At 42.1% G+C, this 129,260-nt stretch overlaps 5 protein-coding genes, 1 long non-coding RNA gene and 1 other non-coding gene across 9 annotated transcripts in view; 2 read left to right on the top strand and 5 right to left on the bottom strand.

The window, feature by feature from the left end:
* Positions 1–20: 20 nt before the first annotated feature.
* TRNAC-GCA (transfer RNA cysteine (anticodon GCA)) lies at positions 21–92 on the top strand. The gene has a single exon. It is a non-coding gene; the product is annotated as a tRNA-Cys (tRNA).
* A 7,642-nt stretch (positions 93–7,734) lies between these two features.
* Positions 7,735–29,604, bottom strand: LOC138157480 (zinc finger protein 777-like). 2 transcript variants are annotated; one of them, XM_069083092.1, is made up of 6 exons: positions 29,422–29,604; positions 21,467–21,856; positions 20,862–20,988; positions 18,347–18,460; positions 12,507–12,623; positions 7,735–11,224 (listed from the first exon to the last, which is right to left on the bottom strand). In XM_069083092.1, exons 1-6 carry the CDS (start codon positions 29,443–29,445, stop codon positions 10,023–10,025), a joined length of 1,974 nt encoding a protein of 657 aa, XP_068939193.1. In that variant the 5' UTR covers positions 29,446–29,604; the 3' UTR covers positions 7,735–10,022. The 2 variants fall into 2 exon arrangements, with proteins under 2 accessions (XP_068939193.1, XP_068939202.1); XM_069083101.1 differs by having other exon boundaries at positions 7,735–11,221.
* LOC138157541 (uncharacterized) lies at positions 21,779–25,636 on the top strand. Its single transcript, XR_011167407.1, has 2 exons — positions 21,779–21,896; positions 24,453–25,636. It is a non-coding gene; the product is annotated as an uncharacterized lncRNA (long non-coding RNA).
* Positions 29,605–32,523: 2,919 nt separating the features above from the next.
* Positions 32,524–44,673, bottom strand: ZNF783 (zinc finger protein 783). 2 transcript variants are annotated; one of them, XM_069083138.1, is made up of 7 exons: positions 43,704–44,673; positions 40,774–41,175; positions 40,558–40,684; positions 40,169–40,285; positions 39,247–39,375; positions 35,889–36,005; positions 32,524–34,213 (listed from the first exon to the last, which is right to left on the bottom strand). In XM_069083138.1, the coding sequence occupies exons 1-7, from the start codon at positions 43,725–43,727 to the stop codon at positions 33,378–33,380; spliced, it is 1,752 nt and encodes a 583-aa protein (XP_068939239.1). In that variant the 5' UTR covers positions 43,728–44,673; the 3' UTR covers positions 32,524–33,377. The 2 variants fall into 2 exon arrangements, with proteins under 2 accessions (XP_068939239.1, XP_068939248.1); XM_069083147.1 differs by having other exon boundaries at positions 40,558–40,639.
* Positions 44,674–44,805: 132 nt separating this feature from the next.
* ZNF212 (zinc finger protein 212) lies at positions 44,806–66,406 on the bottom strand. The gene is made up of 5 exons (XM_069083161.1): positions 66,223–66,406; positions 58,821–59,210; positions 58,540–58,666; positions 56,912–57,007; positions 44,806–52,152 (listed from the first exon to the last, which is right to left on the bottom strand). Exons 1-5 carry the CDS (start codon positions 66,244–66,246, stop codon positions 51,266–51,268), a joined length of 1,524 nt encoding a protein of 507 aa, XP_068939262.1. The 5' UTR covers positions 66,247–66,406; the 3' UTR covers positions 44,806–51,265.
* A 5,357-nt stretch (positions 66,407–71,763) lies between these two features.
* Positions 71,764–97,065, bottom strand: LOC138157493 (zinc finger protein 282-like). The gene is made up of 8 exons (XM_069083113.1): positions 96,735–97,065; positions 94,683–95,102; positions 91,063–91,189; positions 88,968–89,087; positions 87,094–87,213; positions 82,522–82,635; positions 79,622–79,735; positions 71,764–77,333 (listed from the first exon to the last, which is right to left on the bottom strand). Exons 1-8 carry the CDS (start codon positions 96,903–96,905, stop codon positions 76,585–76,587), a joined length of 1,935 nt encoding a protein of 644 aa, XP_068939214.1. The 5' UTR covers positions 96,906–97,065; the 3' UTR covers positions 71,764–76,584.
* A 10,412-nt stretch (positions 97,066–107,477) lies between these two features.
* ZNF398 (zinc finger protein 398) overlaps positions 107,478–129,260 on the bottom strand; it is a 37,142-nt gene continuing 15,359 nt past the window's right edge. The window contains exons 3-6 of the mRNA XM_069083045.1: positions 119,979–120,105; positions 119,352–119,465; positions 112,899–113,012; positions 107,478–112,311 (exon numbers count right to left, since the gene is read on the bottom strand). Coding sequence (XP_068939146.1) covers positions 111,152–112,311; positions 112,899–113,012; positions 119,352–119,465; positions 119,979–120,105 — 1,515 coding nt within the window. The 3' untranslated portion in view covers positions 107,478–111,151. The remainder of the gene's footprint in view (positions 112,312–112,898; positions 113,013–119,351; positions 119,466–119,978; positions 120,106–129,260) is intronic.

The following is a 129,260-nucleotide window of genomic DNA, read 5'->3' as shown; positions in this document are numbered from 1 at the left end:
GAGGGTGTCCCTGTGGGCCAGGGGGTATGGCTCAGGGGTAGAGCATTTGACTGCAGATCAAAAGGTCCCTGGTTCAAATCTGGGTGCCCCCTACCAGCTACCTTGCCTTTTAGGCCTTCCAGCTTCTTCTAATATAAATCTCAGTGTCTTTCTTATATGTCTATGATCCATATTACCCAACTGGATTGCTGAAGAAACTCCTTTCTCTGAACAGGGAATATCATTACTTTGGCTTGCTGATTCATTCCTCTTGTATGTGGGTGCTGCCAGGTCATTTCAGAATATATTTGGTCATACCTCTTGGTCAAACGTTCTCAACCCGAATAAAGAAAAACAGAACTGCAATCCTTGCTGCCCCTGTCCAATATCTCCCTATGGACAGAGAGGACATTTACATGCAGGTTTAATTGTTGAAATTGCTGAATCACATGATTATTCTGTAATTCTTATGTCCTCTTTTCCTTATTGTTTTTGGGTTGGGGGAAAGGCCTTTTGCAAGCACAAAGAAAGGCCTATTAAAACTTTGTGAAGTGGTAATGGTTTGTTAAATTGTTATCGCTATTTATTTGGAAGCTCAGTTAAGAGGAACAGTGGATAGAGTGCTGGGTCTGGAGTCAGGAAGACTCATCTTCTTGAGTTCAAATCTGGCCTCAGACACTACCAGCTGTGTGACCCTGGGCAAAGACACTTAATATTATTTGCCTCAATTTCAACTGTAAAATGAACTGGAAGAAAATGGCAAACCACTCCAATATCTTTGCCGAGAAAACCCCAAATGGGGTCACGAAGAGTTGGACATGACTTAAATATCAATTTATTTGGAAGAATGTGAATGACCAGATTTGATTATGAACGGTACCACATATGTAGACTTTCACAAAACTGTAGTATGAGCATTGAGAAAGGCATTCAGGGGGACAGAGCCAAGATGGCGAAGTAGAAGCACAACCTTCCCGTGGCTCCGGCTTCCACCTTCCCCAATCCATGTAAAAAGGGGACTCTAAACAAACTTTGGCGCTGCAGAACCCACAAAATGACACAGAGAAGCTAACCTCCCACTGAGGACAGCCTGGCAGGAATCCAGCACAGTGCTCCAGGAGCCGAGCCCAGACCCACCCCTAGGCTTTAGCCCCAGGGCGGGCCTGACCAGCCGTTGGCCTGAGGGACTCCAGATCAGCAGCAGCGGTGGCAGTTTCCAGATTTATCAACACATAGATGCGAAGGACAAAGTGAAAGGTCAGTGCAGTCTGGACTTTGGGACCAGTAAGTGGGAGTGCATGGCTTTTACCCCTAGGGTGAGAAGCCGCTGAGACGCCAGCACAGCCTGCCAGCACCACATGGCAGCTTCTGCTCCTGGCCTGCAGAGTGTAGGGGGACGAAGCACCAGTCTGAGGGGTAATTGCTCTTGCTTTAACCTGCTTGGATCTGGATTGCAGTCTAGGGTGGAGGTCCTGGGGTGTGTGTCCAGCTTGCCAGAGCGTGTGGAGACCTCAGAGAGGGCACCCAACTAATACCTCTGGCAGCTGAGAAAACCCCAGCGTTTGGGACAAAAGCTCCCCTGTCTGGTGGCAGAGTGCTACTGTGGCAAAAAGCCCAAAAGTCAAGTAATTGAGTGGCAAAATGAGCAGGCACAGGAAACAAAGCAGACAGAAGATTCCAACAATACACTCCTCTATTTTGGGGACAAAAAGGAGCAAAGCATGGAGCAGGAGGAAAACAGTGAGGTCAGAACTCCTGCACCAAAAGCTTCAAAGGAAAATACGAGATGGTTACAGGCCATAGAGGACCTTAAGAAGCGGATAAGAGAAGTGGGGGAAAAATTGAGAAGAGAAATGAGAACAATGCAAGAAAATTATGAAATGAGAGTCAACAGCCTGACTGAAGAAAATAATACCTTAAAAAACAGACTGACTCAAATGGCAAAGGAGGCTCAAAAAGGCAATGAGGAGAAGAATACCTTAAAAAGCTGAATTTGCCAGATGGAAAAAGAATCTCAAAAGCTCAATGAGAAGAATCATTGCTTCAGAATTAGATTGGAGCAAATGGAAGCTAATGACTTTATGAGAAATCAAGATGCTGTTTTAAACAGATCCAAACAAATGAAAGAATAGAAGGCAATGTGAAATATCTCATGGGAAAAACCACTGACCTGGAAAATAGATCCAGGAGAGATAATTTAAAAATTATTGGACTACCTGAAAGCCATGACCAAAGTAAGAACCTAGAAATCATCCTCCAAGAAGTTCTCAAAGAAAACTGTCCTGATGTTTTAGTACCAGAAGGCAAAATAGAGGTTTAAAGAATCCACCGATCACCTCCTGAAAAAGATCCCAAAAAAAGAAAACTCCTAGGAGAAAGCATTCAAAAAGGAAACGCAGCCCCTCTCTAAGCAGAGCTATCTAAGATTTGGGACTATGGACTTTGGCAGACACGCTCCAGTAGGTCTGCTGAAGACAGCAGATTAAAATTGGACAGAGAGTGTAAGAGTAGGGGTTGATCATGCAAATAAACCAAGCAAATCATCTCACCTCATTTAAGTTAAATAAAAGTTTACTCTCTGATATTTTAACCTTATAAGAACATGTCAAATCAATGGTAGCTTTAGACAAAGTGTGCAAAGTTCTTATCAGCAGGAGTGATTTAGGTTTAGCTAAGAAAACCTGGTAATGTCCAGTATAAAACCAGGGAACTAGTTCAGAACCCAAGAGATTCAAAGAAATGGACAAGAGAGTCTTTTAGCTAACCCCTGAAAAAGAACCAATTGGGAGGGGAGGTGCAATGCCCTAGGCCCCTCGGTTGCAGGTTCCCCCACCCTGAAACTTCAGAGACTGATGGACTTCTTACCTTCCCCTCGAAGCCCCAGCAGCATTCCCTGATCATCGGATGGCAGTATTGGCACTGGGAGATGACATCAACAAAGAGCCTAGAGCCTCGATTCCAGCCTCTTCAATGAGCCCAGCAGAAAAACTACAACTTACAAAGGAACAGCATCTTAAAGGCTCCAGCAAAGAGACTTCTGGAAATTAAGTCCACTGGCCCCTGGGCTACAGGTAAAAAAGCATGTCACAGCATTCTGGGAGATGTTCTGAACCTGTTCTTACCAGAACATCTTAGTTAAGTAGCCCTTTCTAAAAAATAATTAAGTCTCAGTAACTGATAATCCCGTGAGAATCATCACTGGAAACACAACAATGGGGGCTTGAATTGAGATTGAATTGAGCCCTGCTCTGGCAACGCCTGCCACTCCTAATAGCTCTCCAACCACCAACCAGTCCCTGGTATGCCCACCCACTTCCATATTGGGCCCCATGGGGGAACCTTTACCACTATTCATGGACCCCATCCTCAAGGTTCAATAGTTCCTGGCAGGGGAGCAATCTGCAACTTTTAATGGGGGAAGATACTCCACATACAACTTGCCTTCAAGTCTTTCTCAGACCTCTGGGGTTACTGAAGGTCACATTTATGAATGGGAGCATTGAAAAAAACATCTGCAATCCCTTAGGGGTACCCCAGAACCCTGAACGGGAGATTTTACTTGTCCTGCTTTGGGGAACACAAGTCTTCAGTGTGAATGGTAGTTGGAACAAGGATGCATATGCTACATTTACAGAAGCTACAATGGTTTTTCTGGCTGTCATTCCCAATTTCTGCTGGCATGCAGGGCATATGTATGTCTTGCATCAGGAGGCAATACCCTCTTTTATCCAATTTTTAATCTTTTCACAATCCATTTATTTTTCCTTCCCTTTCTACTCTTACTATATCCTTTCACCACCTCAACATTCCTGTCTTTCTTTGGTATCAAATAAACAATGTATCTGGTTTTCATGGTTTCAAACTACAATTTAGTCTTGATTCCTTCCCTCTTGGACCTCTTGAGATCAGAACCTTGGAACCCCTGGTAAGGGACTTCACCGGTCACTTTCGCTAATCTGGATCTGTGTAACAATCCATTCTGCAGGATTCCCAATCAGTGGTCACTTTGTATCTCTCTTGGAGCTGGAGGGGCAAGGGTGGAAGAGAGAAGGATGGGAATGCATGATTTCGTTAGTTATCAAGTCTGATCCTGACTCTTCAGCTTCTCCTTATTGCTCTTAGGTCTGTTTCTAGAGTTCAGTGACTTTGCTGCTGTTCAGTCATTTCTGACTCTCTGACCCGTGGACCACAGCACACACGTCAATGCTGTTCATGGGGTTTTCTTGGCAAAGATACTGGAGTGGTTTACCATTTCCTTCCTCAGTGGATTAAGGCAAACAGAGGTGAAGTGACTTGCCCAGGGTAACACAGCTAATGTCTGAGGTAGGATGTTGACTCAGGTCTTCCTGACTCCAGGCCCAGCGTTCTACCCACTGTACAATCTAACTGTCTCTGCGTCATTGCTTCAGTGACTTTACTGGGTACCAATTCAGAGGCCTTTGCTTAAGTCAACTTACTATTTGGTCTCTCTACAGCATGAGTATAAATTATCTTTTTCTGTAAATACTCTTCTCCTTGGGCTTCCATAACCTAACCCAGTGATGACATATCCTTTTGGATGGAGCCCAGACCCATGTTTTCATTGACATAAGGAATTCCTGGTGAGAAAACTGTCTCCTGATACAGTTACTTAACTTCTAAATACCTCAGACATCTCTGAGACACTAAGTAATTAAATTACTCTTATTCATACTGTTGGCAGAAACAGTAGAGAAGCATTACTAGTACGTTCATGTAGTATTCTCAGTTTTTGGGTGAACACTTTCCTTGTGTGGAAGTTGTGATTTGTGGCAATCTCTAGGTGTGGTGTAAAAAGAGCGTTGGTTTTCAAAAGACCCAAGTTCTAAGTACAGGTCCCAAGAGGTCCCGGGGTCTCTAGGACCTGGAAAGTCACTAAACCGTTCCCTGTTTCTTCAGCTATAGAACAACAATAATTCTTGCCTTTTCTTACTGGGCTGTGTTATGGGAATGTAAATTTTTAAGATCTTCCCTGCTCCTAGGTTAAGTGCACCGGGAGCCTGTGGTTGGGAGGCTTGTTTTTCAGGAATGCCCACACCTTGGTGCTTTGTGATTGGGCAGTGGGTCAAGAGGGTTGTTACATTCTCTGAGCCAGGAGAAGGCTATATAACCCCTGATGTGAGACTTTGTTTTGGGGCTCACTTTGAGAAGTGTTGTGTGATTTGACCAGATGACACTCTGGGCAGCTGTTGAGAGCCCCCTGGCTTTGAAAAACCCAGATGCTGATGCTTCCCTCTCTGGTAACTGTGATTTGGTATGGATGTAATGGTTGGACAGTTGGAGGCCTGTCTGCTTGAAATGTTTCTGTCTGTATACTCTGAAGTTTGGGGTGCTGACCTTTTCCCCCTGAACTAGGTAAATGATATGTTTGATTGATTAAAGTAAGCTTGTTAGCCCATTTTGAGTTGCTTTCCTTTAGAAAAGCAGATCTAAGAACCTGTGTTGGCAGCCACCCTGGGTATGCTGGGGGTGCTTGCTGGCTGTTATGAAGAAAGCACATGAAAACATAAGATCATAGACTAAGGGCTGGTCAGACTGCCCCAGCAGTCATCTAAGCCAACTCCCTACCTTAACAGATACAAAAACTAAGGTCCAAGGGGGAGGTTAGGTGGCACAGTGAATACAGCACCGGCCCTGGAGTCAGGAGGACCCGAGTTCAAATCCGGCTTCAGACATTCAACACAAAAACTAGCCATGTGACCTTGGGCAAGTCACTTAACTCCAATTGCCTTCCAAAAAAAAAGTTAAAAAAAAAAAACTAAGGCCCAGGGAGGTTGCAACTTGTTCCAGCTTTCTTAGGTGGTAACCATCTGATGTGGAATCCCACTCAGAGTCTCCAGCTTCATTCTATCATGATTCCTGACTGCAAGCTTCTGAGCACTATAAAGTATATCATCAACGCAGCTGAAGGGCTGGAACAAATGTGAGATACAGAGCCGGACCTGGTAGCCAGACTGATGAATGGTGGGGGGAAGCACCTGGCCTTGGCTGCTACAGGGGGAGTCACAAGGGACCTAAGTTTCCAAGGGATACAATACCAGGGAAGGTAGCTTTCCAGCTGAGGACTGGTGTAGCTGTCCTATCTGCTCTCTCCAGAAGCACTGCAGGTGGCTCCTTAGTGAATTCTGGCCAAGAAGCAGCTTAGTTCAACACAGCTATATGGCTTAGCTTCATGACGCCTCTGACAGCCATTATTCTTTGTAAGCTTGAATTTTTTTCCCCACTTCCCAGGATGTTATTTAGTACTGAAAGGGACCTGTAGGGTTATCTAGTCTAACCCCTTTATTATACAGCTGAGGAGATCAAGGGCCATAGAGGCTAAATGATTTGCCCAAGACTTCATAGATAGCAGCAGAACAGTGGTCCATATCCAGCATTCTTCTTTCTGCGCCAGTGGCAGTAATAATATATCACCCCTTGTAAGAGCATCATACTAATCCCAAAAGCACCTGGAAAACTGCAACAGGACAGGCACTGTGCTCACTAGTGGTAAAAAAGCAGGGAAATATCAAGACTGCACCAAAGCTGCCAATTTGTCTATTCAGTGATGGATGCTGGACTATCATAAGGAAAACTATTGATGACTTTTCAATATTTCAGTACTTTCTGACTTTATCTACCCCCACTTCCCTAAGTCTTTCCTTGCACCCCAAATCTTACTAATCTACACGTCAACTGCATTTGACAGTACATATATTTCATATCCATTTGATACCTCTGTCCCCCATAACTCCCCCATCACCACCACCCACAAAAGAAGGGAAATATATTTTCTCACCTCTTCTCTAGGGCCAAGCTCAGTCATAGTAATTAGAGTGTTGCTATTTTCAAATAAATTTAACAAACTCCATATTCCCTTTCTCTGCCGTCTCCCATGGTGTCAGCTCTACTGGGAAGATTCTCATTTCTGAAGTCCTGATTTCTCTCCCAAGCTCACCTGCCACTGGTACTTCAAATTCAATGGGTAAAAACCCAAAAGTAAAGAACTCTTCCTTGCTGGGCCCCACCAAACAACAGAAACAGAGAACTTCAGCAACTCCTGTTTTACTTTTGCAATGGTTCCATCATCTTCTTAATCACAAACCATCACTGATATTTCGACTTTGCCCTCTCTTTTACACCCCTTCCTCCACTCCCCAGGAATGAGGACAGGAAGACTATAGGACTATAAGCAGATGCTCAGTTGTTCCTTCAGGCAGTAGGTTGAATCTGCCCTAGAGTGAGTATGACAGGTACACATGGGGCGATGCTGAAGGAACCTGCTCATCACAGAACTTTCAAGGCTCTTCAGGGCACATATAGCTCAAGTTTAAAGACTGGCTATCTACCTGGAGGCCCCTGAGGTCAAATAAGTGGGATTGTCCTGGGAGGCCCATGCTTTTATCTTGACTGGGGAGTTCAAGATTTTGGAACAGGGTAGACCTGGGTCAGGCAGCACAAGTGGCCTGCAAGACAGGAAGCCCAAACACAGAGGTGAGGTATGTTGGAGGGGTGATTTGCCAAACTTACCCAATGCCATAGAGAAAGTCACCTGGGACTCACAGTCTGTTCTCCCTTGCACACAGCCAATAATAAATAACAATTTGATGAAATTAATTGAGTTCTCTTTTTCTTAATATGCTTTAGGACAAAGTTTCTGCCATTTCCCCTAGAAATGTTCTAGTAAATTTACTAGAAAAATTCCCCTAGAAATGTTAAGCATCACTGTTAAGCATTAAAAAAAAAATCTTCACAGAGTTTGCACATTTGAAAATAGTTTTATTTCACCACTGCTCAGATCCTGTAGTCAAAAACACAGTTACTGCATCATAAATAAGAAATAACCATCAAAAGAACAAGCAAAGGAGAGAAATTCAACCTCAAAACTGCATAAATACTTTGCTTAATTACAGAGTTTTTAAGTATACATGATGATTAACCAATCCATGGAAGTTCCAAAACACTTGCTGCCTGCCTATCAGACAAACATAAAAATGCCTCAAACACCATGAGGCAATGGAAGAAGAAACACTGTCCTCCCAGTGCAATCTCAAGATGAGGAGTTTTGCTAGTGTTTCCCTACATGTCCTAGAAGCAGGAAAGGGATGGACAATGAGGATAGGTAGCAACTCTTCCTACCTGTTCTTAAAAAACAAATCAGGATATGCACCCAAACATATAGATCAATTGCCAAGGGGAGAGATCCTTGTAGCTGTGGCCATTGGGAAACTGGACAAAGTTTGAGGCTGTAGGTACAGCATGGGCAAGTCTTTAATTGACTGGGTCAATCAGTCCAGCTTTGGCAAAGATTTCCTGCAAAGAAGTGGTGACGCAGCTTGAGGATATGGCTCAAGTCCCAGACTAGTTATCTGTTCAAATTCACTCTTAGATGCCCCAAACACCATTGGCCTAAAGTCTATCAAGGACATTCTTTAAAGGAGGGAGAGGCCCTTTAAATCCTTGGGATGGATACTCAAGTAACTCTTGGTATTATCTCTTTTCTCATGTGCATATATAATCTCCTCCAAAAGGCAGAGAGTTTTTATATCTCTGACAGCCATACGTAACTAGACATGTGTGATTATTTTATCGTGTGAAAATATAAGGACAGAATTCTGGGGAGGAGGCCACTTGAAGAGATGATCACAGGAGAGGACTTAGCAAAGAAGGTAAACCTGGTAGCCTGAGCTAGGAGAGGCTTGATCAGTCGTTGTGTTCAGATCTATCATTGCCTTCTATATGAGAGATCTGAGAATAAGGGGCACTTCTCAGACTAGAAAGAGGAGAGCAGGGGTAGCCCAGTGGTAGGGGTAAATGAGCTCTAAACAGTGAGAACTTCACTTCTAGCTCTTGGAGGGCATAATGTAAGAGTCAAGGATAATGACATTATCCATGAGGTCACATGGATGCTGGAAGAACTAGGCTATTTTAGAAGAGGTAAAAAGAAAAAACCCAAAACAAAAAACTGGGCTTTATTAAAGAGGAGCAATCTCAAATACAGTTGAGGCAGGAAAAAAAACCAGAGCCAGGTGTAAATGTGGTGTGAACTCCAGGCCACCTACAGTCAGACCACAATCACCTCAATCAGAAATCTGTGCTGGGTAAAGCTTGTTGTCCTTAGTGAAGCTTCAGATGCCCTCTGAAGAGGCCTCTCAGTGCCCAGGGGCACTGCCTAGTGCAAATGGGACAAGAATACTTTCAGAAAGAGTTCTTGGGATGGTAGATTCAGGCCTGGAAGGGAACCCAGAGGTCACAGTACAATCTCTTCATTTACAGAGGAGGACTGGAAGCCAAGTCAAACATGTGCCATCTCTGAGTCCATGGGTCCTTACACTGCTTTCCAGCGGCACAGGAAGCATCAGTCAATTCCTCCAGAGAGCTCTGGCAACCACCACCCATCTACTCACACCTAAGAGAGGGCAGAGCTATGAGGATCCTCTAGCCCTTGCCTTCATGGCAAGACAGGGATTAATGAAGGGTACAGAGGTACAAAGGAATAGCACTGGTCCCCGCAACAGTCATTTTAAAATGAGATGACAGGGACCAGTAGAACTAGAATACTCATCACTGGGAAACCTTCAATCCAGTCTGAGGAAGTGCTTCAAAATCTGCATAGTTAAAAGTTTACTCCTCTTAAAAACTCAGGGCTTCAAAGGAAATAGTTAGCATCCAGGGGCCTGAGCTTCCAACCTCAGAACAGTGAAGAGAGTAAAGTCTGTATTCTCTTCCCGTCCCCACCCATCCAGGATCTACTCTCCTGGAGTCACTGCAGTCAGCTCAGTCTGGAGTTTGATGAGAGCTCAACCAGGAGGAGTACCCCCATTCAGCACATCTCCTGGGCTCGCAGAAAGAAACCCCCTCAAGTGCTTCATCACCCCTTATCATCAGTTTTCCTTCCTGAGAAAATTTGGTCATTCATGCCCAGAAATGCTATGTCCTTGCCCTGTAGTTCCCTTCCAAGGAGAGGGAGCTTTCAATTTTCCATGGAGGAAAGTGAGTTTACCCCCACCTGACCCTCGAGCCCGGGCGGGGTTCTTCTGAGGATGCTAGCCCACATTCTCCATCTTCACATAGGAATGTGCATTGTGCAATGGTTCCCCAAGGCTCCCTTGGGCACTGCTCCCTTGTTCTCTGGCCCCTCGGCGCCCCTTTTGGTCTTGCCCAGTCCTAGCACCTTCTCCATCTTGCTTTCCCAAAAGGCCTTCAGGCGTTGGCAGTCTTTCTGGGCCTCCACCCCCAAGGGGGCCAGCAGGAGGGTCTTTAGACGGTGCGCAGCCCCTCTCACATTCAGTACAGGGACGGGGCAGCTCACCAACATGGCTGCCCTGGTGCCGAACCAGCCAGGAGCGGCAAATGAAGCTCTTACCACACTGCCCACATGGATAGAGCTTCTCTTGTGTGTGACTGCGCAGGTGGCGCAAGAAGCTGGGTTTCTGGGCGAAGCGTTTACCACACTGGGCGCACTTGTAGGTGCGCTCGCCAGAGTGGGTGTTCTGGTGCACTGTCAGGTTGGCCAATCTTGTGAAGCGCTTTTCACACTCAGCACACTGATAGGGCTTTTCACCAGTGTGGGTCCGCCGATGTTCCACCAGCGTAGATAAGCGGCTGAAGCGACGCTCACACTCAGTGCACTGGTAGGGCTTCTCACCAGTGTGGGTCCGCCGATGCTCCAGAAGGGTTGACAATCGGCTGAAACGCTTCTCACATTCTGCACAGGGATAGGGCTTCTCACCAGTGTGGGTCCGGTAGTGTGTAGTGAGAGTAGACTGGTGGATGAAGCTTTTCCCACACTGGGCACAGGTATAGGCTCGTTCCCCTGTGTGTATGCGGTAGTGGCTGGTGAGAGTGGCTTGCTGGGCAAAGCTCTTAGGGCACTGGGGACAGGCAAAGGGACGAGGGCTATGGAGAGCTTGCTGGTGCTGTGTGCGGTGCTCCTTTCGGCTGAAGCTCTGGCCACATTCAGCACAGGGATAAGGTCTTTCCACTGAAACTGATGCTGGAACGTCTGGACAGTAGGGACTGGGAGGAAGGGCACTGAAGTCTCGCTCCCATGGGGCAGATTTGCCAGCTGGACCTCTAAGAAGGGATGAACTGCAGGGGTTCTCACAAGACCCCCCTCCTAAGCCCAGATCAGGGGCTTGATGAAGGCTCTCCTTATCTCGGCCCTGCAAAACCCAACTTGGTTCCAGGTCCTTAGGCCCTTTTTCCTGGTTCTTCTCCTTCTCTTTACTGACCAGCCAGTCCTCTGCTGGGAGAAAACACACACACACACACACACACACACACACACACACACACACGCACGCACACATGCACACGCGTATGAATCACTTCTGCCTCTGGTTTCTTTAAACAGTGGCCCAGTGAGAGTTTGAAATAGCTCATTCCCCTCTTTTATCTTGTAGATCTATAATCCAAGTCAGGAAGAAGTGATGCAGTCCTGGCATTCGAGGCTCTCCACACCTTAGTCTCAATCCACTTTCATCTTCCACTACTTTCTTATATCACCTCTCCAAGCCAATCTTTCTGTTTTATAATCCTCTCTCTGAACAGATCATGCTGTAAGTGTCCCTGGGGTGTCATTCCCTTTCCTCTCCATTTCTCTAAATCCTTTTCATCCTTCAAGGCCCAGTTCAAGTTCTGCCTTCTCCACAAGCCCTTCACAGTCATGTCCCCAACCTTCAAGCAACTATGGAACTTATCTGTGGCTTATGGAGAACAGTTAATCATGAATCACTTTATGAGCTTTTTTTTTGTATACTCACTTCATATGTTCCATATACCTTAGTATCATTTCCCTACCTATATTAAGTGCCTTGAAAGAAGGGACCATCTTATTGTACCACCCCCTCAAGTGATATGCCCCATGCCTTACGTGTATGTGCACGCATATGCGTGCACACACACACAAAGTGGCAAAGACTAACTAAACACTTACACAAAAACATTTAAACTTGCTCAATGAAGACATCAAGTGAAAGGCAACTTTCATGTTGAAATAATGACCTATTAAATCAAGTTGCCTGAGAAAGGAGCCCACAGCAGATAAGGCAAACAAAATACAGAGATATTGGTACTGCTTCTCAGGTTCAAAATATTTTTTCTTTCCCTACATAAAAGGAAAAGCAACCATAGTGAGGTAGGGCATGAACCCTGGGCAAGAGTTCTAAGTCAAAAGTCTAAAACTCAACCTAGAAATTACTTCCAAAGTCCAAACATAAGTCTGAGTCATTGTGACCATAGTTAAGTTATCCTGCCTCATTATCCTCATTTTACAATAAGGAGATTGGACTAGATGAGCTCCAAGGTCCCTTCCTGCAAGGATTTGTTCCTTGGGAAAACTCAAGTAGAAATCCCTGGAGAAAGGCAACATCTGCTAGGCTATGAAAGGAGAATTTCTCCCAAGATGTGCTGGCTTTGCTATGTCTAATACATCCATTTGGGAGCCATGGATGCCTGTCTTGACACTCTGCTGTTCTCACCCAGAATATACACATCACAATTAGAGGGAGAAGAGATTCAACCCTTACCTGTGCAGAGGTCGGTGGAGATCTCACTCTCTTGTAGACTCTGTTGATTCCTCCCACATCCTCCTTCTTGCTTAATCCAGGGAAGTACATCTTGAGAAGTAACCAGTGTACTTGTTTCTACAGGGGAGAGACAGAATTAAGGGTTACAAATCACTGGGTTTTTTCTTACTCTGTGGGCTATGCTGCTATGGGTACAGTCAGAGGCCAGACACAAAGTAGCAAAGCAGACGATTCGGCACACAATCTGCCCCATGTGTTACAAATTACATGAAATCTCCCAGATAGACCAAACGGACCAAAAGGCTGATTTCAGATGATGTTAAGTGTGTTACGGCAGAAAACAAAAACAAAAAACACTGGGCTGCCAGTTAGGAGATGGCTCTAGTCTAAGTTCTGCTGAATACTTCACCTTGAGAAAATCACTTCAACTTGAATTAACTGATGCAGTCATAGCCTTGATCTTGTCAATACCCGCAAAGGCATCACCTCCATTTTCAATCTGACCATAATCGACTGCCTTTTCACCTCTCTCTGATTTGTGACCTCACACCCTTTTCTTTGTCCTCACCAAGTCCTCCCATCCCTCCTTTTGCAGTTCTTTCCCAAGCCATCACCCTTGGATTAGTTACACTCTCCTCCCTTTTCCATTCTGACCCCAAGATAAATCTCTACATTTTCTCAAGTCCCTAGTTCCTTTATCTATTGAAGACCTTGCCCTGTCAAATCCCCATCCATACAGCTTGCATGACAGCTGCCTTTGCTCCTGCTCGTGGGCTGCTGAAAGAAGTTGGGGGAGGAAACCACAAAGCTTTGGTGTCTGTGCCCACTACAAATTTATGTTGCAGAATCTCACCTATACCCTCCCTGAAGCAAGACAATCCTTTTAAAGCTCCCTTATCAACCACCAATAAAGCATATATTCTAAACCCTAATATTCCATATTCTATCTATATTCTATATCTATATTCTAATCCCTTTTCAAACCTCCCATGGCTCCTTCTCCCTCCACCCCCACAGGTGACAACCTTCCCTTATATATTACTGAAAAACTGAAGTTGTTTGCTGAGAGCTACCTCTTCTCCCTTCCTCCTCATATCACATCACTCAGATCATTCCCTATCTTTCCTATAGCAGAGATAGGAAAAAATGAAAAGTCTATGAATACAAATAGATGAAAATATATCTAAATATTCACATACTTATGAATAAAATATATTAAAACGTTTTAAATAAAGAGGCAGGCTCTCACCCTGGCAAGGCAAACCTCTCTACGTTCACGAATGATTGATTCAATTACAATTCATCTTCTCCACAAAAAGGGGCCACTCTATCATTGCTATTTTCTCACTAATTTTCAAACCCTCTCTGTCTACTGGCTTACTTCCTAATGCCCACGCCTCTCCCATTCTTAACAAACCCTCATTTGATTCACTCATCCCTGCTAGCTATCGTCCCATATCTCTCCTTTTTTTGGCTATTGTCCTGGAGAAGGTATTTTCACTTTCTTATTCACCTGCTCTCTCCAAAGTCACTAACGATCTTTTAACTGCCGAATCTAATGTCCTCTTCTCAATCTTCATCCCTCTTGACCTCTCTGCAGCCCCCAACACTATCACTCTTCTCTTTAAAAAAAAAAAGATATTTATGTTTAATTTTCAACCTTCACTTTTATAAGATTTCGAGTTTTAAATTTTCTCTTCCGTTCTATCCCCAAGACCATGCGATCTGATACAGGCCAAATTAAACATATTTGCACATTAGTCATGTCATAAAAAAGAATTAGAACCAAAGGGAAAACCCACAAGAAAGAAAAAAAGGAAAAATAGTATGCTTCCATCTGTATTCAGACTCCATAGTTATCTCTGAATGTGGACAGCATTTTCCAACATGAGTCTTTTGGAACTGTCTTAGATCTTTGCATTGCTGGAAGAACTAAGTCTATGAATGTCAGTTATTGCACAATGTGGCTATTACTGTGTCCGATGTTCTCCTGGCTCTGCTCACTTCACTCAGCATCACTTCATGTAAGTCTTTCCAGGTTTTTCTGAAATCCGCCTGCTCATCATTTCTTGTGGCACAATAGTAATCCATTACATTCACATACTACAACTCATTCAGCCATCCCCCAGCCGATGGGCATCCCTCCATTTCCAGTTCTCGGCCACCACAAAAAGAGCTGCTACAAAGATTTTTGTACGTGTGGGGCCTTTTCCCACTTGTATGATCTCTCCAGGATACAGCCCTAGAAGTAGCTTTGTTGGGTCAAAGGGCATGTACTCACTCTCCTCTTCTTGATACTCTCTTCTGTTTCTGGGACATTGCTCTCTCCTGGGTCTCCTCCTATCTGCTCCTGTCTCCTCTGCTCAATTTTTGTCTGACCAAAACTATCTGCCAATGCTCTGTCCTGAGCTCTTCTGTTCTATGCCCCTCTATGTTATTTCACTTGGTGATCTCATCAACTCCCATGGATTCAATTATCATCTCTAAGCAGAAGCAGTTCAAATCTATTTACGCAGTGCTAACATTCTCAGACCTTCACTCTCAAACCTCTAGCTGACTGCTGGACATCTCAAACTGGATGGGCCAAAACATCTTAAACTCAACATCTCCAAAATGGAATTCGATTTTTCTCCCCAAACCCTCCCTTTCTTTCTGACTTTCCAATTACTGTTGAAAATACCACTATCCTCCTAGTAACTCAGGCTCAAAACATACATGTCATCCTTTACTCTTCACTCTCTGCCATGTCCCATGTCCATTAAGTTGCCAAGCCCTCCTGTTTCTACCTCTGTGATGGCACTACTATGTGCTCCTTTCTCCTCCCCTCATGAGACTTGCACAATCCTGGTCCAGGCCCTAGTCGGGTGTCTCTCTCTCTCTCCTCTAATCCATGTACCACTCACCTGTCAAACTGATCTTTAAATACTTTTAGGTCTGATGTTACCACCCCAATTCAACAAACTTTAGTGGCTTCCTATTATCCTCAGAATCAAATGTAAAATCCTCTGTTTCACTTTCAAAGCTCTTCATAACCTAGCCCCTTTCTACTTTTCCAGTCTTACATCCCCCTTCCCTCCATGTACCCTAGGATCCAATGACAATGTCCTGGCTGTCACTTACATACAAGCAGTGGCTGTGAATTGTCTACTCCATCATTTCTACCAATTGGCTTCTTTCAGATCTCAGCTAAGTCTCACCTTCTGCAAGAAGCCTTTGTCAGTCCTTAATCTCAGTGTCAACCCTCTGATTATTGCCAATTTATCCTGTATATGTCTTGCCTCTATATAGTTATTTGCAAGTTATTCCCCCATTAGACTGTGAGCTCACTGGAATAAAGGACTGTTTTTTTTGTCTTCCTTCATACTCCCTAGCACAGAAAAGGTGCTTAAAAATGCTTGCTAACTTACTGATTTTTATGGTAGCCAAGAAATAGAAATAAATGACCACTGACTGGGGAATGGCTAAACAAACTGTGGTACGTGATACACGAATGTGATACATGAATAAAATATTACTGTGCTATAAGAAACAATGAACATGATGAAAACAGAAGCATGGAAAGACATGTGAACACAACAAAGTGAAGTAGACCAGTATAATGGACACGTAATAACTCCAAAAACATAAATGAAAAGACCATCAAAATGGAATCTTCTGAAATTATAATGACCAGACTTGGTCACAAAGAAATACAAGAAGACACCTATTCGGCTTTCTTCTGCAAAAGCTTTGGGGATTATGGTTATATGTAGTGTCCCACAACATCATGCTGTTTTGATATGCTGGCTAGTTTTGAAGAGTTTTCCTTTTTATTCTTTAATATATGGGACAGATCTCTGTCAAGGGGTGGAGAGGAAGGATATATTGGGAAATGTAGCTGATATAAAAACAAAATATCGATACAATTTTTAAAAATAAAGAGAATGAGCAAAAAAAGAGAAAAGTTCATGGAATAAAATGAAGATTTCTACAATGTGCTATAAGACACTACATAAAAGAACTTTTACCTTATCCTACAGTGAATACATCTACTTGTCTATAGACACATTTGGTTTATGACATTTGGTTCTTTCCATCCCTCTACCATATGGCAAAGGATGAGTGAAAAAAAAACCCAACTAAATGACTGATTGAAGGAGCTGCTGTAAGACAACAGAAGATCTGAGTACTGAAGTAAACTATTCTTCAGACTGAGGGCATCATAGGACTATGGATCTAGAGCTAGAATTAACCTCAGAGACCACATCTAGTCCAATTCCTTTATTTTTATTATTTTAAACAAATGAGGAAATGGAGACCCAGGAATGTTAAGCAATTTGTCCAAGATCTCACACGGAACAGACTTTGGAGGCAGCACTCAATGCACTGTGTTAACTGTCTTCTCTTCCAATCACACAAGCTACAAACCCACCAAAAGTACAAGTGGAATTTACCCAATGGGCTTTAATTTGCTGATGAAAGAACTCTGGAAATATCAGAAGAGAGAGAAACATCAAAAGATTTGTATGAACTGAAGCAGAGTAAAACAAACAGAATCAATGGCACAATCTATGTAGCAAATTCACTAAGGTAAGGAGAAGCTTTGGAAGATCTCTGAATGCTGACAAAAGAAGCTGCCAATCATGACTTTAAAAGACTGATGGGGGGGGGAGGGAGGAAGGAAGCATTTTTCAAGTATCTATTCTGTTACCAGGCACTATGTTAAGCACTCAATAGAAATATTACCTCGGTTGATCCTCACCCTGGATTATTACCCCCATTTTACAGTAGAGGATACCGAGTAAGACGGAGGCTAAGTGACCTGCCCAGGGCCACATGGCTAGTAAGAGTCTGAGGTTGGATTCAAAATCTGGTCTCCCTGACTCTAGGTTTGGCCCCCTATCCACTGCACCATCTAGCTGCATACTTCCCATCTCTTGATAGAAAGGTGATGGACTAGAGATACAGAATGAAACATGTTCTCAGATATGACCATTGTGTTGATTTATTTTACTTGACTACACCTATCTACAAGGAAAAGTTTCTACCTGGGGGGCTAAGCCAGTAAGTGAGTAGTGACAAACATGGAAAAAGAGAGAATCAATGAGACATTTCAAACATAAACAGAAGGAAAAAAAGTTATTTGTGTACTGAAATGATTGTATTTGTTGACAGTTAAGTCCATAGTAAAAAAAATCAAAAAAGAAAAGAAACATTCCCAGAAGGATCAGTCCAGCCTATTTTAGAATCTGTGTATACAGGGTCATGTTCCAATCTTCTCTGAAGGAAATTCTACCCAAGGCTAGGAAGAAGACAATAGTTCTATCTATTACTTCTTTTGAATAATGGGAGAGATTTATGACCAAGTTTAATCATAAGCATATGGCCAAGCTAGCGAACAACACTAACCAGGTCATACAAGGGAAAAACCTATGGCTGTGGTTCTATTAGCATGGTGTTTGATCAAATGATAAATTTTTAGATCTAGAAAAAAATTTAAAGACTAATCAAATTTTTTTTCCAAAAATTTTACATGAGGAAGGTCCTCAAAGATTACAAGGTCCCAAAAGATTAAAAAATTTGCCCAAGGTAGAATATCTGGTTACTCTAACAAGAACAATTTACTAGGAATAAGACCTAGGATTCTAGTTTTAGCTCTGTCTCTAATTATATGACCTTGGGTAAAAAAAATAATAAAACTGTAGTTCTCTAGGACTCAGTTTTCTCATATGTAAGATGAAAGAAATGGTTTCTTCAGTCCCTGACTACTCTGAAAGAACCCAGGCTGAAAGTACCCAATGGTACTGCCAGCAGCTGACTAAGACCCCTCTTTCATCCCCTTCAATAGCAGAGGTACTCACCAGCACTGGGATGGACTGGGTTCTCTCTTTCCTCTGTGTTTGAGAGCTCTTGGCTACATGGCTCCTCCCCTTGCTCAATGCGGGATAAGAGATCTGGTTTGGAAATGGCATAATCTGTCAGGGAAAAAGGTGATGTGTTACGAAGGACAATGACCAAGGTTATTTACATCTGGAACTTGAAGTCATGGATTCTAATCCTCTAACAGTCAACTGTGATGAGTAGAAAAAACCATAAGGCTCTTCATGTATCCCAATTACTTTATGGAGAAAGAATTCCCACAACTTTGGTCTTTGAGATATTTCTATCTCCATGTCCCACTGTTTCCTATCTTGTCCATATGCCCCATGGGTCATCCCTTATAAGTAGTAATTGAGGGGTATACAGTCATCTTCTGATCCTAACCACATTTCAAATAGCACACATACACATAGCTTTTTATTCATGTAATCTGGGAAAGAGCAGATCACTGAGCTTGGACCACAATAGTAAACAGGGGAAGGTTCCATCCTCTCTCTTCACTCCTTTCCCAGCCTGTCAGTCAGTCAGCATTTTTTACATGCCTAAGATGTCTAGTAGACATCCAGTTTGAAATGTATGAAAGACAGCAGGAGATGTGATCCTAGAAGTCATCAGAGAGGTTAGGGCAGGATAAGTAGATCAGAAAATCAATAGTATAGGGATGATAATTAAATCCATGGGAGCTGATAAGATCACCAAGTGATGTAGTAAAGAGCAAGAAGAAAAGAGGGTCCATAATAAAACCTTGTGGGATACCTACAATTACTAAGCAAGAGCTCGATAGAAAGCCAGCAAAGGAGACTGAGAAAGAGCTCAGACAGGGAGGAGAACCAGGAGAGTGATGCCCTGGACACCTAGAGAAAAGAAAGCATCAAGGAGAAGTCAAGAAGAATGAGGACTGAGGAAAAGGCCACTGGATCTGACAATCAGGAGACCACTGATAACTTAGGGCAGGATGAGATCAGAAGTCATACTGTAAGGGGTTAGGAATAGAGTGAGGAGAGGAGCATGAGAGAGAATGAGGCAGCAAAGAAGGAGAGACGGAACAGTAGGGGCAATCTGCTGGAGGAGATGAGATGGAACAGGATCTCTTGAACAAGTGGAGGCATTAGCTTTGGTAAAGAGTGAGGAAATGACATTATGTGAGGCAGTAGTGAAGGAGGAAATAGTGGCAGAAAGCACCTGAGTGACAGGTGAGGAAGAGGGGAGAAGCAAGCATCCAGGGTGAATGAATTCAAATTTTCCTGAAAAATATGAGTCTCAGCTTGGGGAAAGGAAGAAAGTGGCAGCCATGAGAAGTTTGAGGAGGAATGAAAAGATCTGAAAGAGTTGCTGTGGAGTGGGATTGCATAGCAGCAGTGAGGGCTTGGTAGAGATTGTAGAACATAAGTTTGTAGAGGACCCAGTCAGAATGGTTGCATGATTTTCTCCACTGTTATTGAGCAGCACAAGTGCTGTAGTCAAGGCAACAGATGGTACGAGTGATTGAAGGCCGGGGCCTGGCAGCAACAATAGGCAAAATGATGAGGGGTCTAAGGACTCAAATGGAGAAGACGGTCGTACTGAATTGGTTCGCCAGAGGGTCAAGATGGGGAGAAAAGTTGGTGCAGAGGTGACAGTCTGAGAGAACTGAGAGGTTAAAGGATTGAAGGTCACGGTATGGATGAAGAGTAGGGTTTGGTACAGGAAGGCACAGGGAGGCAGAAAGTCAATAGGTTATGATCAGATGCCCGGACCTCAGAGTTCCTTAATGTGGAGGTGGTATATTTATGGGTAACAGCAAGATCTAGGGTATGACCATGTTTGTGCATGGTTAAGGTGGTGTAGGGAAGTAGGTCATGGGAAGTGGGTAGGTTAAGGAACTTAATAATTGTGGTGTGTGAGAGTGTCAATATATATGTTGAAATCCCCTAGTTTGAGGGTAGGAGTTGAGAAAGACTGTTGGTCAGGCACTGACTAATTGAGAAAGAAAGGAGAATGTCCTGGAAGTCTGGAGAAAATAGCTACCATGACTTTGAGTGGAAGACATAGATTGTAAGGATCTTAAATGAAAAGAGTTAATGAGTCATTGTTAAGAGTTGGTCCATCACCAACCACATATCTGGCCAATATTTATCAAACACATACAATGGATAAGGCCCTCTACTAAGACCTGTGAGATACAAAGATACAAGACAAGGCTACTACCCATTCCAAAGCTTACAGCACAGTACAGGAAAATAAATCAGGTATACAAATAACCATCCAGGGAATAACAAGAATAGCATTATGCTAAAGAGGCAGGAGTCCCAGGTTTTTTGTGCATTCTCCTTTTTTAAAGCTTGTAACCCTGAGCAAATCATCACTTCTCGCCTTACCTGTATCAGATGTTTTTTCAAAGTCCTTTTACATCTAAAATATAGGATTCTAATTTAAGTAGCTAAGTCAGTAGGTAAAAATTAAAATAGGATTCCTACAGAGACTCCAGAGCTCTTAACAGAGAGAGTAGCCCCTTACCCAAGGACACCAATGTTTCATAGTTTCCTCTCATCACATGCTTATAGAGCTCCTTCTGCCATTCATCCAGGTTTCCCCACTCTTGCTCTGAGAAATACACGGCCACATCTTCAATAATCACAGGTACCTGGAAAATAGTACATGAGATACCCATTTCAGAGTCACATCTGAGTCTCAAACTGGCAATTTCTAGGGTTCTCTGATACAACTCCAGTAAATAAGTGTTCATCTCCACTAGGCCTCAAGCTACACAAGGTCAAACAGGGTTAAGTGATTAGTTTTGCTTTTTTTATTCCATATGCCCTCCCATATCCTGCTCCAAGCTAAAGGATACTTATAGGTTTTTACAGGTTTCTTCTCTATATTACAAGTCAGTTCCTAGTATACCTGTTACCATGGTGACTTCTTTATCTATACTCCAACATCAAAGCTCTTCCTTTTCTTCTGCTTAGGATGATTATACCCGTCCTTCCCAAATATCCCAAAGTTCCTTGGAATAACTGGTTGACTAGCTTTAAGGACAAAGAATTCTGCCTTCTACTGGCCTGCTCCCACTGGCCTTTTAAGAACATTATGTGACAAGCTAGTATCCACCAGGAGATTACCTTGGGAACCTCGCCCTTGCTGCCTGGGGGGAGCCGCAGGATCCAGAAGTTCCTGTTTCTGAGCAGGTTCTCCATGTTCTCTAGTCTCCTCTGCAGTAGCCCATATTCCTGAAGCAGGGTGCCCAGCACAGCCCATTTGCCCTCTAGTTGGTTCCCAAACTCCATGGCTGTCTTCTCACAATCAACCAACTTCTTCTCTGCTGTTCCTGTTCGCCCCTCCAGGGTCTGTAAGCGGGCAGCCTGTGACTCTACCTTCTGCTCCACTGCCTGAATGGAAGCCAGGATAGCCAGTAGTGAGATCTCAGCCGACTGGATCTGGGCTTCTCGTTGAGGGACAGCAGAAGATGCTGGAGGTGCTGGGTGTTGCATGCTGGTGTCCCATTCCTGAGACTAAACACAAGGAAAGACAGAAACAAGTGGGGATGAGAAGGTAGGAAGAAGTCATCTCCATTTACCATAACCAGCATGTCTGAGCTATGGAAGCAGAGTCCCAGTCTCAGGGAGGGAGAAGCATTCCTGCCACTGCAATAACTGACTGGGGACCACCCTCCCAGTTTCAAGTTCCAGCTGGGCAAATACTCACTTCACATCTTAGAACACACCTTTTAACTCATTGCTCTTGCTCTTAAAGGCTCCTTTGGGATCTGAGAGTCTATAATTTTGAGACCACACTATGGTTAAGATTTTACACTAGTATATTTCATATATCTGGGATTCAGTTTTCTTATCTCTAAAAAGGGTCAATAAGCTTTATACCATCTATAATAACAGTAGTGTGTGTGTGTGTGTGTGTTGCACTTCAAGATTTACAAAGCACTTTACAATAATTTCATTTCATCCTCAAGGGAACCCAAGGAGGTAGGTGCTGTTATTATCCCCATTTAACAGATAAGGAAACTGAAGCTGACAGATTAAGTGACTTGTCTAGGGTCATACAGTCAGTAATTATCAAAAGCTAGATTTTAACTTAAGCTTTCCTGACTTTAGGCCCAATATTCTAGCTAGAGCAAAGCACCTTGTAAACTATAAAGTGCTATAGAAATGTGAGTTGTTACCTCCTCCACAAAACCAATATGTTCAAACAGCCCCTGGTACACTGTCAACTTCATTTACTAAATACTCACTGTATAGAGTAAGCAAGAGATTACAAAAGGGTTTCCCCTTCCTGTAAGAATTTCCAGTCTAAAATGGGAAGACAAGCAGGATCATATGAAAAGGACTTAGGGTGGCTAGGTGGCACAGTGAATAGAGCACCGGCCCTGGAGTCAGGAGGACCTGAGTTCAAAGCCAGCCTCAGACACTTAGCATAAAGCTAGCCTTGGGCAAGTCACTTAACCCCAATTCCCTACCTTCCCCTCTCCAAAAGAAAAAAAAAAGGATTTAAGATAAAAATGGACTACCTCAAGTTTACTGCTATTTGTAGGCTTTTGTTTTGTTTTGCTATTTTATGCCTTCCCCTCAACCTCATTCATTTTCTCACACTGCTTAGTAAATACTGTCTGCTAGAAAACTAAATGGTAATAAGAGTTTCCTTTAGAAGGTATGATAATACTTTTAGCTGCTTCAGAAAAACCTGAGCTATCCTGGAATTGTAATGACTGCCCCCAGAGAGGGCTCCTTGAGATGAGAAATCAGGACTTACAGCTATTTGTGTTTCCCCATATTCCCAGCAACTCCTTGCATGCAGAAGACTCTCAAGAAGCTGGATAATGAACATTTTACTGAGGGTCTGTAATAAATTTTGTTACTATTAGAATTTGGTCTAACTATCCACATAGGAAAAAGAAAAGTGAATAAAGAAAATCTATTGTCCAGACTAAGATATGTAATTAGACAACCTATATAGCTGGTTCAACAGTACATATATTTTGAATAGACAACGCAGATTGACAATGAACTGGACTCAGAACTGAGGAGCAGGAGGAGGAGGAGTAAGGAGAAGAGAATGGTGGGGGGAGGAGGAGGAAGGAAACAGACTAGACTGCATAAGGGAAATTTCTCAGAGTTTTCAAAAACCCTAACCTTCTCCCTAAAACAAACTCCAACATTATAAATGAATGAAACATTTATTAAACACTTAGTATATACAAAGCACCGTATTAAGCACTGGGTTATAATATATATATTATATATATATATAAGTACCATATACTTCATAACACCAGCATTCTTCCAGCTTACTTTGTGGCTTTGAATCATGGGATACTATAGTCTCAGAGAAAGCAAAACTGCAAATCACTGAAAGGTTAACTGAAGTATGATAAATGACATGAGGCCACACAATACTACAACAGTGTGTGTTGCACTTCAAGCGCACTACACAAAGTAACATAAAGGACATCAAAGCAGTGTATGACCAGGACAGAAGGCCCCCATCATGAGATACACATGAAATATGTGATTGATGTTCAGTTTCATGTTCTTTTTTGTTCTTTCTCTATAGAAATGTTCATGTTTGTGGATGACTTATGTTAGTAAAAAAAGAGGGAGAAGAAAATTTAAATAAATGTTAAGAAAACGTCTTCTAAAAAAATAAGCATCTCAATATAAAAACAGAAATCAGGGACTAGTCCATGATTTCCTTGTCTTTTTGTTATTTTGGAGGGGGAAGGTAGGGCAGTTGGGGTTAAGTGACCTGCCCAAGGTCAAATGGCTAGTTTTTTGTGTTAAGTGTCTGAGGCTGGATATGAACTTGGATCCTCCTGACTCCAGGGCCAGTGCTCTATTCACTGTGCCACCTAGCTGCCCCAAGTCTATGATTTCTTAAAAGGATTCCTCAAGGGAAGTTCCCTTAATACCTTTAAAATGCGGCTCAGGGAGCATTATAAAATGCAAAATGGATAATTTTGATTACATTAAATTGAAAAGCTTCTGTACAAATAAAGCCAGTATCACCAATATTAAGAGGGAAGTAGAAAATTGGGAAAGAATTTTTACAACCAACGTCTTTGATAAAGGACTCATTTCTTTTTTTTTTTTTTTAAAGCAATCAGGGTTAAGTAACTTGCTCAAGATTACACGGCCAGTTATTTCTGGGTGTGATGCTGAGTATCTGCACCCAGATTTGATCCCCAGGTCCATCCTGACACTGGAGCTGGTGCTCTTACTTGCTGAGCCACCTGGCTGCCCCAAGGCCTCATTTCTAAAATATACAAAGAACTGAGTCAAATCAATAAGAATACAAACCACCCCCCAATTGATAAATGGTCAAATGATAATGAACAGGCAGTTCTCAGAAGAGGAAATTAAAGATATCTGTAAGCATATGAAAAAGTGATCTAAATCACTAGTGATTAGAGAAATGCAAATCAAAACAACTCTGAGGTACCACATCTCACTGGCCAGATTGGCTAAAGATGACAAAACAGGAAAATGATAAATGCTGGAGAGGATATGGAAAAACTAGAACACTAATGCATTGTTGGGAGATTTGTGAACTGATCCAGCCATTCTGAAGAGCAATCTGGAACTATGCCCAAAGGGCTATAAATAAGTGCATACCGTTTGACCCAGCAATACCACTTCTAGGGTTATATCCCAAAGAGACCAGAGAAGTAGGAGGAAGATCCATATGTACAAAAATATTTATAGCAGCTCTTTTTGTGGGTGGAAATCAAGGGGATGCCCATCACTTGGAGAATGATTGAACAAGTTGTGGTATATGAATGTAATGGAATACTATTGTGCTATAAGAAATGAGGAGCAGACAGACTTCATAATAACCTGGAGAGACGTATATAAACTGATGCTGAGCGAGAAGAGCAGAACCAGGAGAAAGCTGTACACAATTAGAGACACAACGTATGTGTGACAACCATCTTCAATAGACTGGGCTCCTTTCAGCAATATAAGGTTATAAGACAACTCCAAAAGACTTATGATGGAAAGAGATATCCACATCCAGAGAAAGAGCTGTTTATTCTGAATGCAGATTGAAGCAAACTACTTTCTCTCTTTCTTTTTCTTGTTTTGTGTCCTCTTTCCCACAGATCCTTCCATCAGTTATAATCCTTCTTTACAACCTAATGATTAATGACAAGATATCTGTAGATCCTATATTCGAGTGCATGCCACCATGATGGGAGAAGGGGGGGAGATAAAATCTGAAGCTCAAGGGACTGTGGAACTGAATGTTGTAAAATAAAAGTAAATTTTTAAAAATAAAATAAACTGTGGGGCTCAGGTTATACTTTACTTACAACCAAGTTGTAAATAAACTATATAAAGTATTCTTATGGTATAATATACTCCAGTGCTATGAGGATGTGGGAATAAAGGAGCAATTCACTAATAGGAGGGATCAATCAGTAAAGATTTTGAGGGAGGGGACAGAACACAGACTGATATGGAGACAGTAATTTATAGAGAAACAACTCACATTTCTACATAGAAACAGTGTTTTAATGTTTACATAGTACTTTCCTTATAATAACCCAATGTAATAAGAAAAATATGACTATCCCCATTTTACAGATGAAGAAATTGGGGTCCTGAGATAAGTGACTTACCCATGATCACACAGCACAGTATTAAGAGCTGAGCATTGAACCCATGTATCTTTAGTCTAAGTAAAAACATTCTTTCTACTATACCATTGGTCTCTTCCTAATTAAGGCATCAATCCACCAATAAACAATGAAGATACAAAAGATTTGGAGAGGGCAGGATAGGTGTGGGACAGAAGACAACTAGTTTAGGATCTTCAAACTGACATTCTAGGGCTTGGGTTTGACATCTCAAAGTATTTGAGACTACCAGTAGGCGCTTCTTGGGGGATCTGTGGTCCACTCTCCAAGTCTAATGGGGATGGCAGGATATGGTCAAAATTCAGCACAGTCAAACTGAAACCTGATATGTATATCATTCAATCAAAAGGCATTTATCAAGTACCTACTTTGTGCTGGGCTCTGTTACTCTAACCCCTTCCCTGCCAGGCCTTCCCATGACTCATCTGGATCTGGCAATGGGTCCAAAATCATTTATGAATCATCTGCTATGTACCAGGTACTATTCTAGGCACTGGGAACACAAAGACAGATATGAAATAGGTTTTGCCCTTGAGGAGCTTACATTCCAAAGGAAAACAATGATTTGAGAAATAGTACAGCAGAAGAAATATTCAATCAAGTAATTTAGGAGCCAGTTTCAAGCCTGATGCTAACAGAGAGTATATCTGAACAAGCTGCTTTATTCCTCTGTGTCTACATATGAAGGAGTTGGCTTGATTTTTAAGAACTGGACTGGATAATTTTTAAGACCTTTCTCTTCCAACTCTTTGAGCATCCCATCTTGTGCTTGGTAACATAAGAGATACTGTAAAAAGGCTCAGAATCTACTTGGAAAGACAAAGTTAACATGCACAAAAGAATAAGAATTAACTGTCAATAAGTGACTAAGTGTTTTTAAAATTCCGAAAAATCAGGTAAGACAAGTTAAAAAAAACTATTCAAAGATGGATTAAACTTAGAAAAATGGAGCGGAAGACAAAGAGCATTGCAAGTGTGAAGGGAGGCAGGATGAAAGAATATGAACTAAGGTGAAGAATAAGCTTTGTTCATAGGATCATGTGATCAGCTTGACTGAAACACGGAATGCAGGTTAGGGAGCAAAGAACAACTTGTGCTGGTCATCTTGGGAAGGCCTCAAGCACAAGAACTGGGATTCAGCAGAACAGAGGTTCCTCAAACTGTGTTCCACAGGATATTAGGAGTTAGACCAAGAGGGGCCTTAGAGATGATCTAGTTCAAACCCTTTATTTTACAAAGGCTCAGAGGTGAAGTGACCTAATACAGATGGTCTTTAGGAGCTAGACTTTTTCCGCTTGTGACCCCAATCAGTACTTCTTAAACAGTTTAAGAAGCTCTGTACCATGTGAAATAGTGTTCTCAGAGAACAATGTCAATGCTGGTGACATTTTTCACTAAAATACTGACATGCATCAAAAATACTTCATATCTGTAGAAAGTTTTCGGCATGAAGACAGGCTTAATTTCTCTTATCTTGCTCTAAGAATCCCCTCAACCATTCTATTTATAGGGGGAGAATCACAAACCCCTAGGCCTATCACTCCCACAGATTCAGGGAATCAACATTTATGGGTTTCATCCATGTATTTTAAGCCTCAGAGTGTTTCTGGTCATTAGTTTGAGAAACTCTAGCAATAGAGGAGTTTTCAGTCTATCTTTCTGGGCTGATTACACATTACTCTCCCACGTGAACTTTATGTTCCAGTCAAACTGACCTACTTGTTAGTCCTTGTACATTATGCTTCATCTTTGGTCTTTGCCAAGGCTGTCTTCCATGCCTGAAATGCTCACTCTCGACGCCTCCATGCGTTAGAATCCTCCCCCACCTTCTTTTATGGCTCAGTCCAAGTGCCACCAACCCACTTTGGACACATCCACTACTTATCTCCCAGAAGAGAAGCTTGCCTAATTTTTTCATGTATCTCTCCTCTGGTATAATACCTGCTATATGGGAGGCATTTTAAAAATGTTTACTGATTACCAACTTGTTCACTCAGATTCAGGTGCTGGGGCATCTGACGTATTTCTGCTGACTGAACAATCAAAGTCACTAAAGCTTACTCCTTCTACTACTGGGTTTTTTGGTTGTTGTTTTTTTTACCCTTTCCAGCAAGGATAAAAGCCTGACAAAAAGGGAAAGTTCATTTGGTTGACAAGACAGAGGAGCCACTGAAAATGGGGGTGAAACCCAGTCTCAGAAACTTCCCAAGGGTGTGAAATGGAGTCTTACCCTCAGGCAGGGAAATGAAACCTCTTCAAATAACAGGTCTGCTTCCTCATTTGAAAATTAACTGAACCAGCTCTCAAATTCTATGCTTCTGCGAACTTCTTGTCCCTACAGACTTCCGTTGCCTCCAACTAACTAGAGTCACTTCCAAGCCAGGAGGTCAGGCCCAACCACCCAAGAACAAAGACAGATAGTTTAAGAGCCTTTGCATGAGAACCCCAGGGCAAACATTTCAAACAACAAGCTGATAATAGGAGTTGGGAGGTGCCACAATAGCTTCTTAGGATCTGAGAGAGAATAAAAACCTTAGAAAAGATGCCACAGGCCAACTCCAAATTAGCTCCACCAGGGGATCTGGTCTGATTGGGGCATTAATGTGAGGTTAGGAGAAGCCACGGGTTCTCTCTCCCTTAATTGTTACAGGTCAAGAAAATGTCCTAACCAGGATTACTTCCCCTTAATGGTTCATCTGGCATTGAGAGATATATCTGCAATTTTCCTGAAGCCATTTCTATATGGTGGTAGTTCCTACAGTCAGAGACACAATAGAAACTCATTAAGACACAACTAGTTCCCTGTTTCCAAGTGTACAAGCTATACCCCGGCTCAAGCAAGACTCAATTATAAACCAGTCGGCCTCAATTATGTAAGACCCACGTCCCTTTTCTTCCTACTTGCAGGGCTGGCAAAGGGCTTCTCAGAAAAGCATGGGCAGACCACCTGAATGCAGTCTTGCCCCCCAAATGAGAGGACAGGCACGGGGGCGGGGGTCAGCCTCTCTGATGCAGATGTTTGGCCAGAGGCCTGCTCTGGGCAGCAGGTGACCAGCATGGGGGCACAGAATTTGTCCCTTTTGGCCCCAATGGGAGACGCAGAAGTCTGGTGGTCCCTGGGCTGAGGAATGGAGGTAAAGGTCAGCAAGGAAACAGAACGGAACCAGAACAGAAAAAGGGCAGGGGGGGGGGGGCGAATCTCCGTGCCTGCAACAAGGCTGCAGGGCCCCTCCTCCCAAACAAACTCGTGCAAACCGGCCTCGGACTGGCCCTCTGACCTCAGGCCTCGACCCTGACCCCCGGGGGGGCTGAAGCGATACCCCGGCCTAGCTGCAAGAAACTGGCCCCGGGGCCCCGTGGGGTGGGGGTGGGGGGGGTGGCACCTCCCTCCCGCAACCCGGGCTTGGGGGGGGGGGGGGAATCTCTTACCGGAGCGGGGGCCGCCTCGGCCATGGCCCTTGGTCTCGTTCTGGGGCCCCGGGGAGGCTGCGGCGCCGACGAGCAGACTCCGGAGCAGTCGGGCCCTCCTCTCTCTGCACACGGGACACGCACGGGGGCTTCCTCTGGCCAAGCTGGGCTTTGGAGCTGTCGGCGGGGAGGGCGCAGATCGAAAAGCACCTGTAGCCGGACGGAGCCGAGCGCGGGGGCGGCCGGGCGGGGGGGGGGGGGGGAGGGGGGGGGCCCGGCCCCCGTGAGCTCCAGGAGGGCCGGCCCCGACCTGGGCTGCCCTCGCCTCCGCTGCTGCCGCTGCCGCGGTCCGGCCTCGCGCTCAAGCTCGGGCCCCTCGGCCTCAGGCTCGTCTCAGTGCGGCCGTCCCCGCGCTCGGCTCCGTCCGGCTACGGCTTTGCAGCACCTGCGCCCGGCCTCGCTGCGGCTCCCACTCCAGGTCCAGCTCCTCTGCAGCGCGAGCCACACAGCTGCTGCAGCTGCCGCCGTGTTGATAACCACTGCATCCTGGGAGCTCAGCCCCCTCATTGGCTGGCCGGGGAAGGAGAAACGCTCGGCGCCTCCTCCCGGCCGCGGAGCGCATAGCGCCCCCAGGGCGCGTAGGAGCGAACAGCAGAAAGGCGGCCCCGCGCGGGATCCGTCAGTGTCCTTGGGGCCGCTCGCAGCCGTAGCCAGCTGCGTGATAGGACCCTGGCAGCCCGTGCAAGGCCCTCCCGGCGCTGGGCGCAGCCGCTTGCACGTGCTGTCTGCACCCCACCTTGGGCTCTTACACAGGGTCCTGAGTCTTCGTGCCCCGTAAAGCTTATTAGAGTCTATCAAGCTAAAAAACGGCACGGAGGCGTTTGGGAGCGCCGTAGGGGATAGACTGGCCCTCGGATGTGGAATAAACTGGGCATCCAGGAGGGCCTGTTCCCCAAACATAGGCGGGCAGACCGCCCGGCTCTAGTGACCCGGAACCATTTCTTGTCTGAGCAGCTGATTATCACAGCTCGACCCCTGCTTCTAGGACACCCTCCCCACCCGGCTAACTTCGACGCCCCCCACGAGTTATTCCAGCAGGCCCAAATCCAATCCCACCTCCTCCATGATGCTTCCTGATTTGCACCACCCCCTCCCTCTAACTGCCGGCTGGTTCTTCTCACCCACTGGGCTGTACGAAGCCCCGTAGCAGGTAGTTTAGGAGGGGGCACGCTCGAGGACTCACTACGCAGCACTGGGGCTCCGCGCACTACTATCTCCTAGTTTATCTATATGCAGAGGACGTTAAAGGAGGAGGGTGTTTGGGGGCCCAAGCCAGCATTGGCAAAGCATGCTCAGGAGGTGCAATGGGAGCTTCGCCCTGAGAAAAAACTGTTGCTGAGGTTCCAAGAGGAAATACTCCTCCCCCTGCCCCCAAACATGTCTTATCAATCGAAACCCAGCGATAGGCCTCCACCGCTTCCTGCCCAAATGCCACAATCTCAGGAGGCTACATCTCTCTTCAGTTAAAAAAGAACAGTTTACTTCCTTTCCTGAAACCGTGGTGAAGCTCAAGTGAGCCCTGTGGGTGGCCCCTCTCCCCTCTGCTCCAGTAGGCAAAGGGTGAGGAAGGTGCTGAATTCAGCCTTTATATGAGCTCCCGCCCCAATAAAGTGAGTTTAGGGCAGATTTCATCTTCCAAACTCCCATGGCAGCCTTTCAGAGGAAATATGTGGTATAGGGGGAAGGTGGAGCAAAAAAGTCAAGAAGGGAAACCGTTCTTCACAACTGACTCCTCCCAAAACACACAAGCAAAGGGGAGCTACCCTTTGGAATGGGTATGAGGTGGCTGGTTCCACTACCAAGAAAAAGGCTTTACCTGAACAGAGGCTGCTTTTCATAGTAGTTTCCTAACTCCAGGGTTTTATAATAATTTGAATGCTGAAGACCCCTCATGCATAGATGAAATAGGAAGCCATCCATATTTGAAATCAAAGTTGCCAAATATTTCCTTAAGGGGCTGCTGGTTGGTGGCCTAAAATTCTTTTAAGATTTAGCTTTTACAAAAGATTTTGTCCCCAGATGCAAAATACAAATATGATAACTTTTATCAGTTATTCTTCCATGGTTATTCCTAAGAACAAATTTGGATTGGGAGAGGGGGTGAATGGGGAAATGAGTAAAAGGGTGCTTTGATCCTCAGAAAGTGAGTCAACTCCCCCCACAAGTACTTTTATATTCATTATCTTCTTGTAGCCCAACAACCACTTTTCCAAAGGGGAAAAAAAAAGCATGAAAGAAGTTATCATCTCATCCCCAACCAACAGATAAACAGGGACCAGGAGAAAAACTGTGATTTTCCCAAATGACAAAAAAGAAAGTCTAGCATTCTTTGTCCCCGTCTATTTTATCTGTCATCAATGAGTTGGAATGACTAATCAATAGAGTTGATGTGCACCAGAACAGCGGCATCTGTTGTTTTTTTGAGAGAGAAGTAAAATTTTCAAACAAAGCCTAAGGACTCCTAAGCTAAGTCAGTTGAAGGTCATTGGTAGCCAGGCCAACTGCCTCCCTCTCTGCTTCATAGGACTGAGGAGGGTTTTTACCTCCCAAATTAATTTTTTTGTCATCCATAAAGATAGATGTTTGGCTAGAATAACATTACACATGAGTAGGTATAGTCCAGGACAACTAGATTTCTTCTAGTTTTTCCATAAAAGCACAAGTCAAATTTGGTTGAAATAAGAGATACCATTTCATAGTGGAAAAAAACACTGGTAGAATCAAGTTTGACTGTCCAATTAAGCCAGGCTATCCTGAACCTCATTTACCTATATCATATCTAGAAAAGGGAAATGATGATCCTTGTCTCAGATACTTCAGCTGTGAGGTCAGCACTTTATAAACCATAAAGAGCTACAGAGATGTAAGCTAATTATTACTAGCAGGGATATAAAATAACTTTAGATAAAAAAATCAGGGAAAATGCTGGACAAATGCCACACCTACTCTGGTGGCCTGAGGATAGTAATCACAGGCTCTAAAATCCTAGCCAGCTCAAGGCTTAGTCCTCTTAAATGTACATGTGCATGTGTGTGGATGTATTTATACACACATATACAAATATACAGACATTTGTGTGCACAGAGTACACATGTATTTATACACACACACACATAGATTTATACATACTCACAGAGCCAGATGTATTCTCTACTTACACATACAAACTCTCACTCTATACACACACACAGAGAGCCAGAGGCACTGCATGTCAACTTCTACCAAATCCCTCCTATACTGTTTTGAGATAACTCAGACCACCTATGCAAGCAATAAAAAAAATAACCAACTCCATTGGGAAAAAAACATTCAAGACAAAACATCAGAACAACAAAAAAGGAAAAATCATGACAGTGATTCTCCTGAAGGAAACAATAAACCCAAATGCACACTGCTTTGGAGGTCTGAGTATACCCAAAATAGCACCTGGGCCCTTATCAGAGTTCCAGTGGGAAGTCCATGGAAGGGGAGTGAGGAAGTGCCAAGGTGGGTTACATTGGGGCTTGTGAGAGAGGCCAATTAACATAGCCAGGTCCCAGTCCACCAGTTGTGCCCAGTGATAAGTCCCTCCCCTCCCCCCCCAAGGGCCCATCTCCTTTGATCCACCAGGCTCAGTGACCCTGAGGGAGAGGTACCAGACTTGGAGAATAGAAAATTTAAGTGTCTGACCACACTCATGATTCCAATTATGTGTCACCTGCCCAATGTTCTAGTACAAAGAAAGAAAAATTTTCCTAAATTGTCCTAGGGCAAGAGTTTGTCAAACAGAGGGACCACTGTCAGGCAGTGGAGATAAAGGGCTTTGCTAGCCTCCATGCTGAGCAGCAGCATGAAGAGCACAGGCTCTTGCCTCCACAGGTGCAGGAGGGCCCTGCTGGAAGGTGAGGAGCTTACCCCACCCCCGGGACCCTTTAGGCTCAACCTTCCTCAGCACGGCTGGGGCGGGCCAGGGCCAGGCTTCCTTTTTTGGTGCAGTGAGGACTGTCCTGATGCTTCCTGGAGTGGGTTTGCATGTGGACAGCCAAGTGGTGATTTCGATTAAAAGTCCTACCACACTCAGAGCACTGGTAAGGCCGCTCGCCAGTATGGATGCGCTGATGGCGGAATAGATCTGAGGGTCGCCGGAAACCCTTGCCACAATAGGAGCAAGTGGGACAGCCCTGGCTGTTGCCTGTGTGTTGGCGCTGGTGCAGCAAGAGACTCTTGCGCTGCTCAAACAAGCGCAGGCACTCGCTGCAGTGATAGAGCCTGGACGTCCGACTGGATGACGGGCGCTGCTCCGGGCACGACCTCCCAGCCAGGGCCTGGTGGCTCTCTGGCTCATCGGGGAGCCACTGGATGATAGGGCCCGGCACCACCACCTCCCCTGGCTCCAAGGGGGCACCAGTCCCTCCCCACGTGTCTGGCCAGCTGCCCTGTGCTGCCCAGTCCTCATCCTCCACATGGCTCCGCTGGTGAATGGTCAGGTTGATCTTGAGCCTGAAGCTCTGACCACAGTCTGGACATGGGAAGGCCCGCTGTCTCCGGCGAGGGAGAACTCGAGGTGGCTCGCTAGCAGCAGGAGGCAGACGCTTCTCCCTTCCCCGACTCCTTGGCAGGCCAGGGCGGCGGTGCTCCCTCAGTTCAGCCACATGTGCTCTGCTTCCATCAGGAACTGTGTGCTCTGCTGCACTGGAACCCTGCCCCGGGTCTGGCTGCTGAGGGACCGCCTCATCCACTTGACTCTCTGTTTTGACACTTACAACTCCATTATCTGGTGAAAAGAATCCACATATGGTCCTTCAAAGAAACCAGGGTCATTTCCTCCTCCATGCTAATCAAACTTGCATCCTTTATTTCAATCCAACTCAGGTCCTCCCATCCTCCCACGAAGTTTCCCTCTCAACCACTGCCAAACCTAGGATTCTCTTCTTTCTCCACATTTAATAACATAGAAACCTAGCCTGGCAGAGCTGGCAGGGACCCTCAGATCACCAACCCTAACCCTCTCAGTTCACAGATGAGGAAGCTAAAGTTGAGAGGGGGCAGTGACTTTCCCAAAGTCACACTGCAAGTTGGTGAAAGGATTCATGATCGAGGGCAAGGAGCAAGAAGTATTAAGTTTAAAAGAATGCAGTATCTTCTCTGACTGGAATTCTCTTGGCTCCAGGGAGAAGAGGTCAAAGGCAACGAGGGGAACAAAGGATGCTTTTGCCAGCATGCCAACACCCATGTCAGCAAAGCCTGAGAGCTGCTGACCACAACCAAGAAAGGTCCACCCAGGCTTGCCAGCCACCCTCTTCTTCACCTGTTCAAATGCCCCCCCTCCCCCCTTTAGGAAGCCTTCCCTGACTGCTCATCCCCCTACAGCCATCTCTTCTACCTGATGTCCTTTAGCACTTCCAGTCTCAACCACACCATCCAGCACTGCATTCCATCTTGCCTTATACCATTTTGTTTCCCCAAACAGTTTGCACTTCTAAAAGGCAGAGGTTGTGGTTCTATCATTATCTCAAATAAAATAATGTAGAAAAAGTGGTGTACAGATTTTAAGGCATTATATAGACCATGAACTATTATTTCTATTGTTGTTATCATCATGCTGGATCCTCCATAACAGATGTCTGATAAACAAATATTGCCTGCCCACCTGAAGTAGACCAGCTACAGTGGCAGGACTAAGCTAGAAGAGAGAACTATGGGAGATCTCATTTCCTTTAGAAAAGGGTTACACTGGCAGGAGCCAGGTCTCTTCCTGCTACTCCTCCCTCCCTCCTTACCATCCATCCAAGGCTCATCCAACAACACAGACAACAGGGACCTCCTTGATATCAGTTTAGCTTGTCTGGGGTGGAGTCCATTCCATACTAAGGTCAGTGGGAAGTTAGCAATGGGGATAAATGAGGCCTGGCAGCTTGGCTAGAAGATATTGGTCAGTGAACACTTAGGCGCACCAAGTGGGGGTAAGTAGTAAAGGGATGAAGAACTTAGAATCTAGACTGTCCTGTTTCCCAAACTCCATAGAAGAGGAGGTAATCACATCACAGCCACAAGGCTCCCCTGGGGCAGAACCAAGTAACTGAGCTGAAGTCGGCAAGAGCAGGGAAGAAGCAGAACTTCTGGAGACATGCTCAATCAGCCAACTAGAGCTGACTTTTTCTTGCACTGGTTATGGAGTGGGTATCCTGGTTCAGTGAATAGAGGGCTAGGCATCAGCAAGTCAAGAAGACCTGAATTCAAATTAAGCCTCAGTCATTTACTAGTTGTGTGACCCTGGGCCAGTAACTTAGCCGTTTTCCTCAACTACAAAATGGGGATAATAATAGCACCTGCCTCCTAGCCTTGTTCTGAGGATCCAATAAGATGTTTGTAATATGCTTACTATTAGTACAGTGCCTGGCACACAGGAGGTACTTAATACATGCTCTTTTCCTTCCTGTATCTCTTACCCAGTCTCAGGTAGGGCAGGATGTCCCTCTGTGGGAAGGCTGATGCTTCTTCCCCATCTGGTGGTTCTTCCTCCTGTTTAATCGAGGACAAAACATTGATGCCAGCTGGGGAGGGCTCTGTGAGAGAGAGAATCCCATTAAGGTCTTCCTTGGATGCTAGATGTCATAACTGGTATAAGAATGGGACTTAGCATCACTGCTTCCCCAGCAGGTATGAAACGTCTTTGTACACTCTGAGCAGATACCTACTGGTAAAGGCGGATCCCCATCGGGTTCCAGATGAGGACCTGAAGTCAGTCACCCATCAACCATGGCTCAGGAGGTTAGAGCACAGAGTTAATGAGGCCAACATCTCGGAGGCAAAGAAGCCCAGGTTGCTGTCAGCCTGTTAATGACAAAAACTGACATTTCTATAGTGCTTTAGGTTTTACACACATTTTCTAATCAGTCCTAGGAAGTTAGTGGCACCTGCCTATTCTTTCATTATACAGGTGAGGAACTGAGAATCAGGGGAAGAAATGGTTTGTCCAAAGTCACTCAGCTACCAAGGGTTAGGACTGGCATTGGAATCAGATATTCTAAAGGCAGGTCTAGAACTCCTCTGTGCCTCACTCACCGATCCCAACATGGCTGGGTAAGTCCCCGAGGACAGACTGTAATGGACTGCCAGATGACTATGGATGACTCTCTCATCTAACCCACTGCCACTTCTTGAAAAATAGCTCTAAAGGGCACATAGCTGGTCAGTTGAATTGTCCTCCTATAAATATCACCCTGCCCTGGACTCCAAATTATAATAGGTACAGAGGAAGAGAGACAGCTTCTGCCCTTGGAAAACAACCTGATGGCAGAGATCAGACATATACATATCCATATACATATCAATAAGAAAATTCAGAAGGCAGGAGATAAAAGGAACATAGTTAGGGGAAAGCAAGTAGGTAGATGGTCTGTAGGAAATGGATGAGTCCTAAGAAAGCCAACAGTTCTGGAGAAGATAGTCTAAGACAGGATGAAGAAAAAGGTGAGAGGCCCTGTGTCTTTCTGAAAGGTACAGTGCTGTTCTGTTGTTCTTCAAACCTTTACATAACAGCAAATGAGATTAAATTACGGCAAAAGTATTTCAATCTAACTTCAGGAAATTTTTTTGATCACTGGAAATACAACCTCCAGGGTTTTTTTCCCTAAACATCTTTGAAAAGAAAAAAGACAACTTTTTCCTGGGTGACTCCCCTATGTTTCTTCTGCTGTAACCAAACTGTTAGGTTCACAGTCCCCAAAGTCATCTGGCACTATCCCAATTCTGGTTCAAGTTTCTTCTACAGCAGGAGTAATGTGATTCTCCATTTTTTGCCTAGGTAAATTCAAACCACCTCTTAAGATAAAGCTCAAGTCCCACTTTTGCTAAAAAGACTTCCTAGATCATCCTGATCTCTCCTTTGATTTAATGCATTTATTCTCTATGCTCTTTACTTGGTAAAAAAACAAAAAACAAAAACAAATTTACATACTATCTTATGACATCTCTTGCAATACCATCTTATCACAATAACAGTACTGAATTTTTCATGTATGTATATCTAATCTTTCTAACTAGATTGGAAGATCCTTTAATAAAGAGACCATGTTGGGGTGGCTAGGTGATGAAGTGAATAGAACACCAGCCCTGGAGTCAGGAGGACCTGAGTTCAAATCCGGCCCCAGATACTTAACACTTACTAGCTGTGTGACCTTGGGCAAGTCACTTAACCCCAAATGCCCTTCCCTCCCCCCTCCAAAATAAAAAGCAAAAAGAAAAATTAGCACAAGCTCTTTAAAAAAAAAAGAAGAGACCATGTCTTATAAACAGGTAACAACTGACATTTATATAGAACTTTAAGGTATATATAGTACTTTCCTCACAAAAGCTCTATGAAGTAGACAGTATCAATTATTCCCATTCTGCTGAGGGGAAACTACAGTCAGAGAGAGAAGGTAAATGAGTTCACTGTGGTCACAGCTGGTACTGATCCTTTTCAGGGGTCCAAACCCGTGATTTCATCAGCACATCATCTCTACCACTACAGATATGAAACTTATCTGAAACTCATTACTTCGGAGAGGTGCTTAAGGCCCTGAGAACTCAAGTGACTTCCCTGGGGTTACGCAGGCAGATCTTCCTCACCCCCAGGCTGGTTACTAATCTAAACCATACCAATTAGCTAAGGTAGTTTCTAGCCCAGGTTTTTTCACAGAGGTGGGGTTATTTTTATGAACCTACTGGATGAGAGGCCCTGGGCTAGATATAACATGCAGGATGTAAAAAGGTATAAGATGTAAACAATACCCAAGAAATTTTTTATCTAGTTGGGAAGATAGGTCACTTGCATGTATAAAGATAAACATAAAGCAGCCATGTGACTCAGATCCCAGCCTGGTCACTTATTCCCTGATTGGTCACAAGTCAGTTTCTTAACTTCTCTGAGACCCACAGAGTTAGGATGAGGACGGTGCTCTAGAAACCTTTCGATTTTATATAAATTTGAGTTATTACGAGAACTGTAAAATCAGCAGCACACACAAGAAGTTCTATCAGATGGCCAAGGGGCCTGGGTCAGAGAAGGCAGTCTTGAAGAAGAGCACAGGATCCCAGGGTCAGGGCTGAAAGGGACCTCAGGGACTACCTAGTACAATTCTTTTATTTTACAATGGAAGAAACTGAGACCCAGGAGTTGATCAATTGAGGAGGTAGTAAGGATCAGAAGTGGGATTTGAATCCAGGTCCTCTAACTCCAGAATTAGTGCTTGTTGCATTGTCCCATGATATTTCAACTGGGTTTTCAAGAGGAGGCAGGATTCAAATAAATAAAGAAATGAGGGGAGGCCAATCTAGGTGGAGGAATATTATGAGCAATGACATGGAGGTAGGAAAATGCATAATACATTTATGGAACAGTGAGTAAAAATTAAGTCCAGCTAGAATAATGGAAAAGAACACCACAGTCCCTTGGTCAACAGCCTGAACCCTGGTTCTGACATTTAACCGCGATATGAAAATGAATAAAGTGACTTCCTCTCTGTGGGCCTCCAGAGTAAAACACTTTAACTTATTTTACCTCACATGGTTTTGAGAAAAGCACTTTGTAAACCTCAAATCTCTATGAAATTGTGAGTTATTACTATTATTGTTCTACAAGTGTTAGAAGACTGGGCCCTGCACTACAATTCATTGGCCTAAGAAAATCCCTGTCCTTTCTCTCACCTATAGGAGGGCAGCAGCTACAAAAGAATCTCTGAATAGTTCCCGAAGTTGGGCCCACAAGCCATATATCAAATGTCTTTTATCTATCTTCAGCTCCTACTCCATCTTCTGACTCACCAGTTAGACTCGGTTCAGTCAGGCTTTCTTGTGCTTCTGACCCTCGATGATCTGTAAGAACTGGTTCATCCTTTGTTTCTCCTTGGGCAGGCTGAAGTTGCTTGGAAATATACTCTGCAGAAGGTACGTCTGGGGCAGGGGGAAATTATACATAACTAATATTGAGTGGAATATATAGGTCCACGGCAGATTTTCCATATTCCCAGGATTCATCAGAAATCTCTTGAAATTTCTTTTGACAGAAAACCAAATTCTCAGTTATCCTTCTCTAGGGTGGTAGCTAGGTGCAGAGCCAATGCCTGCCTTGTACCTCTACCTCTCTGAGAATACTAATCAAATCTAGAATGTTAGCACTGGATAAGACGTTAGAAATTATCTTGCCTAGTGATTTCATTTGAAACACGAAAAAACTGAGGCCTATAATGATGAAACAATTCTACTATTTAGCACTAGAAGCAGACCTATAATATAAGTTCTAGATTCTCAGTCCAGTGTTTTCTATTATTCCACATTGCATTGGGGGGAAGGGGAATTGGCCCTTTATCCCAGGAGATAAAGTCTCCCAGGGTAAAAAGTATGTTAGCAAACTTTGGGAGTAAGAAGCTGATCTGGATACAAATGAAGACGCTCTGAAGGGCTGGGGTTGGGAAGGACAGAGTGAGATAGTTACTTCTCAGATTACAAATCTGGAGCTCTGTAGTTAACCAGTGTGGCCTTGGCCACTATTTCACCCACTCTGAGCCTCAATTTTGCCTTTATAAAATGTAAATTGATATAAATACCAAATTCTACCCTCCCCAGGGTACAAAGGAAAGGCTAGTGGGGACAATGAGCACAAAGCTGGAGATTAAAGTAAACAGTAGCATTTTCTATTGGCATTTCATTCCCAGCGTCTTCCATGTTGTTTCTACCTCATACTTACTAGTACTTAGTTTTACAGGACATGACACTTCCTCATCAGAGCCCCACTGGTCTTTAAGGCATGGTTTTTCTCCTCGTTCAATCTGAGAGAGAATATCAGGCTTGGAAACAGCATAGTCTATGAACAGGATGGAGGAAGAAGACATAATCAGTTTGACTACTGGATGAGAGCAGGTAGATTCAACCAAAGAGATAACAAAACAAAGCACTTCAAGTCAGCCTGGAACACATTAGTGACACGCATACTCTTCTGTCTATGGAAAGATAAAGACCAGGCCTCCCACAAGTCAGTACCCAAAGGCATAAGGGGCTAAGATAAAATCAAAATCAAATCTACAAACTCCATGACCCCTAGAAGCTCTTTAATGGGGACCAAGTCTGGTACCTTACCCAGGGAGACCAGCATCTCATAGTTGCCCCTCATCACATGCTTGTAAAGCTCCTTCTGCCACTCCTCCAGCTTCCCCCACTCCTGCTCCGAAAAATACACGGCCACATCATCAAACGTCAGGGGCACCTAGAACCACAAGTATCACACACTCTCACACACATACAGGCAGCCTTGGTCTCACCTGCTCCCACCACTCCTGGGCTAGAAGAGATTACCTTGGGAACTTCGCCTTTGCTGCCTGGGGGGAGCCGCAGGATCCAGAAGTTCCTGTTTCTCAGCAGGTTCTCCATGTTTTCCAGCCTCCTCTGGAGTAGCCCATACTCCTGGAGCAGGGTGCCAATTATGGCCCACCTACCCTCCAGCTGGTTTTCAATCTCCACTGCTACTCTCTCACAGTCTGCTAGCTTTTTCTCTGCAGTCACTGTCCTACCCTCTAAGGTGAATAATCGGGCCAGGCACAAATCCACCTTTTTTTCCACAGCTTGAACTGCAGCCACCACAGTCCACAGGGTCATCTCTGGGGAGTGCAAGCACGAGTCCTTCTCAGGAGACATCTGCAGAGCTGGGGAGGTCAGCAAAGCTCTCAAGGATCCAGACTGTACATCCTGATCAAGGGCCTAGCAAAGAGAATTAGAGATGGTCTCAGGATTCTAGGATAATACATTTTGCTTTGTTTTTTAAAGTCATCCACCAATCCAAAAAGAAACCTGGGAAGAACAACCCCTAAACTCTAATAACACAGTTACTATCACTGTGTTCTCAACACTGTAGGAGATATTGTGGGGTTTTATACTATGCCACTCTAGCATAGGTCCTCATTAGCTTATTACAACATTATTACAATAGATTACAATACAGATTGGAATACAAGATTTTATTACAATATGTTAACAGATATATCCACCTCCACTGTCCTCCAATCTTTTCTGACAGCACCTGTCTGATCTTATGAAGGCCATAAATTACAAAACAGTTGTCAATCAGAATTAGTAGAGTGGGCTTTTTTATAGAGGATCCTCTAGCCTATACCAATTCTCTACAAAAAATCTAGGCCAAAAATATCTATTGCCAAAATAATTTCAAGTCTCAAAATCCTGAACCTGAAGAACAGGAAAAAAACCAAAGTATGTGTGTATCAGAATATTTATAGCATCACTCTTTGTGGTAGCAAAAGGACTGAAAACCAAGCAGATGTCCATCAACTGGAACATGCCTATACAAACTGTGGTGCATGAACACACTGGAATTTAATGATGAGCCCAGGAAAGCATATAAAGACTTAAATGAACCAATGCAAAGTAAATATAACCAGGAAAATAATATGTACAATTCTAATTTACAGCAATATACATGTTCAAATAATTAAACAATCAAAACTAAATGCAATGAAATTATAATGACCAAGCTTGGTCCCAAAGGAGATTTGGGGAAGACACCTTCCCCTCATCTGCTTGCAGAGTTGGGGGTGTGGAATATTTTATTCAATGACTGACTTTTGTGATATACTGGCTAGTTTCATGGAACTTCTGTTTTCTTCTTTATTAGAAGAAATGATGGCTCTTTGGGATAGAATTTGAGAAATGTAGGTGATTAAAAAAAGGGAAGATATCCATAAAACATGTTTAAGACAAAGATTAAGTTAAGATGTAAACAAAATCCAAAAGTCCCAAATTAATTACCAACCAAAGCCAGACACTGTCAAACATTAAAATTCCATTAGTAAAAGAGGAAATTAGTTTTTCTTCCTCCAAATAAAAATTCAAACAGTAGAAAATACTACTAATGATTAATATTTTTAAAAATGGACTAGAGTCAAGAAAAATGGGTTTCTTAGTCCTGACTCTGTTACTAATTTGCTGTGTGGTTTTGAGGTAAGATACTTCAATCATTGGTACCTCATACCTGTCCACCCCTCCTCCCTCAAAGCGTCACTGTTAAAATTGTGCTGGAAGAAAAAAGCAGATATTATTAACCCAGTTTAAAATTACTTAAAAACTTTCATGGATCTGTGATTCCAGGGATTCTTGTCCCTGACCTTCCATATTTACCACTGGGACCCCTCCCAAAGTGCTGGGGGCTTTCCTGGAGTTCTTCAGAAGTCAGGTGGATACTAACAAAGCTAGGAGCATAACAACTATCAATTAACTGCTTCTACAGAACAAGCCCATCTTTTGGGGTGCCCATACTTTAAAAAAATGTGTACGAGAATGCTAGGTGGCAGCAGTCCTGAGTCAGGAGCACCTGAGTTCAAATCCGGCCTCAGACATGGCTTTGGGCAAGTCATTTAACCCCAACTGCCCCCCAAAGAAGCAAAAAAAAAAAAATGTGTATATTACATACACATACACAAATATTTCCTGATATCTATATTTCAATCTAATTGGTTTCCCTTATAATCCCACGTATTTTATGTCTTTAAAGATACTATTCTAGGAAAGGGTCCCTAGGACACACAAGAGGCCAAGGACTTTCCTAGAGAGCATCCTTTATGCCAGCTCTTCTGCAAAATTCTTTGTAAGACAGCTCCATTATCCTTTCTGGGAGCCACAGATTAACAGCTGCAAGGGACCTTCAACATCTGGTCCCCGCCCTCCCTTCCTGATACAAGAGCGGGCCCTGGGACAAGAAATGACTTGGCCACAATCACCTAGGTAGAGGGGCCGAGGCAGGATGAACCCGGAAGTCTTCGGACTTCACGCCCACTGCTCCTGCAGGGCGCCGCCGTCGGTTTTCCGTGGCCTGCCGCCCAGTTCGGACTCACAATCACGCCGGATTACAGGCTACTCCTTTGCCACCATCGTGGGTAGGCCCCACGATGTGCGACAGCCTGGCCGCAGTGGGGGTCTGGGGGGTCCCCGCTTCTCAGCGGTCTGCACGCTCACGCTCTCGGGGCGGGGCTGCAGCGTCGAGCCCCCACCTGGGCTCAGGTCTCCCGGACTCACCCATCTAGGGGCGCGCCCCCTTCCCCAACACGGCCACAGCCAGGCTTGGCAGGCCTGGACCCGCGGCCGGAAACGCGAGGAAGGCCACGGCCGCGGGGGGTGAAGGGGCCGAGCCCCGCGCCAGGACGCGACGACCCCCGCCCGTGCTGTTCTCCCTCCCGGCCTCCCTCCCGCCGGCCTCCGCCTCCCGGCCTCAGGCTCACCGGAGCGGGCGCTGTCTCCGCCATGGTCCTCTGCGGCCCCGCGCGGGCCGGCCTGCCTGCGGCCTGGACCGCTCGCCCCGGGCGGGAGGCGCTGCTACCGGGGTGCGGAGCGAGAGCCAGCCCGCGGGCCAAGCTTTCGATACCGGCTGCACTAAAGAGCCGGAGCCAAGACGCCCAGTGCTCCCAGCTAAGCCCCGCCCTGGGCCTCAGGACACGTGCCGCCGGGCCCCGCAAGAGCCAACCCGGAGCGCCGACAGCTCCCCCTGCGGGCCGTAGGACTGTACGCGCAGGCAGAAGGTCGCAGCTGCGGAACGACGGCTGCTTTGTTCCCCCCCGGCCCCGGCTTTAAGAGCATCCGCGGGCCGAGACGCAGAGGGGATTTGAAAAACACACTTCAAAGAAGCCGAACCAGCGCCGTAGAACAAACCAAGCGCGCAGTCACGGCGGGGAGGCTTTAAAGGGCTCGCCTTTGTTCTGATGGGAGGGGGGAGGGGCATTCCACGGGGCTGTAAGCCCCAAGGGGCTGGGGCCGTTCTTATCACCGCCCTATCCCCATCGGGAGATTCAGTGGGTGGGCACAGCCAGCCTTGTCAGGTGCCGGACCCAGGTGGAGCCTTCAAGTCCGTCCGAGTCAGCAGACCTGAATTCACCCTATTAGGACGAATGCGCAGCTCTGGGGCCGTTCGTGGGTGGAGGGAGAGGGTTAGGGAGCGCCTGTCGGGTTAAAGTGAACTTGGATGGGTGAAGAAAAGGGGGCGTCCAGCCCGAGGGGCATCGAACAGGGCGGCAGGGGTCAGCCCAACCCTCAGGGCTTAGAACTAGGCTCAGTCAAGCTGCCAACTGCCACATTAGGCAAATCACAATCTCTGCTCTGCTGTCGTCTTCAAAATGATTTATTTCTAAGGTTGATCTTCCCTTCCAGCCTTGGACTCTACATGAGTTTGTAATTCTAATTTATTTACCACTTATCTAGTAAGGAGAAACTGACATATAACTATCCCTGAACTAGGAGGTAAGGTACATGAATACTGACCCTTGTCTAAACTAGGCTTTAAATCACTGCATTCACACACACATACATCAGTGTTCTACACAAAGCAGGTGCTTAAAAAATGTTTATTGGGTTGGCCATTTTTATTCTTACATGTAATTGTATCTTTAAAGTTGCCCTGAAGCCATATAAGATTCTCTCAATCATGAAAAATTTTAAAAATATAAATTATGTATTTCAAACTCCCATGTCCAATGGTGAGGATCACAAGACATTACCCCCACAACTCTTCGCCATACTCTCCCACAACTTCTGCTAGATATTTTAAAGTGATATGCATTGTTATGGTTCCACTCATAAAGGACACCCTTTAATCATTTTAAAATCACTATTTGGCAGTAACAACTTCATTTCCTTAAATCACTGTCCAGTAACCAAGTGAACCCGACTCCTTCTCAAAGAAGGTGGGAGGGTATGCCCTAATGACAGACCACTAGGGAAAATAAGATCAACAGCAGATTCTCTTCCAAGAACTTAAGATTCACTGCAACTACTTAGAATGAAATCCTGAGAACTAATGGTTTTAAGAGTTTAAATATTAAGCAAAAGGGGGTCAGGAGTATCACAAATTAATTTGGAGCCAGAAAATTGGGGAAATCTTTTTTTAATTACCCATTACAGACTTTAAAAGCTACTGCATATTGTTGGAAATAAAAAATATATTGCATATAATTTGAGTTATTGTTAAAATGCTATCTGGTATATCCAAAAATGTATAACTTGGTAGTTCTTTTTAATATGAAAATTTTTTCTTTTTCAATTTTACAAGAAATAAACAGTATCTTCCAGTTCTGGATCTTAACTCCTCCTCCCCCCTTTTCTAAACATTTACATCACTCTCAAAGGAACCCTTGAAGCTCTCTTCTTGCTCCTAAGACCAGGGCACCAAAGTGACCAAGATCCCCCAAACTTTTAGCCACTAGAAGCCAGGAAACAATCTGTTTTGAGGCCTTTCTCACTGTGCTATTTTGACTCTAAGCTGGACTTTAATTAGAAAAAGACTTGGTTCTGGTTCCTAAGTCACCCCAATATCCTATAAACGAGGGCTCTCTGCCATGCTCATGTAACAACGACAGAATGTCACAGGATGGTTGTTTTTGCCACTGTTTTGCTCCCACCCAACATGCTGATGGCCTTCCTCACACTTTCCTTACAATGGATGGTAGAGTATGTGTGCTATCCCTCAATCTTTACATCCACCTCTTAACTTTTCCAATAATGTATTTTTCTGACATTCCTTACACCACTTTTCATGAATAATTTCTTATTTGTAATGTGTTGCTAGGCTAATGCCCAAAATGCAATTCTGCAAAGCCTGTGGATGAATATTAGCTTCAGTTCTTCAGAGTAATATTCCTTGACTTAAAACTATACACCACCACCAGAAACTTTGTTCCAAGGGAAAAGGTTGGAGTTACAGATCTCATTTAGGAGTCTGCAATATTCCAGCGCTTGACGCAGTAAACATGTCATCCACAAACAGGAATACTGGAGGGCCTCACTATTTATAGAGAACTTCTAGAAAATCTCAGTTAACCTTTGGCATGTATACACATCCATTTTATACTCCACTTGCCACCAATAATTTGAGGGCCACTGAACAAAATTCTCTTGTCTTCAGATCTTCCAAGATTTCTTATGATTTCAGTATTACAGGAGACTTTTTGGAGAAGAGCCTTTATGACAATGTTTTGCCTAATAAAATCAAATTATTTTTATGGCCAATGATCAGTAAGTATGATAGGAAGATGTATCTTTCATGCCTTTCAGGCAATATCTGAAAGTGGCTTATTGCTTAAAATATGTCTGTTCCCTTAAGCTGATGAAGGACTCCCTCAATGTGTTAAGGATGATAAAAATCTGTATATATGGGAAAGTAGGCATATGGATTGGAATCTATTTTTGAGATCGTCTTGGTTGCTTTTGAGATTTTTTTTTTGTGCCTATAGTTTCCTCTCCTTTCATAAACCTTGAGAATTGATTCCTTAGTACCCTCAAAATTAGGTCACCCCAAGCATATAATTCCTCTTGGTACAATCCAAATGTCTTTTCTGTTCACTTCAGTGCCATTTCCACTTCCTCCATCAGGCCATCAAGAACTATACTGAATCCAAATGTGGTAGGTCAGGTATTCTTGACAGTAAAGTTTGCTATAAAAATCTTTGCAGAACTTTAGCAATTTTGCAATGTTTGCTGTCCTTTCTGCTTCATTTTTAAATGCCTTCAGATGACTTTGCTTAGGTCTTTCGGCAAATTACTTTACATTGTCATATGGTGATACTTCTCGATCTTCCACAAACCCATTTTTTTTTTCTGTAAGATTTTGAATATGATCTGTAATTCTTAATTAGTATTGTCCTTGATGCTTTACTTGACCAGATCAAATCATATTTATTTACTGGCTGATGCAGTTTCTAGGCCCTTTCGGTTTCTTCTTCACAGTAAATTATTTCTATCAGTTAAATACCTGCATAAAACTGTTATAATCAAGCTTTATGTCCCTTTCTCTATCCATATCCTGGCATCAATAATTTGTATAAAATAGGTAAGGTTGCTATTTTAATTGTATGCCATTTTTCACATTTTCTTTCTTCCAGATACTCCAAACTGAATATTTATTCCCCTAATTTTGATTTTTGCTCTAACAAGTCAGTGATCTAACTGCATATAGTTGATTTAGGAATGATTCCTATATCACTCATGTTATTTTCTCTCTTAAAATATAGATGATTTCATTTTTGATCATTTTGATCGTATGTATTTCCCATTTCTTTTATAAAAGGAAATACTTGCAATGTAAAGGTTTGACGCTTCTGTGGGGTCACTAAAGGTTTGACCTATTTCCTTACTTTTGATCCATACCATTCAATATATATTTCAAGTTGGCCTTGAAGCTAAGAAGCATTTGATTTGGTCTGTATGACCTTGGGTGAGTCGCTGGACATCTGAGAACTCTAGGCAACTTTCTAAAGCTCTATGTTACAAGGTGTTGACCCTGAATTGGCAGAGGACGTTTCCTCACCTAGGAGTTGCCTATACTAATGAAACCAACTTCCCTACTCTATGTCCTTCCTCTGTGCATACCTTTTGGCACAGAAGTCACCAAACATCAAGGTTTATAGTGATTCAGTCTAGAGGGTTGTCAAATTCTTCATAGAATTTCTCAATTTCTCTACCCTCTGCATTAGAAGCAACAAGATTCTGAATTCTTCAGAAGTAGTACATGAATGGAGTAACAATGAAACAAGATTGTCATAACTATATCCTTTAGACCATCAGTTTACCATATGACAGAATTGATGGCAAAGCTCTCTTCAAGAGAAAAGGTCTTGCTCTGCTTCTCACTGGTACTGCCCCATGCTATTCCCAAAACATGCTGGGGAAATTCTGCAGTGGCCTGTGTTTTTTTTGCTTTTTGAATGCCAACACTACATCAGCTTCAGGATGAGCTCTTTGATAAACACCCAACAAGTGCCACCACTTCTGTATCCCCACAGTATACAATGTATACTTTTTAATTGTTGGCCATATATCAGATATCAATCTCTTCAGCAACCTTCTCATACATCTCTGCTCCTCTTGCTGCAGCTGACACCACTATTTCAGCCAATTAGGTTAGGAAGGCTGAGGCATCTTACTGCCACACTCATATTCTAGTGATCCAAGAGGCAATGACTCATCTTAAGATACCAAGGTTCTGCAATGTTAATTTACTTGCAGTCCACCATCTACCTACATTATCTATATAGCAGCAGCCAATAGTCTCCTGATGAATATCATCAGTCTTTATTAAGCTAAGCACTCTTCTGGGATAACCAAGCAAGTTCCTCAAATATATAAGGTAGTAAGGTCAGGTGGTTGACAGGTTCCTCTGGAAACATCAGTTAATAGTACCTATTCAAATACCAAACACAATTTTCTACTATGAGGTTTCTTTAGTGTTGAAATAGTTATTAAACATCCCTATAATCAGCAACCACAGTTGGAATGTGGTGCCTTGTCTCCTGCCCAACATGCCTATTTATCGCTATACTGCTTCCACGAATCCATGGTGCTCTAAACCCCAGTTCTATGCCTCAGGTCAGCTATGGTTTCTTCAGTGAACTCTGTTGCTCACTAAGAAGCTCAAAATTTGCAAGATTCAACAAAATAAAATATTTTATTCAATGTTTGAGGACTTAGATCTCATTATGTGAGCAATTTTTTGAGAGAAGGTAATTTTAAAATGGCTCATTCTACAGTTCTCTTTTCAAATTACTTCCCTTTCAATTTCTATGAAGTTTTGAAAATGAAGTTAAACATACATTACTGTGTTCAGCTAATTATCTGTCCATCAGTGACCTGGAACCACCCTGATACATCAACTGACTGCACTGATATATGAGCTCAAGGAGAAGGTTCCAAATGTGAAGCGTTTGCCTTGGCTCATAGCTTGATGGCAATATCCGTTAGGAACATCCAACTTCCCTTGCTTTAATATTATGCTCAATAAACTTTCTGAATGTTTATTTAATCTCCTGAGTTGTCCAGGAATGGATCTCAGGCCAGGTCTATCTCCCAACTGCAATTTAATAAATTTTCATTGTTGTATAACTCGTGTGAATGTGGTTAGAATTCATCAGTTCATCATTGCTCCTCTTAAGTTAAAAGTCAAAGTTGTGACATCAAGAAACTGAAGATGAGACACTGAACTGTGGTGACCTGATCAGGCAGATTTTACTAACTTTAATTACAAATGAAACTATCAAAGCTAAAGTTGAACTAAGAACTTGTAAGAGTTTCTCATGGTAATAATACTAGTTATCACCAAATTTGCCAAATATTAAAGTTCCTTTGTTCAAGTAAGCAATAGTTCAGAGGAAGTCCTATCATTCTCCTATTTATAAAACAAATGTTCAAAAAATGAGTCCAATCCTGTGAGGACTAATGTTTTTAAGGAAGGAGTTTAGGGAAAGGACATAAAATTGAGAATACATGGATTGTTCTTACAAACATCAGGAAGTTTAGTTCTATGGAAGGACAAACCTCTGTCATGTAGCTGACCTGGATTTAAACGCAATGGCAGTTACTGAATCCACAGAGCCTTAAGTGCAAGTTTCTTGGCCAGTTTCCTTTTAACACCCCAAGTAAGGCTGCCTCTTCTCACTTCAGCTCCTCAAAACTAGGAAAGCTATTTTTGACAGGAGGAAAACACCAGATAAGGACTTTTTGCTAGTTAGCAGTTTTATTCTATGCAGAGCACAATGAGGAATTCCTGTCTGTCCCAGGAATGCTTTCCCTCTTTTTCCACCAGAGACATCAGTAATAGTAATGAGCATTTGGCAGTGGCTTCAGAGGTAAGGAACTGAATACTTCCCTTCATTGTCTCTTTGAAACTAAGACCCACAGTCAATTCCAAAACCTGAAAAACCCTGATAAACCAAGGCCACAGACCCTCATAGAGCAACTAAGGTCATACATACATACATACAGAAGAAATAGGCCCAGTTCCTTGCTCACAAGTGAAGCCCTGTAACCAGATTCTACACTCATTCCAGTGAAAGGGCTCAAAGTTTGCCTTCACAATCTCTGCAGGGGCTTCATGACTTTAGCCATTTTTCTCTCTTCCCCTTGATCCTCTATAGACAAAGACATTCTACTTATGACTTCCAGGAGCTAGTCAGACGGATACCAGAAACATATCCTTTGCTCCCTGATTTGTCCACAGTGAAGGCAACACTAAAGAAACCTCATATCCTTTATTCCCTCCTAGAGGGTGGGCCCAGTTCCATTGTTAGGAACAATCACTTCTTTTAGAATTTAAAAAAACTGTCAGAAATCCTGGTTTTAAAAATTAAATGAAAAAATCCTCAAACTGAGTTCAAGACTGATATCAGCAGAGAAAGGAAAGTGGCTCATTTAAGTTAATCATCCTACATGTTACACCAAATATAACTTTTTTTTTTTTAAAGAAATGCAATATTGTGCTTCCCAACTTCCTGCCACAGGATTGCTAATACCTCTGGCCCCACTCCCTCAGGGGCAGTTACAAAACACCCCACAACAGGCCTTGGAGGTGATCACAGGTCACCTAGAGGGGCAGAAGGGGCATCTGTGGGAATTTCCATTCTGGGATTCTTTTGAAGAATACTACTTGGGCCTGGCAACATAACAGAAGTCCCCACCAGGTGGCAGACCTTAGATCACTCCAACCCCCAAGCCCTGGGGTAATGTGAAAAACAAGAGGCACAAAGGATTCCAAAGAATGGCTGACTCATCAGCAGGTGGAAGGCAGGGTAAGGAAGCCTGACTCTTAGGCTACCTACCCCATCTCAGCATGGTTTTTAGGGAAGAATTCGGGCTCAGTCTAGTGCTTGGTCGCAGAAAGGAGGGAAGAAGGTAGGGGGGTGGCTGAGCTCACCCTGCCCTAAGGCAGGATCTAGTTGAGAGGTGCCTCACCCCTGCACAGTGACTTTCCAGGGGGCTTACGCCGGCCCCCCTTGCCCCAGGGATAGATGAGGGGCCGGCATCCTTAGAGCAGCCCATCATTCCCTCCAGGTTCCAGGGCCAGCCCACCCCGTTCTCTCTGGTGGATCTTCTGGTGCTGTAATAGGTGCTGCTTCTGGACAAAACTCTTTTCACACTGTGCACAGCTGTAGGGCCGTTCACCTGTGTGGATGCGCTGATGTCGCACCAGGTCAGAAGGATGGCTGAAGCTCTTGCCACAGTATCCACAGATAAGTGAGCTGCGGCTCTTCCTCCAAGGGATGTGGCCTGGTAGTGCAACCAGGCTGTTGGGTGAGAACCTCTCCTGGACTCGCTGGCCCACACTTGAGCCTTCCTGCAAGTGGCACCGCTGGTGGGTCACAAGGCTTGCCTTACAGCTAAAACTTCTCAGACACTCCTCACACCGGTGTGGTTTCACCTTCTTGGCCTGAGGTTTGAGTTGGGGCCTGGGCCGTAGATTCTCCTCAGGTTCCGGATCCCCAAAAGACCCCCAACCTGGGTGGGTCCTCATATGAACAGACAGTTGCTGCTTGTATCGGAAACTGACATCACACTCAGAGCACTCATACGAACCCGTGGCTGGAGGGCTCCGTGGGTGGGCCAGACTCCTTTTCAACCTCATGCCCTGTCTGCACTCCTGACCTGATCGGGCTTGACCAGTAGATTTCCGCTTCCGATGAAAGCCCAATGTTTTTGAATCACTTCGGTCTTGGTTACACTCAATAGCTTCTTCCAGTTTAACAACTTCTGGGTCAGTCTCCAAAAGGATAGAGTTACCCTGACCATCCCAGGGTGCAGCCTGCTCAGGGATTAGTAAAGTATGCTGTTCAACACTACCAGAAAACTCTCCAGGTAAGTCTTCAGGACTTTCTTGATGGTACTTCATCTCCTGTTTGATCATAATTCCATCTACTGTAGAGGAAAAGAACAGAAATAAACAAACAAAAAAGTGAAATTTTAATACCAATGAACTCTAGACAAAAAAAGTATTAAAAGAGCTCTGGCTTTAAAGAGTTCCCTATAAGTCATCCAAACAGCAAATGATTTAGACTTTTTACCTACAGGAGAGTCAGAGAAAACCTGTCTCAACACTTGAAAACACTAAGGTCATTTCTTACAAATACATATTTGCCTAACCTTGTCTTTTCTGTCAGCACATTTATATATATATAATCTAAATTATCTGGTTTCAAAACCTTCTCCTAGACTTATATGGATACATTCTGGTCTGATCCTTCAACTTTTGACCTCTTCCTCAAAAGCTCCCTTTATTCCATAGTCTTGAGAAAGGAAACATGGGAATACTTTTATATATTCTTTTCTGGAGTGTTAGTACAATAAAGGCATTTCAGGGTTTGGAGGACATTTAGGTGTGTGTCATCCTTCAATTGCAAGAAATAGAGCAAAAGCTGAAATAAATAACAGTTTATTGCAATGGTCTCAAATGTAGACTGCTAAGGCAGAGGTCATTGAACCATATTAAAATATGAGTGGGAAATGTGTAGCAAAATAAATAAAAAGAGAATACAACATAATTTGTGGTTTTCTAAGTCAACAATGATCCTCTGGGTGGCTAGGTGGCACAGTGAATAGAGCATCAGCCCTGGAGTCAAGAGGACCTGAGTTCAATCCAGCCTCAGACACTTAACACTTACTAGCCATGTGACTTTGGGCAAGTCACTTAACCCCAATTGCCCTGCCTTCCTCCCTCCAAAAAGCAAAAACAAAAAACAAAACAAAAAACAGTGATCCTCAAAGATCACTTCTATTTTAGTTTGACTTCTAAGGGATCACAGAAAGACCCAAAGGAGTAGGTGATTAAACAATCAATGAGTAAGAAAGGAGAGCTAATCTCACTTTCCTCTTGATAGCCAATTATGGATTGTTTCAAACTAAACTATAATACCCCTAAGACACTCTCATTTAGCCCCCCTCCCACAGCCTTCTTGGGCAACCCTGGGTCTGAGACCCCCCCAGAAGATATAATCCAACTCCACTGCACAAATTTCCACCCCTCCCCTGCAGTCCTCATCTTCTGTCCCCATGCATCACAGCTGCAGAGGACTCTGAGGTAGCAGCTTAAAACTAAAACCCATATGCACTTCGTTTTTCAATAGGAAAAGTAGCAAAGGATGATTAAGCACAGAAAGGCTAGGATTACATTATTTGTTTTCCCAAATCCATCTCTCCTTAACTTTCCTATTTCCAGGTTTACCATCCTTCTAGCCTTGCAAGTTCTCAATCTTCTCTCTTTATCCTTGATTTTTCACTTAATTCCAATTGTTCTCTTCAAAGTTATCAATGATCTCGTAACTGTCAAATCAGAGGATATTTTCTCAATCTCAATTCTTCTGACCTTTCTAAAGCATTTGACACAGATGACCACTCTCTCTTCCTAGATACTTACTCTCTTCTCTTTGGGTAATACTGACAGCTCTCCCTTGGTTCTCCTCCTTTCTGTCTAAACCTTCCTTCTCAGTCTTCTTTGTTGGCTCAACATCCAAATCATACCTCCTCTGTGGGTGTACGGAGTCACTCTTCTCTTCTCTCTCTACATTCTCTCAGCTGATGGATTTAACTACCATTTCTATGCAAAACTCTCCCAGTTTTACTTGGCTAGCTCTAACATCTCTCCTGAGCTCCAGTCCCACACTGTAAGTCATTTAATCTCTCTATGCTTCAGTTTTTTCCATTTATAAAACTAAGGGTTAGACTCATTGGCCTCCAAAGTCCCTTCCAATTTTAAATGTGATCTTATGATCATGAACTACCCACTGGACATTTCCAACTGGGTGCCCCACAGGCATCTCAAACTCACTATGTCCAAAAGAAAACTCATTACTTTTGCCCCAGAATTTACCTTACTTCTGAACTTCCCTATTAATGATGACAGCACCACCATTCTTCTACTCACCCAGGTTCTCAATCTTGATGGTACCTTTGACTCCTCACTTACTTTCGGCTCATATATCCAATCAGTGGCTAGATCTCATCATTTCTACCTCCTCTAACATCTCTCTTATAAAGATAGTTCTTACTTTGTGTAAATTTGCATTATGCAAATTCAACTTTACATAAATAATTCTGAAAGAAATCTTCATTTCAAAAGAACATCTATGTTAACTTTACTGTGCTCGCTTCACTTCTGCCCCTTGGCTCAGCACTCCACAGCCTCCCATCCCAAACAAAAACAAACTAACAAACAAACAAAAAAACAGAACAAAAAACCCCCAAGTGAAAACAGAATAAACATAGGGAAACACTACCCTGCTACTGCCACAGACTGAAGGTTTGGCTTGAGACCTTGGAGCTGAGAGAGATCTCTGTCCCACTTGACCCATAACCTGCATGTCTGGTCTCCATCTGTCCTTGAATAGGCACTATATCTGTCCCTGGCCCCCAAGTGTATCCTTTCCTATGTCTGTGTCTGTTTCCCCTCCTCAACCACTGCTCTCCCATTTCCTCCTACTGCTCTCAACTCTCTGTCCCCAGCCACCACGTGTCCCTGAACTGAGCGCCAACCCCTCCTTGGGGAAGAGGGGTTTAGGGGGAAATGTGGCTCCCTCAATCCTGCCAACCTCCCTCCCTTCCCCACATATATGGACAAATTGGTATTATATAAAAATCACTTTATGAAAGGTTTCACTTATGTAAAGTAGAAAACTGTCTGTATACCTTTTTTCTCCATTCAGATAGCAACCACTCTAGTTCAGGGCCTCATCAGCCAGACAAGTATAATAGATTCCTAATTATTTTCCCTGCCTCAAATCTTTTCTCTAACCTAACCTCCATACAGATTTAGGAAAAAGTGATTTTCCTAAAGCTTTAAGCCTGATCATATCACCTCCTGCTCCTTAATAAATTCCAGTGACTATTATCTCATCTTTATCTCACTGTTTCTTAATTTCTATTGTTTAAAAGTTTTGTAATATACATAATTATTAGCAGTTGTACATGTGTTTAATTTATAAGTAGGTAAATATATGTTTTGGGAGTACAGGCATAAAAATTTTTTACTGATGGTGTGTGAGAGAAAGTTTGGAGTTTACTGGCTTTTGGTATCAGCACTTCCTCTAGATTTTTCAGGGGAGCCACATATGAAGGGGCTGGTATATATTTTTATCAAGCCAGGACTGATATCAAGCCATGGTGATAAGAAAGAAAATGTGGTGAGAATGTGTGATACAAATATAGGTAGTGAGGCTAAATGAAGACAGGAGGGAGAGGTGTAGTACAGCTATGGTGCCCATGGTTGGGGAGCCTAGGGCTCACTCTCTTCACTTGTGAGATACAACTTCAATATGGTTCTAGTAGGACCTTACACAAAACAAAAAGAATAGATAAAAGGGGTAGAGCATCAGCATCATATATTGAGACGATATGTGAGGAAACTCAGGAACCTCAGAGAGCACAAAGAGTACCTGAGTGAGACTCAATGAAGGCAGAGACAGATGTGACACTGTCACTGGAGTATACTGCAAACTGCCTGGATTGAAGAAGCATTATGTGTTTGGGAATGGAACCCTGCCCCACCCCCACCCCACCCAAAAGGAGAAACATACATAATACAAATTTGGCCTAAAAGCATTTGTGTGCTAGAGCACAGGTATTCTGTCTCTCTCTCTCTAGTTGAAGTATTGGGTATGAATAAAAAGAATAAAAAGAAAGCCAATTTAGTTTAAGGATATGCCTTCAAACCAGGGCTGACCTTGTATGTACTTTTGCAAGTCATTTATCCTTGCTGAACCTCAGTTTTCTCCTTTGTAAAACAAGGGCTTGAACTAGATGATTGATCCCAAGACTGTCCCTCCTCTCCCACCTCATCAGTGGGAGTGAGAGCATTCGTGGGTGCTTTTGTGTCTTCTGCTGCTACAGAAATTACACAGGTACACAAGAAACATGAGAAAGTGAGAGCCATGGACAAGTTGTGGCATATGAATGTGCTGTGCTATAAGAAATGATGTGCAGACTGACTTTAGAAAACCTAGAAAAACTTACATGAACTGATGCAAAGTGAAGTGAGCAGAACTAGGAGAGTACTGTACACAGTAACAGCATTAGTACATGATAATCAACTGTAACTGCTTATAAAAAAGTTAAACATCTTGCTTTCTCTGAGATTACCTCCCATTTACACTGTATGTGCCCCACATGTACATAGTTGTTTGCATGTTGTCTCCCCCATTAAACTCTGAGCTCCTTGAGAATGGGGACCATGTTTTTGCCTTTCTTGGTATGTCCACCACTCAGCGCAGTACTGGCACACGTTAAGTACTTCATAAATGCTTTGACGATTAACTGACCAAAGTCAGATTACTATATTAGAAACAGCACTGGATTAGTGAGAGCAGTTCTCTTTTTACCCCAAATGATGTCACTGGCTACACAGCTGGTAATCTGGAACACTTCTGAATCCATCAGTTTTCTGAGTCTTAGACTTTCATGACCAGAAAGGTCTATGTTCTTTTGAATGAATTCAGAAGGAAAATAAAGCATGATTCTTGCTCACAAGTTTATAATTATGTTAATTAACAGTTCATTAATAATACAAGAAAACACCTCATCTAAAAGCTGTCACAAAGTAGTCAGAGATGGGTTCCAGAAGAGTCTTGGACCTTCAGAAGGAGAGACTATTGTTAGCTGCAATAGAAAGCAACCTGTAGCCACTCACCTGGGTGGGGACCATCCCCAGCCAAATCCCCCAGTTCCTCTGTACCAGATTCTTCTTCCTGGTGGGCCAGGATCTCAGGATTGGTAATGGCACAGTCTAAGAACCAGAAAGGAAAAAATAAGAAACACTAAACATTTGGTTTATGATTGGTGACCAAAATCCCCAGTGCTAGACCTCAGGGCAACCACAGGAAAACTGTAACTATTTTCCCTTCCCCAGCTGCTAAGATTTTGTTGTTGTTTAGTTATTTTCAGTTGTGTCTGACTCTTCATGATCCCTTTGGGAGTTTTCTTGACAAAAATACGGAATGTCATTTTCTTCTCCAGTTCATTTTATAGATGAACTTAAATTTAAACTTATTTTGCCCATACCATGAATGATCCAGTGTTTCAATTTTATGCATTTTCTATTCCCCAGAGACCTCTGATATGCTAACAAGACATAAAGTCTTACCTAAGCTAATAAATTCAATAAACATTTATTAAATAGGTACTAAGGCACTATGTTAGTTTCTGGGGATACAAAGAAACAGAATGACCTACACTCTGTTCTTAAGAAGTTTATAATTTCACAAGGCAGAAAACACATGATGATAATACAAGGTAGAGACTCTGATTAAGTACAAAAGAGAGGTCCAGGCATTACAGCAAAAACAATCAGGTATAATGAAAATAATGGTAGTCTTGAAATCAAAAGACCTGGTTAGAGTGCTGGCTCTAAGACTTACTAGTCATATACAGGGAAGTCATTTTACTCCTTTTACTTTACAGATAAAGATATGTAGACATGGTTTTAATGAGCAATTTAATTATGATGTAAGACATTTTTCACTAAGAGAACATAATAGAATCTATAGCTTCACAGAAAAATTCTATAGTCAAAAAGAACCTATGATGGAGATACTAGATGGGGGCATTAACACCAAATATTCTTAAAAACTCAAATGTAAATTATCCAAAGCAAGGTAAGCTGGTTTACCTTTTGCCACACTCTACTTCCTCCATTAAGTTGGTATGTACTAAGGGTACCACAAGTTCACTCTAAGAGCAAGTTTAAGATAAATATAAATAAGTGATTCCACCACACTGAAGACTGAATTTATGATCTCTAAGATCATTTTCAACTCTAAATCAACGATACTATGAAGTGTCATATACTGTATTCCAAAGGCAATATTATCATTTTACATTATTCTCCAAAAATATCACCATATCCTTCTTCTCATTTCATCCTCATAAGAACCCAATGAGGTAAAAGATATTATCTATCCTGACAGATGAGGAAAGAAGAAAAACGACTTGGCCAAAATCAGAGACAGAGTGATTAAACAAATCCAATTCTCCTGTCTCCTGATCCAGTGTTCTTTCCATCTGATCATGCTTTTCTTATAAGCAAGGAAAATCAAGACCTACCCAGGTCATCAAAGACAATAAATGCCAGAGGACCAGCACTAGGATTTCTAAACATCTATGAAAATGAGAAGAAAAAGGAGATTCCTACATTATGAGCTGGCAACAGATATAAGGGCCCCAATTATAATTTATAACAACTTGGGCCTAGGTCAATTACTGTCCCAATCCCAGAGTCCATAATAACTAAGATAATTCTAAAAAGGGAAGCCCCCTTACCCAGAGAGACAAGGGTCTCAAAGTTGCTCTTCATCACATTCCTATAAAGTTCTTTTTGCCAATCATCCAGGTTCTCCCATTCTTGCTCTGAGAAATAGACTCCATCATTTTCAAAAGTCCCAGGCACCTGAAATCACAAGGGTCACACACTAAGTGTCTCTTATCATTGTTGGTGGAGTTTGACCCTTCCAGAAAAAAGCAAGTTACCAGAAACAAAAGAGTAGAGTACACAAGGTCAAGCGTCCCCTTCTAACCCTCAGCTCCAGACCTAGGGAGATTACCTTGGGAACCTCGCCCTTGCTGCCTGGGGGGAGCCGCAGGATCCAGAAGTTCCTGTTTCTGAGCAGGTTCTCCATGTTCTCTAGCCTCCTCTGGAGCAACCCATACTCCTGTACCAAGGTCCCTAATACAGCCCATTTGCCCTCCAGCTGGTTCCCAAACTCTACTGCTGTCTTCTCATAATCAGCCAGTTTCTTCTCCGCAGTCCCTGTCCGCCCTTCCAGGGTCTGTAAGCGGGCAGCCTGGGACTCCACCTTCTTCTCCACTGCCTGAATGGCTGCCACCACAGTCCAGAGGGATATCTCTGTACTCTGTAAGTAGGAATCTTTCTCTGAAGCTGAAGGCAGGAGCGAAGAGGAAGTTATAGGTGTAGAGCGTCGTTTTCCCTTGTTCTGAGGGATGAAAGATGGAATTATGATCACAGTCTGATTAGACAATGACAGTTAAAACATACAACAATATAAAAAGAACTTCCATGTTTCAAAGTTATTCATACCTAGGTTAGATCTAGGTTTTTTTCCTAGTATTAAAAAAAAAAAAGTACCACCCAGATTTCACCGAGCTTGCTGACATCCTACAAGTGAAAGAACCGCCATAGGTGAAACTCAAAAGATGTGTAACTAAATCATGGATTTTTCTGTGTGGGGGGAGGGAGGAGAGAAGGTGGGGATGACATAATAAAGAAATCAACAACAATAATCTAAATAAATGAAATCCACAAATAATCCTCTAACCCACTTAACCACCTCCAGGGAAGACCCAACAGTCAAGATTCCACTAGAACTGTTTATTGTTTACTATGTGCTAAATTCTATCCTAGGTGTCAGGTCTATTGGAAAGAGCACAAGATTAGGAGTCAAGAGAGCTAGTTTCTAGTGTCTGATCTGATACTAACTAGTTGCATGAATAATGGTTTCTTCATCTGTCAAATAAAGTCACAGTCAACAAGTCTGTAATAAGCATTAAGTTCCTACTATGCGCCAGGCACTAAGCACTGGGGATGCAATGGCAAAAAGAAAAAAATAAACTATAAGAGAGGAAGGGAGGGAAAGAGAAGAAAAGGATACTAAGATTAGATTTTTTAAAAGGTTTATTCCAGCTCCAAAATGTGATGAATCTACAGAAAGGCTGACAACATAAGCAAAATTTAAGTGTTGCTTGGTCACCCTAGTATGTCCTGCCAAATTACTACCACCCACTTTTCATCTTCTAGTCCTAGGGACAGGCAATCTATGAAACAGAAACAGGTAACATTCCTTTTCCATGTTTATCTGCTACTACCAATATTTCCTGTTACCAAGTCCTATGCATTTTTTTCATCCTTGATATGAACTTTAAGTTGTCTTTCTAGCACTGGTGATGGGTCCCATTCAGACTCCTGGGGGGCTGAATGAAAGCATAGATCTATCAATCAGTTGCCTGGGGTCAGAAATACAGTCTGGAGCTGTACAAAACAGGATAAAATCAACTTGCCCATCTAGGGGAGCTTCAAGACCAAAAGCATGGCCTTATTAGCAATATACCCTAAAACAAGTGAGTTATCCTGGATATCTGCCCTCTCCACTTGCCCCATACCCAGCTGGCAAAAAACTATGCCAGATATTTAAAAATCAAAAAATGGTCAAAAGGGAAAACAAAAAAAAAATACACACACAAGATGCTTAAACACACACAACACACATCCCTGATGTCTGTTTTGCCTATAATTTTAGGTTTCTACAGCGAAGGCTATGGTCATTCAATAAATACTAGCTGATGGTAAATAGGAGAAACATAACGGGAAGAAGGATGAAGAGCAATAAAGAAATACACAAATAAATCTTCAAATCTTTGTTGAGACTGCTGCATGGATCATTTGGCAAATTCAAGGCATAAGAGATCCAAGAAGGGTTCTTTCTAAACAATGTCTGTATTATTTTTAGGCTGTCAGTTTCCCAAATGCCTAGATCCTATGCCTTTAGTGAATTCATTATTTAGAAGCTCCCTTTCCACCACTGATTGTTTTCCCCTACTTGATATAATATACAATAACACTCTCCAAGTGTTCTGAAATGCTGTCATCAGATAAGTACACCTTCACTTTAGAAAACAGACCTCAAAATACATAATAATGAATACTATAAAAATATTTGTTGAAACAGTTCTCAAAAGACCTGAGAACTATTAACAATTATATGAAAGGTTGTTCGGAGTCACTGATATTCAGGGAAATGAAAATCAAAACTGGGAAGTTTCACCTCATAGCCAGAAAATTAGCAAACATAACAAAAGATAGAAATAGTAACTAACTGTAGGGGGAGTTTTGAAAAGACAGGCATATTAATTCTGTTGGTAGAGCTAGGTATTGGTTCAAACATTCTGGAAAGGAATTTAAAATTATGCTAAAACCCCACAGTTAACAGTATACCCAATGGATGTCAAAGGAAAGGTAGATCCCAGCTATACCGAAATATTCATGGCAGCACTTTTCTGTGGTAGCAAAGAACTGGAAACTAAGTACATGCTCATAAATTAGGGAAAAGCTAAATAAATAGTGGTACATGAACATAATAGAATATTACTATGCCACAGAAAACAATGTATATGAAAAATTCAAAGAAGTTTGGGAAGATTTAAACAATGACTACAACAATGTAAAAGCAAAGAATAAAAAAAAAGAAGCTGAACACTATAATTATAGTAAGCAAAGTTGGCCCTGGAGGAAAAAAATGAAATACATCTCTCTTCCGTTTTTTTTGCAGAGGTGGGGGACCATGGTAGAAAGCTGTAGATACTATAAGATTATTAATATATCTATTTTGCTGAACTGCTTTTCCTTTTTTTATTCTCTCTCTGTGTCTATCTTCTGTCACTCTCTCTCATCCCAGGGGTATGTAAGCAGGGTGCCAAAATGAAGGTGATATAAAAATTGACAGTTTCATGCTGACAAAGGCATTCTTACAGCAGGGAAAGAGAATGAGCATTTATTAAGCACCTATTATGTTCCAGGCACTGTGCAAATCACTTTGCAAATATCACCTCATTTGATCTTCACAACAACCCAGGCATAGGTACTGTTATTATCCCCATCTTAACAGAAGTTAAATGATATGCTCAGTGTTTCACAGCTAGTAAGTCTGAGGCCAGATCTGAACACAGGCCTTCCTAACTTGAAGCCCAGCATTCCATCCACTGTGACATCTAGTGTCCGCCAACATATGATGCCTATTTGTGTTTCCATTACCTAGTGTGTTGTTTTGCTCATATTTGGAACTCAACTGATTATTGTTGAGTTCCAAATACGAGCAAAAAAAATGTGCTAGGTAATGGAAACACAAATAGGCATCTTAGGATCCCTTCCCTACAGGGTTTACAGGGAGAAAGACGAGAGAGGACCAAACAAGGCAATATATGTTAAGCTGTATCAGGTTTTCTGTCTGCATCACATCTTCCCATTCTGTCTCTGCTGTGACTTTGCTCCAATCAACCATCCCTACTCTCATGCATCTTCAATTTCTACCTTTGTTGGCTTCTTCTCCTGGGCCTCTAAACAAGTTATCACTCATGGTTTAAAAAAAACAACCCTTCCCTTGAACTTGATATTCCTTTAAACTACCATATTTTCTTCTTAGAGGCATCTAGGTCATATAGCAGATACAGCGATGGGCTCGGAGTCAGGAAGACCCAAGTTCATATCTGGTCTCTGACTCTTACTATCTGTGTGACCCTGGGCAAGTCACTTCACCTGGTTGCCCCAGTTTCCCCAACTGTAAAATGTGGACAATAATTGTGCCCACCCTCCAGGGCTGCCACAAGGATCAAACGAGATGATGTATGCATGGCACTTAGCCAGTGCCTGGCATACAGCATGTGCTTTCCTTCCTTCTTCGTTGCTGCACTTTTCTCACCTTCCTTTGGAACCACCAGCTCCTCAATCTCTTGAATCTGGCTTCCATTTTCTACCACTGCACTGAAATGGCTCCCTCCCGTTTCTAGCTGTTTTATCATCAAGTCCAAAATATTTTTTTTAACAATTCTATCCCTTCCTTCTGATACCCTTTAATTTCTTTGAAACTACTCTCCTGGTTCTTTTACAAAAGCCTTTGAGTACAAGACATCTTCACAGATTTCCCTCTTTCTACTCCCAAGGTTTTGTTCTCAATTGTTTTCTTTCAACATTCTCCCTCAAAATGATCTAACCCATAGCTAAGTTTAAATTATCATATTAATTAATCAGGCTTTCCTGACTTGAAGCCCAGACTCTCAGGCCTCAACTTCTCCCTAGACCCCATACAAAGTTATCATCAGCAGCCTTATCAATTACTTCAAATTTAACAAGTCTAAAACTGAATTACCAAGTGTCCCATAAGTTATGTTCTTACTACCATGACAAGCAATAGGAAATTCCTACTTTTAAACAAAACAGCACTAATACCCTACTTCCATAAGGCCTGGCAATGCCAGCATAATGGGTTTTTTTTTTTTAAGCACCTACTGTTGTACCAATAATTTGGCAATTAAACAGGTAATGAAAGCTTTGAATTCCCAACTGCTGTTTTAGTTATTCAAACCTTATTGTTAAGTGAACCAAAGGTTTCTGAAATTGAAGAGTGAACTCTTAAGATGTAGGAATCCTTTAAAACCTTCAAATTCTACCAAGAGTAGCATGTATCAAGGAATGTGATAGTTCTGTAATAATATTTTGATGATAATTTTCATTCCAAAGATATAAAATAAGATGTTTAATGTACAAAACCACGTGTTACATGCTTATTTTCTTCTAAAATTTCCAGTCCCATTCTTTTTTATCCTTGGGGGAGATGCTTCTATTAAAGCACAAATGCTCCTTATCTAAAAAAGCTTGGGAATCACTGGTCTAATGGCAGTAGGTATTCGATAAATGTTTGTTGATATTGATTTGATATCACCATTGGAAATGCACTTACCTCCTTTAGGCCAATAAAGAGTGAAACTACTTAATAGTTCTACCATTCACTTATAGTGGAATAGAGAGCAGAAAAATTCCAACATGATTAATTAAATTAGTAAGCATTTATTAGGAATACACACACACCTCAGACACTGTACTAGGTCCTAGGAATATAAACACAAAGAATAAAACAATCTCTACTTTCAGAATCTCAGTTTTTGAAGCTCTTCTCCTCTAGGCTCACTTACATCCACAACTAAAAGTACCCCTCTAGGAATCTTTCAACCAATGTTTGACTTCACCTATGAACTTAATTATTTTCAAATTTTTATTAAAGATATTATTATACCTCTGATCTCCCTACCAGACTATTAGCTTTTTGAGGAATAGGGAATGAGTAATTTTTCATCTATTATCACCTTTCATCTATTAAGCACCCTAGCTTAAGGAATCATTACAACAACTTGAATTATATGACACTTCAGAGTTTATAAAGCACTCTCCTTAAAACAACTTTGTGAGCTAATAATTTCAGGTCCTCTGACTTCAAGAAAAGTGCTAGGCAAAGTAATAAAAATTTGTTGAAGTGATTTAAATTGTACTTTATGTCAAAACTCCCTCCTTGGGGCAGCTAGGTGGAGCAGTGAATAGAGCACCAGCCCTGGAGTCAGGAGGACCTGAGCTCAAATCCGAACTCAGACACTTAACACAGAAACTAGCTGTGTGACCTTGGGCAAGTCACTTAACCCCAATTGCTCTCCAAAAAGCAAAAAAAAACTTCCTCCTTACCAGTTTTTGACAATAGATCAGCATACATTAATTATAGTGAAAGTCAATCATATTCCAACCAACATCCCAGTCACAAACTCTACCAGAGAAAAATAACAGGACCACCCAAGTGCCATAACTATAAGGATGGTCTTAAATTTTACACCAAATGCTAATGTCAAAAGAAAATTTAAAGATCACCAAATCTAATTCTCACATTTTTACTCAATGGAGTTGACTAAGGTCTTAGAAGGAAACATATACAATGGCAGAGGTGAACTTTTTGAAAGCTGGATTTGGGAGAATTCTACAGATAACAAAGCAGCAGCAGGTTTCCAGGGATGTCCAGCCTAACAGTTCGGACTGAAGAAGACACTAACTATGACGGGAAGATATAGGGCTGCAGGTTCAATATGCTTCAGGGTAATGTACTAAAAAAAGACTTGGTCACTCACCAGCTGCAAGGCTCTAAGTTATCAATCAACCAACATCTATTTAAGCACTTGGTATGTGCTAGGCGCTGTGCTAAGCTCTGAGGATACAGAGAAATGAAACAGGCCTAGCCCCTGAAGAATTTATCTTGTAAAGGGGAGTCGATTGACTCCGCCTATCTTCAGTTTTCTAATCTGCAAAATGGGAGCAGCTAGGGACCAAGTGGATCGATAGTGCGTCTGGCCTGGAGTCCGGAAGGCTCATCTTCTGTGGTACAAATCTGGCCTCTGACACTTACTAGCTGTGTGACTGGGCAAATCACTTAACCCTGTTTGCCTCGGTCTCCTCATCTGCAAAATAAGAAGGAAATGGCAAACGGCTCCAGCGTCTTTGCCAAGAAAATTCCAAATGGGTCAGGAAGAGTCGGACTGGACTGAAGCACAAAATGGGGACAATGACGTTTGGGACTCCTCATCCTGGAATAGTGGAGACGAGAGCTCTGCGTACTACGAATGTGCATCGGCTGTTCGGGCTCTGACCCCCCCCCCCCCCCCCCGCAAGGATTTGCAAAGCGCCTACTACGTGCTGGGCCCTGGGCCTACAGAAAGGTAAACAAGTCCCAGGGCAGTGGCAAGAACGAGTGGGGTGGAGAGGCGAGAAACACAAGCTTGGAGAAACAAGCCGGTCCTGGGGCAGCCTCAAGGCCAGTTTCTCCCCAGTGGTTTCACCACGGGGGTTAGCTCGAGGCCGGCGTGCACCAGCACACTATGCTTCCCAGACCCCAAAGACCGGACCAAGGGGCGAAACACGCGAGGAACAAGCGCCTAGTGAAATAGACGCCGCATTTGGATTCCGTGGCCCTGGGTTCAAAATCCGTTGGGGCTTCTGGCTATCTAATAAACAAGATGACATAGAGCTCGATCCACAACCCTCAAAGCGCCGACGAAAAGTGGCTCTCCCGCTGTGACCTTGGGCAACCCTCCCTTCCTCCTTTGGTCTCAGTTTCCTCATCTGTAAAATGAGGAAATGGGACCAGGCGATGTGCGAAGCCCACAGAGGGGACTGTGACCAGCTTCCCGGGGGCATCAGAGCACAGCCCAGGCACCGTCCCAGCGGAAGCAAAGCGCAGGTCCTCTGGGGCTGCCTCCCCCTCGGGGGCGGCGCTCCTCCGCCGAACCCGTCCCCGCTCCACACCCCGCGCCTCAAGTCAGGCCTCGGGGTCCCCCCCCCCCCCCCCCCCCGCCGCCGTCCACCCCTCCCTGGGCCAGCTCCTCGGCCCGCTGGCAGAACCTCACCGGAGGAGAAACCGCCTCGGCCATGGCTCTCCGCCGTCGTCCTCACGCAGCCGGGCCGTGAGCCAGGCCGAACTGCCGTCGGTGTGTCCGGACCACCAGAGGAGCGGCAACCGCCGCCACCGCCGCCGCAGCCACCGCCGCCGTGTTGATACAAACTGCATCCTGGGAGCCTTGACCCGCCCCGCACACCTCCCCTGCCAAGAGCAGCCTCCGGCTCGGCAGCCCGGCCGCGGAATGAATACAGCGCCACCAGCGGGCCGGGAGGAGGGAGAGCAGGAAGAGCTGCCGGAGCAGCCAGCGCATGCGCAGAGCCAGGACCCGCGCCAGGGGCAGAGGCCATCTTTTCTTAACCCATTCTCGCTTTCAAAAGCAAATAGTTTGTCAGAGAATTTTCATTTTGAAGATTTCTGGTTTCTTTCATCCATTCTTCAGCAATCATTTTAAGCGCCAATGGTGTGCAAAGCAGTGCTAGTTTCATGGGGAGATACAAAGACAATCTGAAAGATAAATAAAATGAAGGAACGAGATAATTGAATTTCTTGCCTTATTAAGCCCCTCCTGTATCACTGGGGGAGGGGGCGTGTTCCAAGAGCCCTCGTGCGGTTCCCAGTGGCGGAGTCTTCGAACTGCACCCAGGCTTATTTGCGATCTTACTATACTGTAGTATGCTCTACTATGCTATACTATACTATACACGACTACATCACTATACCACATAGTAATATGTATACGATAATTATAATGGAAACTAGTAGCAAATAACGTGGTAGTAGTCACAACAATGGTGAGACCCCAGTCTTACATACGTTTGCAGGTTTCTGGAGTGGTTTAAATTGTTTACCTCGTTCAGAATACAGTATGGGGCCAGAGAAAGGGAATGTCCTTTCCAGAGTCCGGAGGGCTTCTGGGAGGAGGGGGCGGTATTTAAGCCTCACCTTGAAGAGTGTGCACCAGATCAACAGGTGGTGCAAGGAAACAGCGAGTACCGGCATGGCTTAACTTTGCTTTTCAGTGCCGTTGTTTTAATGGGGGGAAAAAAGCCCTGCATGTTTGTGGGGCGGGGAAGGGAGAGAAGAAAAGAAGCTTCCACTGCAGTGTGGCTGAAGCATGGAGAAGTAAGAGGGGAGGCTGCAGAGCGAGAATCCTGAGATCACAGATGAGAGCCGAAGGGGACCTCGGTGAACCTGGAGGGAGTCGTTGGTCAGTGGAAGACCTTGAGTGCCATGATTGAGTTTGGATGTCACTGGGAAAGCAGCTAAAGGGCTCTGACAAGAACTGGATGAATGGCCAGCATCTTCAAAGAAGGAAGCCTGATCTAGTAGCAGTATGGAAGTTGGAGGAGAGGCAGGGAAGCCAGCAGAACAAGAGGGAAAGAATGGAAATTGGGGTTCTGCGCGGTGGTGGTGTGAATATAAATGAAGGGACAGATTCTTCGGGCATTATTTTAAACCCATTTTCTTCCAGGTCTCTTTGTATTTTTTTTTTGTTTTCCCCCCCTAATTGTCAAGCATTTGTTTTTTCCTCCTTGCCTCTTCCATCCCTCCACTGAAAGAAAATAAATAAAACAAAACCCTTGTAAAAATTATGCATAGTAAGTAAGGTAGATTCCCACACTGGCCCTGTCCAAATGTGTTTCATTCCTTATGAGAGGTCCGTGACCTCTCTGTCTCCTCTCTCCATCTCTATCTTCATCATGGGCCTTCTGGAATTTTGACTAATCGTTGCATAATAGGTTAACTATTGTTATTATTTTATTCTTCCAAATACATGGCTCAGGTTATACTTTTGTGACTTATTTCCCCCTTGGCAAAAAAGTTTTTGGTGGGATGGATTTGGGGAATTGTAATGGTGGAAGAGGGGAGAAGAGAACAAAATTATGAGATCCATGACAGTCCTATTCTTCAAACTATCTTTAACAAAATGTTTTTCATTTCAAGAACAATTATACTATATAGGTCTAATGAAATAATAAAATTTAAAAATAAAACTAAAATGTGGTTTCAGTTTGAAGGTAAGGTTTTCACACTGTTGCAAATTAAAAAAATAAATACCTGAACTTCCTACCTCATGGTGTGAGTTTCAAATGAGATAATCTATATAAAGGATTCCTAAACGAGAGTCTAAGGATCCATGAATAGATTTCAGGGGATCTAAGAACTTAGATGGGAAAAAAATACATCTTTATTTTCATTAATTTCTAATTATTTTAAAAAAGTGTTTAAGGGGCAGCTAGGTGGCAAAGTGAATGGAGCACCAGCTCTGGAGTCAGGAGGACCTGAGTTCAAATCCAGCCTCAGACACTTAGCACTTACTAGCTGTGTGACCTTGGGTAAGTCACTTAACCCCAAGTGCCCTGCCTTCCCCCCTCCAAAAAGCAAAAAAAAAAAAAATTTAGTCCTTGTTCAGTCATGTCCAACTCTTTGTGACCCCATTTGGGGTTTTCTTGGCAAAGATGCACGAGTGGTTTGCCATTTCCTTCTTCCAGCTTGTTTTACAAATGAGGAGGCAAATAGAGTTAAATGACTTGGCCAGGGTCACACAGCTAGTGTCTAAAGCCATATTTGAGCTCAGGAAGATGAGTCTCCCCACTCCAGGCTCAGAGCTCTATCCACCGTGCCACCTAATCTTCCGTTTAATTAAGGCTACAAACATTATTCAGAGAAGGGGTCCATAGGCTTCACCAAGCTGCCAAAGGCATCTATGACCTAAGAAAGTTAAGAGTCCCAAATCTATGTGAATTGCTTTGCAAACTCTAAAGCAGTGTGCATATATTAGCTATTATTAGTATTAGTACTAAAAAAAAAAAACCCACAAGGTGAGTTGCTAGAAGGTTCAGTGGATAGAGGACTTGGACCTGCAGTTAGGAAGATCTGAGTTCAAATGTGGCCTCCAGCCATTACTTAGCTCTATGACCTGAAGCAAGCCACTTAATCTGCGTGCTTCAATTTCTTCAATTGTAAAATGAGAGACATACCTCACCAAGGGTTGTAGTAAAATAAAATCCCACTTAGCACTGGGACATAGTAGGTTCTTAATGAGTTCTTTTCACCTTCCTGTCCCTTCCCCTTGCCACCCCCCATCCAAATCTAAGAAGCAAAGCCTTTGTCCTCCAACCTGGAAACGCGTACCTGTTCCTCCAGCTCTCTCATTCAGAGAGACTACTAGCCTGAGAGGTAAGTCTGCTGCCAGGGGCAAGACAATGGACCTGGTTCAATGACACTGCTCCCTCAGAGTTATTTCTCCTTCGCTTACAACTCTGAACCTCAGAGAAATCTACTGAGCCAACTGCCCCCTCTTTCCACAATAGGAAGGAAAGAGAGTTGTTTCCGGTAGCCCCTAGCAATGGTATTTCTAATGGATTATGCTAGACAACACTCCCAGTTCCCTTTCCCCAGGCCCTTTCTGTCAGTTCCTAGTAGATACTGGATACCTCCCTCTAGATAAAGTAAGTTAGGGAGCTGGCCATTTGTTATTTGCGCTATGGAAGTTGGGTGAATAGGACTATGGAACCAAAGGAGGGGCTTCTCCCGTTTCTCTCTCAAGAAAGGGAAGAGCTACAGCCAAGCAATGGGAGGGACTCTCCCTGGGAATTTACAGGTCTGGTGGTTCTGGTGGATACTGAATTCTAAGGCAGGCCACTGGTGATAAACAGGAGAAATAAATAAAAAGGAATAAGTGGTCTGTAAACTGAAACTTTGTTCTCCTACACACTCAGTGAGAGGAGAGAGTGTAGGGGCACTTGTATATATACATATGTGCATATGCACTAGTGTGCTACCAAATGATTACCAATTGGTTCCATGGAAAAATATGTAGTCATGACACCCTTTTTAAGTGAATACACATTATTAACATTTTCTCCTTTGTTTTGTTAAGCTAAGGCAAGCAATAAAACAATAAAATAAGCCCTGATTTGTAGTTTTCGACAATTTCCAAGGCATAAATGCTTACACTGAAATTTTAACAACTGGCACTCCTGGCTAGTTAGAGCTAGCCCCAGCACAGTATGTGTGTGTGGAGGAGGCGGGTATGTAATGTATGTAATATGAATACATATTTGACCTTGTATACACATATGTGAGTGTGTGTTTCCAACACAGACATCACAACCATCACTGGGGAAACAAATACTATGAAGGGGCCAGCTAGCCCCACCTAGTACCAACCCATGTCCATACACAAGGCAAGTCACCCTAACTAGAGGGGGAGACAGGAGGCAGCCATTTTGCCTGGTCTCTCTTTAAACTTCTGTAGTACATCCATGGTCTTTACAACCCACAATTTAGCCTGTGATCATATGTCATTGTTCTTTAATTGAGGCTTATTGTGTGCCTTCCCAGAGTAGCCTCTGGTTTCACTGGCTGGTAATTCACTCAACATCTCTGGAGCTCTCAATTTCCTTATTTTATTTTATTGCTAGAATTTATATAGTGCTTTAAGGTCTGCAAAACACCTTACAAAATATTATCTCATTAGATCCTCACAACAACCCTGGGAGGTAGATGCTATTATTACTCCCATTTTAGAGATGAGGGAACTGAGGCAGACAAAGATGACGGGACTTGCCCAGGGTCACATAGCTAGTAAGTATCTGATGCTGGATTTGAACTCAGATCTTCCTGATTCCAGGTCCAGTGTTCTCTTAGCTGCCTCTAGACTTACCTGATGGGTGTATTGAAATTCAAATGATCAAATAGATATAAAAATGTTTGAAATGTTAAAAAGTAAGTTCTTGCCTTCAAATCTAAGGCAATTTGTAATTACTGTGGCTATTATTAGTAGTAAATTGGTAAAAAAAAAAAATGATAAGCTCTTTATGGCAGGATAATGGAAATGTAGCTCAAACTTTTTGTGAATCCTCTGCGCAGCTGTATATACCAGAAGAGGGGAGAAGAGGACAAAATGATGAGATCTAAGATCTCAATGTAAATTTAATGACAGAAGGGATAAAGAAGATCAAGAAAGAGTACAGATAGTATAGTATAAGCTCATCACTGTTTCTGGAGAAAAAACTCAAAGTCATGTCCTTTTGACTGTCAGTAACCTCAGGTGATTGTTTCCTCAGAGGTAAAATGTTGGATGGGGAGAGAAGAGGATGGGGAAGTAGATAAGCATTCCTATAGGGCTACTACATCCCAGTCATGGGCTAAGTGCTCTACAAATGTTATCTCATTTAATCAAATGAAGTCATTTAAACAAATCACTTAATTATGAATCAAATAAATATTATTTAGACAAATATAATCTCATTTAATGGGGATAATAATAGAGGGGATTTTTTTTTTTCAGATATGGGTTAGACTAGATGGCTTCTAATGTCCTTTCTCTGAGAATCTGTGAGTTTATGAAGGCAAAGTAGCTGTAGATACCTATCTTATATGGCTTTTGTGAGGCTCAAATGAGTATATATAGCAGGGGACCTATACCACTTTGGAACCTCTACCACAGATGTGTTGTGGTTTCAGGTAATCAAAATCAATCAAATATGGCTTGTCTGCATTTAATGCATCCTCTACTAATAGATCAAGCAGAAACCATAAATCAAATAGCAAAGCATTTAATTAAGACAGAATAGCAAAGTAAATAACAAGGGAAAATCAAGTCATTGAATCACTCTCAGCCTCCCCATGCACAAAGGGGTATACTTCCTCATAGACTGCCACCCTGACAGAAGAGGATCTACTCCCCAGATGACTGACACCCCTAATGTTGTTCTAGAACACATCATGATTCTATCTTGCAACAATAGGTAGTGCCTTACTGGTACAATTTTAATTAGTTCTAACATTTAGAGCTATCCAAAAATGTCATGGGCTGCTTCTGGAGACACTAGATCTCTCAATGGAGACCACTTGCAGGGGATTTTTTTTTCAGATATGGGTTAGACTAGATGTCTTCTAAGGTCCTTTCTCACTCTGAGATTCTGTGAGTTTACGAAGGTAAAGATTTTTGTGGCCTTTAGTCAAGGATATATTCCATCCCCCCCTTGTCCTTCATGGAACAGACAGAATGTGAGAGGGAATAGGTCCTCAACTAAAGGTCACAAAAATCTGGGTTGGATTAGATGTCCTCTAAGATCCATTCCACTTGTAAAACCTAGAATCTTCTGCTTTTGCTAATTTTATCTAAACACTGATTGAAAGTCACATCACTTTTCCAGAACCTTCTTGCATTCCCTACTGACTATACATTAAGTCTGAATTCCTTTTGTTTGGCATTCAATATCTTCCCTGATCTATCCCCAATATACTTTTCTATTTTCCCCCTCTTTGCTGGTGAGCAAGACTGATGTCCTCACTTTCTCTCCCAACAAATCATACCCATTTCCCCTTCCTGCTTTTGTATGTTCCATTCTCCCCAAATATCCTCACTCATTTCCACCCATTCAAATTTAGACATCCTTCAAGAATCAGTTCAAGTCTATTTCCTTCATAAAGCTTTTATTAACCATGCCTGCCAGTGATATTTCTCCTTCCTCTGAATTTCGGTAGCATGTTATATCACTTGGCCCTAGTTACCTTTTTGCCTAAATATGGTTTATCTCTCCAACTAGACAGTAAAGCTCTTTGACAAGCAGAGCCTCTGTTTTCTCTTGTATCCTTCAAAAGGCTTAGCAAAGGATAGAGGTAGTAGCTCAAAAAAGACTTCCTTGAATTAACTCTTTAGATCAGAGTGCCTCTATCAATTTTCATTTGTGACTCTTTGTGGGGATCTCAGGTGAAGGGAGAAATGGAAGTCAATCAATTCCTTCTGCTATTCACTCAGAATCTCAAAGTTAAAAAGAACCTCAGAAACATCTAGTTCTATTTGTACCTGAAGGATTCCCTTCTTCCATGGCCCACATGAATGGTCATCTAGACTACCTAAAGACTTCCATTTCTATTTTTGGACAGCTCTAATTATTAGGAAGTTTTTCTCTCTGTAACTTCTACCCACTGGGTCTCATCCCGATTCCTGAGGCCAGGCAAAACAAGTCTTATCCCTAGTTCATGACAACCCTTCAAATAACAATCAGTGCCACTCATATTTGCTTTGTAGTGTGGCTATTTGGGCACACATTTAATTCCTTCCCTTAAATTATAAGGATCTGGAGAGCAGGGGTCATACCCTATATCTTTGTGTCTTCCACACTGCCTAGTATGGTGTCTCAAACACAGCAAGTACTTGAAATTTACTGAATGACATTTGGCCATTTATCACTTTTTTTTTTTAATTCTTCAACTACTCACCCACCTGAGACCTGCTCTCACTACCATCTGGCCTCAAACTGGCTAAAGGAGAGCCAAGACATTTTCAGATATTTGTGTCTGACTCATTGGCTGGAAACAGATATGTTATCTTCTCTTGGCTAAGGATACATAGACCTTCCCCCTTCCATTTCATGTGGTCCTTACAGAGGAGTAGACTTAGAGAACTTATTCAATTAGCTGAACCCAGTCAATGGGCATAACACTGAGAAAGGCTATTCTCAATCAGTGGTTCTCAAACTTTTTAGTCTCAGGAACCCTTTACATTCTTAAAAGTTATTGGGGATCCCTTGTGGAGTTTTTGTTTATGTAGGTTATACATACTGATATTTTTACCATATTAGAAATTAAAAATCTTAGTATTATTGTGAAAAGAGTTTTGACATATAAACCCTCAAAAGGGCCTTGGGAGGGGTCCCTAGACCATATTTTGAGAACCACGTTTCTAGAGAATTCTAGATCTTGCCCTGGCTAGTATTATCCAGGATGAAAGAGAAAGGGTAGGGCAGGACTGATGAAAGGCCTGGGAATCCATTCCCAGTCCAATCAAAGCTTGATAAACCAATCCTTATTAAAAATCTTTCAGTACAGGGAGGCCAGGGGCCAGGGTACAATCTCTCTATCTTAAAGTGATTTTAGGAGCAACATTCTGAACATCAGTCATCATTTTCCAGGCTTAGAGACTGACATTGACTGATAGGGTTAAGTATAGACTGGTCCCAAGACATCTGCTGTCATTTAGTATGATGTGGTAGAAAGAAAACTGGATGTCACTTCTTGTCCCAGATCTGCCTCTAACTTGATTTGTGACCTTGGTTAAGTCATTTCATTGGGCTTTAATTTGCTTTCCTGTAAAATGATAAACTGGACAAGACAATCCCTAAAGTCCCTTTTCCACTTCCAACATTCTGTGACTAATACTCTGACAACATTTCTGATCTCAGCTTTTCTTGAGTTACGTTTTTTATTAAAATTGGAACATGACAAAAGCAAACAATGAAAATAAAGCAACTTCGGATAAAACTGGATTCTAGTTAATTTGGGTTTTGCTATATGCAGCCAAGCTGGAGAAAGCCCCAGCACCGTGAACATGTCAGTGTTCTAACACCTGAAGTCTGGACATCCCCTTTTATTTTGCTGCAAGAATTCCCTTTGTGCAGCAATTGGGAGTCTGGGAGAAGCAGAGAAGGAGACAAGGAAAATGTTCAGAAGCTGCAAGCTCAAAAGGGGTGGCATGGAGGGCTACCTTCTCACTGCTCCCCAGGCAACCCCCTTCCAGAATGGGAGAGAAGCAGGGGTCAGAGTGCAAGGGAGGGAAAAGTACTTTTTTTTTAAAATAAATGCATTGAGAGCCTCAGGGCACTTCATCCCACCCTCAGTGGCCTTATTTTTTTTTAATTTTTTTTTTTGCAGGGCCATGCAAGACACAAACACAAAGAATGTGGCCCCTGGGGAGTTAAGGCCCTGGGGCCACATAAGATGCACACATAAAAGAGGGAGTCAAGTGGTGCTCTCTAAAAAAATATAACAACAACAACAAAAGAACCGCTCACCAGGCACCATGACACGTTAGGATCACTGTCCATAACTGTCCTCAACTGTACAGATAGCACCAATTAAGAGAGCCCAGGGGTCAAGGGGCAAGGGAAGAACCACAGAACTGTGGCTGACATCTACTGGACCCTTGGGAAGAGTCCACCCATCCCTCTGGCATAACCACTCTACCCCCTCTTTACTACCCTGCTCCCTAGAGAGGCTGGAGTAAATCCACGACAGGCCCTCAGGCAGGCCAAGATCTGACTCCAGGGAAGGCTTAGCCCCTTTCTCTCAAGCAGTCAAATCAAGGTGCTGCTGTATCAGCTCTTGCGGAAGGGGGTGGATGGAGCCCAGCACTTCCTCCCTCCCTCGAGAGCTCAGTGAGATCTGCACAAATTTCAGCAGCATTGTCTTCAGTCCTGGGATGGACACTGTGTGGACCATCTGCTCTCCAATTTTCCCCACCCACAAAAGGTAACCACAAGTACTCCTTGCTGGTCCTAATGAAGGTGGGCAGGAGAGGGCCAGGCTGAAGCACTTGCTCAAATGACTGAGGTAGGACAGTATGGTGGAACAGCACAGGCACTAGACTAGAAGTCAGGGGGACCTGAGTTCTGGTCCTACCTTGTGACTTCAGGTAAGTTGCTTAATTTCCCTGTGTGTCAGCTTCCTTATCTGTCAAAGGGGCATAAGGCTATCTTGATCCTGATCCATCACCTGCATAGGTGAAGATCTGGGGTATCTGATCCAGTGGACAAAGAAGGAGGTGGTGAGGGTGAAAGGAGGAAAAGAGCCTAGAAAGTGCTTTGGGAAAGTCTAAAGCACTATTCAAAGACAAGGTGGTGCCACCATTTTAGATCCCATCCCTTAACACATCCCTCTCTGTCTCCCTTTTTTCTGTAGGGACTCTCCTACCTGCAGTATAAGTGATTGTCCCTTCAGGCCTAGATGGGCCCTGGGGATCCCTGGCTCACCACTCCCAGGTGCAATGCTGTTTAACAGGTAATCCTGGGTTCACTGCTTCCCTTGCTCTGGATCCATGGTCCTATCCAGTAAAGGAGGGAGCTACTGGAGGGTCCCCTCCCTATCCCTTACTTGATTAGGTCTGAGAAGCATGGCTGGGGTTGAGGGCTGACCCAGGCCCAGGAGCACCAACCACTTCTAATTTTACAGGTGTTCAGTCTAAGACTTTTGCACTATCACCTTCTCAAACTGTTCCTGACTCTTGGGCAGGGTTCTACTGTCAGCCCCTTTGGTCCATGGTCCACTAGGTGAGTGAAGACCTGGGCTCTCCATTCAGGCTGGGCAGGGTGGATCAAACATCCATGCCCAGCTTTCAAGGGGCTTGATCTGGAGTGCAATTAAGGTCCCCAAACCCCAGGACCACATGAGGGGTATGAGGAGGGAAAGAGTTACCAGTGATTTTTAATACTTCTATCTGGTTCCCCATCCCATGCTTCCCCAGAGGGCTTCAACCCTCTCTCCTTCCTCCAGCCTCATCCCTCACTAGATTCCCCCACCCTATCCCCCATATCCCACCACCAATACCTACCCCAACCCCCCACCCCTCAGCACTGGCCTAGTCCCGTTCCAGTGCCTGGTGGGGCCGAGAGGTCCCAAGGCTGGCGCTATGCACCCGAAGATGGTCCTTGAGTGATTCCTTATACCGGAAACTCTTGCCACACTCACTACACTGGTAGGGCCGCTCGCCTGTGTGGATGCGCTGGTGTTTGAGCAGATTCTGCTTCCGGATGAAGCTTTTGCCACACAGGGCACAATGGAAGGGCCGTTCACCGGTGTGTAAGCGTTGGTGGTTCTGTAGGTGCTCCTTGCGGCTGTATGTCTTCTCACACTCGGAGCATTTGTAGGGACGCTCACCCCTGTGGGTCATCTGGTGGCGGATCAGGCCTGAGTGGCAATTGAAGCTCTTCGCACATTCAGCACACTCAAAAGGCCGATCTTTGGTGTGGCTCCGATGATGAATCATCAGGCTCTTTCGTACATCAAACGTCTTGCCACACTGAAGACAGAAGTGTGATTTGTCTTGTCCAGGTGAGAGGAAATGGCTCCGCTGGTGCTCACCAGCTAGGCTGCTGCTATCACCACCACCACTTTCACCTGCTGGGCTCCCTGGAGGGCTATGGAGACCTTCACAGAGACCCCGTTCCCTTGGGACCATTGGGAAAAGATCATCTAGCATCCCAACAACTCCCCGGCTGGGTCCCCCACCTGAATTCTCAGGGCCAGGGAGTGGGGTAATATTTTGTTGGTGGGACTGGTGCTGGGGTACAGGTAGGGTAGAACTCTTGACCATCAGCAGCCCATCTCCTAGGACAGAGAAAAATGATTGTACAAATTATAACAATAATAATGACCCTAAGCACTTTACCCTTTCAAGAGCTTTCACATAGATTATCTCACTTGATATTAATAACAACTCTATGAGGTAGATAGTATGTATGTATTATTACCCTAATAATAATGAAATACCTGTGGTAATGCTGATCTTATGCCTCCTGGCATGGAAGTGAACCTAGATTTCAAAGTTCAGACATTCTGGAAAGAAATTTGGAAGTGTGCCCCCAAAGTTATTAAACTCTGCATATCCTTTAACCTGTCTATCACTATTGGGTCTATACCCCAAAGAGATCAAAGAAAGAGGAAAAGGACTCATATGTACCAAAATATTTATAGCAGTTCATTTTGTGGTGGCAAAGAATTAGAAACTGAGGGGGCAACCATCAATTTGGGAACGGCAAAATAAGATATAGTATATGAATGTAATGGAATACAATTGTGATGTAAGAAATGATGAAGAGGATGGTTTCAGAAAAACCTGGAAGGACCTGTATAAACTGATACAAAGTGAAACAATTTATAAAATAACAACAATATTGCAAAAATAATCAGCTTTGAAAGACTGGGTAACTTTGATCAACACAATGACCAACCACGGTTCTAAAGGACTCATGATAAAACATGCTATCCCCCTCCAGAGAGAGAACTGATTAACTCAGTACAGACTGAAACATTTTATTTTCTCTTAATTTAATTTAATTTAATTTCCTTCTTTCTTTTTTTTTTTGGTGGGGGGAGGAGCATTGCTAATATGGGAATTTGTTTTGCATGATTATAAATATCTGTAATGGGTTTTGTTTCTCTTGTCTTTTCAATGGGTGGGGGAGGAGGCGAAGGGAGATAATTCAGAGCTGAAAATAAAATTGAAAAAAAAGTCTATGCCAGCACAGTGCAAGCATTGGTGGGAATCACTGATCTGCATATGATTCTAGTATAGGCCTGACAATGGACTGTATCACTGTCATTGAAGGACCAGTGCTAAGGACAGAGAGATGCATCATTGGGTTAGCTAAAGGGTGATGAATTTTTCAACTACAGCATCTCACCAAAAAACTATTTATAGAACTTTTGGGAGACCGACATTTTTCTGCTGGCCAGAACACAGCCCCAAAGCAGTGGGGTTTTCCTGCTGATAGGTAGACTTAATAAAGATAGGAAATGGGACTAGCTGGGTGGAGAAACTTGCCTCCATAGTTTACCTTTTGTTTTGGGTCAAATTCCTTTGCTTGCTACACCAGAGAAAATCTTGATGATAACTATCTCTTAATTAGATAGTTTTCTGTATTACAGGGTTCTTATCTCACCTCCATGTAAGGGTATGGAGGAAGAGACTAACTCATTTTAGGACTACAAAAAATCTGGCAACAATAAAAGGTTTCTAAACACACAACAACCAAAAATTAATTCGAAATCAAACACATAATGAATCCAAGGTGTTTCTGGCATGGTTTGCCCATGTTGCATCACACAACTTCACTGCAGCTTTGGTTTGGAACACAAAGCTTAGGCACTTTGCACTGTGTATACCCTCAGGCTATGCAATGTTGCTGAACCTGGAAAGGGGGTCAAGTGTTACAATGGCACTTAAATTAAATCTGGGCATCTCCTTTTTCAGAAGTTATAATTTAGCTAGGTAGCACAGTAGATAGAGTACTGGATTTGTCATAACTTAGGAATGAGTTCAAATCCAGGCTCAAACATGTATAAACTATGTGACCCTGGGCAAGTCACTTCATCCTGTTTTCCTCATTTGCAAAATGAGCTGGAGAAGGAAATGGCAAACCATTGCAGTTTCTTTGCCAAGAAAACCCCAAATGGGGTCACAAAGAGTCAGACAAAACTGAAATGACTCAACAATGACAAAAACAAACTCCATAATGGGCATAACGCTAACTGCCTTTGAGATCGCCTATGATGAAAACTAGAGAAGGTTTGTGGACCAGTATTCTTTGACATGGGGCTTGGCTGCTGCCCCCATGACCCCTCACTCTCAGCAAGGGCTGAAAGTGGCCTTTTCTTGCTGGAGCTCTAACAACTAGCAAGTGGGAGAATATGAAACCAGAACTTACTTATCTCAGTGCAGAATTCTAGAAAGATGTCAATCCCTCAGCCTCTAAATGTTACTCTCCAAGTAACTGACTGGCCACTCCAATCCACAGCAAGATCTCTTCCTCCACAGCTGCTCATAACATTCAGGAAGACCTTTACCATGTCAGCTTAAGCCTCTGCTCCCATGTCCCCATGGGGGTATTACTCACCGGCAGTGGCATCAATAGCCATGTCCCTTTCCATTGAATCTGGTGGGCCCCAGGGATATGGCTCCTCTTCCTGTTTGATCCATGATAGAATGTCGTGTGCTGAGATCAGAGATTCTGGGCATGTCACACACACACACACACACGCACGCACGCGCACACACACACACACACACACACACACACATACAAAAAGTCAGTGTTAGATTTGGCTGACTCCTAAGGAGCACCCCAGCAAAGTATTCAAAACTCTTGTCAGCAAACACCATTTCAGCATTAAGAATGGGTTACAGTTATCATTCTTTGAATATATTTTCCAGATTTGTTCTTCTAAAGTGCATTCACAAATATGATCTCATTTAATCCTAGTGACATCCCTGTAAAGTTGGTGGAATAAGGACTGTCATCCACATTTGACTCAGGAGAAAATGAGGGATCAGAGAAGTAAGACTTGACTTGCTCAAAGTCAATAGGGCTTTAGTGGCTTCTGACCCTCAGTCTCATATTCTTTTTTTCTTTTTAATTAATTTGTTTATTTACTTTTAGTTTACAGCATTCAGTTCCACAATCCCTTGAATTTCAAATTTTCTCCCCCCCCCCATGGCAGCATGCAGTAAAACAGAACCTACAAACACCTTCACATTAAACATTAGTCGGATTGTAAAGGTTTATAACCAATGGAATGAACAATGGGAAACAAGACAAAACAAGAAAAAGAAAGAGAGCAAGTAGTTTGCTTCAATATGCATTCAGACTCTGTAGCTCTTTCTCTGGATGTGGATATCTCTTTCTGTCATGAGTCTTTTGGAGTTGCCTTATAACCTTACATAGCTGAAAGGAGTCTAGTCTATCAAGGTTAGCTGTCACACATACATTGTGTCTGTGAATGTGTACATCTTTCTCCTGGTTCTGCTCTTCTCTCTCAGCATCAGTTTATATAAGCCTCTCCAGGTTATTATGAAGTCTGTCTGCTCCTCATTTCTTATAGCACAATACTATTCCATTACATTCATATACCACAACTTCTTCAGCCATTCCCCAATTGATGGGCATCCCCTTGATTTCCAATTTTTTGACCCCACAAAAAGAGCTGCTATTTTTTTGTACATACAGGTCTTCCTCCCACTTCTATGATCTCTTTGGGATATAACCCTAGAAGTGCTGGGTCAAATTCACTTATTTAGAGCCCTTTGGGCATAGTTCCAGATTGCTCTCCAGAATGGTTGAATCAGTTCACAACTCCATCAACAATGCATTAGTGTTCCAATTTTTCCACATCCTCTCCAGCATTTATCATTTTCCTATTTTGTCATCTTAGCCAATCCGACTGGTGAGATGTGGTACCTCAGAGTTGTTTTGATTTGCATTTCTCTAATCAATAGTGATTTAGGGCATTTTTTCATATGCTTATAGATATATTTAATTTCATACTCTGAAAACTGCCTGTTCATATCCTTTGACCATTTATCAGTTGGGGAATGCTCAGTCTCATATTCTTTCTACTACACCACAGAGGGAAAAAATGAGTTGATAAGAAACTTTAGTGCTTTGAAGAACAGAGAGGAGGAAAAAGAGAAAAAACAACTGACTCCTGACAGTTTCTAGGGCTTGATTAAAAAATAATAAGCAGCAATAAGGGAAAAAAACAATATATATCCTAATGGTTCCCTTAAGGCAGAAGAATCTTCCTCAACAGGAAAATGAGGTCAAAAGAGTATGGAAGAGCCTATACCCTGGGAAGAGCACTTGCTTTGGAGTCAGAAGACCCGAGTTTCAAATTCTACTTGAAACACCTGTTACTGTGTGATGCTGTTAGCAAGTTACTTGACCTCTCTGTCCCTCAGTTTCCTCATCTGTGAGGGAAACTCTTTTGGGAACCACGGGATATTTCCACTGGTTTCCAGGTTTTTCATGTTGTAATTTAAAGAGTAAACAAACAAGAAACAAATAAAAACAACAAATCAGCAGCAGCAAACACTACAGGATTGAAGAGAAAAGTCACTAGTAACAGCTGCAATTAAAAAATCTTAAAGGTTTAGCAAATCATGATGAAGACTGGATTAAGATGTTGCTTTTTTCTTCTGTCCTAGATGAGGGAGCAGTTTCCTTATCTACTAATCAAAACAATTAAATCTAGGAACTACAAGGAGATCTAGAGTCTTCTCTGGCTTCCTCCTTCTGCAAAATAGAAGGATATAACTAAATTTTTGTAACTGTAAAGTAATATACTTCTAAGGTACCATCTCACTCTTCTATCCTAATGAATTGTCAGCCAGAAGAGTTTCTATGTATCTTTTATTCTTCCAGAATATGCCTTCTCCAAAAGTTTCCCAAGTAAAATTCTATATTAGAATTAGGATCAATTACCAAAGAGGGAAGTTACTCTCTGACACGGACATGTACAGAACCATTAAAATTTCTTTATTTTGTCCTGGCTGCTTCAAAATGAGAGATCAGGTTACATTAAGCTCTACAGTTAAATGAACACAGCAATGTATTGTTCTGAAGATTAGAATGGTAGGAGTTGGGAAATCTAAGTTCAAGTTTAAGTAGCCCTGACACTAGTCATGTGACCTTTTGCAAGTGACTTAACCTTTCTGAGCCTTAGTTTCCTTTTCTGGAAAATGAGGAGTAAATGATCTCTTAAGGCCCCTTCTCTTTCTGACATTCCATGATTCTCTAATTTTTATGAAATCTCTTCATGAATGTTGTAAATATTCATGCTTAGAATTTCAGTCTAACTTACTCAAAAATCAAACTGTAGCTGCTCTTTACTTTAGCTATTTTGAAACAGCCTCTTGACCAAATCCATTAAAATCTCATCACCCACCAGACTTTTATGAAAATGGGTTTAACATACTAGCTTATACTTGGTATTCTGGAATCAATGAACTTTTCCTCACCTGAATTGGGGTCTGTGGGAATGTCCCTTTCCTCCAAATCCTGCTGATCCCATACACAATGTTGCTCTTCCTGCTTAATACGGGATAAGATGTCCTGGGTAGAAATTGGAGAGTCTGTTGTGGGGGGAAAAAAGGCATTAACTTGTTTCCTCATTTCCCACTTCCTATTAGAGTTGGTTTATGGACATCTCAAACCATCCCCATTTCCCCTTTTGAGGAATTAGAAACAAACTGAAGCAAGACACAGTTCAACCTGAGAGGCAAGTTGAATGGTGTCCTTTCTTTCTAGCCTTATCTCTCTACTTGTGCTCCACTCTAGCTAACTTGTACCACTTGCCATCCCTTTTACAAATTAACCATTTTCTCACTCCACATCTTGGCTCAAGTCATTCCCATACTTGGAATGCCCTCCTTCTATCTCCCCTTTTTGAAATCCTACCAATTTTTTAAGACCCAGTTCAAATACCATTTCATCCCCTGATCTGGTCAGTAAGACATGGTCTTTCCTTCCTCAGACTCACTATTTTGCCTTTTTCATTAAATTTTGCAATATATTGCTGAATATCAGTATGTGTTTCACACCACTCTGTCCTCAAGCAGATTGTGACCTTCATGTAAAGGAGCAACAGTTCTTAATTATCTTTCCATCTTCCTCAGTGCCTAACTGTGCTTTGCATACAGTAGGCATTTTATTAAAAGACTGATGAATGAATGGTAACTTTCCGGCCAAATGACAGAAATTGCTCCAATGAACCACAGTTCCAAATTACTTTTATTTTAGCTACTTTTGTTGAAAATGTTTCAAAAATGTATTCTTAAACAATATGTATGATGGATGTAATTCATTATTAATATGAATTTCTAAGGTCCCTTTTTCAAGCCCTAAATCCTCTTGCCCAGTTATTGATTATATTGTGCTTTATACAGAGATGTCCTTGGACATTACTGAGGTGCACAAAGCTATATGCCCCTACCCCAAATGGCCTTGGGCTGCTGTGCTTTTTTTGTATGGTTCTTCGGCCAGGTTTTATAGTCCTCTTACTTCTCCACTGTCATTCCTCGCTGTTATCAGTGTGTCCTGCTGCATCTTTTTTTTTTTCTATTTATAGGTACTGATATATAGTTTTGACACATGAGGCTCTTCTCCTATAGTATTTTCCCCTAAAAAACAGGTAAGCAAAACCACTTAACATAGTGATTTTGACTGATGATACATTCTGCTTTCTATTTTTGAAGTTTATTATTTTCTATTTTTCTAATTTATCATTTGTTAACAGGAAGGAAGGATGTATGCTTTAGTCATCAGAACCCCAACTGTGACCTGAGTTTTGCTGCTTTTTATTGTGGTCTTCATTTAACGTTGTTTTCTTGGCCTTTCTTCACCATGTACCAGTTCATGCAAATCTCAGGTTTCTGAATTATTCATATTTGTCATTTCTGACAGCACAGCATTCTATGCCAAGATTTGTTTAGCTATTCCCCAATTGCTGGGCACATAGTTTGTTTCTAGTTCTTTACTATTTAAATAGTGTTGCTCTGAATATTCAGGTAGAAATGGGTCCTTCTTTCTGTTACTGACCTCCTTTGGGTATAAACTCAGTAGTGGTATTTCTAGGTCAAAAGAGATGAAAAATTTAGTAACTTTTCTCACATAACTCCAAATTGTTTTCAATAAAGTTTAGATCAATTTACAGTCCCACTAACTGTGAATCACAGCCTCATGGAACTGCAGAGCTGAGAGAACTCAGAGGCCACAGATTAACTTGTGTATGAAAGGAAAGGAATTCTCACCAATTCCTACATGACAAGTGGTCGCCCAGCCTCTGATTACAGACTTGCAAGGTGCAGAGCCCCCACCTCTTAAGGCAGCCCATTCCACTTTGAGACAGCTCTAGTTGTTAGGAAGTTTGCTGGAGTTTTTTTCTTGTTGCTGATTTTTTTAAACATCAAGACCAAACTGTCCTTTTTGTACTTTTTATCCACTACTTCTGGTTCTGCTCTTCATGGCTAAACAGAACAAACTGACTTTTTCCCTCATATGACAGTCCCCTTTTCTTCAGCCTAACATGCTGTTGCCTTCCTCCAACAGAACAATGACGTTCTTAAAGCATGGCACCCAAAAGGTCTCATGAGGTCAGAGTATAGTGGGATTATCATCTTCCTAGTCCTAGAAGTTATACCTCTTAATGCAGTTCAGACTTTCTGAGCCTTCTTCCATCTTTATTAATTTGATGTTAGATACAGAGCATTTAATTCTAATAAATAACTAACATTTATATAGCGCTTATTATAATTCCCATTTTATGTATCAGGAAACCAAGTCAAACAGAGGCTGAATGACTTGCCTAGGGTCATATAGCTAGTAAATGTCTAAGGCAAGATTTGAACACAGGTCTTCCTGATTCCAGGCCCAGTGCTCTATTCACTCTACCACCTGGGTAACTATTTATTAAATGCCCATTTATTAATGTGCCAAGCACTGATGGACATAGTCATTAACTCAACTGTTCCAATTTGTACTTCTCTAATTATTAATTCTTTTTTTTACATAGTTACTGGTAGTTTACACTTCTTTTTTGCAAAACTATTCACATCCTTTAACCAAATATCTACTGGGGAATGGTTCTTGATCCATAATAATTTGTGTCAAATTGCTCTAGGCTTGGGATTTCAGACTTTTATTACAGATGTCTAATACAAATATTGTTTCCCAATCCATTTCTTTTCTTCCAGTTTTAGTTCCATTGATTTTGTTGTTGTTTTCTTGAAAAAAGCCTTTTAAATTGAATACATTTGAAATAATTTACTCTGTTGTTTATAATCTTCTGTATCTGATATATTCTTAGGAATTCTTCCCCTAGCCAGTTGTGAACAATGTAACTTCCACTGGAAGATGACTGAAAGAACTACAGTACATGGCAAGGATGGAATGCTATTTCACAATGAGAAATGACAAATATGAACATTTTTTTTTAAATGGCAAGATTTATACAGACTGGGGTAGAACAAAATAAACAGAAGGAAAAAAAACAATGTGTACCCTGACTAAAACATAAATGAAAAGGTCAAGAAAAGGAAGCTGAACTCCAAATAAAAGCAAAAGTCCCAGAGAGCAGATAACAAACACAGCAACCACCTCATGGCAGAGAGTAAAGGGAAGCAAGGATGGAACATTGTCTGTATATGATATGCTTGTATACACTGTCAGATGTAGTTGTTGTGTTGGATGTTTTTGCCTGTTTTTCGTTGTCAGGAGGGTTTATGTGGAGGGAGGGGGGAAGGGAAGAGTTGAAATTACTGTGATGTAAAGACAAAAGGTATTGGTGAAATATGTACATGTACATAACATAATCTTCCTTTGTCTTCCTTTCTCTTGTCCTATGGGTCTTCTATTCTGTGCTGCCATAATCTGTTAACTTGTCAGAATGATTTCTTAGGACATATTGATGTTGAGAGGCTTGAACAGGGGCAAGGCACATGGCTGTTGACATTCATAGCATACAAAACTTCTCAACACTACTGAAGCAGCTGGGAATAGGGTGATAATAACAATAGTTGACATTTATATTACACTTTAAGGTTTGTGAAGCACTGTTATTTCATTTGAGTCTCACAACAACCCGAGGAGGTAGGTGCTATTATAATTTCCATTTTACAGATGAGGAAACTGAGGCTGTAAGAGGTTAAGTGACTAGCCTAGAGTCACCCAGCTATTGAATATTTGAGGCAGGACTTGAAGTCATATCTCCCAGACTTCTAAATCCAATGCTCAGTCCATGTGGTCCTTTAGCTGCTTAATTAGAGTTCTACTATGGCATTTAGGTCCTCAAATCCATTGGCAGATTTCTGGTAGATGACATGGTGGATGACTGAGACTAGTCTTGACATGGAGAGAATGAAGTGTCGATACTGGAGAGAGAGTCGGGCATGAACCATGATCAAAGGAACGGTGCCTTCGTAGATGTGAAAAGAACGCCTACCTGTGGGGCAGGACCAAGGAAATCAGGGATGTATGGCAAACCCAAAGTCATCTCCCTAAAGTGTGTTCACAAATGTTTATCTTGATTGCAGATCAAGGCTTGGATGCCCTGGTAGCTCCACAGTTTCATCCCTCTGGGAGCACATAATGATGGCAGCTTGGAAATCAGACCTAGTGTAGTACTATTTGTCTGAACTAAGTCAGCTGAGTTTGCTTCCAGGGGCCTTGAAGAAGAAAGGTCCCTTGGGTGGGAGGTAAGAGCAATCGGTCTTTCTTACACAAATACCTTGGTGAAGGTCTGGGGGTAGTTCCCCACCTCTCCTACAAAATGAAATGAATGTGACAACTATTATCCTCTGCTCTGAGGCCATTACCACTTACAGGATATATAATCCATCGTTGAACTTGACAGAACTCTGACCTTTAGTGAGACTTCTACATGTTATCAATAATATATATCAATATGTTATCAATAAGCTTAGAGTTGAAAGGTGCCTTGTAGGAAGTGACTGAGCTTCCCCCATGCCTGATGGTGCCTCCCCACCTTCTTTTCTTCTCCTTAAATTCAGCAGATATTCTTTCTGCTCACTTACCAGTGACAGTGTCTGCAACAATTTCTCTTTCTTCTGAGCACCTCTGAACCCTGGCACACAATGGTTCTTCCCTCTTCACCTGCGAGGAAGCAGCTGGTGCTTGGATCAGAGCTTCTATAGCTAGGAACAGAGAATTGCATTATATTATATCATTACTTTCTCCCTTGTAGTTTTTCTAAATTATAATTTCCATGATGGAGTTCAGAATAGCAGCCAGCCGGCAGAACCACAGAGGGAACACATACCTAAACTGGAATAACAGAGTAAAATGGGGAGTAGAATCATGGGGGATCCTGTACAACAAAGAGAAATAGAAATGGGGAGAGGTCATCCTAATAATGCATGACATTTATAGATCATTTTAATGTTTGCAAGGCATTTCATATGCAAGTTTTTCCTTAGAAGCTCCTAATAACACCCTGGGAGGTATGTGACACAGGCATTATTAGTCCCATTTGACAGAGGAGGAAACTGAAACCCAGAAACTTACCCCTGGTCATAGATCTACTTAAAGCCAGAGGTGGTATTCAAAGGCAGGTCTCCCATTTCAGTGGTCATTTCAAGATACCACCCTGCCTCTCAAAAAGGGAGAAGATCAGAGGAAGGGTGCACCAAAAACAGGAATAAGCATGAGCAGGACTACTGGACCACTTATAATTCAGTAAGTACATTAGTTAGAGCAGGGTTTCCTCACCCTTCCTTGTGTCAGGGACCTTTTTGGCAATCTGGCAAAGGTTACAGACCCTTTATATGAATAATTTTTCAAAGTATAAAATCAAATATATATGAGTCCAAAGGAAACTGATTATATTTAAATACAACTATCAAAATGTTTTTAAAAAATAAAAACCAAGAACTGGGGTCCTGGTTTGAGAACTCATGATTTAGAGTATGATGCCAACAAAACTGTAGGTTTCATCCCCATGAATGCATGAAGGCCCTGTTCTTTTCCCCAACCAAAGAGTGTCTCCCTGGTACTGGCTAGATTTCCTGTAAATGCACACTGTCAATCACAAAGCAGACAGGTAGAGAGTGTGGTGCTACTTTAGCACAAACACATTCCTTCTATAGGGAAAAGCACACACCTTTTTATGGTGGCTCAGTAGCAACAATTTTGTAGAGGTAGCTGGAGGCAGGTAGATGGTACAGTGGACAGAGTACTGATCCTGGAGTCAGGAAGGCCAGAATTCAGATCTGGCTTCAGACACTTACTAGCTGTGTGACCCTGGGCAAATCACTTAACCTCTGTCTGCCTCAACTACCTCTTTCCCAAAATATAAAATGGGGGTAATAAAAGCATCTACTTACCAGGGTTGTTATGAAGATCAAATGAGATAATAATCATAAAGCACCTAGATCAATGCCTGGCATATAGTAGGTGCTTAATAAATGCTTGCTTCCTTCCTTCCTACATGAAGACAAGTCAATCCTAAAGCACCCAATGCATTGCATGGAAACTTAAAACTAGATCACATTGTGCTGAAGAGTTACCAGAGAGTAGAAGAAGGGGAAGGGCTGGGGTCACAAAGATATAGTATTTGGAGAACCCCCTATCTACTCTCTTGGGTAGTGGTGGGAGCAAGGTTTAAGAGATGGAGGTGGCTTGTGTCACAGGGCTGTCTGAGACTGTTTGATCTCATTTCTCTTTTCATCCTTTCTTTCTTCTATGCCCTGCTTCCCATAGTTTCCAGCTCTTCAGTAAGTCATTTTTTTTGGTAAAAGGGTCTTGGAAAGTAGATGTATCCCTAAAGCAGTAGCCATTTTGTGTGGCCTAAAACTCTTAATTATAAGCAATCAGGGCTAGGAAAATCCACTTAAACCAAGAAGTAACGGAGCTTTCTAACTGCTGGACACATGCCTATAGAGGTGCTCACCTGTGCTAGGATCCATTGGGATTTCTCTCTCCTCTGGGTTATGTTGTTCCCACACACATGGTTCCTCCCTTGGTTCTACCCGAGACTGGGCATCTGGCTTGGGCACTGGATTCTCAGCACCTGTGATCAAATTTTATGGGAATAAATGTACATTCAAGAACATTTACCAAGTGAACTACATCCAAGGTAACAATACAGACAGCCCACCCTCTGCAGGTTCTATTCATGAAAACTCCAAACCAGCAAAAGCAAATATATGAATCAGAGAAAAGTTTTTAAAATTGCTATAGAAATGGTCAAATTTCCAGCAGAGAGGGCAGTCAATCTTGGAGAAAACCAACTGATCAAACTGACTGGCTAATTCTGAGTCTACTGGACTCGAGAAAAGAGGCAGAGGGGAGCAGAAAGGTCTAACTAATGAGAGCACCTTATTACCATATCCTTCAAGGAAGATCACTGCCCTCACCCATGGGAAACAGCTGGCTTTAGAATGAGCAGCCTATCTGCTTTAAGGACACACAGGCATGATCCTCACTGGGAAAAACCCCCCAAAGATATAATTCTTGGAACCTCTACTCCTCTTTGAAAGAGACATTAGTGTGATTAGATATTCAATTACAAAACCTAATTACTTTGGATTGACTTGCTAGGGACAGGAAGACCAATTCTGAATTAATGATAAGTCCAAATAACAGAATACTATTTCAACAGGGCTTTTAGTTATTCAAACTAGAGCAACCAAAATATTAACAAGGAGATATCTTTAGAAGCACTGCTTTAACAAAGAAATGAGACCTGGAAACACTTGTTTGAATTGATGCAAAACCAAGTGAACAATTTATAAAACAACAACATTGTAAAGATAATTAACCTGAAAGACTTAAGAATCTTAATCAATGTATCAATGATCATGATTCCAGAAGTCTCATGATGAAGTATGCTCCTCATTTCCTGAGAAGTGATAGACTCAGGATGCTGATGGAAACATAAAACTTTTTGGATATGACCAATGTAGGAATTTGTTTTGTTTGACGATGCATATTTGTTTTAAGGATTTTGTTTTTCCTTTTTTTTTTTTTTGATGGAGAGGGAAAAGGTTGGAGGGAGAGAAAATAGATTTTTGTTCATTGAAAACAAATGAAAATTTAAATTTTTTTAATTTGAAAAAAATAAGACATTTAGCTAGCATTTGTATGTGATTAATTATTTACATGAAAAATCATACTTCTAAAGTGTTTGGAAATAGTTTATTCTCTTAAGCAGTTTCAACATTCCTCTGGAAATCCTTTTTTCCACTTATAATTTGCTTAGTAAATCCTTCATTCAGAGATATGGCAAAGATAAATGTCAACCCAGTGTCTCTGCAAAGGATCACAAATTCTAAATAAGTGGGATCCAAATTAATAGGATTTTACTGTACTTTAAAATTGCTAATGGTATGGGACTGATATAGCAGAAGATACTATTTTTATTAACTCTATTGTAATTACTATATCAATTTTAAACAAGTTGTCCTCTAAGATATGCTAGGTGCTTTGCTTACAGTATGAATAGAGATTTGGGTAATATCTTTCATTGATATAGGGCTTTATACTTTTCAAAATGCCCCCAAAGGGGAGGACTCTACCCATGATTTCATCGGTTTAGGGAACTCCTAGTGAGGAAATACCTTTTACCAATGCATATCTACAAGTATTCTGCAATTCACAGTTTTAGAGAGCTGAAAAACTGAGTTTAGGTGTATTGCCCAAGATCACAGAATCAGGATGCCAGAAAGACCACAAGGAACCCAGGCCTTCCTTTCTCCCAGCTTGGTTCTATATTCACTACACAATGCTGCCTTTGTCCATAAACATAATCTTTATTTTATCCTTAAAACATCTCTACCAGGTAGAAAGGAATTTCCCATTATACAGAAGAGAATACTGAGGCCAGGTGAGATAGCCTAGATCAAGGTTAAGCAGTGAGCCAGTGACACAATCAGGACTAAAAAACAATTATTCTGATCCTGATCCATTGCTCCTTCACGTTATCTTGGGATTTCTACAGCCTCGGTCCAGCACAGACAGAAAGAGAAGAGAAATGCAGCTTTTACCTAGTGACATTAGGGTTTTGTAGTTCTCCTTCACGAGGTTATTGTAAAGTTCTTTCTGCCACTCATCCAAATTCTTCCACTCATCCTCAGAGAAGTAAACAGCTATATCGACAAAAGTCACAGGCACCTGAAACGGTAAGTATCCTAACTCAGTATCTCCAGGAAGCACTCTCCTCCAGATCTTCCATTACCCACTTCCTGCCGGAACCAAGTGCGGAGTCTGTTGTGAGGTCTTCTACAACATGGCTTCAGGCTCCCACCTTTCCATCCTTATTTTCCAATGTGTACCTTCCACTCCAGCCAGCATCCCTCTCTCTCACCAATCTAGCTTCTGTGACTTTGTTCACATTACTCCCCTTGGCTGGAAAAATTCCACCTTATTTTTTTTTTCCATTTATGTACGTCCTATTCATCCTTCATGACCCACCTCAAGTCCCACCTTTTCCATGAACTTTCCCTGACCATTGCAAATCACACTGAACTCTCACTTGCAATTATTTCCTGTATTATTCATTTTAATTGGTCAGCAAGCATTCATTAAAGGCTTACTAAATATAAGGCACTGTAGAAAGTGCTGAGTTTATAAAGAAAAGCAAACAGGAAATAGTCCCTGGCCTCGAGGAGCTCACATTCTAACGGGGGAGACACCACATAAATGTCTAGGCCTATACAAGATATATGGACTAGAAAGAGGAGGGAAAACTGACATGGGACAGCACAAGCAGTGTGTGGAAGATGACAAGGTAGGGACAGGAGCACTAAGAACAGGACTGGAGCTGAGTCTTAAAGAGAACAATCCAAGTAATGGGTCCGAGTCCAAGCACAGAGACAGGCAGACTGGGCCCTTGAATGAAAGGCTACAGGAGGCACATTGGTAGCTCATAGTTTGTGCAGGGGAGTGAAGTGTGAGAAGGCTGGAAATTTAGGAAGAGGCCAGGTTACAAAGAACTTTAAATGCCAAACAGAGGCCTTTATATTTGACCCTGGAGGTAACAGGGAGGCACTGGGGCTGGGGTGGGGGAGGTGACATGGCTTTATCTATACTTCAGGAAAACCACATTGGCAGCTAAGCAGAGGATGAATTGGAAGGGGGCAAGACTTGAGGCAGGGTCAAAAGTTAGGAAGCTCTTGCAGTAGTCCAGATGAGATGGGATGACAACCAGAACAAAGGTTGTGACTGGATGAGTGGCAAGAAGGAGACTAGAATGTATGAGAGTTGTTGGGTAGGTAGAAATAAGATTTGGCAACTTTCTTGAAAATGTGGGGCCAGTGAAAGTCTTAGGAATCAAAGAGAGCAAAACAAGGCTGCAAGCCTAGGTGATGGGGAGGATGGTGGGGACTTCAGCAATAATAAGGAAGTCCAAAAGGCAGGAAGGTTTAGGGGGAAAGACAGACTTTAGCATGGCAGCACACACTGCCCTGCCTTACTTAGCTTTCTGTATAGAGTGGGCCCTTGAACAAAAGGCTACAGGAGGCATATTGTTTTTGGAGTCCAATGTGATTAAGGTATGGTATCAATTCTTGGAAGTGCTTTCAATCACCCAAGCACAACGAATGAGGCAGTAATCAGGTTAAATTGTAGGTCAAATCACCTCCAAACAAGTAGTTATAGGTTTCTCATTGGAACATGGAGAACCATATATATTTATAAATAAAAGATATGTATCATCATTATATACATAAAAGATTTATCATCCATTTCATACTCATTTTTTCATTTTTTCTATTCTTACTATGGGAAAATGTACATGTTTGTTCAGTTCATAATAGCAAAAAAGGAAAACTTAAAAAAATCAAACAAAAACAGAAGCTCCTAACCCTAAAAATGTATGTGATCTCACTCTGGAAGAATGCTACACGAGATCTCAGTTGTATTATAAAAGTTAAGAATTAATCCTATAATAGTGTCCTGAAGATGGGCAGTGTTCTTAACTCCTCAAAGAAGGCAGAATCAGTAGGTGGATCACTGGAAAGGTTTATGGTGGACCCACAGATGTGAGAGTAAGAAATGAAGAGGGGCACCTCTTTGGCTTGGGTTTATCAATGACCAGACTGAAAGTAGAAGCCAATTGTTCCATGAAGTTACCTGACCTGTGGATCATGTTTAGTAATTGTTTAGTATTTCTAATTGCTATTCCTAAATTGTTTAGTGACCGTAAGTGGAATGATGCACTTTCTAAAAAAAAATCATTGCTGCTACAAAATAAAACTTCTATTTCACAAGGTCCTATAAGGATGAGTGCTGGGAACTGCTTGAGGTATGGGAGGTCTTTGCTGAGCTGGCAGGGGGAATTTTGCTGGCCAGAGCCTCTGTTGTAGTTGCTTGTACATTTATTAAATGCTTTGGCTTATCCAAGGATGTGCTAGCGTTGCCTCAAACTGGTTGGAGAGAGAAAATTATTAAATTGTCAGTGTGAGCATTTATGCCTTGGAAACCAACAAACATTACAAAATCAGGGTTTGATGTACTGTTTTGTTGCTTGTCTAGACTTTAAAAAGTGATGGAGAGAATGTTAACAATGCAGATTAAACTTAAAAGTGTGTCATGTGAACATCTCCAACCACCCCTTTTCTGAGAGCTAGTTATTAAACATTTACCAGCATACTCCTGTGTGTCTGGAAGATTTGACTAAAAAATAACAGTAGATTGTTTCTCTTCCACATAACTTTGAGCCTTTATTTCCACTTAGAGATCAAGGCCATACAATATGAATTCTTAAAATTTTTCTTGTGCTTCTTCCCTCCCATTTTAGAGGAATAAATGCCCCTCCCTCCTTGCCAAGGCTAATTCCTTTCCATGTGCCTGTAGGTTCCACCTCCTTCAGGACCTTATACCATCAATTACCTCCTTTTTTCCTCAGTCTCTCCATTTAAATTTGTCCCTTTTTTGCCTATAAACATGCTTAGGCTACCCTATCTTAAAAGAACAAAAACACACTTTCCCTTGATCTTTCTACCCCCTTTAAACCTCCAGCTTTACTTTTACAGTGAGATTTTAAAAATTATATAATTTTTACTTCTATTTCTTCATAATCTACTTGCTCTTTAGTCAAATAAAATCTAGGTTCTCTTCATTCAATCCATTCTGCTCTCCAGTACCAGATTACACTTCCTAAAATGCAGTCAGGATAATGTCTCCAACACCAAAGTTGGCAAATGTGTCCAAGGCCATGTGGCCCACTAAACTCCTAAGTGCTGCCCAAATCAGATTAAAATGCAATTGGGAAAAATTTAACAGAATAAATAAAAATACAGATAACATTAAATTATAGAACTAAGTAAATATTTGGGCCATAGGAAGCCTTCGGTTAGTTTAGTGACCCCCCATTTCTATTTGAGTTTGACACCATTGTCCCACATCACCCCCTCAGAGCCTCAGCAGATACCTGCTGTCTAAAGAATAAAATAGGCTTCGATCAACTTTCTAGTCTTACCTTTCAGTACTACTCTACACATACTCTATGTATTTGTCAGTCCCAAAGGAGTCCCATCTGCTCAAAAAGAGGAGTCTGACCCTTGTTCATTTTATAAGCAATAGGGATCAATGGTTTTGAAGCTATGGAGTATCATGATATTGCTTGCCTGTTTCCCCCCACCACATAACATGGTTCATGGCATACCTTGGGGACCTCTCCTTTGCTGCCTGGGGGGAGACGGAGGACCCAGAAGTTCCTGTTTCTCAGCAGGTTTTCCATGTTCTCCAGCCTCCTCTGGAGCAGCCCGTACTCCTGGAGCAGGGTGCCTAGCATGGCCCACTTGCTCTCCATGTGGTTCCCAAACTCCACTGCCGTCTTCTCACAATCAGCGAGCTTTTTCTCTGCCGTCCCCGTCCGCCCCTCCAAGTTCAGCAGCTGACTGGCCTGGGCATCTACCTTCCTCTCCACAGCCTGAATGGCAGCCACCACAGTCCAGAGAGAGATCTCAGCTGTGGGCAGCTGGGGTTCCCTCATCATTCGGTCAGGGTAAACAGGTGCCCTCTCTGGGAAGGTAGGAAATTGGAAGGGCATCGGACGCCTGGTGTCCATGTCCCATTCTTGAGCCTGATGACAGAGGACGAAAAGAGATGGATGAGGGTGATGATCTTTTTGAAAGGCAAGAGGCTGGTCCATGTAAAAGCCTTGGAGCAGGAGTTGGCCATTCAGCATCAGATGCTTCTCACCAACATCACACACCCTTCTCCTTGCTTACATCACTCAGACTTCCTCACACTCCCTGCTTCCTACAAGCTGACTCCATATTTCTACCACCTTTAGTCCTCTAAGAATCACCACCACCTACCCCCAGCAAGACCTTTAGCTCAGAGTGTCCGATATTCCTGTCTTTCAGTAGGATGGCACTTTCCCTAAAACCTGGGCATAGACATTTATACTTGTCTAATATCTTACAATGCCTTTTAAAGTACATCTATATCAACCTGCCTTTTCACATGTGCCAGTATGTTGGCAGTGTGGAGAGTACAATAAGTAGACTAGCTTGATGACAGCAACAGATGAAGGATAAATTACTTTGATCATATTCTATTCAACAAGGCAAGGGATATATATGGGATACATTTCAGAAAGATTTCCATCCAAAATGGTTAAAGGAATTAAAACACCTGCACTTCTCACCCCCAGACATGTTTAGTACTTTAAGAGTCAGGCTTTGGCTACCTGGAAAATTCACTTATTCAAGGAGGCAATTCTCTTCATCTAAGCACACACATGCAAGCATACATACATACAAAAATACATACCCCTCTTAGCAGCCCAGGTGATAGGAAAGTCACAGATACTAAGGCAATGGCCTTTTGCACCACTAAATGGTCTGCCAGCACCTAGAAACCAACTAATCCCAGCTCTCATCCCACCTTGCCCCTACTTTAGCTCCTCAAGGTGACTCAGCTTGCATTCTGCCGGGTCAGGGAGGAAAAAGGAAGGAGAAATAGGTAGGAAGGAAGGAAGGAAGGAAGGAAGGAAGGAAGGAAGGAAGGAAGGGAGGGAGGAAGGGAGTGAGGAAGGGAGGGAGGGAGGGAGGAAAAGGGAGAGGGAAAGAGAAAGGGAGAGGGAGAGAAAGAAGGTGAGAAGGAAGAGAAAGAAGGAAGGAAGGAGGAAAGGGAAGGAAGGAAGAGGGAGAGAGAAAGAAGGAAAGAAGGCAAGGAGGAAAGGGAAGGAAGGAAGAGGGAGAGAGAAAGAAAGAAGGAAGGAAGGAGGAAAGAGAAGGAAGAGGAGGGAGCCCCGGACTGGGCCTGGGCAGCAGCCCTGCCACATCCCCCCCCAGGCCAGGGTGTCCTGGACCTAGGGCCCCGTGGCCCTTGCTCAGGTGCGTCCCGAAGAGAGGGCAGTGCCCCCCGCCCAAGTAGTTAGCCGCCCGTCCCCCGCAGCCCACACCCGGGGCAAGGCGGGCCCAGCCTGGCGGGCGAGGTGGGGGCCTGCCTGCCCCGGAGGCTTGAGGCCTAATGCTCTGCTGCCAGCCCCTTCCTCTCGCCGAACCTCAGTTTCCTGCTCTGTAGAATGGGGAGGGGGGGGGCTTCTCTAGGGCCTGGCGGGGGGCTGACGGCGGTGGCTTCCCCGCCCACGGCTGGAGGGGGGCCAGAGGCCGGGACGCTTCCCCGGCGCCCCCAACTCCCGGGCGCCGGCCTAGAGGGGGACGGGCGGCTAACTACTTGGGCGGGGGGGGGATCGGGTCCGCACCTGCATGGGAGGAATGCCCTCTGCCATCTCCCCTGCTCGCGGCGCGCCGGGCTCCTGGGGGCAGACCTCGTCGGGGGGCAGCGCCTGGGCCCAGCTCCAGCTCGCGCTGTCCAGTCCCAGGCCCTGGATGGCCAGCTGCTGGGGCTGCGGCCGTGTTGACACAAACTGCATCCTGGGAGTCCTGTTCCCCTCTCAGGCCGGCCAGCGAAGGGAGGAGCGGTTCCCAGCCTCCTTCCCCCTCGCCGAGGCCGGACAGCTCCATCTACAGCCCGTAGGAGCAAACAGTCCCCCTCGGCTCCCCCCTCCCCGCGGCCCGCGCGCCCGCCTGCCTGCCGGGGCTCCCGCGCCCGGCCCCGCCCCTCCTCCGGGCCCAGCCAGCGGCGTGTCGAGAGGGTCCGAGAGCACCCCGGGCTGCCCCAGCGTAGAGATGGGGCGCCCCGAGAGCGCCCCCCCGGGCTGCCCAGCGTGGGCGCTGGAGTGTCTCACTCGGGGCACCCGCGGGCATGGGGACAGGGGCCCCGGAGAGCATAGCCGGGGTTGCCAGCCTTAGAGTGTGCACACCAGGATCTTTGATCCAAAACGCACACCCCAAGCTCCCCCAAGTTGGGGGCACACATTCCGAGCTTCCCCAAGGTGTGGACTGGGGTCCCAGAGAGTGCACTCCCCAGGAACAGGTGTTTTTAATTGTGGCCTGGTTTAAAGGTATGACCATCAGGTAGGTATTATGCTGAAGGGATGTGGATGGAGCACTGGGCCTGGATCAGGAAAACTTGAGTTCAGATCCAGACTCCCACACTTGACCGCTATGTGATTCTAGGCAAGTCACCTAACCTATTTGTCTCAGTTTCCTTAATTGTGAAATGGAGATAATGACAGCACCTACCTGTCAGGGTTGTGCAGATCAAATTACATCATATTTGTAAAGTGTTTATCAAACATAGTGCCTGGAATATAGTGGGTACTTTAGAAGTACTTACTCCCCTTACCCTGAAGGGGGAGGCCTGCTGGGGGGGGGGACAGTTTGAGGGGCAGTGAAGCCTTGTGCTTCTCATCAAATCATAGTCTGAACTCAGTTCATCTTTGATGTCAAAGAGCTTTGTAGAGCTTATTCTTCTCATATGGTTAACCACCATGAGAAAATGTGAATTGTTCAGTGTAAATTAATTTCTGGGCAGTTACGCGGCATAGTGGACCCGGAATTAGGAAGACACAAATTTATATCGTCCCTCAGATACCTGTTAGCTGCTAAAGACACTTGTTAAGTCCTGAGCAAGTCACTTAACCTCTGTGTGAGTTGGTTTCTTCATCTGTAAAATGGATATAGCAATAGTGCCCTCTTCCCAGGGTTGTGAGGACAAAATGAAATGAAGCACCCTGCAAATATAAATTGCTATATAAATGATAGTTATCATTATTACCCCCAGAAACAGTTCAGACAGAGGGTCAGGATATAGGTATGAACATTTAAACAAGTTATTGCGTTCTTTCCTATGCTAAGATTATGCCATCTTTGCATAATCTGCAAATAATTTATGCAAATTTATGCATAATAATTGCATATGCTACTGACTTTGTGCTACTTTCTAGTAGTGGGATTTAACCTTGAGGGTAGCTGGCCAGAGATGAGAATGAAGTCTAAGATCATTGGGTAGGGCAAAGTTAGCTGGCCCATTCAAGGATTGAACTCAAGACCTTGGTCTCAGGGTATGCTTGAACCACTGAATTATTCTCTGTTATGGACTATCCCCTCTTAGTGCAGGCTGCCTCTGCTGTGAACCCACCATTTTATTCTTTTTTTCTGAAAAATTCTATGCCTCAAGCCTATGTATCTGCATCCTTACCTTTGCCTCTTCCAGCTTGTGAGCTCAGAGATGGGAAACCAACCAGACATTCTCCTCCCAATAAAATCTATGAATTTTGTCTTTGTTATTAAACTGTCCTAGAGGAGAAGGAAATAGGACCCTAATCACCTTCCACATCAGTTTGGGGAAGTCACAGAGATGGGGAAGCTGATTCTCTCAAAATCTAGGAGTATTGTCTTTGTAGGACCACAATTTACCCCTCTAGTGTCTAGCACATGGTTAGCATTTAATGTATTTTGATTTTTGGATCCTCTTGTCACGTCCTGGAGACCATTGTACTCAAGGTTTGGCTAACTTCCTGGTTATACTCTTCCTATGTCCTATATTAGGCCTTAAACCTTCCCTTCGGGGTTAAAACAAAGCAAAATGAAGGCCTATTGCTTTACATTACTGGTGTGGTTGACTTTTCTGTGAAAACTTCCTATAAATTCCCAAACCAGGAAAATGGGAATAGCCTGTGACACCCTCCTAATAGATAGAACCCAGAACTGAACATAGTACCCCATGTGTGGTCTAATAGTGCAAAATATAGTAAGGCCTTGTAACTTAAGTAACCTTATTTGTTCTGGACATTATACTTCTATTTATTTTATTTATTTTGCTTTTTGGAAGGTAGAAGGCAGGGCAATTGGAGTTAAGTGACTCGCCCAAGATCACACTGCTAGTAAGTGTGTCAAGTGTCTGAGGCCGCATTTGAACTCAGGTCCTCCTGACTCCAGGGCCAGTGCTGTATTCACTGCACTACCTAGCCACCCCATTATACTTCTATTAATGCAACTTCATAATAGCCTTTTTCTTTTAATAATAATTAAGTCATCCTGTTGATACCTATATGCAACTCAATCCCTCAGGTCTTTTTCCCTGGAACTAAAACCAGGTCTCCTTATCTTGTCTTCTGGAAACTGTTTGAACTTAATTATAATAGTCTTTATTACATTGATCTCTTTGGATTCTGCCCATTGTCCAATTCTATCATGATATCTTTTTCTTGGTAAAGTTTTCAATTTCATGTGTTTTTTTTTTAGCCTAAGATGTTAAAAAAAATCCTACATTGAAGTTTCCTTGTGTCCTGAAAGTAAACCTGGGTTCCTGAAGGCCATGCTAGGAGACTGCAAGATGTGGCAGGTTCTACCAAGCTAAAAAGTCTTCAAATCCAGCCCCAGGTACAGACTGTATCTTTTTTCTAAGGTTCAGTAGGTTGCCTATTGGGTGATAAATCCTTTGATCATGGCAACTCATAAAACAAAAAATATAAAATAGGGATAGAGGGTGCTAAGAATTATAGTTTTTAGGTCATCTGTAAATATTACTTTAACTGTTGGTACTCTAAATGTGAGATTATATCCAATGACCAACAAGTTGACATATTACCAAAAAAACCAAACCTTCTTTGACATTCTTGCCACAAATGAAAACCAGAAAATAAAATGAGGAATAGCTAAATGGAAGTTCTCCTTGAAGAGGCAAATAAAGGAACTGGTCAAATTGGCTTTATTGTTCATCCAAAGGCCACAAAAAACAACATGTAATTGGATACCCTGTCATCTCTTATTTCAAGTCACCAAAAAGAGAAATAGAGAGATGCTCGGTGATAGTAAGTAGGAGACAGTAAATTATCCATTAAGAATTGCACACCAGAAATGGCATAACAGATTTCAAAGTGATCTTGACCAGAAGGCAACAGATAAGTTATGTATTAAAAGTGAGGGATAACAGATAGACAGCTTGTATTCCATTGATACCCACATATGTCAAGAACTCTAGAGAAAAGCTTTCAACAGATTGAGTGGATCCATTATGGAGAATTTATGGGAGGAAAAGGGTCACAGGATGATCTGTAGAGGCATTGTGATTTGTACCACTGGAGGAAGTACTCATCTCAAGGAGTATAAACATCAAAGAACAGGTAATTCTGCTCTATTTCTGACTTCTAAGTGAGAAGAAAAACCTTATGTATCTATGCTTGAGATAAAATTACTCTTTAGCATCTTAAGAATAAGGCCTGTTTTATACCTATTTTTGTATCCCTGGCATTTAGCATGATGTCATATACAGAACAGGCATTTAATAAATATTGAATTTAATAGAAGTGAATCTGGAAAAGACCTATGAAATTATATCACTTGATTAACGGGGTAGAATAGGAACATGGAGAATGAAGCAAGTGTCTAAAGGCACCAGAGATCTTGATAGTAGAGTGGAGAAAGAAAGAGGCAGGGGAGATGATTGCAGAAGAGTTCCTGACTCAGTTTAGAGTTTTGCAAAGGACCATTTACCTTTTGCTAAAAGTACTTTTCCAGTCACCATTTATGCTTATGAAAAAAAATAGACAAAACCTGTTGTTTCTTACAAACCAAGTTTTCTAGTTTCTAGTAATAGCAGTTTTGAAAAATTATCATTTTTTTGGAAGCATGCTATTTGCTCTCCTTTTGTTTTGTTTCTTCTTTCTCATTAGTTCTAATTCTTTACATCATGACTAATGTGAAAATGTTTAATATGAAAAAAATAATCGTTTTTTCCTTTTGAAAAAAATTTGCGGAGAAAATTTTTATTCTTCCCTCAGTATTTTATTCTCACAAAACTTTCTTAATGGTTTAATTTCGTTTTGGATTTTTGGATTTTGAACGTCACTTCTTTACAGATTCTACGAGATGCAGGTATTTATTTCAGTGACAGGATCATATAAGCTCTAAGAATTGTGCTGAGGCAGACCCCAAGAGAGTTATGGAAAATTTTAAAAATTACCAGAAGTGGAACAAAAGAGGACTTTTCATCTGGGGTCTGTCAGTCCCTCTGAATGCTATATGGCTACCCTCATAATGGCTGGCCGTGAAGGAGTTGGATAGTGGCTTTAAAACAAAGTGAACCCACAGCGGGGTTGAACTGAAAAAGTATGATGGACCTCACATACCCTCAAAGGTGGTGTGAGGAACAATTAAAACTTTTATTTCCACAGAAATTATGTAATATATGACTGATGAAATTTTAGGTGATCCATACATACCAGCAGCAAATGTAGGAAAATAAACTGATTATAGAAGACACTATCAATATAGAATAGTACTTGATTATCTTCTAGCAAAAGAGGGAAATTGAGAGATATAAGCAAGAAATTTGTTTCCATAAATTCAGATCAACAATCAACAGAATGGGAGACAAAAGGAAGGAGTTGTCTCACACAGAAGATAAGGGGCAAAGCTTTTGAGGTTAGAAGTCAGCTAAGTAGAGTAAAAGTTAAGTCTTGCTTGGAATGCTTATGCATCATAAGCTTATGAATATTAACTTCTCCTCTGGGAGGGCTAAAAGCTTCATTTTAATTGTCATACAATGCATGTAGCTGAAGGGAGAACATGTCAAGGGGAACTATGTAGTAGGCATATTTTTGTGGTCAGACTTAAGTTTTTAAGGCTTGATTTTGTTTCTGGAGGGTGTATCTATTTTATGAGACACCTGCCACTGTAGTAGGGTAATAAACATTTCTTTTATCTTTACCCCTCCTGAGTCTGAATGAGTTATTTCTCACAGGTGGCAAATTTCCACTGTTTGAAATAAGATTTTATATTTGGAAACAGGTATCAGCCTAGTCAATTCTGATGAGTTAGAAAAGGGTGGTCAAAAGTGTGGGGACTTTTGGGGGGGGCGCACAAAGGGGGATCTTGCCTATAGAGACTGGTTTTCTTCTGTCTTAACCTTTAGACCAAAAATAACAGGATAACCATAGCAACGTTTCTCATCAGTCACTCCCTTCAATTTTGTGCCCGGGGTTATGTTAAGGCTTAACAACTGGGTATAGTGGAGACCCCTAACAGTACAACTCCCTCACTCCAAGTGACCTACACTGTTCTGACGCTGAGGGGTTTTATGTCCTTCGGGAGACCTAAGTGGAAAAGTACTTTCAGTGTCCTCACAATCCTAACTGGGGGCTTTATTATTCACTTATGCAAGCTATCTCTGGGAGAGGCAAGAGCTGGGAGAAATGAACTTCTCAGGAGGAGGCTCCAGGAATCCAGGATGAATCTGCTAAATTATTGCCAGTGAGGGTGGTTCAGCCACCAGTCATTCTGGAAGAGTAGTTCCAAGTGTGTTTGGGCCACACTGTTGGAATATATATTCAAAAGGTGACTACTTTTAAAACACTTATTAGACATCAATTCTGGCATATTCAAACAAAATCTTATTTTACACTGATATCTTCACATGTGAAAACACTTTTGAAGGTCATCAATGCTATCAAAAGTTAAGGAAGTAGGGGTGGCTAGGTGGTGCAGTGAATAGAGCACCAGCCCTGGAGTCAGGAGGACCCAAGTTCAAATCTGGCCTCAAGACACTTGACACACTTACTAGCCCTGTGACTTTGGGCAAGTCTCATTTGGTAGAGAAGTCACCAAGGCCAGAGAGTGTTTGGTGACCTTTGTCTGCTTGGACCTTACCTGGAATAAGTTTCCCTATAAAGTCAATCTATGAGTGCCACTTGGTAAAACATTTTGATCCTACAGCCTGTCCTCCCATTACTCATATTACAATATAACCATTACTCACATGTTAGGCTGGCGAATAACATCTGAAGTGGACATGGTTATTATATAGCACCTGCTGCCTCCAATGCAGACTCCTAGAAGGGAGCAGGGGGTGCTGCTTTACAAATCCTGGTAGGGCTGCTGTACTAAAGCATCATCCAATTTGCCTTCAAAGCCCTGAAATTCTTGCTAGGATCTAATAATGACTCATGAATGAGGGGACCAGAGGCCCTTCGCTAAGGAATATCCTGTCCATGTTCCCTACTCCAGCAAAGCAAACCTCTTTTTTGCTTTAGCTTTACCTTTTGTCTTCTGTTCCACAAAATATCCTCTGACACCTTTCCAGACTAACTTCTGGTTTCCCTTATAATTCCCAAGACTTTATCTACATCCCCAAAACACTGAGGACACTAAGCTGATACTTCCTTGTTTATTCTACAACTAATACAGAATTTAATTAGTATGTGTATCTATCCAGTTGTTTCCCTTTTATGGATAGTTGTATTAAGTATTTTGTTCTCAGTTTATATGCTGCTCAAGGGCTAGCTTTTAAACTGGCAGTGTAGAACACCTTCTACAGCACCATTCATATGTTTGATATTTATTTTAATTCACTATTACGCCCTCATTATGGTATTCTGAAACTGGTAGTATCCCATGTTACAAGTGGATATGGCTGATAAGGTTAACTTGAGTTTGCACAAAACTCAGGTTAAAACCTGTACCTACCGCAAAGTCCCCATTCCACTAATACTCCAAATAACCACCTGAGACCAACTTACCACCAGAAAATTTAAACAAACTAGAAGAAAAATACTGGGGTTTCTGAGCCAGAAGTAAAGATAGTGTGGTGTGTTACAGAATAATACATTTGGAATTAGAGCCAACAAGTATTTATTAAGCACCTGCTCCATGCCAAGTGTTATGAGCTCTGAGAATACAAAGAACAGCAAAAAATAAAGGCAGTCTGACAGAGAACACATGCAAACAACTATGTACAAACAAGATATATACAAGATAAATTGGAAGTAATTTCTAAGGGAAGGAAGGCACTAATATTAAGGAAAGTGGGCAAAGGCTTCTTACAGGTGGGATTTTAGCTGAGATTTGAATGAAATCAGAGGAAAGGGGAGGCAAAGATGAGGAGGGAGAAAATTCTAGGTGTAGAGGCCAATGAAAATGCACAGAATAGGGGTACGGGTGTGTTACATGCAAAGACCTGCCAGGAGGCCAGTCATGAGATCACAAAGTACATGGGGTAAGTAGTGGGTAGGAGGTAAAGGGTAGAGTAAGGTATAAGACTGGAAAGGGAGAGAGAGAGAGAGAGAGAGAGAGAGAGAGAGAGAGAGAGAGAGAGAGAGAGAGAGAGAGAGAGAGAGAGAGAGAGAGAGAGAGAGAGAGAGAGAGAGAGAGGGAGGGAGAGAGGGAGAGAGAGAGCGCATGAGCTTTAGGAAGATCAATTTGATAGCTGTATGGAGAGAAGGGTGAGGGAGATCAACAAATAGGCTATTGCAAGAATCTAGGTATGACCTGATGAGGGCCTGCATTGGAGTAATAGCAGTGTTAGAGAAAAGAAAGGAGAAATGTTGCAAAGGTAGGAATCTACAAGACTTGGCAACTGATTGGATATGGGGGTGAGAGTGCTGTGTTAAGGACAACTCTTAGGTTGTAAGCCTAGGTGACTGGGAAGATGGCAGTGCTCTCAATAGTAATAAAGAATTTAGGAAGAGGGGAGGGTTTTAGAGAAAAGATAATGAGTTCAGTTTTAGATAAGCTGAGTTTAAGAAGACTGAAACATTCAGTTCATGATACCCAATAGAGGACTGGAGATATAAGGCTGGAGGTAAGAAGAGAGGTTAGGGCTGGATGAAAAGACTGGAGAATCATCTACATTGAGACAAGTGAATCTATGGGAGCAGATGAAATTATAAATGAAAAACATAGTGCAAGAGGGCCTAGGACAGAGTCTTGAGGATTATCCTGATTAGTGAGTGTGAACTGGATGAAGATTCAGCAAAGGAGGGTCAGATAGGTAGGAGAACCAGCAGAGGTTTATGGAAACCTAGAGAAGAGATTTTCAATAAGAGGTTGGTCAACAGTGTCAAAGTTTGCATAAGTCAAGAAAGATGAGGGTTTTTAAAAGGCCATTAGATCTGGCAATTAAGAGATCATCTGGGGAATGGCTGAACAAATTATGGCATGTGGATATGAAGGAATATTATTGTGCTGTAACAAATAATGAAGGAAATGGATTCAGAAAAGCCTGAAAAGACTTATATGAACTGATACAGAGTGAGCAGAACCTAGAAAACAATTTATACAGTAATGCAATATTTTAAAGATAATCGACTCTGAAAGACTTAGTAACTCTGATCAATTCCAAAAGGACTCATTATGAACCATACTATCTATCCACTTCCAGAAAGAGAAGTGACAGATTCAGAGCACAGAGTGAAGTGAACTTTTTCTTTCCTTGGAACATGGCTAATGTGGAATCTCTATACGTGTTTGTAATGGGTCTCATTTTTCCTGCTTTCTTAATGGATGGGGGAGGGAGAGAATTTGGAACTGAAAAACAAAACTAAATTAAAAAATAAAATGCAAAAAAAAATTTGAAATTTTGTAGATAGTAGTTTCAGTTGAATGATGAGGCTGGAAAGCCAACTGCAGAGTTTAGAAGAGAGCAGGAAAGGAAATGGAGGCACTTCTTGAGTTTAGCCACAAAAGGGAGATCTAGGAAGCCAGCCAGCAGGGATGAACAAATTAAGTGAGGGTTTTCTGAGGATGAGAAAGACAATGAGCATGTCTGTGGGTAGTAGGGAAGTAGCCAGTAGAAAGAGTGAAGATAAGTGAAAAAGTGGGCAATCTGCTGAAGAAGATAACATGGAATGGGATCACTTGTACAAAGGGTTTGCCCTGGCAGGAAGGGCCACTTTTTTTTTTTTTTGGAGGGGGGAATGCAGGGTAAATGGGGATAAGTGACTTGCCTGAGGTCACATGGCTAGTGTGTTAAGTGTGTGAGACTGGATTTGAATTAAGGTCCTCCTGACTTCGGGACCAGTGCTCTATTCACTGCACCACCTACCCACACCAAGGGCCACTTTTTGATGTGAGACAAGGGTGGAAAAATAGCAAAAGGCATCTGATTGTGAGATCGGAGGAGAGGACTCTTGGCACAGAATTTCAATGTTTTCAGTGAAATAGGAGTGGAGGTGGTGGCCATGGTGCCATGGGAGTCTCAATGAGGGTATAAAGAGGTTTGGAGAAACTGTTTTGGTGAGTGGGATAGTGAATCAATTAGGGAGGTGTAAATGAATTGCCTTGAGGCAGAAAGGCCCTGGTTGAAATTTAGTAACATAAATTCATAGTGGGCCCAGTTCAAATCATAGAACCTAAGTCCAAATCTTAGTTTTGCCACTTAAAATCTATGCGATTTTAAGCAAGTCACTTCACACCTTCCTGAGCCTCAGGGTTTTTGTCTATAAAATAAGGGGGTCAGATTAGATGATTTCTGAAGTCTCTTCCAGCTTTAAATCCCCAAAGAGAATCACCAACAGTAAGTTGATTATAACTGACCCAATTATAATGACAATTATAATTTATTATAATTGACTTGAGCACTTCTATACTTTGACCTTGCACTTACCTGATGCTGTATTCAGAGCATCTTCCACTTATTATCTGATTTAATAATATCTATATCCCAAAGTTATTGTGAAGACAAAATAAGAATATTAAACTACTCTGAAAATGAGAAACCTTATGCAGAATCACATAATTCTATCTGGCCTTCAGAATCTTGTCCCATGCCATCATTTTACAGATGAAACAGAGAGCCAGAAAGGTGGTGATTTATACAGTCACACAGCTGTTCACTAGCAGCATATATAATCTTGACCTACAGTTTTCTGATCCCCACTATAATCACTAAATCAGTATTCAGGGAATGTTATATAGTCAGTTTTGGCATTATGGCAGATACAAAAGAGTTGGAAAGCCAAGTCCTTGTTCTGGGGGAACTTAGACTGCTGGTATTCCATTTTCTAGACTTTATCAGTAGCAGGTTCCCCACTGTCTCCCCTGGGGTAGGAGGAGGAACAGACCTGTGATTTCATGTGCAGAGAACTTCTCACAAGGAATCTCCCTCTCCTAAAGCATATTGACAGCTCATCTATAATGTAGTCTTAGAGAGTTGCCTGATATACACAGAAGTCATGACTTGCCCAGTCACACAATCAATACCTGTCAAAGGCAGGACTTGAACCTAGAACTTCCTGACCCCAAAGATCCTTCTGTACTTACTACTCTATACTCCCCACTGGTTGGTTTGTTTTTAAATCAAAAATAAAAACTCGAAGCATGAAACTTTATCAAAACTCCTATGACTTTATTTGAACTGCTTACTCAACAGTCACTCAGAGCACCCTGGTCCCATTTTTGGTATGCCCCTCTGCTTTTGGCTGGGCACAGATGTTTTCCCCACTTCATGTTTGCATTCTCTGATGGGAAGTTGTTTTCTCTTTTTGTATTCATGAATCTATCTATGTTTGGGAGATTCCTTTTAAAACCTTTGCAGCTGACATACACTGTGACGTGAAGTATATTTTGATTTATTTCTGTCCACTGAAAGAAAAACTAGAGTACAGAGTAGCGTTTGTGAAGGGACAGTTTGAAGGGGTACACATTGCTCTGAGAACACTTTTTACCCTTGCTCATGAAACATAATTCTCATGTTCAGGTCACAAAAACTGCTAAGACAAAAAATGCTCCTTGCACGAGACACCTATGAGCCAAACAGGCTGCTCTAATCTAGAAATGTGCTCCTGCCTGGGATGGAGCTGAAGAAGAGTGAAGATTAAGCTTTACAGGCAACCCACCAGAACCCAGAGGAGAGCAGGGAATATCTCCCACTAGTCTTTGAAGGAGTCGCTCGCTTATTCATTCCTTTAAGGTCATCCTCAAGTACTGCAGACAGACTTCTGCAGTGACTTTTACTGATTCAGACAGTCTTCTCTTTCTGCAGAGGGGGTATGAGCAGAAACCCTTGAGCTATCTTTATGTTATATGAAGTAAGTGGGAGTGAAAGCCTAAATCTCCTAATAACTGAGGTTCTAAGGATTCCTTTTATTAAACAGAACAAAATCTTCAATGATGATAAGTCATGGAAATTCCTGCTGTTACCCCAGGGCCCACAATAAGGTACATCTAATATTGAGTCAATAGTGAAGGATAATGACCATTTTTCTTGCTATGTAACAAACTAATTTACAGGCTGATCATTTACCGTTGTTCACCAATTTGCATGTAGATTAACTGTCATCCCACAAGAGACAATGAGAATACCCAGCAAAGAGTGAGTGTGTTTATTCTGATCCCCTTAATAAACCAACTGAATTAATAAGTGATATAAGCCACCACTTGGCAACTGACAATTACAATGGTTGAAAATGGTCAAGGAGAGAGATGACATCTGTGTAGAGGCATGGATTTTTAACTGAAAGGGAGGGTGCAATGGTGAATAGTAGGGACGGGTTAGTATATTTGTTAAAGTTCTCTGCCACAAATGAAGACTGCTGAGAGAATCCAGGTGAAACATGGTTGACTGGATCTAGGGCCTGTGGTTGGGGATCATCTCTTTTGCCTATGAGGGCTTATGACCTTTCTATCTTAAAGCACCTTTTCAAACTCCAGTCTGACAGCTTGGTCCTTGTGAGGGAATGAAGCATCAGTGTAGAAATTGCCCCCCAGACACTTTTCTACTTATAAGGTTAGTCTTTTTGTTTACCTAGCATTTTGATTATCCACATTCTGACCTTCAAAAACAAACAATTAAAAAAAAATTACTGGCCTGGGGTTCTCTTCACTAGTTAGAGAGTAGGAAAGTAGATGAGATGATCATGAATCCATGTTAAACTCCCAGTTTGTGTCAGTACTAAGAGGGCCTGACACCTGCTGTCCCATTGTGGCTTCTTCCTAGATAATCTGTACATTCTTTTTCATTCAGTATGCTGACTATGCCTCACTGAATCACAATATCTTAGATCTGGAAGGTCATCTAACAATTTTACAGATAAAGAGGCTGAGACAGAGGTGATTGCCTAAAGTGACAAGCTACTTAATGGCAGATCCCAGATGTCCTAAGCTCTTGTCCAATGCTCTTCCTACCATATATTGCATTACCTTCCTGTTCAAAATGCTCAGTATCACAACTGGTCAAGGAAAATACCTTTCCTCAGCCAGGCCACAGGCAGTTGTGCCATCTGGGTAAGAGTTAAGGTTAAAATGTGAGGGAAAGACATGCTCTTCTCACTCAAACCACCAAGTAAAGGTCTTGTCATTGAACGACATGGACCCATGTACTCTCTGGGAGCAGAGTACTAACCTATCTTCCACAGGTTCTTAATTCTTAAGAAAGTACATACAGCTCTAATAGATGTGGGTCCAGCTTCAGGCAGAAGTCTCTCCACCTTGACTCTGCTGTCCTATTCAAATCTGCCTACATAAGAGGCTGAAAAATAATTAAATAGGTTTTTGGCAAGAAGGAAAATATACTGTCCAAGAACCCCATTCTGCATTTCTATAGAGCTCTTACTTCAGCTCTTACTTGCTCCTCATATCAGCTGTCTCAGGTGAACTAGACAGGGACTGTTCTTATTTTACAGAAAGACAAATTAGGGTCCAGAGAAGGAATTAATTGGCCCAAGTTCAGTAAGGAATAAAACCAGGTGCCTCAGTTACTCTAGATGACTGGGGACCCATACACAATAGCTAATGACTTTGTGCACACAATAGCCAGTAGCCCTGAGAGCATGATATGGATGGGACAGATAGGCTGTTTATGTACAAGGAAGGGTTAGTTACCAGCTAGGGAGGAAGCTTCTTGATCTTACCACTTTCCCAGAGTAGGGTCAACTGGGGGTGAACATACACTTCCTCTAATGGTCTGAGCCACATTACCAAAATGGCTTAGTGAAACAAACAGTGAGAGTCTTTGCTAGTTTGAAAGCCGTGAGTTGTAATCTTTTCTGCTATCTATAGTCACAAATGTCCAAAATATCAGAAAGAGAAAAGCCAGCTTATTATTTCTGTAAAGACATTGAAAAATGTACACATTTGATGTACTCACATTTAAAGTTGATGGCCTAGTCACAAATCTTAGGCTATGCACTTAGAGACATGGCCTGTCATTTACTCCAATGTATCCTGTTTTTCAGATTTTAGGGTCAGGGACTGTGTGTAGGTTGAGAATGCTAATATCCAGAAATTTAAATTTCGGTAAAATCCTGAATACTACAGAGGGAAGACTGTAAACCAAGCCAGTGAAAAGTTCAAAACCAACCAATTCTCCTTAAGGAGACTCCCAACCTACAAAACTCAGATTTCTTATCCTGGACTGATTCAATAGTTAAAGAAAATCACATTGATTAAATCCAAGAAATCTTAGAGCAGGCCAAGTCTTGAGTTGACATGGATGAAGAAAAGGAATCTCCATCATGCTGGGTCTATTTCAGGGAAGGTCAACAAGAGTATGAGTAGATGGGGTTAAGCTGGAACCAGGAGGAGAGAGCACCAGGCCCCATTTGGCAGCTCAGTGCCCAGCTCTCCCCTCTAACAATCACCTGACCCACCCAGGGGTTAAGGAGAAGCTTCAATGTCCTATCAACCCCATAGTACAGGAAAAGTATCAAGTTTTAGAGGTTTTCCCATGCCACCTTCCCCTCCCCCGGACTTCAACCTACAAATAACTTGGATTATCTGCCAGTGATTTACCAATTTCTTGCTTTCGGCCTCTTTGCAACAATATCGCCTCTTCAGCTCATGTAATTTCTTCATAAGGACAGGGTGGGTGGATTCTTTTCAAGCTCCTCCAAATTTCACAATGTATCTTCATTATTTGCAATATTGTGAAGTTCCAAACAACCAGGTATGTCCCTAGTTAAATGCTGATGCCAAAATGCACTGAAGAGACAGTTTAAAATGATCTTGGGCTCCCTGTCTTTGGGATTCTCCACTTACTGGATAAACAAAGATGAAGGACTTACAAAACGCCCCCTCCACCCCCCTCTCCATACCAGTGGTTGGTTTCTAGGCCATCAGCTCCAATCCCTAAGCCTGAGGGCTCAAGCCCTGGTAGGAGGAGGCCAGGGGGGTCTGGTGGCTGCCCTGGTACATCTCCATCACCACTGCAACTTCCATCCTGGCCTGCTCGCAAATGGTCCTTAAGCGTCTGTTTGTAGCGGAAGCTCTTGCCACAGCAGGGACAGGGGTAAGGCCTCTCACCTGTATGGATGCGCTGGTGCTTCATCAGGTGGTGCTTACGAATAAAGCTCTTGCCGCAGTGGGCGCAATGGAAGGGACGCTCGCCTGTGTGCAGCCGCTGGTGATTCAGCAGGTGCTCCTTACGCATGAAGCTCTTGCCACAGTCGCCACACTGGTAGGGCCGCTCACCCGTGTGGATCATTTGGTGACGGATCAGTGCTGAGTGGCCATTGAAGTCGATGCCACACTGGGGGCAGGAGAAGGGGCGCTCCTGGGCATGGCCCCGCTGGTGGAGCAGAAGACTAATCTTTAGACTGAAGCTCCGACCACACTGAGCACAGCGAAACGGCCGCTCTCCAGAGTGGCCACGTCGATGGCTGGTGAGCCGAGACTGGTCAGCAAAACGCTTGGGACACTCTGGACATGGAAAGGGCCGTTCACCACTGTGGACCCGCAAGTGGTAGGTAAGTCGAGAGGGGTGCACAAAGCTCTTGGAGCAATGTGGGCAGGTGTGGGCCCGCTCAGTTGTGTGCACACGGGCGTGATTGCTGAGGTTGGCCTGTTGGGCAAAGCGCTTAGGACACTGGGCACATGCAAAGGGACGCTCACCAGCATGACTACTCTGGTGGTCCATCAGCATTTCCTTCTGGTTAAAATTCTTGCCACAACGACGACACGGGAAAAGTTGCTGTTGCTCCCCTGACTGGGGTGGAAGGGGAAGGCTACCCAGCTGGGTGAAACTAGCCTGTCCCCCAAGGGGGTCAATGGTGTTATTAAGTGGCGGTCCAGAGGGTAGTACAGGTGGAGGATGCTGGCTCTTGAAAGCTGCATCCTGGAAAGCATCTTTTGCCACTGCTGATGGATTGACAGAAGTAACCTGGGCATCTGAACACAAAGGGCCTCCAGCAAGCCCTTCAGCTTTGATGGCAAGCTCATCATCTGAAAGAGAGGACTAGGGCTGTTATACAATACAGAAACTGCTCTGTTAGCAATTCTCACCACAAAGTAGTAGCTACATTCTACCTGGTTTTCACAAATTGCTCTGTGCTTTTATTCACTGTGATTGTATAGGGAAGTGATTAGTTCAAAGGTACAGAAACAGTTCAGTGAAGTTCTGAGGTGAGAATCCAGGAATCTAAGGTGTCATCTCTGCCTTATGATATTCCCTGGTTTGAGATAGGGGATGGGAAAAAGCAAAGTTTTTAAATTAAATTTTCCTAAGACATTGCTTTCATCATGTCACTTCCCTGCTCCACAACTTTCTCTCATTCCCTCTTGCCTAATGATCCAGCCTCATCCCACCATCCTCATCTGCTCTTCTAACTCTGCCCCAGCATAAATCTTTTGCTCTAATAGGGCTGCTCTCCTTTCTTCACTCCCCTGCTCCCTCCAAACCCCTATAATGAACCTCATTCACCTGCATGGTCTTCCTAGTGATAATTTTGCTTTTGGGTTTTTTTTTGTCTCCTGTCAAGGCTAAGTTTCTCTGCTACACAACACAGAAGGCAGGGGGCCGTGTCACTCACCAGCATAGGTGCCTTTGTAAATGTCACTTTCTTCAGGGTCCTGTGGACCATCTACCTGGGGGTCATCTTCTTGTTTGATCCAGGAGAGAATGTCTGATGTGGAAATGCCTGGCTCTGTTTGTGGGAAAAGAGAAGCAGAGTATTTTGTTTTGTTTTGAGTTTCTACTAGGGAATGGAACAGAATCTCGAACCAAAAACTGGAATTAAACATGTTAATTTAATTTCAACCATCCCAAATATTCATTTGTAACTAAGCAGTAAACAAAACTCTTGCTAAATCAATCATAGTTTCTGCACTGGAAATGTCCTAAAGTGATTCAACAATGTATCCTCTATTTCTACTGAACTTTAATCTTTAAATCATTTTTATCTTAATTCTCTTTTCCTCTCACAATAGTCCCATAATGTGAAAAAACAAAGTCTCTTAATATAACATAACAAATATAATTTATTAAGTGTAAAGCACTATGCTATGTACTACAGATATAAAAACAAAAAATTATACATTCCCAGGCCTTTAGAAACTTATACTATACTAGGGAAAGACACATAAACAAGTAAGTATGACATAGGATAGAATATGATAAAGAAAAAGGAAAGATAAACACAAAGTATTACAAGAAAATTAAAGAACAGAGAGATCGCTTTCCAGTGGGTAAAGTTGAGGATGATGGTGAAGAGGAGATGGGAATCATCAAAGGCTTCATGGAGGAGGTATCACCTCAGCTAGGCACTAAAGAAGAAGAAGGAATTCTATAAGCAGAGATGGACATCAAGGGAATTCTAAGCATAAGGGATGGCCTACATGGATGAAGAGAAGCAGGAAAGAACAAGGGAAGATTAGGGAACACATTTGCCTTAGCTAGAATATATAGTCTGTGAAGGGAGTCAATGTGAAACAAGGCTGGGAAAGCATGCTGTGATCGGATTGTAGAGGGCTTTAAATGCCAGGCTAAGTAAGAAGTTTGTATGTGATGCAAGATACAACACAGAATCCCTGTTAGTTTTTGGGTAAGAGAATAGTGTAATCATATCTATGCATTAGAATGATTCATTTGGTTGTGAAGGACACGTTGGAAAGGTAGGACCTGCAGGTGATTATTATAACTGTCAATGTTAGTGGTGATGAGGATCTATACTAGAGTAGTGGCGGTAGGAATGAAGAGGAGAGGTTCAAAATAAGACATTAGTAAGGAAGAACTGAAAAGGTCACTTGGTTGGATATAGGGGTTGGGGAAGAGGGAAGTTACAGAAGACCGTAGTCAAGTATAGGATCTATAAATACTTTCACATTATACATTAGTCAGGTTATAAAGATCGACTGTATCAGATGGAATGAAAAATGGTAAAGAGGACATTAAACCAAACAAGAAAAGGAAAAAGATCAGGTATTTTGCTTCCATCTGGATATAAACTCAGTTCTTTCTAGTTCTTTCTCTGGATGCACACATTTCTCTCCATCATGAGTCTTTTGGGATTGACTTATATCACTGCATTGCTGAGAAGAGCCCAGTCTATCAAAGTTGGTCATCACACATACGTTGTGTCTGTGATTGTGTACAAATTTCTCCTGGTTCTACTATTCTCACTCAGCATCAGTTTGTATAAACCTCTCCAGGTAAATATGAAGTCCATCTGCTCCTCGTTTCTTATAGCACGATAGTATTCCATAACATGCACATACCACAACTTGTTCAGCCATTCCCCAATTGATGGGCACCCCCTTAATTTCCAATTCTTTGCCACCACAAAAAGAGCTGCTATAAACATTTTTGTACATACGGGTCTTTCTCCCACTTCTATGATCTCTTTGGGATATAACCCTAGGAGTGGTATTGCTGGATCAAAGGATATGAAATTATTTATAGCCCTTTGGGCATAATTCCAGATTGCCCTCCAGAAAGGCTGGATCAGTTCACAACTGCACCAGCAATGCATTAGTGTTCCAGTTTGCCCACATCCTCTCCAGCATTTGTCATTTTCCTGTTTTGTCATCTTAGCCAATCAGACTGGTGAGATGTGCATTTCTCTAATCAATAGTGATTTAGAGCATTTCTTCATGTGCTTATAGATATCTTTAATTTCTTTGTCTGAAAATTGCCTGTTCATATCCTTTGACCATTTATCAACTGGGGAATGACTTGTATTCTTGTAAACTATTCCTTGTTTTCCAAGACTGCTTACAGTATCAACCTTTGTACCTAGATCATGCACCCATTTAGACTTGATTTTGGTATATGGTGTTAGATAATGGTCTATGCCCAGTTTCTGCCATACTATATTCCAGTTTTCCCAGCAGTTTTTGTCAAATAGTGAGTTCTTATTCCAAAAACTGGGGTCTTGGGGTTTATCAAACAATAGATTACTATAGTCGTCGACTTCTGAATCTCATGTGCCTAATCTATTTCATTGATCCACTCCTATATTCCTCAGCCAGTACCAAGTAGTTTTGATGACTGCTGCTTTATAATACAGATTGAAATCTGGTATAGCTAGTCCACCTTCCCTAGCATTTCTTTTCATTAATTCCCTTGATATTCTGGACCATTTATTCTTCCAAATGAATTTTGTTACTATTTTTTCTAGCTCTATAAAGTAGTTTTTTTGGTAAATTAATTGGTATGGCATTAAATATATAATTTAATTTAGGTAAAATTGTCATTTTTATTATATTAGCTCAGCCCAGGCACAAGCAATTGATATTTTTCCAATTAGTTAGATCTGACTTTATTTGTGTGAAAAGTGTTTTGTAGTTGTGGTCATATAGGTCCTGGGTTTGTTTTGGCAGGTAGATTCCCAAATATTTTATAATGTCTACAGTAACTTTAAATGGGATTTCTCTTTCTATCTCTAGCTGTTCAATTTCATTGGAAATATATAGGTAAGCCGAGCATTTATGTGGGTTTATTTTATATCCTGCAACTTTGCCAAATTTATTTATTGTCTCAAGTAGTTTTTTACTTGATTCTCTAGGATTCTCTAAGTATATCATCATATCATCTGCAAAGAGTGATAGCTTGGTCTCTTCTTTGCCTAATTTGATTCCTTTGATTTCTTTTTCTTCTCTAATTGCTACTGCTAACATTTCTAGTACCAGATTGAATAAGAGGGGTGATAGTGGACACCCTTGTTTCACCCCTGATCTTATGGGAAATGCTTCTAGCTTATCCCCATTACATATAATACTTGCTGATGGCTTTAAATAGATGCTACCTATTATTTTAAGGAAGGCTCCATTTATTCCTATACTTTCTAATGTTTTTAATTCCCAATTGCATTTTAATCTGGTTCCAAAGCTCAGTGGTATAGAGGACAGAAAATGTCTTCATAGTCAAGATGACCTGGGTTGAAGTGTCATCCCTGACCCAAAATGGTTGTGTGACCCAGAGAAATTTCCTTTTAAATAAAAAGCTTAACTTTTTTTGTTTTTTTCTTAAACACATTTTTATTATCTTTCATTTTTATACTGTCTAAATTTCCCCTTGTATCCCTCTCCTTCCTTCTTCCCCTCTCCCTTGCAGTCATCCCATATAACAAAGCTCCATACGTGGGGACCTCTTCTCCCATTTTTTCCCTTCCTTGAGGCCAAGCTTGTTCTTTGAAATTTTGCAACATTCCTTTTCTTTTAATATAAATTTTATATATAATATATACGTAGATACATTTTTACACTACCAAAATTTCCTCTTGGTATTCCTCCCATTCCCAGAGAGCAATTTTATATAATAAATAATATTTTTTGTTATTTTTTGCTTTTTGGAGGAGAGAAGGCAGGGAAATTGGGGTTAAGTGACTTGCCCAAGGTCACACAGGTAGTAAGCCTTAAGTGTCTGAGGCCGGATTTGAACTCAGGTCCTCCTGACTTCAGGTCTGGTGCTCTATTCACTGTGCCACCTAGCTGCCCCAATAAATAATATTTTAAAGAAAAAAATTTAAAAATGGGAAAAACAGTAAGTGATCAACATTTAGAAAAAGTATGAAAATTCGTGCAATGTACCATACTTATGGACTTCCCACTCCATAAAGGAATAGAGTGAGGGTGTCTTCCAATATCTCTTCTTTAGAGACATGCTTGTTTTTGTAATTTTACAACTTTAATTTCTGATTGTTTTATGGTTTTATTTAATTTACATTGTTGTTGTTAGTGTGTGTGTATGTTGCTTTTTGAGACTCAGCTTGCTTCCCTTTCAGTTCATGTAAGTCTCTCCATATTCCTCTGTATTCATTATATTCATCATTTAATAGCAATACTCCGTTATATTTATATACTAAAATTTGTTTAGCCATTCCCCAATTGATGGGCATCTACTTTGCTTCTTTTTGCTTTTTACTACAACAAAAAATGTTGCTATAAATATTTTGGTGTATAACCTCCTTGGAGTATGCATAGCAGTAGAATCTCAGGTTCAAAGGTAGGAAGTTTTTAGCCACTTTTTTTTTTTTGCATAATTTCAAAATGCTTTGTAGAACGTTCGTGCTAATCCACACCTATACAACAATGAATCCTGACCAAGGTCTTTAACTAAAATCTCTCTTCCATGAAATTTTCTAAACAATAGATGGAGCTTATCTGCACTGGTAAAGGAAGTTCTTCAATGGGAGCTCCCCACCTGATGAAATCAAAGGTCTGGTTAAAAAAAAAAGTGACAAATATGTTTAAAGTAGAAGAAGGGGCTATTACATGTGGAGATATTGAAGATGAGAGTCAATGACAGATGGACCAAAATCTCATAGTAGACAAAAGGAATGGGTTCAAAGGCATGAATGAAAGGAGTTAGTTTTGTTGAAGAAGAGTAAGCCATGACCCTCTGAGATTAGAGGAGAGGAAAAAGATGGGTCAGAGAGGTCAAAATGCCCAGAATTACCCTGCTTTACTCTGTTCAAGGTAAATTCCTAAGGAATTTCTAGTTCTATAAAGTCTTCTGCTGACTTCTAGTCCACTGGAAATGTGGTATAGTAGAAAGAGCTCTGAACATGGAGCCAACAGACCTGGACTAGAATCTTGGTTCTGCTTGGGTGACCACTTCCCCCTTTGGCTCTCAGCTTCCTAATCTGCTATATAAGGGGTTGTACTGGATAACCTTAACAATCCCATCTATCGGGGCAAGCTCTGAGCCCCTCAGTATAGCTCATCCTTCAAAGCTTCTCAGGTAGGTTCTATCTTTGCTCTTATCATCAACAGTACTCTTTTATCAAATACCTTTTTAGAAGCACAAACCCATCAAATTTTCTTTGTCCAAAGGAAAGAGAAAGTTGAGTAAAACTGAAGCCCAACAGGCTATTCTGTGGAAGGGATTAGTCTGAAAAGAACGCAGGTTTGCTGTAACAAAGAGAGGCAAGAAGACAGGAAGAAGAAAGAGACAGGGGAATGGAAGAAAATGAAGAGGAGAAAAAGAAAGAAAGGAGATTAAATGAGACAAGAGATAGATAAAACACTGTGAAAACCTAAGGGATTAATTAACATTGCTAACTTTCCTCAATCAGTAAAGTGAGAACCTCAGAGTTAGGAGAACACAATGAGATTCTGTTAATAGTTCTTCTTGCCTTGGTGTCAACCATGACCCCTCACTCTCACTTACCCACATATCATTTCCACCTCTAAAATATCTCTTGAATTTATTTCCTTCTCTCTATTTAATAAAGCCATAACCCTAGTTTAGGTCCTCATCACTTGCCTAGGCTATCAAATAGCCTCCACAATTGATCTTGGCCTCAAATTTCTCCCCATTCAGATTCATTTTTCATGAAAGTGCTAACGTCATTGTCCTAAAGCATAGATCTAACCATGTCACAACTTACTCAATAAATTCCAGGAACTCCTCATTACTTCTAGGATCAAATATGAAATCCTACAGCATTTAAAGCCATTCAAAATCTGGACCTCACTTACCTTTCCAGCCAGCCTTACAGTACAACAGCAGCTTCCCTCCCCACCCCCTGCCCCCGCCACTCCTCTTCCCCACCATGACACAATATTCTAATCAAACTGGTCTTTTTACTATTTGTCATGGATGACATATAATCACCTGTTTCTAAACCTGGAATGTATGTATTCCTCACTTCTTCCTCTTAGAATTCCTCTTTTCCTTCAAGGGTCAACTCAGTCATCATCTTCTAAATGATGCTAACAGCTGCTAACACCTCTTCTTGCCACCAAATTGTCTTTTACTTATTCTGCATACATGTTGACTCTTCTAGTTATATTATAAGCTCCACAAGGACAGAGATTGTTTCACTTTTCTATTTGTGTTTCCAGGACCTCCTCAAGTATCTGGCACATAGTAGGTATAATGCCCATTGATAAATTAAAGATAGAGCAGCTTTGTAACTAAAGTCGGTGACAAAGCTGAAATTAGAAGTCATTGATCTTTGACTGCTAGGCTGTCATCAAACCCTGGGAGTGCAGGACAGCCGGGGGGAGTGAAAAGGTGTGATGGGATCTTTTCCACTCACCATCGCCAGGTTCTGCAGTCATCTCACTCTCATCCGGTCTTGCCTGGTTCTCTGTATTCTGTTCTGACTCTGGTTGAGTTTGGGACAAAACTTCAGGTTGTGTCATGGCATAATCTAGAGAACAAACAGGAGAGAAAAGAAAGTAAAAGTTCATGGGGATGCAGATGGCATTAATTCTCACCAGTCTTAAGCTGAGGGCATACAGGTCCATGGAGCTAGGGTCTCCTTATACAGTTCCTATCCCTCCTACACCTATAAAGTAACCAGTTCTTTTCTAAAACCCATCCTACCTTCACTGGGTGGGGGTAAGTGGCAGCAGTAGCTCCTGGAGAGAACAGTGTCCAGGACAACCACTGCAGCTGGCACATTTATCCCATGCACAGCTTCAAATTTAACCTTTATTCCCAGACCATGCTCCTAACTTCTGACATTAAGGATGGAGGGATACACCAAGGTAACCATTGCTTTTATAGTGACTCTATATTCATGGGAGGAAAAGGTACATTTTCAGGCCTAGAATCCAAAAGGAGTGAGGATGAAAAGTTGGGAATGGGGCAATGAACAAAACTGCTGAGTTCGCTTGAAGCTGTGGACCACTCATCTGACAAGAAGCCAGTTCAGCCTCACCCATTGAGATGAGAGACTCATAGTTGCCCTTCATTATGTTCTTGTAAAGTTCCTTCTGCCATTCTTCTAACTTCTCCCATTCTGGGGTAGAAAAGTAGATGGAAACATCATCAAATGTCACTGGCACCTGCAATCAAAAGCATGTGGGCATCAGTTCTTCCCTCTACTATTTCATTTACTTTAAACTTTTGTTAAGAGATTACTATAGGGGCAGCTAGGTGTCACAGTGAATAGAACACAGCCCTGGAGTCAAGAGGACCTGAGTTAAAATCCAGCCTCAGACACTTGACACACTTAATAGCTCTGTGACCTTGGGCAAGTCACTTAACCCCAACTGCCTTGCCTTCCTCCCTCAAAAAAAAAAAAAGGGAAAAAAAGAGACTACTATGTGCTGTGCTAGCTGCTGAGGGGTGACATAAATTTATTTCTTTAGTTTTTAGTTTTCAACATTCATTTCCACAAGATGTTGAGTTAACAAATTTTTTCCCTGTCTCTTGCCTACTCCCACCCCAAGACAGCAAGCATACTGAATACCCCTTCCCCCAATCTGTTCTCTCCTATGTCCTCTCCCATCCCCTCCTTACTTTCTTGTAGGGTAAGATGGATTTCTATACCCCATTGCCTGTATGTCTTATTTCCTGGTTGCATGTAAAAAAACGATTTTTAACATTTGTTTTTAAAACTTTGAGTTCCAGATTCTTTCCCTTCTTCCCTCCTCACCTACCCCCACGGGGAAGACAAGCAATTCAATATAGGTTGTGCATGTGTACTTATGCAAAACATTTCCATAGTAGTTATACTGTGAAAGACTATATTTCTCTCCATCCTATCCCACCCTCCATTTATTCTATTTTCTCCTTTGACTCTGACCCTTTTCAAAAGTGTGTGCTTCTAACTAACCTCTCCCCCAGTCTGTCCTCCCTTCTATCATGCCCCCTCTTATCCCCTTCCCCCCCCCTACTTTCCTGTAGGGTAAGATACTTAATTGAGTGTGTATGTTATTCCCTCTTTAAGCCAAATCCAATGAGAGCAAGGTTGACTCATTCTAAGGGGTGCCATAAAAGAAGGTAAGATAGCACTCCTATATTTCTGAAGCTTACAAGTGAATTGGTGAAATAAGACTTAACTGCATATAATATAGCCATATGTATGATTTAGGTGTCAAAATGAACAATACAGGTAAATACTAAACAAGCAGGGATCAAAGTGAATTGAGTGGTCAGGGAAAGAATTCATGACTGAACTAATCTTGAGGGCTGGATGGGAGAAGTAACTGTGGGCAGGGAGAGATGGGGTGATGTTTCATCATTGGTCCTATCACTGCTGATCACAGTTTTGAACACAGTTAAGTCTTTCAAAGTTGTTTTTTTCTTTCTCTTTGGCTCTGCTTACACATTCATATTAAACATTTTCTCATTAGTCATGAAGTAAAGAAAAATTAGAACTAATGGGAGGAACTGTGAGAAAGAAGAAACAAAACAACAAAAGAAAAGGGGGGCAAATAATAAGCTTCCATCTGCATTCAGACCCCAAAGTTCTTTCTCTGAATGTTGGACAGCATTTTCCATCGTGAGTCTTTTGGAGTTGGTCTTAGATCCCTGCATTGCTGAGAACAGCTAAGTCTATGAAAGTCAATCATCATACAATGTGGCTATTACTGTGTACAGTGTTCTCCTGGTTCTGCTCATTTCACTCAGCATCAGTTCATTATAAGTCTTTCCAGTTTTTTCTGAAGTCTGCCTGCTCATCATTTCTTATAGCACAATAGTATTCCATTATATCCACGTACCACAACTTGTTCACCCTTTCCCCAACTGATGGACAACCCCCCAATTTCCAATTCTTGGCCACCACAAAAAGAGCTGCTATAAATACTTTTGTACATGTGGGTCCTTTTCCCATTTTTATGATCTCTTTGTGATACAGACCTAGAAATGATATTGCTGGGTCAAAGGGTATGCACAGTTTTATAGCCCTTTGTGCATAGCTCCAAATTGCTCTCAAAATGGTTGGATCAGTTAACAACTCCACCAACAATGCATTAGTGCTCCAATTTTCCTACATCTCCAACATTTATCATTTTCCTTTTTTGTCATATTAGTCAATCTGAGAGGTATGATGTGGTGCTTCAGAGTTGTTTTGGTCTGCATTTCTCTAATCAATAGTGATTTAGAGAATTTTTTCTATGACTACAGATAGCTTTAATTTCTTCATCTGAAAAGTGCCTGTTCATATCCTTTGACCATTCATCAATTGGGGAATGATTTGTATTTTTATAAATTTGACAGTTGTTTTTCTTTATAATATTATTGTCCTTGTATAAATTAGTCTCCTGGTTCTGCTCACTTCACTTTTTGTCAGTTCATACTACACAGGATCCTCTGAAATCACACACTTTGTGTGTATATTCAACCTTCCTTTCTCCATTTCAGATAAAATTAAGTTTATCAAGTAAGATAATATTTGTAAAGTGCTTGGCACAAAGCAGATGCTATCATAAGTACCCCTTCCCTTTCTTTTCCTTCATTCAGTGCCCATTCTTACCATCCTTCCCTCCCCGCCCCCTGTGTTTATATATCCTTTTTCACACACACACTTCAATTATGAGAAATCATGCTACTTTTTTATCTGTGTTTTTGTTAATGACAAGTAATAACCATGTGTGTTTCAAACTAGAAGGTAGGGCAAAAGAACTAAATGGAGACCTTTTTTACTCTCTGGCTTATTACGGAGAATAACTTGTTACCCTAAAGATGCAGAAGTACTTCAAGAAGAAAACAAAGAGGAAAGAGAAGAGGAAGCAGCAAAAAACCTACTAGGAGTTTGGAAGAATATGCACGCAGTGAAAATTCAATCCAGCGTTAATTTACCAGAGTTAAAGTGCTGTGCTAGGTTTTATAGATCTAAAGACAGCAACTGAACAGATCCTGTACTCAAGAAACTCACATTTCAACTGAGGGAATACCACATAAACAAAATTAAATACCAAGTATATTCACAGCAATTTCAAGAGGGAGAGAACAACCACTGGAGGTTTCTGAAAGACCTCCTAGAGGGGCTGGTCCCTCAGCTGGGTTTTGGAGGAGCCTCAGGAATCTGAGAGGTAGAGTTGAGAAGGGACAACAATCCAGATGTGGAAGAACCATTTGGTCAATAGCAAATAGAGGGAGACTGACTACCGTTTGTAGAGAATAGTGGTGGAAGGGCAGTTTGATTAAAAAAGACTGGGTGAAGGGAAATAATATGAACTACAGCTACAAAAAAAAAAAAAACCTGGGAACTAGATTATATAGTAGTATAAGCCTGAGGAGGGTAGAACTGGATGCTTAGAAGAAATACCCAAACCTCTAAAGAAGTCTAAAGAATGATGAAAATACAGATTCCATCAGAAGATGGGGAGCTTTTGCTGGTTCGATGAGTTCACGTGGTTGTCTGTTGATAGGCAATGAGGAAGTCATGTGTTTTCTTGTCTTCCCATATCTTTGATATGACAGAAGGGCTGCTTACTAAGACCTATCAAACCTAATCACCAAAAATACCTACCTCTGGTTAATCAATTGGGGATCAATGAAATCCACAAAAGGAACTTACAAAGTATTGTTAGGACTTACAAACTTCTGAGCAAAGAAATGAAGAACTTAGCACAGTGATTAAAGGTAAACATTTCAGAAATGAAAGGAAGATTGGCGAAGTGAACAACTGGCAAAGATGATGCTGTCCAAGTACAGGGTCAGATTTCTGGACCACAGCTTAAGATGTAGAGATGCCTGGCTCTTGGTCAAAGAGGGAATGCATCTAATGCCAGACAATAAAAATCTGTTCAAGAAGGCTTTTAAGTAGAAAATGGGGAGAAAAGAGAAAATTTTTCATATAGAACTATTATACCAGAAGCAGAGTTGCATGTATAAAATAGGAAAAATATCAGTGAAAATTATCCACAATTTATAGGAGATAACATCTTAATAAAACTCAGGGCTCTGAATGTTTATATAAAAATTCACAAAGTATGGGATAATAAAGTATACTAAAAATCTTAATGCAATATATATTAATTTTTAATATAAACTCAACATCAACAAAAATAAACAAAAAATAAGGTGATATATATTACCCAAAAACCATTCCCAGAAGGCAGAAACAAATGAAAAAATAAGCAAAAAAGTGCTTTTGTTTTTATTCCCTTTGCAGGTATACCTGAAGTTTTGGCACATTTAGTCATTTTCCTTCCATCTGTCTCTGTCTTTTTTTTTTTTTGCCTTTTGGAGGGTAATTGGGGTTAAGTAACTTGCCCAAGGTTACACAGCTAGTATTTTTTGTGTGGGTGTTAAGTGTCTGAGGTCGGAACCAAACTCCTGACTCTGGGGCTGGTGCTTTACTCATTGCGCCTCCTACCCACCCAGTAGAAATGATTTCTATTTGCTTTTTTTTTGGAGGGCAATTGGGGTTAAGTGACTGTAATGGGAATGCAAATTTGGAAGATCTTCCCTGCCCCTAGGTCAAAGTGCACCTGAAGCCTGGGATGGGAGGCTTGTTTTTCAGTAGATACTTCTTGATTGGCCAGTGGGTCGATAAGGTTGTTACATTCTCTGAGCCAGGAGAAGGCTATATAAACCCTGATGTGTAGCTTTGTTTTGGGGGCTCACTTTGAGAAGTGTTCTGTGATTTGATCTGGATTCTGGGAAGCCGTTGTCCAGAGCTGCCCCCCCCCCCTTTGAAAAACCCAGATATTGAAACCCAGATGTTGATTGGGTATGGATGTAATGGTTGGACAGTTTGAAATCTGTCTACTTGATCTGTTTCTGTCTTGATAATTCTGCCTGTATGCTTTGAAGTTCGGGGTGCTGACCTTTTTCCCCTGAACAAGGTAAACGATATATGTCTGACTGATTAAAGTAAGCTTGTTAACCCATTTTGAGTTGCTTTCCTTTATCAAAGCAGATCCAAGAACCTGTGGTAGCAGCAAACCCTGAGGACGTGCTTGGGGTGCTTGCCGCTACAGTGACTTGCCCAAGGTCACACGGCTAGTTTTTGTGTTAAGTGTCTGAGGCTGGATTTGAACTCGCGTCCTCCTGACTCCAGGGCCAGTGCTTTATTCACTGTGCCACCTAGCCACCAACTCTGTCTTTTTTAATGTAATAGAAGACTGGTTCAATGGGGGCCCAGTTCTTAGTGAATTTACAGTAGTCCTTGCTTGCCATCAATCCAACACAGGAAGGCTTGGTAAAGCCTTCTTCCAGACAAGGGTAACTGATGGGATGGTGCTGTGTCATGATGAGCTTTCAAACTCTCATCAGAGCTAGAACTGACGATAGAGCAGGAATCAAGTTCACATACAAAAGGACAGAGAAGGGGGGGAGAGATTATTTTTTCCTGGTCATAGGTAAAAGAGTACCTGGGGATGGAAAAGAACAGGTCTATCATCTTATGAACTCCAAAAGATCAAAAGAGTTTTATCAGATGTTCCTTCCACAAATAGAGCTGGTAGCAAAGGATCATTGAAGCCAGAAGCTGCAGTAGTTGAGTTCAGTGATAGACTAACCCCAGGGATTGACATGCATGACCCAAACCAGCAGTGGACTCACCTGACAAGACAGACATTGAGTCTTACAAGGAGCTAGCTCAGCTTAGTAAGAGAGTGACTCATACATTTTAACAACTCTCAAAAATGAAATTAGTGGGTACTCCATGATGAGAGAAGACTCCCAGGGCAAGGAGGTAGCCCTCAGTCACATGTGTTCCCTGCATGAGGTAGGGAACTTTGTGCTCTAAGTTTGAGTCCATTCTTCCAAGAAACCAAGGGTGTACAGAGAAAGAGTGTGTCTCTGGTTTGGATGAGGGTGAGTTTTTGTAACTTCTGTCCTTGCTATACTTTTTTTACTAAATAATCCCTTTGAAAAAGCTCACTGATATAAACTGGATAGTCAAAATTGGGGGGAGTATTTTGGAGGCTCTATAGAGCAACAGAAGTTGCAAATACTTAGGATAACCCCTAGAACCCCAAAGGGAGAGACCAAATTCACAAACTGGAGAGAAGCATGTCAGAGAGTATTTGCATGTGGATCAGTGAAAGGAGGAAAAAAAGTAATATGATAGATTAGTCAGCAAGAAGAAAGAAATGGGTAATATAACTTTGGAAACATTTAAAATCTAGTGTGTAGAGATGATACAGCAATGACTGGACACCTGCTGGATCTCTCGCTGCCAAATCAGAGCAGCTGATAAGTTCCTGAGCTGCTTTAACAGTCATTTCATATTAAAGATATAGGAAATAGAAAGAGGAACTTCCATTCTAGAGGAACTAATTGGCAGCAAAGTAAATGTAACAACAACTTTAAGAGGAAGCAAATTACTTCATCTTTAAGTCTGAGATAGGGAAGGGAAAGCTGGGTATGGTCCAAATTACACCCTGGATTTAGGAAGCATGGATTTCAAAAAATTCAGGGAAAATAAAGGAGAAGAATAAAGTTAGACAACATCCTAGGAATGCAAAAGAGTAGAACCGCTCTATAGAAATAATGTATCAAATGCTAAACTTCCAAACAAAGCTAAAGCTGGAAATGCTTTGTAGTATAGCTTAAGATCAAATACTAATAAACCTCATTCCTTCCCATTCCTTTTTTCTTTTTAAAATTATTACCCTTGAAATTGTTGACCTTTTGTTCTATCTGAATTTCAATGTAAAATAAGTTAGGCAGAATAATGTCGTTTTTATTATACTGTTTTAATGTACCCATGAGCAATTAATATTTCTCTAACGATTTAGGTCTTTATTTCTGCAAATTGTTTTCAGATGGCTATTATTTACTATGCTAAAGAAAGGTCCATTTATTTCTAGCCTTTCTTTTTTTTTTTTTTAATAGAAATGGGTGTTGGATTTTATCAAAAGCCTTTTCAGCATCTATTGATATGGTGGTTTAAAAAAATTTATATAATTAATTTTATTTCATTTACAGTCTTCCTTATGCTGAACCAACTCTCCATTGCTGGTATAAATCCAACCTAATAATTTTGTGTAATTTTTCTAATGTGTTGTTGTATTTGCTAATAATTTCTGTGTCAAAGTTCAATAGCTTTCTTTCTCTGCTTTGTCTTTCCCTGGTTTAATTATCAAGATTATATTTGTTTTAGAGTAAGAGACTGGAAGGGTGCCTTCTGTTACTATTATTGAAAGCAGTACATATAATATGGGAATAATTATTCTTTGAATGTTTGATAGAATTAATTATATTCATCTGCTCTTAAAGTTTTCTTTAGGAGTCTATGGCTTGTTTAATATCTTTTTGTGATACTGGCTTATATAGTCTATTTCTTTTATTAATCCGAATATTTTATATTTTTAAGTATTTATCCATTTCTTCTAAGTTATTAATTTTATTAGCACCTGAGTAAAATAGTTGTCTATTTTCTTCATTTTCTCAATTGTTGTAAATTCTCCATTTTAATTTTTTATATAAATAATGTTTTCCTCTTTTTTAAAAAATTAGACTGCTTATTTTATTAGTTAAAAAAAAAGACCCAGTTCTTAGTCTTAGTTTTAGTTATCAGCTTAATGGCTTTTATGTTCTCAGTTTTATTAATATCTTCTTTAATATTCAGAATTTCTACTCTGTTGCTAGGCAAATTAATCCCAAGAGTCAAGAGTACTGAAAGAAGTAGAGGATATGACTGCTGAGTTGCTGTAGGTAACTGCTGGAAAAAAAAAAAGACAAATGGAAAACATGAGAGGTCCTAAAAAACTGGCAATAAACGAAAATGGCATTAAAAAAAAAAGAATTAGGCAGACTCTTCAAATTATAAAGGTCAGTGACTTTGATTTCAGCTCCGGGAAAAATTCTTGAACATATATTAAGGGCATGATTTTTAAGTATATAGTAAAGGGAGAGTATTCATGAAGAGTCAGTATGTTCATCAGGAACAGGTCATACCAGGCTAACCATTCTTTTTTTTTTTTTTAAAGCAATCGAGGTTAAGTAGCTTGCTCAAGGTTACACAGCCAGTTATTTCTGGGTGTGGTGCAAAGTATCTGAGGCCGGATTTGATTCCCCAGGTCATCCTGACACTGGGGCCGGTGCTCTTACTCACTGTGCTACCTGGCCACCCCAAAATTCCTTTTTTTTTTCTTCGCTTTTTTTGGAGAGGGGAAGGTAGGGCAGCTGGGGTTAAGTGACTTGCCCAAGGTCACATGGCTAATTTTTGTGTTAAAGTGTCTGAGGCTGGATTTGAACTCAGGTCCTCCTGACTCCAGGGTCAGTGCTCTATTCACTGCACCACCTAGCCAACCCAGGCTAACCATTCTTTCTTTAATTTGACAATGACATAGTTCCTAGACTGGCAAGGTAAGTCATGGGAATGTATAGACATAATATATTTGGATTTCAGTAAGACATTTGATCAAAATCTCTCACAAAAACCTGGTGAAAAAAAAAACAAAAAGATTTAGACCAAATGACAGTATAATTAGGAAGATTCACAACTGGATGAACCGAATAACCATGCCCAAAGTGTAGTAAATAATGGAACATGGTCACCATGGATTGAAGCCTCTAAAGGTGTGTCCCATGGATCTCTCCTTGGGGTTGTACTGCCAAAAACATTTTTTTATCAACAATCTGAATGCAGAGATGACATCCTTATAAAATATATTACATCAAGTTGAAAGGAATAACCAACATTGATTAACAGCATAAAGTCCCAAAAATATTTCAACTAGGCAAAATGGTAGGTGGAATCTAATAACATGGAATTTAAATAAGGATAAATGTAAAGTTCTACATTTGTGTTAAAAAAAAAAGTTGCACAAGTGTAGGAAACAGAGCAATGGCTTGACAAGAATTCATGTGAAAAAGACCTAGGGATTTAAATCAGTTGCAATCTCAATATGAGTCAACAGTGTGATGTGTGTATCAGCCGAAAAGTTAATAGTATCTTAAGCTACATCGAGTATAATGCATAGAAGGATAGAGGTTGTTGCTGCCTTGGGCAGATCACATCTGAAATAATGCTTGGTTCTGGGCACCACACTTTAAGAAAGACTGTATCAGAGACAGTGGAAAAGGAAAAGAGTTCTGGATTTGGAGTCAAATTTGAACCTAAAACCCATCTTTTCCACTTAAAACCTGTGTGACCTTGTGCAAGTCACTTCACCTCTGGTCCTCATCTGTAAAATAAAGGGGCCGGAACAGATGACTCCTAAGGGCTCTTCTAGTTGTGTGACTCCAGGCAAATTTAACCTTTCTCAGTCTCAGCTGCCTCATCTATAAAATGGGAATGAATAATAGTAGT

Source organism: Petaurus breviceps, unplaced genomic scaffold (assembly GCF_028583685.1).
Source record: "Petaurus breviceps papuanus isolate PSGF00001 unplaced genomic scaffold, PetGlider_PUasm1.0 115, whole genome shotgun sequence".
Taxonomy (NCBI): domain Eukaryota; kingdom Metazoa; phylum Chordata; class Mammalia; order Diprotodontia; family Petauridae; genus Petaurus; species Petaurus breviceps.
The sequence above is the reverse complement of the archived record's forward strand: the minus strand, read 5'-3'. Positions and strand labels throughout refer to the sequence as shown.

Excerpts from the sequence above, each read along its gene's own strand:
- ZNF783 (XM_069083138.1), bottom strand. The coding sequence starts at position 43,727 with ATGGCGGAGACAGCGCCCGCTCCG. Across the intron at positions 39,376-40,168 it reads TCCTGTAAAACTAAGTACTA|ACGTACCTTCTGCAGAGTAT; the intron begins GTAAGTATGAGG and ends CCCCTGCCCCAG. Across the intron at positions 36,006-39,246 it reads GACTGAACCGAGTCTAACTG|AGCCCTCCCCAGCTGGCATC; the intron begins GTGAGTCAGAAG and ends TCTCTCTCACAG.
- LOC138157493 (XM_069083113.1), bottom strand. The coding sequence starts at position 96,905 with ATGCAGTTTGTGTCAACACGGCCGCAGCCCCAGCAGCTGGCCATCCAG. Across the intron at positions 95,103-96,734 it reads AGGGCATTCCTCCCATGCAG|GCTCAAGAATGGGACATGGA; the intron begins GTGCGGACCCGA and ends CTCTGTCATCAG. Across the intron at positions 87,214-88,967 it reads CCCAATGGATCCTAGCACAG|CTATAGAAGCTCTGATCCAA; the intron begins GTGAGCACCTCT and ends CTCTGTTCCTAG.
- LOC138157480 (XM_069083092.1), bottom strand. The coding sequence starts at position 29,445 with ATGGCCGAGGCGGCCCCCGCTCCG. Across the intron at positions 21,857-29,421 it reads CCGAGGCGGCCCCCGCTCCG|TCTCAGGAATGGGACACCAG; the intron begins GTAAGAGATTCC and ends CCTTGTGTTTAG. Across the intron at positions 20,989-21,466 it reads GCAAGGGCGAGGTTCCCAAG|GTACCTGTGATTATTGAAGA; the intron begins GTAATCTCCTGG and ends ACTATTTTCCAG.
- ZNF212 (XM_069083161.1), bottom strand. The coding sequence starts at position 66,246 with ATGGCCGAGGCGGTTTCTCCTCCG. Across the intron at positions 57,008-58,539 it reads TGAGACCCTTGTCTCTCTGG|ACTGTGCCATTACCAATCCT; the intron begins GTAAGGGGGCTT and ends TCTGGTTCTTAG. Across the intron at positions 52,153-56,911 it reads TGGGGATGGTCCCCACCCAG|TAGATGGAATTATGATCAAA; the intron begins GTGAGTGGCTAC and ends TTTCCTCTACAG.